The sequence below is a fragment of the Salvia hispanica genome, chromosome 3, assembly GCF_023119035.1.
Source record: "Salvia hispanica cultivar TCC Black 2014 chromosome 3, UniMelb_Shisp_WGS_1.0, whole genome shotgun sequence".
In the NCBI taxonomy this organism is placed as follows: domain Eukaryota; kingdom Viridiplantae; phylum Streptophyta; class Magnoliopsida; order Lamiales; family Lamiaceae; genus Salvia; species Salvia hispanica.
In genome coordinates, this window is record NC_062967.1 from 33,888,474 (window position 1) to 34,009,368 (window position 120,895).

A 120,895-nucleotide genomic window follows, 5' to 3' on the forward strand; every position below is an offset into this window, starting at 1 on the left:
GTTAATGTGTTTAATTGGAGAGAGAAAAGGTGAGTGGAAGTATTAAAATAGAGAGAGAAAGAAAGGTGATTATTTTAATAGGTGTGGAAAAAAGTGGTTGAGTGTATTAATTGGAGAGAAAAAGTTTTCAAAAAAGGAAATGTGTCATCTTAGTTGATACAAATTAAAAGGAAAACATGTCATCTTAAGCAGGACGGATGGAGTATATAAAAAGAAAAATATGTATTTGCAAGTGGATTTTGAGGGCAAAATATATCCTAACGCTTTATTAAATACACACTATATAAACATGTTTCAAGTATTTAAAAAAAATACAATATAATATTTTTCAATTTAAAATGAAAAGAAAACATTCATACTAGAGATGCCTAAGGTTTTCGGTTTCAGCGGTTAACTGCGGAACCGTGACATTTTTCTTGAACCGGAACAGCCATATTTTGAACCGTGGGCCGGTTCCGGTTTCAAATTTTACGAACCGAAACCGTGCCGGAACCATCGGTTCCGGACGGTTCCAAACTGGAACCCTGAAAAATCGTCGGAAAACCGTGAAACCGAGCCGGAACTGCGAAAAACTACCGGAAACCGGCGGTTTAGAACCGTGAAAAACCGTAAAAAATCGCTGAAAAACCGGCGTTTCCAAACCGGAACCGGAACCGCCGGTTTTCGAACCGAAACCGGAACCGTGAAATAGCCTCACGGTTCGGTTCCGGTTTACAAATCGTGGGCATGTCTAATTCATACTTTAAAAACATGTATAGTTAATAAAAAAAAACAAGAATATAAAATGGTCAATCAAACAATTCACAATTTTAATAAGAATAAATAGTACTACTAGTAGTTCATATGTTCTATGCCCTTCCTTGGTACGGAGGGAGTACTAGTAGTTCATAAGTTCTATACATTTTAATAACTAGAAACATACGCCCTCCCTCCGTTATTAGGAGTCCCGTTTATAGGTAACACGTGTTTTAAGAAGTGCTAAAAAAAGTAGGTGGAAAAAGTTAGTAGAATAGGAGTCTCACTTGTTTATATTAGTTTTAAATAAAATGTAAGTGGAATGATTTAGTGGAATGTGTTAGGCCTGCTTAATCGGTTCTCCGGTTCTCGGGTACCCGGAATCGGAATCGGAACCGACCGGGTAATTGAGGAACCGGGAACCGGTTCACCGGTTCCTGTTCCGGTACCGGTTCTAATGTTTCTAAAAAGTTCCGGTTCCGGTTCTACCCGGAACCGACCGGTTCTTACCCGGAACCGAATAATAAATCAATTTTAGATTTTCAATTTTAAATTCTAATAATATTATGAATATCAAATATAAATATACTACGTAACTTTCCCTAATAAATAATTATATTATAGGATCTTAATCTTACGATAAGTTTAACTAAATTACTCTTATTTATTATCTTATTGGAATATTGGTTGTATACTAGTTAGTATTTTGTTGTGTTGATTTTATTTTTTAGGTGTTATATTTTTTAGGTATTAATTGAATTATTATTTTTAGGTATTGGATGATAAATATTATTATCTTGTTGATTTGTATTTTTGTGTGTTTATTTGAATTTGTAGGTATTAATTGCTATATTTCTAGATGTTGAATTATTTAAAAAAAAAAATCAAAAACTATAAATCGGATCCGGTTCGTAACCGGAATCGGCCGGTTCTTACCCGGTCGGTTCCGGTTCGGAACCGACCGGATCCGGTTCCGGTTCCGATTCCGGGATTCATGAAAATTTGTAACCGGGTACGCGGTCAAACCGGACCGGATAGAACTGAAACCGGCCGGTTAAGCAGCCCTAGAATGTGTGACCCCATTATCATTTATGGTAAAAATGAATCGAAATTTTTATTCATGGACGGACTAAAATAAAGAAGCGGGATTACAAACAGAGGGAGTAACTTAGAATGAAAACAACAAGGTGAATATTTCGAATGGTGATCTTATACGGGTTGCCCAAAGTACTATCCCTGTAGTAAATATTATATGGATAATGTTCATTACAAGGTATATAGCCCCATATAAATATAATATGAGTCATGTTAAAATGCATATAATATTTAATTCATAATTAAGACCAATCCTATATCATTAGATTTTATAATGAATGGATGAAATTAAAGCTCACATATTTCAATAAATAATAGATAAAAATTAAAAGGGTAAAATAGTCAATCTGTTATAACATAAAAAAATTCACAATTTTTTTTATATCAATATAGTATATTACAAATATCAACACTGTGACATATAATTGTAAATCTCAACATAAGTACCTGAAAATATCAATAAAGTTTTATTGATATTATACGCGTATTATGTTGAAATTATTTGATGCGTTTATTGATATAAAATATATTTATCAACATATACGAAAATTAAAATAAAAAATAAAAAATTTCATCATCTGATTATTGTCGGAACATATGCAATTGATATCTCGTTAGAATCCTTATGAAATAACCTTTAATTCGATATATTTTTTACGAAAAAATAATTTAAATCGATAGAGTTACGTGAATTTAAAGTTTTGAAATGATTTTTAGGAGAGAAAAAGTGGTTAGTTTTAACTGCAATATATAAGAATTGATATTGATACCATTTAAGTTTATTTAATAATTTTTTTATTTTAAAATATAATTCACTTCCGTTATTTTAACTACTAGATCTACTAATCTAATGATTAAGATTTGATCTTAATCTACTAATCTAATGACTAAGATTTGATCTTAATTTAAGATAAGTAATTAGTTAGAAATTGTCACGACCCTATACAATATTAATTATATGTGCATACATTTGTCCTTAATAATTTATTATGACAAAAGATAGAGTTATTTTTTTGAACGCACTAAAAAATTGAATTGTGATGAAAGAATAAAATTTTGATAATTTAATTAACAAAATTATGATAGTAGGGTGAAATTTATATATATATATATATATATATATATATATATATATATATATATATATAGAGTCCTATTATCCACAAATCCACTCTTAAAGACCGAACCATCGAACCCTACCAAATTAGGGCTTTTAGATCTAGTTTTTTATGGATAAAATACAGAAATTTATAAATTATTTTCGCCTTCATCACGAGCCTATTTTAATTCATCCGAAGGTAAATAAGTAATACTAACATGTTACGAAGATTTAACTTCGTTCCAGAATGTATTACTTCATGCTAGTAGGTTTTTACTTCATTCTAGTGAGTTTTTACTTCATTCCAGTAGGTTTTTACTTCATTTCAGTACGTAAATGTGGTTTCGCCGTTGCGTGTCGGTCTTTCTCTCTACAATATCTATCACCAACGCCATGGCGCTAATATGGTTTAATAAACACATTGAATAATGTAATAAATTGTTGGAATGAAGTATGTGTAGAAGCATTTGAAGTAAAGAATGAAGTAATAAACATATATAATGAAGTAACATGGGCTAGTAATGAAGAAGAAAAAAATTTCGCAGCAGCACATCTCATCAAAAAAACTAGATCTAATGCTTGTCGGTCTTTCTCTCTACAATATCTATCACCAACGCCATGGCGCTAATATGGTTTAATAAACACATTGAATAATGTAATAAATTGTTGGAATGAAGTATGTGTAGAAGAAGCATTTGAAGTATAGAATGAAGTAATAAACCTATACAATGAAGTAACATGGGTTAGTAATGAAGAAGAAAAAATTTTCGCAGCAGCACATCTCATCAAAAAAACTAGATCTAATGGCCCAGATTTGGTCTCTAGTTCGGTCTTTAAAATTGGTTCGACATTGATCACAACTCTCTCTATATATATATATATATAAAAGACATACTTATTCCGTCCCAATTAAGATGACATATTTTTAGTCGGCACGAGATTTTAGGAGTTATTGGTTAATGTGGTTAATTGAAGAGAAAATGAGTGTATGGAAGTATTAAATGGAGAGAGAAAGGGAATTGAATGCTTCATTGAAAAGATAAAAATGTAGTTGGGTGTATTAATTGAAGAAAGAAAGTTATTAAAAATAGAACTTGATTGAGATAAACTAGAAAGGAAAGTATTTGATCTTAAGTGGAACAGAGGGAGTAATATTCTCTAAAAAAAAATTAAAGTAATAACTGAGATGTTTAATCAAATCGTAGCAAATGATCCTCGAACAAAGAAAGTATATGTCGCTATATGACAATCAATGGCAGCTGACCGGCCAACTACATTGTCATATTTTTGATGGATGATGTCCTCGCTACAGCTGGCCGGCCAACTACAGTGGTCTTTCAAACAATACCTCTCTCCTAAATCAAATCCAATTTAATATTAATGATGAATGCATCATTTTCTACAAGTCCCAACAAATTAGGTTTCTCTTGCCTTAGTATAAATAAACTCTTGGGACTCTTCAAATATACGGACATTCACCAAAATTTAAATAGTTGGCTTATGATTATGAATAATTTCTTTAGATCGTGTGCATGAGGAATCTTGAGCTTGGCGGTGCATGAGAAGAAGGTCACATCGTGATAGGTAAATAGAGAAATTACATGACTAGATAGTTTCTTTTATTTTTGGTTGTTTTTTGGCTGCTTTAAGGTTATTTAGATTGTTTATTTTTGTGTTTCTTATACTCTTGCTCACCAGATTTTTCCATCAAACATATTTTATTTTCTTTCAAAATATTTTAACCACCCACTAATTTAATGTAGTATGATCAATTTTCCTTGACACAGTATCGTAGGCTCGTAGCAACCAACAAATTACATGAATTCAAGGTCGATTCAAAAGTTATTGGCTTACAATCGATAACATACTCCTTCTATCAACAAAAATAGTGCAATTTATGGGTGTTTAAAGAAAAAATGGATAAAATATAAAAGAAAGAGAATAAATAATGAGAAAATATTAATAAATAAATTAGAATATTATGGTGGATTGACTAAAATGAAAAAATTAAATTAATTTTAGTGGATGGATAGTATATAAAATGGTTGAAATTTATATTCAATCAGTATTCTTTAAGATTTAAAAGTAAAACTGATCTTATGATCGGCTTATATCCGAAACAAAAGCTATGAGAGATCCATTTATATGTATTTGACATGAAAAAAGGTTGCCATAATTTATAATAAAAATATTATATATAAGAAATGGTTGCAATAATATAATAAAACAAATATTAAATAATATAATTATTCATATAATTAATGTATGTTGAGAAATGCTAGGTTATGGTATGCTGGGGTATTTTTAAAATATATGATAAAAATAAAAGTAACAAATATAGTTATGATCCTATTTATTTAATTTCTTACTTTTAGCATTTTTATATAATTAGAAATGGTATGCTTGGATATTTTTCATATAAATAAATTTATATATTAGAAAATAAAATTAACAAAGCATACCATTTACTCCATTTTTAGCATTTTATATAATAAGAAATGGTATGCTTTGGTATTTTCATCGTCAACAAATTATCAAAACCACCCACAATTAAGGCAACATGAGGATAGTTTAATCATTAAGTTAAATCCTAATTTTTTTTCTTTATTTGTAACTTGTTGTACCAAATATCTAAATAGGATAAGTCACGATTATCCTTAGCTACCAAATATCCAATTAAAATAAATTAACTAATCGAAACTATGATAACTATCACTATTTGTATCATGTCTAGTCGAAACATAACATAGCTACCAAACAATGTTTCAATGTATATTTATCCACTATGCTAACCCAATCTTCATACCGTAATAGTCATAATAGTCACAATGCAGAGGTGGACAGATTCACGCATAGCCGAGCTACCCAGAACACACTTTATAGAAGCCCTAAAACTCGTCGAGTGGGAAGGCTATTGGTGCATGCCACCAATCGTGAAGGCTGCAGTTGCCCTTCAGAACAACTTCGAGGCACGAAATGATGACGTTTTCCTCGCGTCATGTGCGAAAACAGGCACCACGTGGCTCAAATCTCTCGCATTTTGCATCATGCAAAGGCAGAACCACCAAATCGTAGATGCCTTAACCCTGGAAAACCCTCATTTCCTTGTCCCCACCGTAGAAGCTGTTGCTTATTCTGACAAAACGATTGACATTTTCGATGCCTCTGCGGCTCGCCTTCTCCACACACACTTGCCGCACGCACTAGTTCCGGATTCAGTAAGGAGTACGTTGTGCAAGATCATCTACATCGCCCGGAACCCTAAGGACACCGTGGTTTCGAGCTGGCACTTTTTCAACTCCTTTTTGAGGAGAGATGAAGAGCTATTTCCATTTGAGAAATTTATCGATTGTTTCTGCTCCGGCAAGCATCCTTACGGCCCTTTCCTTGAACACGTAATGGGGTATTGGGAGGAGAGCAAGAAAAACCCTAAAAAAATATTATTTCTCAAGTATGAAGAGCTCAAAATTGATCCCAAAACACAGGTTTTGAAGATTGCTGAATTTCTCGAAAGGCCATTTGAAGATGACACAAAAGCGGATGAGATTTTGAGCAGGTGCAGTATCGAGAGGCTAAAGAACTTTGAGGTTAATAAGAGTGGATCTCATTTTGTTGATACTCCAAATAGTTCTTTTTTTAGGAAAGGTGAAGTCGGGGATTGGAACAACTATTTGACGTCTGAAATGGAAATGAAAATTGACAACACAATATGTCTGAAGCTTCGGGATCTTGGTCTCTATTTCTAAATACCGGATTGGGTATTAGTTTGTGTGAAATACTAACCCGAAATATGTATTAATTTCATATTTGTGTAATTTATTAATATTATGTACTCCCTCCGTCCCACTTTAGGAGTCCCGGTTGAAATATTTCATAAATGATATTAGGCCCCACATTCCACCAACCTTTTACCACTCACATTTTATTATAAAACTAATATAAAAAAAGTAGGACCCACATTCCAATAGTTTTTTTTTCACCAACTTTCCTTTACATTTCTTAAAACTCGTACCGAACTCAACTAAGACTCCAAAAGTGGGACGGAGGGAGTAATATATAGGCGTTGTTATTGGAATTATAATATATTATACTATGTGTATTATAAATGATAAAGTTGATAACTTATAATAGTGGTTGATAACATATGGCCATGTGTTTACAACTTCTTCCGTTGTACACTGTTTTAGTATTTTGTACTAGATGAGTTACAAGAATAGTGATTAGTGACGACTGGCCTGTTATAAACACTCTTTTGATCTTCATGATCTTTTTTTGACTTGTGAATCTCTTTTAACTTATTGAGAAGTATTTGTGTGTCTTATTGTTAAATTCTTTCATCCCCTCCTATCCCATCTTCTTAATTTCCTCCCCTAGTCAGGATTCACCGAGGCGCGGTCGTGACAACAAGTGATCAATTTTCCATTTTGGGTTGTTGATATGGCTCGTTACAAGCATGGTTTTGTAGGGTTTATTACAATAACATGGTTGATAATGTATGAAAAGAATGGTGAATTTGAGTGTGCAGGGGGGCTACAAAAGCGTAGAAAACAGCGAGTGCAGGAATAATCGGATCAACTAGGAAAAGAAGTAAAAAATGACAAGAAATGGAGCTAAGTTGATCAGCTGCGCCGACAAGTTGATCCAGTAGAGTTTACCAGCTGAAGTGATGAGTCACAGGAGAGAGAAAGAACAAATGCCATCTCAAAGGGGCATAGTTGTCTAAAATAGGATGGGCTTGCCTTAGGGATTTGGGCCCCAACTTCGTCCTACAAATATGGAGAGAGTGCACACAAGAAAGGTGATGCACTATTTTTTTGAACTATTAATACCTGCAAGTATATAGAATAAAAATAGTATAGTCAAAGGTCAGTACCGAATATCAAACACGGGGAAAACAAACACAAAGTGTCTATCTCCTACTAGAACTCAATTATTATCTGGAGAACCGAAAGATTTTGGAAATTTTTGAAAACTGAAAAAAAGGGAATTCCAGGGATGTGCGTTCCAGAGATATGGTTATACAAAGTCCAAACTACAATACCCTAGCACAGTTATTACTTTGATAGGACGAGTCACCTAGCTTATGCTTATGCGATGCAAACGTTGATTACTAACATTAGGGTTGTCAATCCTAACACGTAACTCCGAAAAGCTCCTAAGGCCCTTGAAAAGTCCTCACTCTCAATTAACAGTGTCGTTTTAAAGGAAGCTAACTATATCGTCTATTAAGTGGACCTAATTCGCTAGAACTCTCTTACAGTTATGAAGCAAATTATGTTTGATCAATCACAGAATGTGTCACTCAGACGTGAAGCGTCAAGATTAACTTAGGGAAGAAACAAAGTAAAAACAAAACGGATATTAAATAGAAAAACTGGAATTGTATACCCAAAGTCGATACTAACACATCCCTAGAATCCTATGAGTTTAGTTACACATACTGGAATAAACTAAACACATAGATTGAAGGGAAAACAATTGGAACATAAAACTAAAGCAAATAAACCCCGTAGGTTGAATCCTTGTCATTCTTAATGCTCTTGAATCCTTCTTCAACTCCTTGCACAATGACGTACTCTAGCTTTTAATCTCTGGGAATTTATCTTGCAAAAAGAAGCTCTAATTTGATGAAGCTTGAGGTCCTATTTATAGGGGAAAGTCATTTCTCATCATAGAAGGAAAATATCTTCAAAATATGGTTAATCTTGGGCCCAAATCTAGGTTAAATCGCATTCGCCGCTTTTCACGGCGGGCCGCCGCATCTCCTCCGGCGGTCGCCGCGCGGTAGTCCATAGTCTCTGCCTCTTCGGCGGCGGGCCGCCGCACATCCTCCGTCGGTCGCCAGACGAGACTCCCTTTTAAGCTTGAATTTCTGAGGCAGGCCGCTACACTTCGCCGGCGGTCGCCGGTCGCCGTCTGAACTCCAGATTTTCAGACTTTGCGTTTTGACTCTCTTTTTTTGCTCAAATATGCACATTTCTCACAAAACACGTCAAAATACCAAAATGTATAAAATATGCAATTAATGGACATGTAGAGTGACTTTGACATAAAAACACGGACCAAATAATGGCCTTAAAACAGTGCAAAATCCGAGCGTATCAACTCCCCCAAACTTACATTTTTGTTTGTCCTCGAACAAAACAATAAAGACACAAGAATATTGAATGCACAAGGACTAGACGTCATAATTGCCTCAAAAGAAGAAAGAATAGATTAAGCATGTATTAACGCAATCAAATCAAGCAAGGCTTATTAGTGCACTTTCATTACTAACTCGTGGAACACCTTGAATTCATGCACTCACATGTGACAAACTTCCAAAGATGGGAAGTGTTCTCTAATTCTCAAAGTGTATAAAGGTAATGTGTATAAGCACTCAAATCATGCATTATGCAAAGTTTACCATAGGCTTGCTCAAAGTCTAATCCATCTTCTACTAGATGTGATTAAGCATCAAAAGTCCGAAAGGTCTTTATCTTTGGATGTAATGCAGGCTCTTTGGTAGGTGATGAATATTTGGCTAAAAAACGACTCAAAATAAAAATATCCCAAGTAGAGTTAAAGTAACTCCACTTTTCTAATAACCCAAGACACTTCTAACATTTTATTTTTCTCCTTCAACTCACTTTCCAATCCTTTGATTTTCTTTCTCTTTTCACAACCTTTCACACTTTTTCTTTTTCTTTTCTTTTTCATAAGCATCCTTTTCTAAGATCAAACACATATTTGAATTTTTCTATTTCACAACTTGTACTTTCTTTACATTTAAGCACACTACTTTTTATACTTTCCTCCTTATCTCTCCAATTCCTTTACAAAAGATAATAAAAACTATACTAACCCAAGGAATTGTCCCCATTTATTTGGCTTCCAATGAAAAGGCTTAAAGACTCAAAATTGGCTCCAAAGGGAAAAATTTTAAAAATTTGAGAGGGTCGAAAAATTTGGGAATAAAAGTAGCTAAGAAAAGATGGTCAATCATCCTCCTAAATCAACTTAAACACTATGTAAACTTAGGCAGACTAGGAGCAAGTTCTAGAAACATATACATGAATGCAGATAAATCACATAAGAAAGAATTTAAGGCTCAAATCTCACAAGGTATAAAGCAAGATTCAAGGCGAACAAACAATTCACTAATTATGCACCTTTTCACCAAACCATCAAATCAAGACGTCAAGCCATACTTAAACATGGATGGAATGTGATATCATTGGCAACTCGGTCTAATGTGTGTCCTTAAGCATGCGTGTTTCTAAGTTCTTCATGTTAATTTCATGACATGGATTCAAGAACAATTTTAGAAAACAAATTTCACCTACGGGATTTTCGAAAAATAAAAACAAAACAAACTAAAACCCTAAAACAAAAACCTAAACTCACAGTCCACCACTTCATCCCCCCAAACTTATTTACAACAAAGTGTAAAATAAGTTTGTAGAGTCGGTTGGGACGTGAATGAATCACCAAAAAGAAAACATACCTTGAAAAATTTTGCGTAAAGGTTGGACCGGGTGAAAATTCAAAAAATTTGAAAAATTCACGCTGGGAACTGTGCTCAGGTGGCGGTCCGTCACGGCCTGTCCGGCGATCGCCGCACGATGTCAGATTCTTCCAGCGAGCAGGTGGCGGCCCGCCACAACACATGCGGCGGTCGCCACGAAAGGGTCAGAACCTGCGAAAAAAAATTCAAGGAAGAAAACTAAACCAAAACCAAAAAGTACTTAAAATTAAAGCAAAAATTGTTAAAAATGGTTGGGTTGCCTCCCAAAAAGCGCTCTTTTAAAGTCATTAGCTTGACTTTACCCCCTTTTTTTTACACCTTTGGTGGTTCTTCTAGATCAACTTCTTCCTCCATCACCTTGTCCGTACTGTAGTACTTCTTCACACGGTTGCCATTAGCTTGAAACAACTGTCCATCCGGGGCTAGCAACTCAACCGTTCTACTATCATAGATTTTCTTGATCATGTAAGGGCCGGTCCATTTGGATTTCAACTTTCCGGGGAATAGAGAGAGTGTCGAATCTTGCAACAAAACTACATCCCCCAAAGTGAGCTCTCGTCGACTGATCATCCTATCATGGTAGACTTTCACTCTTTCCTTGTACATGGATGACCTTTCATAGGCCTCCATTCGAAATTCGTCCATCTCATTGAGAAAGAGACGCATCTCCTCACCGGCCTTTTGAAAATCTTGGTTCAGCTTCTTGATTGCCCAATACGACCCGTACTCCATCTCAAGAGGCAAATGACATGATTTTCCAAACACAAGTTGATAAGAAGACATACTTATAGAACCTTTGTAAGCAGTACGGTATGCCCACAACGCATCATCTAACCGAAGGGCCCAATCCTTTCTGTTGACACTCACTGTCTTTTGTAGAACTGACTTGATTTCCCTGTTTGCTAGCTCGGTTTGCCCATTCGCTTGAGGATGGTATGGTGAGGTGACTCTATACTTGACTCCGTATTTGTCCAACACGTTGTCTAGCCACCTATTGTTGAAGTGAGATCCTCCATCACTTATGAGAGAACGGGGTGTACCAAACCTACAAAAGATATTTTTTCTAACAAAAGCAGTGACAACCTTAGAATCGTTAGTTTTGGTTGGAATTGCTTCCACCCATATAGACACATATTCATCTGCAAGTAGGATATATTGGTACTCTCCTGATTTTGGGAATGGTCCCATAAAATCTATCACCCATACATCAAATAATTCTACCTCAATGATGGCATTCATAGGCATCTCCTTCTTCTTAGATATTCCTCTCGTGCGTTGGCATTCATTGCATTGGAGAACAAAGCTGGCGGAGTCACGGAAAATGGTAGGCCAATAGAAACCGCTTTGCAACACTTTAATTGCGGTCCTTTGCACACCGAAGTTTCCTACAGTTGGTGACGAATGACATCTTTCAACTATGGCCGACCAATCCTCTTGAAGTACGCACCTCCTAAGTATAGTGTCTGCACATCTTTTGAACAAGTAGGGCTCATCCCAAAAATAAGATCGTACATCTCTATAAAATTTCTTCCTTTGATAAGGAGTGAGATCAGGAGGGTGTACCTTGGCTGCTAAATAGTTAACAATATCAGCGTACCATGGAAAAGTGGCTTGAGTGAAGAACAGATGTTCGTCGGGGAAATCTTCGTTGATTTCTTGTGATAAATCTTCTCCTTCCACCAGATGCTCTAACCGTGACAAGTGATCTGCCACAACATTCTCACAGCCTCGTATATCTTTTATCTCAACATCAAACTCTTGAAGTAGCAAAATCCATCGAATGAGTCTAGGCTTTGCATCTTTCTTCGCAAACAAGTGTCTAATAGTTGCATGATCAGTGTAAACAATAGTTTTAGTCCCAACAAGATAAGCTCTAAATTTATCAAAAGAATAGACTATAGCAAGCATCTCCCATTCAGTAGTCGTATAATTAGCTTGAGCAGAATCTAAAGTTCTACTAGCATAATAGATGACTCTAAAACTTTTGTCCCTCTTCTGACCCAAAGTTGAACCAACTGCAATGTCTCTTGCATCGCACATGATTTCAAATGGTTGGCTCCAATCTGGGGTGATGAGAATGGGAGCGCTTACTAAAGTTTTCTTCAAGTTCTCAAAGGCCTGCAAGCAATCAGAAGTAAAATTAAATTTTACATCTTTTTCAAGCAATTTACAAAGAGGTTTAGAGATTTTAGAAAAATCCTTGATGAATCTCTGATAGAATCCTGCATGCCCTAAAAAGCTTCTCACTGACTTCTAATTGGATGGAGGTGGGAGTTTCTCAATGGCTGCAATCTTCGCCCTGTCAACTTCTATCCCTGCAGAAGACACTTTATGCCCTAGAACTATACCTTCTTTCACCATGAAGTGAGTGCTTTTCTTCTAGTATTCAAAGCTCTTTATTTTGGGGGCGTATATGATACTTGGGCTCCGGGAGGGGGAGATGTAAGAAAAATTACCAACTTGATTTCTCTCAATTGAAAACAAGGTTAGTTTCTACACATATCTGCAAAACCTTAGCTAAATTTTCAAGACAATGATCATAAGATTTGCCAAACACAGAGAAATCATCCATAAAAACCTCCATCACTTTTTCAATCAAATCATGAAATATAGCCATCATACATCTCTGAAAAGAAGCAGGAGCGTTACATAAGCCAAAAGACATCTTTCTATAAGCATAAATACCATAAGGACAAGTAAAAGCAGACTTATGTTGATCTTCGGGAGCAATTGCAATTTAATTATAACCAGAATAATCATCAAGAAAGCAGTAGTAATCATATCCCCCTAGTCTATCTAGTATCTGATCAATGAAAGATAAAGGGAAGTGATCTTTCCTAGTGGCTACATTTAACATCCTATAATCAATGCAAACTCTCCAACCTATAGCTACTCTAGTGGCTATCATCTCTCCATCCTTACCGGGCACTACAGTTATCCCCCCTTTCTTAGCTATTACTTGCGTAGGACTTACCCACTCACTATCAGATATGGCATAGATAATCCCTGCATCTAATAACTTAATCACTTCTTTCCTCACTACATCTTGCATGATAGGATTGAGCCTACGTTGATTTTGAACACGAGGTTTATGCCCTTCCTCAAGTAAAATTCTATGCATACATGTGGTTGGGCTAATCCCCTTCAAAGTCACTAATAGACCATCCTATCGCAGACCTATACTTGTTTAGCACACACAACAACTTTTCACACTCTTTTTCACTCAAAAAAGCAGACACAACAACTGGAAAAGAGTTATCTGGCCCTAGAAACGCGTACTTGAGATGATCAAGGAGTGGCTTCAACTCTACTTTAGGCGGTCCCCGAGGTTTTCCTAACGCTTTCTTTCTTTCTTCCTCTTCTTCAGGGGTGCGTAGTGGCAAGAATGCATTCCCATTTTGAGGAATTCTTTCAGGGAGCACCTCAAGTTCTGCAACCATAACACAAACATTAGCATCACAAGTAGACAAGTCAGTGTTAGGAGGGGATCTCGAGTTTCGTAATAAGTCACTTCCACTTCCCCCACACAGTCTGTGACGACTTGAATGACGGTACATTCATGATAGCCTTCTGCCCCTTCCTTTCCATGAAATTTTAGGGCGTTGTAGATGTTGAAGGTGATGCTCTCATCATGTAATTTCAATGTTAGCTCCCTCTTCTGTACATCTATCATGGCTCCCCCGGTAGCTAAAAATGGTCTTCCAAGAATCAATGGTACCTTCTTGTCTTCCTGCATGTCCAACACGACAAAATCAGCTGGAAAAATAAATTCTCCTACTCTTACCAAGACATCTTCCACTACTCCCATCGGTGTTGTTGTGCTCCGATCCGCCATTTGCAAGGTAATTGAGGTGGGGCGGATGTTATCAAGATCGAGTTTCCTGTAAAAAGGCAAAGGCATTAAATTAATACGGGATCCAAGATCACATAATGTTCTACCTTTCACATTGTCCCCTAAAACTCAAGACAAAGTAAAGCTCTCTGGATCTTTGTGTTTCATGGGCAATCATTTTTGAATGATAGCACTGCAGTTTTCAGTTAAGCACTGTCTCATACTTTCCCCACTTTCTCTTCGTAGCGACCACATCTTTCAAAAACTTGGCGTAGTTGGGCATTTGTTTCAGAGCTTCCACCAGTGGAATATTGATGTGGACTTTGCTCATGGCTTCTAAGAATTTGGCAAACTGGGCGTCAAGCTTCTCACTCTTCAAACGTTAAGGATATGGAATGGTGACACTGCTTTGTGGGCCGGCGGACCGCCGCGATGAGGTGTGGCGGTCGTCGGGACTTCATCAGTGTCTGTTCCAGAATCTAGCTCAATCGGCTGGGGCATGACTGGCGGACCGCCGTGGGGTGGTGTGGCGGACTGCCACACGTTATCGACTGCCTTATAGTTGGGTGACTTTTCTGCTTCCTTCCTTTCCCTGCCTAGGTCTCCTGCCACCGGAGGTTGGTATGTGGTCCCGCTACGTAACTGCACAGCATGACACTTTTCCTTTGGGTTTATTTCTGGCAAGCTGGGGAGCGTCTCCGGATGTTTGCTCCTTATGGCTGTAGCTAGGATCCCAATGTTGAATTCCAGCATCCCAACTTGAGTAACAAGGTTTGCCAATCCTCTCTCCAAGATATTTGTATTTCTTTTCAGGTTTTCCAACCTCCGATTTATTACCTTCCTATGTTCAAGAACTTCAGCGATGCAGATTTCTAACATTTCCTCCCAATTAGAGCGGGGTTGATCCTCCATACCTGCACATATTTCAGAAAAATATAGTAATCTTGTGCATAGTAGGAGTAATCAGAGCAGTCTGGGTTATAAAATGATCCCCCATGGTTGGGGCTATAGCACTCTTCATAGTATCCCCCTTGCTGCTCCTCATAATAACCGTATGGATTCTCCATGCCTGCGGGAAAATCCATTAAAACAAAAAGAAACTAAAATAAAAGTACAAAAAAAATAAAATTAAAGCAATTAAAATCCATATTAGTAAAATTGTCCGTTTGAAGATATCACTACAAAGTGAGTTGTCTTCCCCGGCAGGGGCGCCAAAACCTTAATGCACTATTTTTTAGCACTATACAGAATAAAAAGTATACAAAATAAAAATAGTATGGCCAAAGGACAGTATCGGATATCAAACAAGGGGAAAACAAACACAAAGTGTCTATCTCCTACCAGAACTCAATTACTATCTGGAGAACCGAAAGATTTTGGAAAATTTTGAAAACTGAAAACAATTGAAAGCAAATAACAACTTGATGCAGATAAAACAAAGAGATAAACGATAGAGATAAGGGGAATTCCAGGGATGTGCGTTCACAGTTATGGACAAATTCCAAACTACAATACTCTAGCACAGTTATTACTTTGATAGGACGAGTCACCTAGCTTATGCTCATGCGCTGCAAATGTTGATTACTAACATTAGGGTTGTCAATCCTAACACGTAACTCCGAAAAGCTCCTAAGACCCTTCAAAAGTCCTCACTCTCAATTAACAATGTCGTTTTTAAAGGAAGCTAACTGTAGCGTCTATTAAGTGGACCTAATTCGCTAGAACTCTCTTACAGTTATGAAGCAAATTATGTTTGATCAATCACAGAATGTGTCACTCAGACGTGAAGCGTCAAGAATAACTTAGGGAAGAAACAAAGTAAAAACAAAACGGATATTAAATAGAAAAACTGGAATTGTATACCCAAAGTCGTTACTAACACATCCCTAGAATCCTATGAGTTTAGTTACACATAATGGAATAAGCTAAACACATAGATTGAAGGGAAAACAATTGGAACATAAAACTAAAGCAAATAAAGCCCGTAGGTTGAATCCTTGTTGTTCTCGATGTTCTTGAATCCTTCATCAACTCCTTGCACAATGACGTACTCTAGCTTTTAATCTCTGGAAATTTATCTTGCAAAAAAAGCTCTAATTTGATGAAACTTGAGGTCCTATTTATAGGGGAAAGTCATTCCTCATCATAGAAGGAAAAGATCTTCAAAATATGGTAAATCTTGGGCCCAAATCTAGGTTAAATCGGATTCGTCGCTTTTCACGACGGGCCGCCGCATCTCCTCCAGCGGTCGCCGCGTGGTAATCCATAGTCTCTGCCTCTTTGGCGGCGGGCCACCGCACATCCTCCGGCGGTCGCCGAACGAGACTCCTTTTTAAGCTTGAATTTCCTAGGCGGGCCGCTACACTTCACCAGCCGCCAGGCACCGGCTGTCGCCGTACACCTTGCAGCGGTCGCCGTCTGAACTCCAGATTTTCAGACTTTGCGTTTTGACTCCCTTTTTTGGCTCAAATATGCACGTTTCTCACAAAACACGTCAAAATACCAAAATGTATAATATATGTAATTAATGGACATGTAGAGTGACTTTGACATAAAAAACGGACCAAATAATGGCCTTAAAACAGTGCAAAATCTGAGCGTATCAAAAGGAGAGTTCGACACCATCATCTTCAGTCACCTCATTTTCACTTTAGTCTCTTAGCATAGAAGTCTTCTTTGTTCGAGTTTCCGTAGCACCCCGAGGGGTTAAAACAATTTCAGTTCTGTTTTTAGTTCATCACTTTCGTAGCTTAGTTGTTTTTCATGTTTATTTTCCAGTTGCTACTCTAGTTTCCTTTCAATTGTGGATCGATCTTTACATCTTGTGTTGGAATTCTGTTTCCGTTGCCTTTTAGCGAAGATCTTTTATGAAATGGAGTTTTTAGTTCAATTTATTTTGGATCTGGTGTTTTCTGTTTTGATTGCATTCATTCGCCTTAGTTCAGCTTTGTTTATGCTTTTTCATAGGTAGATTTACATTTCAGATCACCAACTTGAATGAGAATAGGTTAGGTAGTTTAGATCTACTTTTCTTTACGCTAATTTCGTACGGATCTATGTTCATTTTGTCTGATTTCATGTTTACGCTTGTTGCTCTCTTTTAGATCTGCTTTTGTTGTTCTTATTTAGTTGCTTAGCGAAGAAGAAGGTATGAGTTTGTTAGAATTGCAATCTCTGTCACCTTTTAGATGTTTACAGCTTTTTAGTAGTACGCTTGTTTTGTGTCAGTGGTCCCGAGTTACTTTTTACCTTTCCATTTTTAGCTTAGTTGATGAAGTTACCTTTCTCCACTTATGATGTCTCTAGTCTAGCTTGGTCAGTTTAGTTAGTTAGTTGGTCAGTTCTTCCCCTTTAGTTAAAACTTAATCCACTTAAAGCGTGGCCGCAGCCAACCTCCCAGATGTCTCAACCCCAACTCCACTCGCATTTGTCCCTGTGGGATTCGACCCTTACTTCCCTTTACTAGTCTATAGTATTGTGGGTTAAGGTCTTGAAAGCCCTGAGTTTTCTCCGTTCACACATTCAGCGACCAGTAGTCATTAACCAGCTTGAACCGTCTGTTTTCTGACCTGATCAAGTTGGGCATGTTCTACGTGTTTTAAAATTTACATGTGAACTAGACACATCTCAGTGAACTTAAGGGTCTCTTCAGTTGTCCCTCCACAAGTGATCAATTTCCTTTTTCAACAAAAGACAAACTTTAACTCTCTCTTACTTTAATCCTTCTCTCTTACTTTATTCCCTCCTTCTTACTTTATTCTCTCTTACTTTTTCCCCTCTCATACTTTATCATCTCCACTTTAACTCTATATATATATATCATTTTCTTAAATCTCGTGCCCAAAAGAAATCCATCACTTGTGGTGGGACGGAGGGAGTATCATATTTTGGCAGTTATAAAAATCATACAATTCATATCTAATTGGTGGATCTGACATTGTGAGCTTATTTTTCCCTTGATCTAGACTTCTTGTTGAATTTCCTATCAAATTTAATCCAATTTAAAGGTGGGGAACTATATCAAATTCTAAAGATCCAATTTAAAGTTGGGTAACTATATCAAATTCTAAAGATCGGCCAACTATCAATAAATTTGTAGCTCAATCAAGTTATTTAAATTTCAATTCCAATTCCAATTCCAATTTCAATTTCTCGTCGGCGGCTATGATTGGACTCCAGAACCATTCTTTTAAGCATAGTAATTTCCAACCTAATTTCTTTTAGAAATCCAATTTCAAATTTATGATTTCTAAAATCCATCCACGTATAATTAAATTTCAAAATAAATATGAATCGATCCCCGGGCTCTGGTACCACTGTTAAGCATTCTTATATTCATCTAATAAGTGTGACGGAAATAACATACAAGAATAACAGATCAAGATTCATAATCAAAATGTACGTTGAGAATGTTAAACACAACGGAATTAAATCTTACTTGTTGTGTTGTTGTTTTCTTCGATTTTTTGAATCCTGCAAGTTGAATCCACTACTATCGAGGTCCATGGGTATTCCAATCCGTTGCACAAACTATTCTCGGTACAATTGCTCTGTAGAAGAAAGCTAGGAAATCTTCTTCGGAACTTTACGTATTTTCTGTCGCTTTCTTATTTAGAGAACTAGGTTTTCAGTGTTATATGTTCTTTACAATAGAGAATATGAATACTAAAATAAGTGCCACATTGGGTCAAGCCCAATAGAATTTTTTCCTACTAATCTAATCTAGTCCATTCACTTTTCAGTTGGAGGTGACTCAGGTGAGATCGAAGCTAACAAAGAGCTCTTAGTATGATTAATCAGAATTAGCATTGTTTTGTAAATAAGTGAGGCTTTGCAAAGTATCGGCCATTGATACGCTCGGCTTTTGCACGGTTTTAAGGCCATTATTTGGTCCGTTTTTTTATATCAAAGTCACTCTACATGTCTATTATTTGCATATTTTATCCATTTTAGTATTTTGACGTGTTTTGTGAGAAATGTGCATATTTGAGCCAAAAAAGGGAGTCAAAACGCAAAGTCTGGAATTCTGGAGTTCAGACGGCGACCGCCGCAAGTTGTACGGCGACCGCCGGTGCCCGGCGGTCAGAGCAATGTAGCGGCCCGCCTCAGAAAATTACCTTTGGAAACGAGTCTCGCCCGGCGACCGCCGAAAGTCATGCGGTGGTCCGCCGCCGAAGGAACAGAGACTCTGGACTGCAACGCGGCGACCGTCGGCCAAGGTGCGGCGGCCCACCGGAGAAAGGCGGAGAATCCCACTAGACCTAGATCTGCTCCAAGATTTACCTTATTTTGAAGATCTTTTCCTTCTACAATGAGGATTGACTTTCCCCTATAAATAGGACCTCAAGCTTCATCAAATTAGAGCTTCTTTTTGCAACATAAATTCCCAGCGATTAAAAGCTAGAGTACGTCATTGTGTAAGGAGTTGAAAAAGGATTTCAAGAACATCAAGAACAACAAAAATTCAACCTACGGGTTTTATTTGCTTTAGTTTTATGTTCAAACTGTCTTCCCTTCAATCTATGTGTTTAGTTTATTTCATTATGTGTAATTAAACTCATAAGATTCTAGGGATGTGTTAGTAACGACTTTGGTTATACAATTCCAGTTTTCTATTTAATATCCGTTTTGTTTTTACTTTGTTTCTTCCTTAAGTAATATTGATGCTACGTGATTGAGTGACGCAATTATGTATAATTTAATACAACTTGCTTCATAACTGTGAGAGATTTCTAGCGAGTTAGGTCCACTTAGTAGACGCTACATTTAGCTTCCCTTAAAACGGCACTGTTAATTGAGAGTGAAGACTTTTCAAGGGTCTTAGAAGCTTTATGGAGTTACGTGTTAGGATTGACAACCCTAATCTTGTAATCAATGTTTGCATCGCACGAGCATAAGCTAGGTGACTCGTCCTATCAAAGTAATAACTGTGCTAGGGTATTGTAGTTTGGAATTTGTATAACCATAACTATGAACGCACATCCCTGGAATTCCATTATTTCTATCGTTTATCTCTGTGTTTTAATTGCATCTAGTTGTTATTTGTTTTTAATTGTTTTCTATTTTCAAAAGTTTTCAAAATCTTTCGGTTCTTCCAGATAGTGATTGAGTCTTAGTAGAAGATAGACGGTCTGTGTTTGTTTTCCCTGTGTTCGATATCCGGTACTGACTTTTGGCTATACTATTTCTATTATGTATACTTGCAGGTATTAATAGTGCTAAAAAATAGTGCATCAGCCATCGGTCTAAAAAAAATCTCTTCCTTTATTCATCTAATTATTTTTATATATAAGTAGTCTTTATGACATGAGACGTGATCAATTGCTAACTTATCCTTTAATTGCTAACTACAATTAATTTAAGACCATAGGATTTTAGAAATCTTGTGGTCTATAATTTGTCATATGTAATTTCGTTTTTAATTTTGTAATATTAAAAAGATAATAAGAACTTTCAAATTTAGGATTTATGAACTCAATGTCAATATAGTGTATAAAATATATCAACACGAAGATATGAGAATGTCAACACAATTTCGTATTGACATTGTGCAAGCATTATATTGACATATTATGTAAGCTATATTGATATTACCTGCTTCTTGAAAAATACGAAAATTCATTAAATTTTTTTCAAATTTTGACATCGAAACATATGCATGTAAGATCTCGTTGAAATCCTTATAAAAATTATCTTTAATTTGATATATGTTATGCGAAAAAATATTTAAATTGAGATAGTTATATGCATTTAAAGTTTTGAGATATTTTTTTAAAGTGAGTTATAACTAATTTGTTGTTAACTGATATTAATACTCTTACTTACATTTTTTTTACATTGTTTTGATACTCGGGATTGAATAATATTGTCCCTTGATTTGAAGATCGAATGACTATCATTGAGTTGTACGCCCTCCGTCCCAGTTTAAGAGTCACATTTTGCCATTTAAGTCCATCCCAGCTTAAGAGTCACATTTAGAATCTACCATATTTGAACATACAATTTAACCTAATTGTTGATGAAATTTACACTCAAATGTCATTACTTTTATAAAAATAAAACAAAATAAAATCATAAACTCATAAAAAGTCCAAAGGATCTCACTTTCCCACTACCTCATTTCAATTATTACCCTCTCCAACAACCACTACCTCAATTCATTTATTACACACTCCATCAATTTCTTAAAACTCGTGACATAATTAAATTTTACTCTTAAACTGGGACTGAAGAAGTAGTTAGCAACTTAAGGGTAAGTTAGCAATATAATACATCTCTTATGACATGTCTATAAATTTATTTGTTAACCTAAATTAATCATATGTGGCGCAGCCTTTAATTTATTTTCATTTAACTACGAAAAAAAATAAAATAACAAAATCACTTGCATCTGTGAACTACTAAAATAGTGCTAATATATAAAAGTATATACTTTCTGGCATTTCATATCCAATAAACAAAGCAAAATTTGACTAACCTAAAAAACACCAATAAAATAAAGTAATTGCGCTTGAATCAAGAAAATGATGACCTGGAATTGCATGACAATGCATGTTCTGGCTTTGATCTAGTAATTGTTCTAAAATGAACGTGAGAAGGTGAGAAAAGCAATAACTATGCAATATGGTCCCCCGCAATTATGTTAAATTAATACCTCAATCAATATTAAACTCCTCAAATCACACAATTATATCAAAAGTTATACACATCTCCGCAGAAAATAAAGCACACATATGGCCCAGACAAAATGCAAGAATTCCCCTCTCTTCTTCTCTCTCATCTCCCTCTTCCTCTTCTCCCTCATTTCACTCACCAAAGACGTTACTTTCATAGCCCAACTCACCCTAAGATGGCATCATATTCAGCTTCTTGGAGAAAGAAAAGGAGAGGTTGAAGAGGTAATAAAACCATCAATATCTAAACAAGAAGATGAAGAAGAAAAAGATGGTGATTATGGGATTGAATTGCCTCCAAAATCGTGTGATTTGTCTAAAGGAAAATGGGTTTTTGATAATATCACAAGGCCTTTATACAAAGAAGAGAAATGTGAGTTCTTGACAACTCAAGTGACATGTGTCAGAAATGGAAGAAAGGATTTGATGTACCAAAATTGGAGATGGCAGCCAAATGAATGTTCCTTGCCCAAGTAAGTTAACTAACTAAATCTATGTACCGATTTTTAATTTCTTTAAATCTACACATACATGTATCATCTAGTATTAATATTAAATACATGTTATGGATTACTATATTCGATTCCATTACTATGAAATTATGTGATTGGAAAAGATGTGTTTGATGAAATTAGGTTTGACGCAAAAGTATTATTGGAGAAACTAAGGGGGAAGAGACTTATGTTTGTGGGAGATTCGGTTAATCGGAATCAATGGGAGTCGATGGTTTGCTTGCTCCACACCGGAATTGCTCCGGGCAGAGCAACTTGGAAGGTGGGGGCCCCACTCTCCGTTTTCTCTATTCAGGTTAGGACAACGAATTCTCCGCTACACTTTTACTTCAATATGTGTCGGTGACGATATTCGCGATTTTATCCTTATTTATAATAATTTTATCTATTTTCTTAACCTTTTAAAATTTATCTACTCCGTTCTTCTAGATATTCAGCAATTTTATCAATTACTGTCTTTATGAATTTATCAATTTTATCCTCACCTTTCATGTATACATATATCAATTGTATTAATGTTTATTATAAAATTACAGTAACATATTTTCGCAGGAAAATAATTGACCGTTGGAGGAAAATTCTGTTTATAAGATTTGATACGAGATCTAAAAATGAGGATAAGAATGATAAAATAAAATTTTATACAAGATAAAAAAAATAGGATAAAATTGATGCTCCACATTTTAAAATATAATATTGAGCGCAATTGATAAAAGTTGTGATATAATTTATAATCTTAAAGGTTAGGATAAAATTGGAAATAGATTAGTTTCAAAGGTGCAGTACCATTTTTACTTGTCAAAAGTTTTGTATAGTACATTTGAAACTCTAACTCAAACTCCCTCCGATAATAGTAAAAGTGACTTTTTTTTTTTTTTTTTATTTGCCCCAATGAAGATGACTCATTACTAAATTAAAAATATTTTTATCTTTATTTTATTTTCTCTCTTTTATTTTATTCTCTCCGTTTAATATACAAAATAAAGATATATAAAATCTTATATTGCCTAAGTTCTAAGGAATGATTCATCTTCGTTGGGATATAGGGAATAGTAATGAATTAAAAACACATTGTACTGATAGCTCTGTGTCGGTGGGGCCTAAAGTTTAATTCGCAAGAGTCACATTAGTCATTTAGAGACACATTATACTGATAGTTTATGTAGTTGAAACATGAAACACGTTTAGTGCTCGATTAACAACATGTCTAAATTTAAAACTTAAAACTCATATTAAAACCATGAAAAAATAATAAGATAGTTTATATAGTTGAAACTTGAAACTCAACACCATTTCCATCTTCAAAAAAATCAATCGCATGTGCAACATTTATTGTTTCATGATATATTAAATGCAATAAATTTATTGGCTTGGACATTTTGGTATTTGTAGGATTATAACGCGACAGTCGAATTTTACTGGGCTCCATTTCTAGTACAATCAAATTCAGATGATCCAAGAAACCACAGCATTTCCCAAAGAATTATAATGCCTGAATCCATTTACAGTCATGGAATCCATTGGAAGGATGCAGATGTTCTTGTCTTCAACACCTACATATGGTGGATGAACAATCAAACCATCAAAGTCTTGTAAGTCCACACACACACTTAAATTTATACTATCAACAAAACATGAAGTGGGCTAATTCGGGTTTTCATGAAACAGACGGGGATCGTCTGATCAAGAATCAGCAGATTATGATGAGGTACAACGGTGTACAGCGTACGAAAGAGTCATGACAACATGGGCTGATTGGCTAACACACAACGTTAATCACACTCGAACCGCATCTTACTTCATCACCATGTCTCCAGTTCACTGGCAGTAAACTACTTATCTACCTTACAAAAATCATCATCATTTTCCACTTCCATTTCTTACACAACTACGAAAACAAATTATCGTGCTAGGAGCTCTAGCTGGAACAACCCTGATGGGGCAGTCTGTGCTCGTGAGACGACACCAATCATGAACACAACAATGGAACTAGACATGGGGACAGACAGGCGGCTACTTGACATTGTAAAAAACACAATCAAGAAGAAGGGAATCCCAGTGGATCTCATCGATATCACGACACTGTCAGAGTATAGAAAGGATGCTCATACCTCGGTATACACCCTTCGTCAAGGTAAACTTTTGCTACCAGAACAGAAGGCTAATCCTGCTGCATTTGCTGATTGTCTGCATTGGTGCCTTCCTGGTGTTCCTGATACGTGGAACGAGCTGCTCTACACACACATAATGTCCAGATCCTGACACCGAAAGCTTCTGATTTATTACAGAACCATTCAACAGTAGTACAATCTTCCTTCACCTCACTTGATATGCATCGATCTCTGTACTTTAATGAGTCAAAATCCGACGTGCAAAGAGGTGATTAACAGTCTTTAGACTCCTGTACAGAATATGCTTTACAAGAAATTAAATCGAAAGTACTACAAATTCTGAAAACACTCCTTCCTATCTCTCACTTTACCAATTGGACGTTTAAACCCGTGTCATACAAGTTTATCTATTGTTTGTGAACGGAAGTACTACTCCCTTCATCCCATAATAGATGGCACACTTGGATAATAACACATGATTTTAGAAGATGTTGTTTTGTGTGTTGAGTGGAGAGAGAAAATAGAACTTTTTAAAAAAAATGTGACATCTTTTATGGAACAAACTAAAAAGAAAAGTGTGACATCTATTGTGAAAGGGAGAAAGTATATTTTAAACACTAAATCTCTTGCGCATGATAACAGTATAAACGATTTTGATCTCTGCCTAATCTTTTCGCTTCCTCTTTAACCTCCTCATGCGCTCATTCTATCCCAACTCAGTTGATTCAAAATTTTTAGGCACATAGATTTCTAATCTAAGTTGAATCAAAACTTTTTGGTATAGAGATTAAAAGATTTTGTTGAAAAATAAAAGAGAGGAATTAATTAGAAAAAATAAAGAGAGAAATTAAAGTGGGTGGAATATGAAAATAAAGAGATAGATTAAAGTAGGTGAAATAAAGCGAGAGAGATTGGATGTCTTGTTTTTTTTTCAAAAAGAAAAATGAGTTGGGACATCCAAAAAAATTCGACTCAACTTCCGGAACGAGTACGAGTTAAAAGTTAAAAATAAATCCCTAATTGTTGGCTAAACAAAATTTGACAATGAATCATCCAGCAAATACAGGAGGAATACCTTGGCTCTAGAAGAAATCTCCAAGGAAAACCGAAGAGTAGAAATGAAATGAAACACGACAAAAATACAACCTTGATTTACTCCCTATGTCCCACAATAATTATCACTCCTTTTCATTTTAGTTTGTCCCATAATAATTGTCACATTTTATTTTTACTAAATAGTAAATAGGTCTCACATTTCACTGACTCACTTCACTCTCATTTTATTATAAAACCAGGTAGGTCTCACGTTTCATTAACTTTTCCAATCAACTTTTCTTTACATTTATTACAACTCGTGGCCACGATAAGAGTGACGATTACTGTGCGACGGGGGGAGTATTTATGAGTTAAAGCCCAAAACAACAGTTAAGTGGGCTTTTAAATTCTGAAAATCGGAGCTGTCTTTCAAAAAGCGTATAGCGATCTGTTCAACTTCAATTCCACTGCTTACATAGTTCGGATTCCTTAGACAGAGATATAGAATGGAATCAATGGAAATTGATCGAGGAAATACACCGCCTGGAGGTATATGTGTGTGTTGAATTGTTCGATGAATCAAAACATTGCGACTGCTGGCTAATTTTATTTTATTATTTTGGTTGCTTGAAGGAGAAAAGGGGGAAGAACTGAAGCAAATCATACTAGTATTAATTGGTCTACCGGGAAGTGGAAAATCCACCTTTTGCGAGGAAGTGGCGAAAATTTCTTCCCGCCCCTGGACCCGCGTTTGCCAGGTAGACCTACATTACGCATTACACCCTTTTACTCTGTTGTTACAGTTAAAAGTAGGCGCACTGTAAATGTTTGATGAATTGCCTCAATGTATTGTTAAAATCCAGCGCTGTAGATGTTGATTATTAAATAGAGCTTGAGCTAAGTAAGCTAGGCAGTTAGGAGGGTTGTATGTTAGTCATCTTGTTTTTTATCCCATGTGATTTCATGAGTATATAAATGTAGTGTGTGTACACAGAAATAAAATTCTCTCTCTGCTATCTTCTACTTACATCTTTACATGTTTTTGAAAGTTACCATGTGTTAAATTTGTACTGCTCTCTCATCTTCTTGGATGTTTTTCTTTAGCAAACAAGAGCATAATAGTTTTTATCTTCCTTTTATAGTTTCGAGAGTAGCATAAATTGGCGGGTGAGTCTCTTCGACCCACTATAAGTTGTTCATACTTCATTTTGGGCTGTACCAAATATTCCCAATGTTAGTACCTAATTAAAAAAAATATTAGTACAAGGTAGTGGGGTCATATTATTTTAAACGCACACAATTTACTTAATCTGTGTTTTTAAAAGAAACGAATGGCTTATAATGGGAAGGATGGATTACTTGTGACAAGTGCTGTGTGTTGATTTTTATGTGAACCTTTTTTTGCTGTTTCTTTTTGATATAGGATGCAATCAAGAATGGCAAGAGTGGGACAAAAATCATGTGTTTATCTGTTGCAGCTGCTGCTTTGGAAGATGGTAAGAGTGTATTGATAGACAGGTGTAACATTGACAAGGAGCAGAGGGCAGACTTTCTCAAACTCGGCAGTTCAGAAACAGAGAAACATGCCGTGGTGCTTGATCTACCAAACTCACTTTGTATCTCTCGTTCTGTGAAGCGTAGTGGGCACGAGGGCAAGTTACAAGGCAGTCGAGCAGCTCAAGTAGTGAATCACATGGCACCAAAGAAAGAGCTCCCTAAACTGAGTGAAGGGTTTAACAGAATTATGTTTTGCTACAATGAGAAAGATGTGAAAGAAGCTATCAAATTGTATGGTTCTCTCAGACTGTGTGATTCTCTTCCTTCTGGTTGTTTTGGTCAGAAGAGTATGGATTCCATGGTTCAAGTTGGGATCAGGAGCTTTTTCAAGAAACAAGATACCTCTGGAAATGCCAAGTCTGTGCCTGAAGATTCTGGCAATCAGGGAGCGGAAGCGGGTTCTCATACAGCAGGTGATGCTCTTGAGAAGAAGGGGAAGTGTGATATAGTTGATGTTACTACCTCTACTTCAGGTTCTACTGCTTCTTGCAGCATTCCAACTTTGGCGTTTCCATCCATTTCTACTGCAGACTTTCAATTTGACCTTGAAAAAGCATCTGATATTATTGTAGAGCAAGTTCAGGAATATATTAGTAGGATTGGAGAGGCAAAACTAGTTATGGTAGATTTATCTCATGGATCGAAAATATTGTCTCTGGTTAAGACCAAGGCTGCGAAGAAGAATATTGACTCTAACAAGTTTTCTACATTTGTTGGAGATATAACTCAACTCCGATCTTGTGGAGGTTTAAGCTGCAACGTAATTGCTAATCCTACAAACCGGTCAGTCTGCTACATCGTTATTCTTGGTAGAGAAGAGAACTTACAAATACATTAGAATAAAAATATCCGGGACGGTTTTAGTATTGCAGACTGATTTATCCATGTTTGTATCATTGTATGTTAGGTAGATCAGCTGAAATCTTATTTTGTGCAGGGAAATAAAACCAGGAGGTGGAGGAGTAAATGCTGCTGTTTTTAAAGCCGCAGGCTTCGAGCTAGAAGTTGCAACCAAGGAAAGAGCCGAAAAACTTGCAGCAGGGGAGTGTGTGATTGTGCCACTTCCTTCATCTTCTCCGTGGTTTGGGGCAGAAGGTGTGACCCATGTTATCCATGTTCTTGGACCAAATATGAACCCCAGGCGACCCGACTGTCTCAAAGATGATTATACTAAAGGATGCAAGATTCTTCGCGAAGCTTACTCATCACTGTTTGAAGGCTTTGTTTCTATAGTGAAGTCCTATGGTAATGAAGATCAAAATGGCAAAAGAACAGCAGCTTTTGTGCCTGAGAGAAACAAGAAGAGTAAGGGTTCAAGCTCTCCACTATCAAAATCTGGTGTGAATAATCAAAATCAGGTTGATCAAAGCAGCACTACTAAGACTTGGAACCCATGGGCCCAAGCTCTTCACAAGATTGCTATGAGTCCTGGCAATCATGAGGACGTTGTGCTTGAGGTTTCAGATCACGTAGTAGTGATAAAGGATTCTTATCCAAAGGTCCTCAATATCCACTTATCTGTCTTTATAGATATGTACATGAAAAGGAGAAAAAGGGTGAGAGAAATGATAATAATGTTTCTAAACTTCCTTCTTATTATCTGCAGGCACAACAGCACCTCTTAGTCATTGCACGATGCCATGGGCTTGACAGCCTTGCTGATGTTAGTGGTGAAGATATTCCCTTATTGAAAGAGATGCATGATGTTGGCTTGAAATGGGCTGAAAAGCTCATTCTTGAAAATAAGTCGCTGGAATTCCGTCTCGGATACCATTCAGTAAGCCATGTTCTAAACTCCATCTTGGTTGGTATTGATGATTTAACATGGTCTGCATTTTGAAAAGTCGTCAAGAATAATTTGGAATATCTAACGTGTTTTATACTGCATTTATATCTAATTTTCAGTTCAACAATATCTTACCTTACCTCAGAATTTCTCTCTACTTGAAGTCTGCCTTTAGAAGATGTACCATTTAATATCATAGTTTGAAAACTAGAAGTTGCATGTCATTCAGTATTGTGATATGAGATGGAAATTTTAACCTCATTCTAGATCCCCTCAATGCGGCAACTGCACCTACACGTGATAAGCCAGGACTTCGACTCGACTCACCTGAAGAACAAGAAACATTGGCTTTCATTCAATACTCCATTCTTCCTAGATTCAGTAAATGTAATTAAGCAACTCGAAGAAGATGGAGAGCTCAGATTGGGAAATGAAAGCTTCTTTGATGGGGTTTTGCGCTGCCATCGATGTCTAAGTGTGAACCCAAACATGCCTAAACTCAAGAACCATGTTCGGTCTTGTAAAGACCCCCTCACATTTCTAATACAAAATGGCTATCTTATTTTCTCGGAAGGTAAGTATAGGTAACTTGATTTCAGCAGTGTACAAGTCGCCCTTTAGTACTTTTCAGCTTTGTTCTGGACAAATTGTATGGTACATGATGTATTTTGAGGTCCCTTTTCTGGGATCAAAATCATGTCGAATTTTGTGAGATAAGGCATGTTAGGTTAGCTGATGCTTTGGAGGCTTGTACTGTCAAAATAAGGAATCTTTTTTGGGTACTATTGCTGGGTGAATGTAATTATAATCCAATGTCGCATAATGATTGTAGTATGTATGTGGATATTCTTAAGGTTAGACAAATTTCATAATAAATTACTCCATCCGTCCCAATTTAGGAGTAAGATTTAGTTATGACACGTGTTTTAAGAAATTGTTGGAGTGTATAATAATTAAAGTGAGGTAGTGGTTATTGGAGTGAGTAATAAATGAAGTGAGGTAGTGGAAAGTGAGACTTTTTTTACTTTTTGTATGTTTAAGATTTTGTTTTGTTTTATATTTATGAAAGTAATGACATTTGAGTGTTAATTTGATGAATAATTAGGTTAAATTTTATGTTCAAACATGGTAGATTCTAAATGTGACTCTTAAACTGGGAGGGACTTAAATGACAAAACGTGACTCTTGAACTGAGACGGAGGGAGTAATACTAAAGGTCGGACAAATCTTTCCATAATAATACTTTAGTATTCTAGTATCATGTTGACATCCCCACGGGTATCAATAGAAGTTACTTCATTGGGTTCTTATCGTGTCCTAATCCAACAGGTTCCTATCGGGTTCGTGCGTATTATCGTGTACCCAAAAAAAAGTCAACTATATGTTAATGATAGTAAATTAGCTTGAAACGACACGATAATGACTAAAACATGATGTTATTATACGATTTAAACATGATATTACACGATAAAATAAAAAATTACCAAATTAAAATAATTATTTTATTAATCAAAATAATAAAACTAAAGTATAGTAATATTAAATCTAAATAATAAAGTTAAATAATTAAAAAAAATTATTTTTTAATAAAATCTAAGCATAATATTTTCTTAAAATTCATAAAAAATTAACTAATATTTTTAATTAATAAAATTAAATTATATTAATTTTTAATTAATTAAAAGTAAAGTAATATATTTTTTTAATTAATTAAAATTAAAGTATAATATTTTTAATCAACAAAAATAACTAAAATTAAAGTTTAATAAACTTTTAATTAATAAAAATTAATTATTATTTTTGTCTTAACGTATAACCCAAACACGACCCGACCCAACCCATTATCTTCGAGTTCTTATTGGGTCGACCCTATAAGAACCCAAATCATAAACGTGCGTGTTCGTGTCGTGTTAATTTCGTGAGGGTCCGTATCGTGTTATCGTGTCGTATCAAAAATTGTCAGCCCTACCTGGGGTTCAAGAAACATAAATATGTCCAAGACTTGTTCTTCCAAATATTCAAATAAATTTCAATAATAATCAAATTAGAAATGAAGTAATAAAAATGGTGACAAAGAGGTAAAGAAGATGAAGTTGAAGATGAAGGTGTTATGAGTTAGATTAATGTTTGGAACCTTGAACCTTCTCTAATAAGATGAAGACAATCTAAAATGCTACTTTCACCAAAGCAAAAATTCCAATGATTCCACAAAACTAGCAAAAATAAGAACAAGTAAAGCGTACTTAATATTTAATCTTACCCTGGCAAAATATTGAATGCAACCGCAAAAGGATTTTAATAAATCTTCAAAGATGAAGAAGGTGCTCACAATGGAATCTTTAAAGTTTTTACAAATTGTTTAAAAGCTGCCAAGTACAAACCCTAAACTAGTCTTTATACTTGGGAGGAAAAGAGTTCAAAAAACAAGCTAAAATGCAGCGTGCCTCGGGTTTGTGATGGAACGAATCCGGCGGGTCGCCTGAAATGCGCTAGGAATTGCCGAACATAACCAGCGAGTTACTGGGCTCGACAAGGCTGAAGTCGGCGAGTCGCCGGGATTCTTCCTGGATTACCTGAACAGAGCTGGTGAGTAACTGGGTTCGCGATGTGTACGAATCCGGCTACTCGCTAGTTTTCCCAAATTTTATGACTTTCCGGCGAGTCGCTGGGTTCACTAAAAGTGCGACTCGCTGGGAATGTGATGCACTTTTTATAGCACTAAATAATTATGCAAGTATACAAGATATATATAGTATAGCTAAAGGTTAGTGTTGAGTATCGAACACAGGGAAAACGAACATAAATTGTCTATCTTATACTAGGCGTCTTCTACTATTTGGAAAAACAAAAGGTTTTGGAATTTTTTGCAAATAAAACTTGTTAAAACAAAGGAAATACGAATACAAATAAAACACAGAGATAAATCAAATGAGATAAGGAAATTCCAGGGACGTGCTCTCACAGTTATTGTTATACAAATTCTAATTACAACACCCTAGCACAGTTCATACTTCACTCAAACGAGTCACTATTATATTATCCATGCAGCACAAAGTGGGTTATAGACACTAGGGGCGTCAATCATAAATTAATAAATCCTAAAAGCTCCTAAGACTCTTTAAGTTCTCGCTCTCAATTAACAATGTTGTTTTAAGGGAAGCTAATTGTAACGTCAACTAAATTCTTCTAACTCGCAAACCTTATCTCATGATTATGTTGCAAATCAATAGATCATCACAGAATGTGTCACTCACACGTGAAAAAATTATCCAACACTTAGAATTCTCTAACGTTCTCATAAGTTTTGACGATCAATTAATGGATCAAGAAGTTCAGATATAATCTTATCAATTCGTGAGGATAAGTTTGTTTATCCTCATTGCTTAAAACAAGCAAAATATGTGCATGATGCAATCCACGTTTCTGAAACTCAATAGATACACAACTGCATCCCAAAATTAAAAAAATATACTCCCTCCGTCCCAAGGTATTAGACCAACTTTCCTTTTTGGGATGTCCCAACATATTAGACTCATTTCCTTTTTTAGCAAAAAGCATCTATCTTATTTTATTCTCCACCTACTTTTTTCTCTCTTCTCTCCCCTACTTTTTCCCTCTCTCATACTTTACTCTCTCCACTTTAACTATTTAAATATCAATTCCTTAAATCATGTGCCCAAAAGAAGTGAGTCTAATACTCCGGGACGGAGGGAGTATATATTTGTCAATATATAAAAGAAGAAACTTAAATTTATCGAATAAAATATTTATACCAAAAAAAGGAAACAAACCTGCTTTGACATCTCCAAATATTTTTTTACTCTTAAGATCCCTTATCAAACCATCCAACTTATCTTTAAAATTCCTGTTGACAATATTAGGACGATCATCTGATTGTAATCCCCTGGACCAACAAAGCGAACAATCTCTGGCCACTTACGATTACTATGTACTTTTTATTAGCACAAAATAAAGCTGCAAGTATACAGAGCAGATCTAATATAGTTAATGGTTAGTACTAATACGCTCGAATTTTGCACTATTTTAATGCCATTATTTGGTCCGTTTTGAGTGTCAAAGTTGCATTACATGCCCATTATTTTCATATTTTATTAATTTTGGTATTTTTACGTGTTTTGTAAGAAATGTGTAAAATAGAGCTGAAAAAGGGGCATAAAAAAGTCAAAATCTAGAAGCTGGTGAAGAAATGCAACCCAGCGGCCCGCTGGACCCTTGCCAGCTTTCGCTGAAAGCAGCACAGAGAGGTTAGGCCGTTCCAGTGGCCCGCTAGGAATTCCGTGCACAACAGCCTCAGTTCGAACCCATTTTTCTGGCGATTTTGACATCCAATCAGAGCGTTCTATTCACCATTCTCTTTGTCTTTAAAAGATCTTCACGATGGTACCTAGAAGATCTCAATCGGAGTTTTGTGGAGAAACTTATGGCCATTCTACAAACATCACTCATTGCAGTCAAATGCTGGCGGGAATTTAGGCGGAAATTCAAAGAAGGAAAGAAGATATTACCTTGTAAAGCCAAATCTTTTTCTTAACCTATGGGCACGAAATTTACCTTCTCCAAACCTTTCTCAAGCCTATAAATACCCCATAACCTAATTCATATCGTTCACCAATCTTAGAGACTTCATTCCTTCTCCTACCTTACACATAAATTCCTCCATTCCTCCATCTTCTACAAGGAGCAAAGAATTCAAAGGAGATCAAGCAAGAGCAAGATTAATTCTTCCGGGTTTTATCTAGTTTTTGTTAGATTGAGCAAGCTAGTAAAGAAAGCAATTAAATGAAAACAGTTTCACAGTTTGTAGTTAACTTGGTTTGAGAAAGCAGATTAGACAAGGGAATCCTATGGTAGTGCTTTCATCAACTCATTAGTAATTCTAAGTATTTAGTTCTATATTCATCCGACTCAAGCTCTATTATGAGTTATTCGTATCGTGTATCAACACTCATGTTACAAATATTACATTGACACATAAAATATAAACTAATCAAAGTCATCACCGATCAAAGATTGACAATAATCAAGGTAACAACCAAGCAGTTCAATATAAACCAATGAATAATTAAAGTAAAACGAGTTCTGAACATTAAACAAATAAAAAAACTACATAGAGTCGATTACTTTCATCCCCTAGGATTCTATAAATTTAGCTATCCATAGACAGATAAACTAAATAAATATAAGCAAGATAAGACATGTTTAGTCTAATAAAAACTAGATAAAACCAGAAGTATTAATCTTGCTCTTGCTTGATCTCCTTTGAATTTTTTGCTCCTTGTATCAGATGGAGGAATGTAGGAATTTATGTATAAGGTAGGAGATGGAATGAAGCCTCTAAGATTGGTGAATAATATGAATTAGGTTATGGGGTATTTATAAGCTTGAAAAAGGTTTGGGGAAGGTAAATTTCGTGCTCCGTAGGTTAAGGAAAAGATTTGGATTCACAAGCTAATATATTATTTCCTTCCTTGAATTTCCGCCTAAATTTCCGCTAGCATTTGACTGCAATGCGCGACGTTCGTAGATTGTTCATAACTTTCTCCACAGAAATCCGATTGAGATAACCTGGATACCAATGCGAAGCTCTTTCAATGACGAAAGAAATGGTGCGTAGAAATCCCCGGTTAGACTTCAGAATCGCCGGAAAAATAGGTTGGAACAAAGGCTGTTGTGCGCAAAATAGGTTTGAACAAAGGCCTCTCTGTGCAGCTTTCAGCGACTGCTGCCAAGGGTCCAGTGGGCCACTGGGTTGCGCTAGTTTTCCATCTTCCAGATTTTGACCTTTTTATTCTCCTTTTCAGCTCTATTTTGCACATTTCTTACAAAAACACGTCAAAATATCAAAAGGGATAACATATGCAAATAATGGACATGTAATGCAACTTTTGAAGGGGTTGGCAGCGGAAGTGCTCACATAAATCGATTACATAATAATCCCGATATATTTAGCTGATTATTTAGACAAATTCTATTCGCGCAATTATCACATGTATCATGCTCATAACTCAAATAAATCATGCTTTAAATTAATTAAAACCTAAAACATGTTTTTCTACGGTTTAACTATTTAACCTTGATGATTCTCCAAAGAATCGAAGATAACTAGCGCCTTCTCCACGTGAAGATCTGCAGTACTAAACCACGGATCTTCTGTCTGGTTCCCGGACTGTAAACTGATATCAAGGTGGGCTGATCTCACCAGTATACTAGAACTTAAATAAAGAAGACGGAAAACCTTCCCCATGGAGGAAAGAAAATCGCCCCTTTTCTATGTAGAGAGGGGGATGGAATTTTTGGAAGAAAATAAGTGTATTTTCTGTCTCCTTTATTTTCCTATTTATATTAAGTCACATATTGGGCCCAGACAGGGATCTATGGAAGGTTTTGGATATGAGCTCCTCCAATTAGCTTTTTACCAATTAAATTAAATCCAATTTAATATAAGCTTATAATTGGAATATTACGAGCAGCCACTACAAGAAGTAATATTGCACTCCCCATCCAAATCCGAAATTATAAGTATTCCGGGTTTCCATTGCTTGATATTTATTTCCCGCGCTTAAGATAGAAACATCCATTAATTAATTATTGTCTGCTATGGACTTAATTAATTACTATCTTATTAATTCCAAGAGTGGACTCAAGCAAGAAATTCTTATTTATTATTCATAGAGTAATCAAACTCCAACTAGCTAGGTTCCGAATAATAAAACTTTATTTCAAGCTCCTCTTGAGGATGCTATCAAACGAGACTCACCTCGCGCACGATTCAACATAATAGCAATCCTAACACCGCTAGATATTAATCACCACTACCCAATATACCAGGCTTATTAGGTTGCAAAAAATCCGCACCATTTGGTAAGTCAAAGTAGGGCATAATCAATACCGTATGCTCAATACTAACGTACATTGATTAAGAAACAATAATTTACGAGACCTCGTCTTTCAGTAGATAGCATAAAGACATGTCTCGCTGTTAGATCCAATTCAGTAAGCCTATCTAGGTTGTGAAATTCTTCATTTTCTTTGTTTAGAACTGACCGTGTTACCTTAAAGTGAACGACGCCCACAACCGGTCTACTAAAACAAAGACTTAGACTTTGTTAAGTTACTTATACATTTAAACATGTAATAAACATCCATTAAATATAAAACATAACAACATTATGACAAAAATAATCTGTTTATTCATTTGGAAAATAAAATAAGAGTTTTAACAGTATTCAATCACTCGAAAGGTGATTTCTAGTATACAAACTCTAACAACTTTGACTCTCAAAATTGACCAAATAATGACCTTAAAATAATGCAAAATCAGAGCGAATCAATTAGTTCCATAGTTAGATAAATCATTAATAGGAATGTGACTTCAACCTCCCCCAAACAATATGTGACTACTTGGATGATACTGCACTCCTAACCTTCTGCTCCTTCCTTCCCATGGAATTTCAAAGCATCTTAAATGTTGAAGATAGTGCTTTCGTTATTCATCCGTTGGGTGAGCTCTCCCTTGTGGACATGGATCATAGCTCCCCCAGTGTTGGGGTTTGGTGCCCCTTACACAACGAAAGATTTGTACAAAGCAAATAGATCAGGCATAAGATATATTTGATAGATTATGGGATTAATCAATTCACATGTTAACCACATAATTGCATGCTAGAACACAAATAATTCATGCTCAAAGAATATAAATGCTAAAACATGAATTTTACGGTTTAGGGTTACCAATTTGATTTTCCAAATAATGGACGATTGCTTGCGCCATCTCCGCGATGATCTTCAACACTAGACCACAGATCTTCTGACTAGTTCCCGAACTGTTTTTCGATATCAGGGTGTGCTGATCTTATCAAAATACTAAGACTTGAATAAAGAAGAGACAGAAATCCCACAGATTGTGGGAGAAGAAATTCACGCCACCCAAAGAGAGAAAGAGACAATTTCTATGTTTTATTTCTTGTCTCTCATTTATTCTCCGATTTATTAAGTTACATATTGGGTCTAGTCAGAGATTTATGGAGGTTTGGATCAGGCCACACCCAATTGGCTTTATCTAATTAAATTGTTTCAAGCTCTAGTTTGGATCAGGCCACACCCAAATCGCCCGCAAAATTTGTCTCCATTGCCACCTCCCTTAACTTTATCGACAAGGTCATAATATGATCATGCTATGCACTCTGGCTTCGATCTCAGCTTGCTTCATGATAATCTTCTCGTCGAGAACCCCCTTTTTCTTTCTTATCTTTCCCCTTCAACTCCAACAAAGATGTGAGCCCCTATTGGGTCAACCTTGCGTGCATCTTCAGTCTCCAAAGTCCGAAGTCGTTCTTGCTGGTAAAATTCTCTGCCTCAAAACGTGATGCCATCTTCAAGAATCGCGAGGAACCCAAATTCAATCTTCAACTTACAATTTGGGGAAAACAACATTTGATGGTTCCCGCAGACGGTGCCAATTGAAACAAACTAGATTTGCAAGCTAAGAAATTGAAGAACACTAATTGACAAAAAGTAAATTGATCTTATTCCGAAAACTGAATTGGATAGAGAGAGAGAGAGAGAGAGATGAGCTACAGAAGTGAAGAGCTTAACAAACTAACTGATCTTTCAGCTCAACAATCAAAACTAACGACTAGCAATCAGATGGCTGAGATTAAAACAATCTAACTAATCGTCATCCAACGGCTCCTGAAGCTCGCAACGATCCACAAATCGAACAACTTCTTTCAATTATGTTTCTCAAATCTGAATAGTAAAGTTTGAAAGAAAAACATTAAAATTATAATTTAAAATGAATATAAAACTAAATAATGAAATTACAAATCAAATTTTAAAGGTTGTGGTTCCACCAACTGATAACCGATGGCAACTTGATTTCACTACCTGAGACTAGGGGTGAATAACGGTTCTCGGTTATTCGGTTAACCAAAAATTGAATCGGAAATGGTTGGTTATCGGGTAACCGAGAACTTAAAATAACGGTGTTCGGGTCGGTTCTATTTTACGTTTTTAATAAAGTCGAATTCATTTTTATATTTAATTTTAATTTCAATATAAAATTAATTCTAAATTCTTTATTAGATGTATCAAAAAATCAAGAATAACTTACAATAACCTTTAATTGAATATTTTAAAATTTTCATATATACATAAATTATGTATTTTTATATCAATTTTCAGTAAGTTGAATTTCTGAGAGTGGATTGTTATTTTTATATGCAAACAAGTAAAATTTATAAGTTTTACGTATTAATAATTAAAATACCACGATTTAACTTTAAACTTTAAACTTGAAAATTATGTTTTGTTGGGTGAAATAAAGCACTGGATTATATACTTATATATATTTTTAAAATATTTTAAGATGAATTATGAACATCATGAAAATCAAGCACTTGATTATGAGTTTTTTTTAAAACTTTTATGGGTGAAAAACTGAAAGTCAAGCACTCGATTATTAGGTGAAAGCTTGGTGTATTGATTTGGTCTTAATCTATTATTTTTTGTTTATGTTTGAATTAAGTTTTCATTTCGGTCGAATTCGGTTAGTACCGTAACAGATCATATCTAACCGAACCAGTTTGTGTTGTCTAACTAGAGTTCGGTTTGTTTCCGGTTAGTTTTTCGACTATTTTTTGTGGTCACTCCGCCCTACCCGAGACCATTGTTTTCCATTCTCGGTTAATCCCGAGAATTGAAAAACTGTATACCAAGGCTAAATTGGAATTGAGCCAATTTTTTTTTTTAATTATTACTAGTAATCAACAATTAACCTTAATAGATTCAATTATTGATTAATTGAAATCTTGCTATCTGATTCATCAAAATTAAAAATAACAATAAAACAAATAAAAAGTGGTAAATCTTTTTAAAGAGAACCAAAAAATTTGAAGTTGAAACTTAGAAGATCAGGCTAACAACTTTTGAAAAGTTCATTAAAATTACTAATTAAACTCAAACTAGGTTACATCATTAAATTTAAAACAGCATTTAACAATCCCAGATTACAAAGGAATAAAATTGAAAGCCAATCAAGGCTGAAGAGAAATGCACTGAAACGATTACAAATTTACAACTCATCTCCTTCCAAGCTCGTAAACTTCAGCAGCAGTTTTATTTTGCCCTTCCTTCGCCTCACCCCACCGCTTAATCCTCCGCCGGAAAATTCAAATCCCCCCCGCTCCGCCGCCTCCGAAATTCGAATTCTATAAGCTGTCGATTCCCCTGTATCGGTTGCGGCGTTTTCACATTCTCCACTTAACCCCTCGATCCAAAACTGCTCTGACGCACAAACAGAGCTCTGTTTCCGAAATACGCTTGTTCTATCTAGACTTTTCCACAAACGGAAATGGCGCTCACCGTCTCAGACTTGCCGATGATATACGGACTGCTCGCGAATTCAGTGAGCAGCGACGTAAATGTGCTGAAGCCGGCGGAAGATGCTCTCGTGCAATTGGAGAGTAGGCCTGGTTTCTGCTCTTGTCTAATGGTATTTGAAGTGATTGTGGCTGTGTTTGGTTTCGTTAGTTGCTTGTGTTTATTGTGACTGTGAAGCTATTGGATTTGTTCGACGAGGGGTTTTGGTGATGTGCAGGAGGTGATAACGGCGAAGGATTTAGCATCGCAGACCGATGTGAGATTGATGGCGTCAGTTTATTTTAAGAACAGCGTTAATCGGTATTGGAGGAACAGGCGTGATTCAACGTAAGCGATTTAATGCTATTTGTGTTTCATTCTCGTACATTAGGAACTGCCATTTCATGTCACTTTAATTGTAAAGAATTAAGTGTCACTGTCACTCGAGTGCATTAATTTTCAGCGTCATCCGGTGAACCTTTGTGGCCAGGATTCTAGATGTGAAATATGCTTCACGGCCCTGAGAAATATTACTAGATCGCCAACTTTTAAACAAATAGAGTGATTCGTTAAGTGGGGATTTACGTGTTGTGCAACTTGAATGTGCATTTTACTTTCCTACCTTTTATTTTTGGTGTTCCGAAGATATAGCTTAGTGTTTTTATCCTTCTAACTTTGAGGTGACTGTAGTTAGTTTTGCTTTTAAGTTGGCTGACTGGTAACCAAGGTTTTCTAGATTGTGATTGTGGAAATGCCTTTTTCAGGGGACTGAGCAATGAAGAGAAATTGCATTTACGGCAAAAGTTATTGTCACACTTGAGAGAAGAAAATCACCAGGTAATGCTTGCATGTACATCTATTAGTAGTCTCTTTGTTGCCTTGTATTTCACTCAAACTATCTGTAATGAATCATGCTCAGCTGAGTACTGCAGCATTTTACTTGTGTTGTTTTATATCCATTGCTATCTTAGCAACTCATAGACATTTTCCTTTGTTTTTCTAGTTTAATCTTGAATATCATGCTTATTTTACAGATAGCTCGTACTTTGGCCGTATTGATCTCAAAAATCGCTCGAATAGACTACCCAAAAGAATGGTATGCTTCTCTACTTCATCTATGTGGAAATTTCCTTAATGAATCTAGTCAAAGATTATCCGTGGCATCATACATGTTCATTTACCACTGGATTTACTTATTACTCCTATAATTTATTTTCTTCTTACTTTTGTCCTCTTTTTCTCTACTTTCAGGCCACACTTGCTTTCTGTGTTAGCACAAGAGCTTCGGTCAGCTGATACATTAACTTCACATAGAATATTCTTGATTCTTTTCCGGATTTTGAAGGAGTTATCGACCAAACGTCTTACTTCTGACCAAAGGACCTTCTCTGAGGTGCATATTATAATTTTGTTTATTTTCTTTAAATTTCACCCTTTATGTTCATATGCGTTTCACTTAGCCTTAATGTCCGATCTCGGGCTGAAGTCTCATGTTCAAACTATTCAAACAATAAACATATCATTGTCAGAAATTGGTCCTACCAATCCGCGATTTAAGAATGTTGGCTAGTTATTTATTTATTTATCCTGTGTGACATAAATAAGGTGTTTAACTTTATTGTGTATTTTTCTAATTTTTTCTTCTGATCGTCGTATGGCTTTGCCAACAAGATTTGGAATGTTCAAATGTTGCTGTTGGTTCTATTGACTCTATGACTTGTGATTGCCAAATTAATCCTTAATCCCAGTCAAGGACATAATCATTATTGTTGTCGGATAAGATTTTGGGATTTGGATGTATGTATTGTTCAGATATCTAGTTAAAAGTTGTGAGTCAGAAAAACCTCTAGTATTTTGTAACGATGCTTAACTATTTAGAGTTGGTTGTTTCTTTTATTCTTGTCACCATTGTGGACAAGATTGTTAAATTTTCTCTTTTTTTAGAGTTGGTTGTTTCTCTTTTATTCTTTGTCACCATTGTGAGCTATCAGAACACCACTACTATAACTTTCTTTTTTTTAGAATTGGTTGTTTATCTTGCACTTTGTTGACTTGACGTTCCCATTGTGCGGTTCACTCCATCTTTTTAACTGTATATATTACTTTTTCACTGGACTTTTCATGCTTGCTCATTTGGCAGATAGCATCTCAATTCTTTGATTACAGCTGGGACCTTTGGCAGACTGACCTACAAAAAATGTTGCATGGTTTTTTTCTGCTAGCTCAAAATAATCCTGAGTTGCACCAGGATGATATGTACTTGATCTGTGAAAGATGGTTTCTATGTTCAAAGATAATACGCCAACTCATAGTTTCTGGCTTCCAAAGTGATTCAAAATCTATACAGGTAAAGCTGCTGCTTCTTCTTCTTCTTCTTCTTGTTGGTTGCCTATTTTTTGAGCCTATGTTGCAGCATTTGACTTCTTGATCATCTCCATTTCTGCATACCTTCCAGTTTTCACTCTGATTATTGTCATGATTATGGGGGTATAAACTGAATTGTATTGTCTTTTAGGAGGTACAGCCTGTCAAGAAGGTCTGCCCGGTTATGCTGAATGCAATCCAGTCATTTTTGCCATACAGTAAGATTTCTGTCATATCCTTTAGTTTTTGTTCTGTATTTCACCAACTTTAATTCTCCCTTTTGGTTGCAGTTTATGTGCTTTGCTTATTGCATACCAACTGATCATTGTTAGCTTCCACCGGAGCCATATAAAAATGTTTGGAAGGGAATTGATTTTGGGCATCGACCTAGAGATTACTTGTTATTGCTACAAATTTATCTGGTTTGGGAACTTATTTTGATATGCAATTTGTGCAGATTCTTCTTTTCAAGAGAAACATCCTAAATTCTTGGAATTCCTGAAGAAATCATGCACTAAATTGATGAAGATTTCAATAGCCTTTCAGCAACGACATCCTTACTCATTTGGTGACCAAAATGTCATTCGGCCTGTTGTTGATTTCTGCTTGAATAAGATAACGAATCCAGAGCCAGATGTATTGTCATTTGAAGGTTTCTTGATCCAGTGCATGGTGATGATGAAGTCTGTCCTAGAATGTAAAGAATACAAGCCATTCTTGACTGGTCGTGTTATGGATGACAACCGGGTCTCACTTCAGGATGTGAAGAAGAATGTATCAAGTGTAGTTGCTGGCTTTTTGGCTTCATTGCTGCCCAGTGAGCGAGTGGTGCTACTATGTAACATATTGATAAGGAGGTAAGTCTAGGTTATCTGGACTCTGTTATTATGAGAGTAGGAAACATCTTTGTTTTTTGTCATCATCTCCTGCCTTTCCTCCCTTTACCTTCTGATCCTATTTGGTATTCCTCTGACCACTGGTATTTCTTTTGAGCAGGTATTTTGTTTTGACGGCTGGTGATGTAGAAGAATGGTATCAGAATCCTGAGTCATTTTATCACGAGCAGGATTCTATTTTGTGGTCAGAGAGATTAAGACCATGTGCTGAAGCATTGTACATAGTGTTGTTTGAGAATAACAGCCAAGTAGGTGTTTTTGATGTATATTTTGATTTATATCCAACAATTTACATGTTTGTAACTGATTGTGTCTGCTTGATATCTGTTGATGTAGTTGCTAGGTCCAGTTGTGGTTTCAATTCTTCAGGAGGCAATGAGCGGATGTCCTTCTTCTGTTACTGAAATAAATCCACAATTGCTTCTCAAGGATGCTGCATATGGTGCGGCAGCATACGTCTATTATGAACTCTCAAATTATCTTAGCTTTAAAGACTGGTAAGCCATTTCTCTCTTTGTCTGCGAGATTATGAGCCTTTTCTCATTCAAAAAGTTAACTACTATCCAATTGGGCCAAGGGTGTGCTCAGTCTTCTTACCATTTGTTCTTTTTATTCCTTGACAATGGGAACCTTAGTGGTTATCTGCTATTGATCCCAAAAGCTTGTTGCAAATGAAAAAAATGTAGACGGAAATTTGTGGCAAGTTTTAATTGTTATTAAGAGATGATAGTGACAATGTTCTATAAGAATCAATGTCTCTTCAGAATTTCATTTGATGACAGTCAGGACAGAGTCTTTTTTTCAGAGAATTTATTTTACTTTGTAGTGGGTTTATAATTATATTGGAAATTCACTGAGACTCTTATGCAGGTTCAATGGCGCATTATCTGTTGAACTAACAAATGATAATCCAAACATGCGGATCATCCACAGGAAAGTTGCATTGATCCTGGGGCAGTGGGTCTCAGAGGTGAATTACTCGCAAGCTGTGTGCATGTGCCATCATTTCACCATTTAGATCACCTATAATTCATGTCTGCATAACTCTATTTTATTGTCTCTTATGCTTCTGCATCTAACTACAGCATGCTCGATCTGAACTATTCATATGAAAAAGGTACTGATATCAGAAGACAAATGATTGCAGATCTGATATTCTGTTTTATCTATTTATTTGCAGCTTGCTGTCTTGGTTGATTGAGTATTTCCTAATGAATTTAGCTAATGCTGAGCACTTCTGTAACATATGTCAAATTTGGTAATATGGTGGCCTTGAGAGTTAGTGCCTTCTAAGAGTGACTGAGATCTCAGGTCAAAGCTCAAATCAAATCTTATTTTTGAATTCATACTATATAAAGAATGGATATTGAATTGAAGAACTTATGTGCTGTTAAAGAACTTAGCTTGAATATTGTGAATTTAGATTGGTGGGAAGAGGTTATGTAATGGGCTTCCATGTAAGGCATTTCTGGCAGGAGTCTTCTTAGGCTGTGAACTTTTTGTGATTGGATTCATGATGGGTGAGGCTAATTGAATGACCTGATCAGTGATTGGCTGGGCAGGAGTGATTTTCTATCTTACTGAATAAAGTGTTGTATGGTCTAATATTTGGATGTACTCCTTTCAGTATATCTAGTTTCTTGACTTTTGTGCCTTGTTTCTTTTCATCTATAGATTAAGGATGATACCAGACGACCAGTATATTGCGCTTTAATAAAATTGCTTCAGGAGGGAGATTTGTGTGTCAGGGTATGATGTGTACATCTGTAACTAGCTTATGAATTTCCCTTGTTTCTTTTTCAACATTTGACCTGTTGTTTCAGTTGGCTGCATCCCGATCTTTGTATTTCCATATTGAAGATGCAAATTTCTCAGAGCAAGACTTTTCAGATCTTCTTCCAGTATGCTGGGACTCATGTTTCAAACTGGTGGAAGATGTACAAGAATTTGACTCAAAAGTAAGTGACAGGCTCTTATTTTTCCATTTTATACTCAGAGATCAATGAAATCCTTGAATGGGCTTCCGCTTGCCATATTTGTCAAACTATAAAACCAAGCTACCAATTTCTTTATCAATTCTTATCCTTTTCTGTTCTTTAATTGCAATTAGTATGATCTGATTTTGTCTGTCAATTGTTTCTCTTTTATGGTATCACTATAGCCTGGTTAGTTTAAACTCTTCTGTCATACACTCTAAACATCAGTCATTTTATATATAAAAAGAATCTGCTGATTGTAGGTTGACTGCAATACTTGCTTATTAAGTTCTTATTTTATATCCAATATCCAGGTTCAAGTTTTGAATACGATTTCTAGTCTTATTGGACGCATCACTGAAGTTATTCCTTATGCAAACAAATTGGTGATGTTTTTCCACAAGGTATATTACATGTTTATTTTATCCTGTAGGCATAATAATCATACACAAGGATTCTAAAATTAATTTTATTTAAAGCATTCACTTGATTATTGTCTTAGGCTTGGGAAGAATCTTCTGGTGAAAGCCTTCTGCAGATTCAGCTTCTTACAGCTCTAAAGAACTTTGTTGCTGCACTGGGTTATCAGTCATCTATCTGTTACAACTTGTTGATGCCCATATTACAGAGTGTGATTAATGCTAATAGCCCTGATGAACTTTTGGAAGATAGCATGCTGGTCAGTAGTCCATTAAGCATGACTCAAGTTTCCAAATAGTCTCTAGCATTCAAAATCATTATTTCTTCTGTATCCTTATCATACAGTTATGGGAGGCTACTCTTACTCATGCAGTTGCAATGGTGCCTCAGCTTTTGGGTTTCTTCCCATGTTTGGTTGAAATCTTGGATAGGAGTTTTGATTATTTAAAGGTTCACAGAATTTCTCCTTTTGGTGGTTGTATATTCTTTTACGTTTGTAAAATACAGTGGCTTGACATCAAACTTTATATATAGGTGGCTGCCAGCATTATTGAAGGCTACATAGTACTTGGTGGTTTAGAGTTCCTCAATATGCATGCACAGACACTTTCAAAATTGCTTGATCTGGTTATTGGTAATGTCAATGATAAAGGGCTGCTTTCAATTCTTCCACTAGTGGATGTTTTAGTTCAGGTATGTCTCCGGTCTTGATGCTGCAACAGCAGAGCATCACTTGAGAACTCAATATAATGATAATTTGTGTACTTTGTTGCAATGCAGTGCTTTCCTGCTGAAGTGCCCCAACTAATCAGCACCACTGTGCAGGTATTTCTCTCCATATCCATTACAATAATGTATGATTTCATATCTTGATTCTATGGGTTTTTATAAGTTTACAATGATATTCCAGAAACTAATTGTCATATGCCTGAGCCGGGGAGATGATCATGATCCTTCAAAGACAGCAGTGAAAACGGCATCAGCTGCGATACTTGCAAGGATTTTGGTCATGAATACCAATTATCTTGCACAACTCACATCAGATCCATCGTTGTTAGCACATCTTCAAAAGGCTGGGATCTCAAGTGAAGAAAGCATACTTCTTTGCCTGGTTGACGTGTGGCTTGACAAGGTCAGCAAGTGGTTTTTACATCAAAAGTTTGTCTTTTGTTCCTTACCTGAGAAAACTATCAATATTTTGACTCAAGTTATCAGCACATCTTCAGTCTCTCTTTATATATCGCTTGTCAAGCCTGGTCAAACAATGACAATTTGCTTGTCTCTCGTTCATGCCAAGTGTTACTCCTTCGTCCACAAAAAATAGTCCCATTTGTGGACGGCACAAGTTTTAATGAGAAATTGGTAAAGTAAGAGAGAAGGAGAAAAAGTAGGTTAAGTAAGAGAGATATGAGGGAAAAAGTGGGTAAAGTATGAGAAAGAAGAGAAAAAGTAAGTAAAGTAGAGAATACTTTCCATTTTTAGAAATGGGACTAATTTTTGTGGACAACCCAAAATGGCAATATGAGACTATTTTTCGTGGACGGAAGGAGTATTAAATACCTGCCATGGCTCCACCATGTCGCTTTCTGTGGCGGCGTATTTATAAACAATATTGCCACGATGAGTTGTGGCAGATTTTGATGGCGGCCTCCACGGGTCCATGGTGGATCCATGGCGTTTATGGCGGCTTTTTGTCCCACTTAACCCGCTACCCAGCTCATTTTCCCAAATGATTTGTCACATTTGCCTGAAATTCGACCCATTTACTAAATATGATCCATTTACAGCTTCCATATTTATCAGATTCAGGTTTTATAACTCGCGTATTATTCTACATCTATCTTCCTGCCGCCGCCCAATCACCGCCTTCTGTTCAGTGCTGCCCAAACGTATTTATATATTCAGTTCTAATATAATATTAAAACTTACAAACCTACAATTATATTTATGCAGCAGATTCATTCCCCAAAAAAAGAGATAGGCTCAAGCCTATGAAGGTGCAGGATTTGGTTTGTGACTTAAATATAACCAAAAATTTGATGAGTGTAATGAGTGGTAGTTGGAGAGTTGGATGATGCTGATGGTGTTGGCAATTATTAGGTTTATAATGGAGATTCGGTTGATTAGAATACTGTCTACAAGGCTTTGGGGGATGCAGAGTCTTTAACATATACTAGGTCTAAGAAAAGAAAAGGTTGTCCCACTTCGTCAAGTTGTGTTAGAGGTTCTAAAAGAGACACAAGAATCACAACTGCATCTACAAAAGTGAAAGGAAAATTAGCAACCGTCGTTGAAATAGATGGCTTGTAGATGAAGAATTTGAGCGAGAACATATTGAGAATATTGATGTATCCAAAGGTAAAGAGGGAGAAGGATTTGTTTTGTTGGATGTCGATGATTACGACAAGGATGACTATGCTGAGGTTGATGAAGATTCAGGAGGATGTGAATTTAGACATAATATGCATTGATGTCTGGAGATTATACATTTTAATTATTGAGCTAACACTTCAAGACATAATGATTTACACGTTATGTTTTAATTGTTCTAAGATTAGAGATATTATATTTTTATCATTTTCAAAAATTTTCCTTTTTATATTTCATAAGTATTATATGTTTGTATATTAGTAATTAGTAATGTTTAATTTATTTATTTATCGACCGGCATATCCCTTCATGCTAACTGTCATAACCTTGTGCCAGTTTTTTGGTTGCCGGCTGTAAGCTGACATATGCTCTGATTTATTGAAGCTTGATTTGTGTTTGACATGGCTCAACTTTTTGTCTTAATTTCAGCCATGGTTATTAAAGCTTGTTCTTTATCCGGTGTTGTAGGTTGATAATGTCATTTCCACGCAAAGAAAGACATTTGCCCTTGCCCTTTCTATAATTCTAACGTTGAGAATGTCTCAAGTTCTTGATAAACTTGAGCAGATCCTTAGGTAATTCATCTACTTGATGCTTGATTTATCTCTTCCAGTTCTACTGACACAAGTTTTAATTCAATTTTCTGTTATATTATGTTCGTATCAGTGTATGCACAAGTGTGATATTGGGTGGAACCGAGGAGTTGACAGAAGAGGAATCAAGGTCAGTTATCTACTCATTCTCAGTGGTTGATTTTCTCAAATGTCCTCATATAATGACATTGTTATTTTGGCAATGACATCCTTATGCCATATAGTAGCGATAACATGCAATCTAGCAAGATGGAGGTCCCTAGCAAAGAATTACGGAGGAGACAGGTACTTTTCCGAATTTAATGAAAGCTTCAGAATCATGTCATATGAATAACCTAGCTTCAGAATCATGTCATATGAATAACCTAGTATTTCCATTTCCAGATCAAGTTCTCTGACCCTATTAACCAAATTCCGCTGGAGAGTTCGCTCAAGGACAACCTCCAGACATGCTCTGCCCTCCATGGAGAATTGTTTAATACCGCTATGTCCAAAATTCATCCTTCCTCATTCGCTCAACTGAAACGCGCATTAAATATGCCATAAACTAGGTGTGGCTTTCCAAGAAGCAGTGGTGATACAATTTTGTGATCTGAAAGGTTCCACCATATTCATGTCAATCTTTGAAAGGTAACACATACATCCTGCCAACCATAAGATAAATTTTGGCATTCATCAGCTTTACTCACAAATTACGCAACAACTAAAACAATCTGTTTTGACAGGTGAATTTGAATGTACTTTGATTTTGCAAGGGGTGTTGTCGAATTCCTTTGGTTTTGTTTTCATTCTTGATGTTATTCCGATTCATCATCTGGCTTAATGGTGGATTATCTTATCGAGCGGTGTTTGTTCAGCACAACCACACTGTAAATAGTGGTGATCCCTTCATGTCATGGTTTTTGGGGACATTAGGGTGAGAGTTTGAGGTATATGAGGAACCGAACTTTTCTAGGGTAGCTAATATATTTGGGGCATTATTATATTGAAATTTTCAGAGGCTGCCTTGCCCGTGTAATTCTTCCACCAGATGCCATATGTTATATTTTTATTTGTTTTGATACCTGAGATCATCTTAACAGAAAGATATCTATTAAATAGATATTCGTAGTATCTGCTATATAGTGAAATATATGGTGTCAATTGATGAAATAGAGGGAGATAAGGCTAAACCTACTATATCTGTCAACTATATTTACATCTTCAATATTATTTTGCCCTTTTTGATGTGTTTAGTAAAACAAACTCAAATCCAAAATCCAAAACAACCGACCAAGAACACGAGCACATTGGAGTTGGAAGGAAAGGAGGTACTAGGTCCAATGCTAGTCTCAAAATGGATCAAACATTTCAGAGCAGTGTGTGCAAAACAATTCACCAGAAAGCAATAACAAAATTTCATTAACAAAGTACAGAGCGCAGAAGGGAATTTCTCATTTTTGAGAAGTTGCAGTTTTAGAGCGCTTTAGTGTTCTCTATTTTATCACCTTGTGAAAATTGTTTGTTTTCACTGTCATGAAGATAGGAATCTATAATGAAGAATTTGAAGCTATGTGAATTCAAATTTCAAACTAACCTTTCTTTTTTTATCTCAGGATTATCAACTGTTTTTGTGGGCTTGAAGGTGACTCGATCTGACCCATTTGGAAGAAGCAAAACAGTAAACTTGATGTTGGCAAATAGGTCACCTGTAATGCACATAGGATTAAGTCACAATAACGACTATTTACACTAAACTTGTAAAAGATCATTGTTTACACATTCTACTATGCCCAAACGAACATGACACTTTTCCAAGGTGATAATTATTCCATCTCATTATCTTCATTTCATAGGAAACCTCAAAACTGCAACAATTCACACTAAACAACAAACCTTGTAGATAATGTCATGATCGGAAACTTCTGGCTTATTTCACTGAATATGAACCGAGATGCTTTCATCATTAGGAGATACTTCTTGTCAACTGCCCTTTTATAAATAGTTGTTTGTTTTTCATCAAACAATTTTGGCTGTAAGTTTAATTATAAGATTCCATGCTAAGCCACAATTAAAAAAGTAGGAAAAAACTTCGAAATGATATGTGAAACAAACAAGTAGAGACATGTTTGCCTCGCCTTCACCAGTACTTGTAACAATGTCAATGGCATACACCTCATTTCCCTCAAATTCAACATCATCAACTCTGGCACATAATGCAACCTTGATGACTTAGGACTCCTTCAACACTCTTGAATTGCCTCGCTGACATCTTTATTCTACAAATAAAAAGAAAAGACCCAAAACTTTTGAATTTAATTGATCAATCCTACTTACCACACACTCCCTCTGTTCCATATTAATAGATGCATTCATTTTTGCCGAATCATGCGTCTAGGCGGGGAGCAGCAGGGTATTTTGCGCGAATGACATGAGACAAGGGCACGTTGTCAATACACATGTAAAAATCCTTCGGCCCCATTTGTTTGTCAGAAAGTAAAGTTGATAGGAAAAATGATTCATAAAATATGATTGCTGATAACTTTATTTTAATGCATTTGGAAACATAACAATATTTTGAATTTTATATTTACTTTTAAAATTAAATTAAGAATATAATGGTTAATTTTAATTTTATATTATATTAATTTAAATTTATATTTTTAATTAAACCCTAAAAAAAATATAACGATGCATTTATCTAAAAGAGATATGAAACTAAACAATAAATAATTTTTAAATAGAGTTTCATATTGTTCCGTCCACGAATAGGAGTTTGGTTCATAATTAAAAAAATATAACGATGCATTTATCTAAAAGAGATATGAAACTAAACAATAAATAATTTTTAAATAGAGTTTCATATTGTTCCGTCCACGAATAGGAGTTTGGTTCATAATTTTAATTTTATATTATATTAATTTAAATTTATATTTTTAATTAAACAATAATCTATAATAATTAAGAAAATTATAAAATATAAAATCAAAGATTATGTAGAAAAAAAAATATAACGATGCATTTATCTAAAAGAGATATGAAACTAAACAATAAATAATTTTTAAATAGAGTTTCATATTGTTCCGTCCACGAATAGGAGTTTGGTTCATAATTACTCCGTTCCATGTTAATTGAGTCATTCTTTTTTTGGTAATTTCTAAGATAATTGAGTCATTTCTACTTTTGACAAAAAATAACCACTATCTCTTTTACTTTATTCTCTCTTCATCTCTCTTACTTTATTCACTATCCACTTAACACACTATTCTTAAACTCAGTGCCGAGAAGAAACACCTCTATTAACAAGGGACGGAAGGAGTCCTATAAATGGTAAAGAGACTCTATATTCCACTAACTCATTCCACTCACATATAATTTAAAACTATTACATACAAGTGGAACCCATATTCTACTAATTTTCTTTCACCCACTTTTCTTAACATTTCTTAAAACTCATGCTGGAAAGAAATGAGACTCTTGTCGCAGACAAAGGGAGTAAAAGGGGAGTAAAAGTTAAGAACCGCAAAAAAAAGTGAACTAAATTCATCCTAATAATTCTTTCTAAAATATCTCTTTTGCACTCTTGTCATGAAGAGTGAAAAAACTAATCTAATAAATCTGGATCTCGAACAAGTTGCATTGCAACTTTTTATCTTTTAGAAGCTGATAAGCCTTCAATCTCTTCCAAATTTTGGTAAAGCTTGTGACGATTGTCTTTGTCACATGCGTTAAAACTTTCAATAAACTTACCCATTTGCTTTAGACATTTTCATTTGCTCAGTAAACATATTAGTCATGCGCTCCAAACTTAATATCAAACCATCAGAACTTCTCCTTCTTTTCTTCTCATGTTTTTTTGAAGTTCCTTCACCTCGACGTGTAACTATTGAAGGTGCACCATCTTCATCAATTTCTTCATCTCCTTGATCGACATTTTGATCTCTATCTAAGTCCTCAACCATATCTGCCGCAGCTTCAACATTTGGTCCAACAGCTCTATCTTTGCCTTAACAAATGATAGTTGAACAAAGGAAAATGTTTGTTTCTCATGAAAGTGCAATCTGGATGGCTCTACACAAATATAGTAACATGATTTCTTGATACTAACGTACAATATTGAAGCAACGAATGAATAAGAAATATATTTATTTTACCTTTAAGTAATCATCCCACGTCTGCACTTGCAGTAACACATATTCTTTCATCATCCAAACCAAATCCACTTAGTTCTCGATTGGTACGCACATCATAAATATCATGACATTGTTTTTTCAATAACTTACAACGCGATTCAATATGTGGTTTTTCTAACACCATGGTCTGGCAACTTTTCCGGCAATATTTTCTCCAACTCCTTTAGATAAACCTTTTTTTTAACCGACTTCCACTTTCACCGTCCTAGTTCCTACTCCTCTTCAACTCAACAATTGATTCTACAAGTTTCGTATCTTCTTCAGTAGTCCATACATAATTACCTCTCTTGGCGCGACGAGCCATCTAAAAAATTAAAGCTCAACAAATCACTATAGCACTATCGGATAATATAATGGAGTTAATGCTAAAAAACCAACAACTTTCATGAATCTACTAATAAAAAACTTATATGAATAATAAAAAAAGTATTAAGCACTGCAATTCAAATGTCATAAGTATCCTAAAGTATTGCATAAAAAGCCAAGGTAACAGTATGACAAGTAAAGTTCAAATATTGTGAAAAAAGTACAATAATAATATCAAGCAACATGTCTATGTTGCATCCAATTATTAAACATTTGGTTAGAAAAATTATATTGTCAATCTGTCCATTCTTGAGTTGGCTCAACAAAAGTGATTGGCTCTTCATCTAATCCATTAACCACTTCTTCATTTTGAGAATGATCACATAGTTATTTTCAATGGATCAACAAGCATATTTTTCTAATATGATTTTGAAGAAGAAAACACACCATTATACTTTTGTCTTGTTGCTTGATTGGATAAAAATTCGAATTTCAAATGATTCCCCAACGCATCTTTAGCATGCCAAAACACCTCTCAATAACATTTCTAGCCGATCATATTAAAAAATTCTTCTAGAGATATTGGTTGACGTCATTCCTCCACTTACTAAGATGATATCGTTGGCCTCTAAAAGGAGCAAGAAAGCCTTTACCGTTCGTACAACCTGCATTAACTAAATAGTACTCCCTCCATCCCGCTCTAAGTGACACATTTTACTTTTTGGGATGTCTCACTCTAAATGACACATTTCTAAATTTGGAAATATTACTATTTACTTTTTCCTTTCCTTTTACTTTATTCTCTTCACTTTAGTCATAAAACAACACTACATAAACTCTCGTGCCGAATTAGAAATGTTCCACTTAGAGTGGGATGAAGAGAGTAGTAACCTAATTTTAATTTTTTTCAAGTAGTTGTTATTCATGTCAATTCAACGAAATTATTAATATCATATAGTTTACGTACCATCCTATATTGGTAATTCATTTCTTCTACTTAAAGCAACTCGAAGCACTCTAACATCTGCCGTGGAGCCTTCCTAGCCCGCAAGTATAATCTTCTTGTGAACATACTCCTAGAACATTTGTAGAAGTATAACCTTTTCTATTTCGATATCTAGGTCTATCAACCTCGAATACTTTCACTTCAATATGGGTACCATCCGGAGCTCCTATGCAATTCTACAATTTTAATTCAATCAATATTCAAGATTTATGTATATAAGATAAAAATAAAGCAATAATTTTTATGATATCTTAAAATATTTTCATTTAGCATCAGAGGAATTCTTAGTTATAGGGGGAGAGCTTTTAGTAAATGACCATGAAGCCTTAGAAAAGCCTTAGAAAGACATTAAGTACAAATGCCTACTAATTGTTTCACCTGGCCGCATAAAATTAGTTTTCATTGTACAATTCTTTTGATGATGTACTAGAATGTACAAGAAAATAGCTATTTGCTCATCAACAGTTAGATTACTAGTAGTCCTTAGTCTTGCAATCGTTTCAAGCATGATAACTAATCTTCTAAATGAAAATCTATCCATATGTAATTCTTCATAGCATGTGACATCAATCTCATAGATTAATCTATGAATGCAGCGTGATCAGTCATTCTCATTCTGAATGTGTGGGGCCTTAAATAATATTTTCAAAAATGATCATTAGTGATAGTTCTAATTACAAACATCATTAGCTTCAACATAGTCATTTTCTTCATTTGCAGACAAGCTATAAGACAAAGAAGTATCTTTGAATTTGATTCTATTTTTGTCATCTTTCTAAAACATCCCGAGAAAGTAAAAGTGAATATAATAAAGTTCTCAAACATAATCCAACTTAAAAGAAAAAACATGGTATAAACTCTTGGCATAGAAAAACAAGAAGATTCAATAGCATATAAATACATACAGTTAGCAAGAGTTGTTAGAAAGTCATAGTTGCAATCTTCTAACCGTCTGAATCATTATTTTATTAGAGGGAGAACCAAGAAATTATCATTATAATCTAGGTCAACATGTAACAGCAAAGTTACATACTTAGTTCATCAATCAAAGCAATTATAATAACATAATATGCTGATTGTGTGCTTGTGTGTACTACTGAAAAGGGAAATGTTATGCCTAATGACTTTAGTTTATCCTCTACGTTGAGCTATTACAACACATCCCCAGATCAAGAGGCTTCAGAAATGGATGGTGCCTAAGACCATCTCCAAAGGTACACTAAAACCTAAAATGGGATAAGTATTTTGCTCCAATAGTACTCAAAAACCTATCCTATTTTTAATTTTTGAGAAAAAAATACCTATCTTTAGGTTTACACTAAACCAATACCTAAAAGTTTTTCAAATTTTGTAAGTAAAAAAGGCATAATATAGAGAATATTCTTTTAAGTTTGAGTTTAGTGTAAATGGTTGGAGTAAAATCAATATTTAGTGTGAGATTTACACTAAAATGAGTTTGAGTTTAGTGAAATGGTTGAAGATGCTCTAAAAGGCATCAGAGCAGTAAGCAGTAATAATTTGTGGGCAATTTCACTCAAGCAAACACGTTAACAAAACAACTAAAATGGGGGGAAGCACAGCCTAGTAGATAAAAAAAAATTAAAAGAGCAGAACAATCGTTTTTTCCATGTGGAGCTAAAATAAAAGAAGAGATCTTCAGTGGAAATTATGTGGAAATTATACGTAAAATGGAGATAGAAATTTGGAAATTTCCAAAATTGTTAGATGCACCCACCTGCATAATATAAAATCGTTGATCAGTTTTCACTCACTATTACTTTGCAACATATAAAAAGAAGAGAAAAAATCAATCCAATTGTAAAATCTGAGAGAACAAAAAACACCAAAACACGCAAGATAATATAAAGAACTATCACTGAATAATAAAATGAATGGAAAAAATTGAAAACAAATTGGACAGGGATTGGAATTGTATTCGAAATGAATACTAATATTTATAGTTGTGAAAAAACTTAAAATAGTTTTTCAATAGCTAGGACTAAAAAAAAAAAAAAAAACTGATTAAAAATGGTTGAATTTCAACTGAAAAAATTAAAAATTAAAAATTCAAATTGTCAAAGATTTTCTTTTTTCAAAAAGAAAACATTAAAATTCCGCTGAATCATACATCTAAGCGGGCAGAAGCAGGGTATATTGCGCGCGATTGGCCAAGACCCAAGACAGTCGCATGCCACATCCGCGCATGGGCTGCTGAAACAAGGGCATGTTGTCTGCACAAATGTAAAAACCCTTCCATTATTTTTGCTACAATGTGACCAGCCAATGAAGATCTTGATCAATCAAGAATTCATTCGACATTAAATGAAACCAATCATCCAATTTACTAAAATGAATTACATATTTCAATGAATCAAATCCAGCAGAAATTCTAACACCCAACAATTTCGCTCTCAAAATATTGACGCTAGTTATAACATAAAGAATGTCCTACAAATGAGCAAATTAAAAGCTAAATATGTAGAACAAAGAAAATACCGAGTTCTACACGAGATAAAGGGCATCAAAAACTCTGAAACTTTCACTTCCAAGTGAATTACAAAATGCTCAATAGGCTTGTAGGTATCGCCTCTCGTAAAATCCAGTTATCTGATCAGCCACAGCCCACATGATCGCCTGCCCGGGCGGGATCCTCATTAACCTTGGCAATAATCCTTTCCACAATGCAAGAATTCCCTCCTCAGCATATATAGTTGTGATACAATGAAACATACCTCTGTATTTCAACCCGCTCGATTTGCTTTGAGCCATGAGCCTTGTTTTCACGACATCAAAGGGCCCAGTACATACTGGACCAGCAGTTCCAGCAAGAAATCCCGATATCATAGACTGCCAAGGTAGGAGCATTTTCCCATCACCTTCGCGTCTCCCCCACAATAACCCGTCAAATGCATTTTTAGCACTGAACATGGCAGCCTGGTTTGTTCCATTACGCATCACAGTTGGGGAAGCTCCAGCCCACAGACCACGCAACCCTTCTTCACGGACAATCATACGAGCACAATGTACAGGTCCCTTGTACTTGAAGAGTTCGGGACTCAATCCTCTCTGCTGCTGCAGTCGAATTTTCACCACCTGCATTTGAATAAGCAGGTTCATCTTTCTAGCAACCGAGAACAAGTTTGAATGAACAGACTTAGATGATCGCCTCACGCTACATTACAACTCATGGGAAACAAACTAAATAGGTAGAATTTGAACGTCACACGGTCACTGTAAACAAGCACGAGAAAAGGGCAACAATGAACGACAAGAAGGAGAGCAGCAGAGTATATTTTCAATGGTCAAAAGCAAATGTTGAAGGACAACACAAGTGAAACAGATGTTTCATACACAACCAGTTAAAATAAATCCACCAATTATTCAGTAGTTGAGTACACGATTCTAAGAGAAACTTAGGTGATCTGAAAAGCACATCAACTGCAAATTGTAGAAAAATTATTTGCAGCAACAAAAGCTAAACTACCAATGTATTATAACCTGCACTGCACAGATAGAGGAATTAATGATTGAGATCTTCAAATAGGCATTATCTACAGCGATCGAGATCATACATCAATTTCAATTATATGCATTCAACCACAACAACTTCTCTCAGCAATCAAATACAAAATCCTTCGAATTGTGAGAACAATTATGTAGAACTAGCTAAAATCCCCAAATAATTCGAATTAATCAGATTCTGAGTAACCTCAAATGGAGTGACGATAACGAGAGCTTCGAGCACTCCGGCACCGAATCCAGACAATAATCGGCCATGGTGGCTGAGCTCCCCCGTCTCGGAGTCCTTGAAGGCTGACTGAAGGTAGGCATTGGAGCCCATCCGGAGCGCGTATTTAAGCGTCAAATGCGTAGAGAAAGGAGTCAAGCCCTTCCACAATGCGCGGACGCCTTCGTTGCGGACGATGGTGGAGCCGCAGTGGAGGATCCCCTTGTACGAACCGGTGCGGTCGAGCTGGAGGCGGGTTTTGATGACGTCAATTGGCTGCAGGCACGAGGCTTCGACTACGCCGCCGAATGAACCGGAAGCAGCCTTCATGTAGGGAGGGATGGATTTGGGCTGCTTCTCCGATTGCTCCGCCATGGGATTTCGGAGCACCGACGCGTGAGGGGGAAAGGGTATAATCGGGTTGTGAAAACGAAGCTTAGTTGTTTACACTTGACAGTCGTGTATGAGAGAATATTGATTCGAATTTGTGTTTGTGAATTGTGATCGATAGGGGCCCACAAATTCCCCAACAACTAACTCACCCCTATTCCTTTCTTGTCCGCGATATTTAATTTTGCTGGTTTTTAAGTAGCCTTTTATTTATTTATTTTAAAAATAGGTCATTTGATACAATTTTTAATATATAATTAGTAAAATAAGAAAAAAGTAAAAAAAATAGTTGAAATTATATACGAGGCCCATAAATGATAAAGGAAAAAGAAGAAGAAAAAGATTTCCATAAATGGATATAAACCATTTTTATGAGACAGACGAAAAAGGAAATATGACTTATTTCTATGGGACGGAAGATGTACTTTCTTTGTTTCTCAAATATAAATATAAAGAATATTTAAAAAGGTACTTCCTCTGTCCCAAGGAAGATGACCCCTTTCTTGGACGGCATAGGATTTATGCGATTTTATTTTGTGTGTTAGGTGGAGGGAATAAAGTAAGAGAGAGTGAATAAAGTAAAGATGAAAGGATTTCTATTTTAAGTAATGAGTCATCTTGAGTGAGAGACAAACTAAAAAGGAAAGTGGGTCATTTTCGGTGGGACTGAGGGAGTACAAGTTTTATTTTACAAATGGTAGAGTAAGAGAGACAGTGAAAAAAAGTGACTCGAGTATTGTTAATAGAAAATGAAATCCACCTCATTAGATAAAAAAAATAATTCTTAAATAGAATGAATCTATTTTTAAGTGACCTCAAGAAATGACGAACATGGTCTATTGTTAAAAGATAAAGGAGTAATTTTTTTCTTTGCATTCACTTACGAAATACTACTAGTTTTTTAAAATAAAGTTGGTATTAATTGAATATAATTTAATTGAATCAATCTATACGGAGTAACTACATATTTGGCTTATGATAGGTACACTTTCATTTATATTTGGCTTATAATAGGTACACTTTCATTTTATAATTAAATTGAATCAATCAATACGTACATATTTGAATCCAAAGGTTTGGTCTAGGTACACTTTCATTATATAATACTCCCAAAATTGTTCGGTTGCACTATGTTATTTTCATAGCGAGTTCATTTCTGGTCCAAGCTGTAACAAACTCTTTTTTGGATTTTGTTTACTTATTCTAAGGTTCGTGAATTTTACTACGTATGTTATTAGAGTGGCCACTATAGGACCGCCGCGGCAGTCTATTGCAGGGAGGGCGATGCGGCGCATGCGGCTGTGTGGTGGTGGAGGCAGCGGGTAATGTGGCCACCGCGGTTCCATTTTTTTGTTATTTTATTTATTTATTTATTCATTTTTATAAATACAACTTCTTCCTCATTTTTCCTACTTCACACTTCCACACTACAATTATTTTCATTTCTCTAGATTTATCACAATGCAAAGCCAAGAGAGTGATTCCCCTGGCACCGGAGAATCGCACTACCCGAGCAATGGGTATCACAACTGCGGGTCTAGTGCCGCGAGTACCGGCACTAGCACCACCGCCGTCGATGTGGGGGCAAACGCCGGCTATATTGGTATGGTCCCCCTCCCCCTCCATTCCAGACGTGGAGTGACCCTCCCCCTCTATCCTAGACGTGAAGTGCCCCTCCTCCTCCATCCCAGATGTGGGGTGCCCCTCCCCACGCATCCAAGACGTGGGTTGCCCCTCTCCCTCCACCGCAGCTGTGGGGTTAGTCCTCCTCACGAAGGACTGTGGGTCGACCCCAATCACCATATGGGGTCTACCAGCCCAACATGGACATGGTCAACAATCGGCAGATGGATACCGCTACTCCCTTTGTCCCAACCAGATTTTTATTCTTTCATGTTTGAGCAGATGGTTTTGACTCCAGGGGTGGGAGAATCCTGTACCGCCCCCCTAATCGGCACCGGTACAAGGACGCGCGGCAACGCCAGTACGACGCCGGAGACACAGAGGCGGCCAACGCGGTGGCCGCGACGGTGGAAGAGGCGGTGGCGACCGGAGCGAAGGGGGTGGGCCGTACAACTCAAGGGAGGAGTCCATTGATGTGTCAAAGGTGTGGTACTCCATCACGGAGGATGCGGGCGTTGGGACGGATCAGACAGAAAGCGGTTACTGGTCCTGCGTCCTGGAAGCCTACCATGAGTTGTTGCCGGCGCGGCGGAGAGGAATGCGGACCAGATCCGCAACAAATGGGGGGGGATTCAGGCTGCCGTGAAGAGGTTAGTGGGCATCCACGAGAACAACCTCCGACATTCGGGCTCTGTCGTACGAGATGCATCGAGGGGATGGGAAGCATCCCAAATTCAACTATTGGACGAATATTGTTGGATATTTTAGTGTAATTGGATTAACTTGATTGATCGGTTATTGTTATAATGATACATCATTTAAATATGAAGGTGCGAAGTGCACACTTATTTGAATTCATTATGATGTTAGGGGCGAAGCCCCCTAAACAGATGAACGGGGGTCCGGGGGCAGCGCCCCTGGCTGGGGTCGAGTTGTATTAGAAATTCATCCGAAAATATAATTTCTGAAAGTCAAAGGACTAATTTGCAATTTCGGAAACTTTTTGAAAATCAATTATTTTCGGTTAATATTCCCAACGGATGCACTGTTTCGTCAACAGCTGCACCGGTTCGTCTTCTTCAAAATCTGATCAATTCTTCTGGTTCAGAGATCTCAAATACACATATGAATTTTCTGAATTCTCTGAATTTTATCCGATCAAATAAGTTTGGTAGAACCACCGAAATTGATTTGATCTGAAAGTGATTATCACGACTTTCAGATATCCGTTTTTCTGTTCTATATATTGAATCTCCCTAACAAATATCTCATTCTCCAAGAGTCTCTAAAGTTCAGGGCGATTTGTGAGGGAGCGGGGGGTATGCGTCGAAGAAGATGAGACTCGGACTATCCGGGCACTACAGCAGCAGCAGCAGTCGCTCGCAATACTTGGATTCCAGAAACTCTAAAATTAAATTAACTAATTATATTGCTAGTCTTGTATTTTCAATACTTTTCTGTGTTCTCGATGAAATGCTATATTGGAGTTATAAATAATACTCCCTCTGTTCCATAGTAATAGAGTCATTTTGCCATTTTGGTACGTTTCATAGTAATAGAGTCATTTCCTTTTTTAGTAAAAGTCAACACATTTTTCCACACCTACTTTACTCTCTCTTACTTTTTTCTCTATTCATTTCTCTACCTTTTTCATTTTTCACTTTACTCTCCATTTACTTAACTCATCTAACACAATTTTTCTTAATTTCCTTGCCGAAAAGAAACGTCTCCATTACTATGGAACGGATGGAGTAGTTTGTTTATGCATTCAATACTTTTGCCATTACAATGTGTTTTCTTCCAATGTGTTTTTGATATTTCATACATGTGGCTAGAATTTGGTATTTGAATTATTTATGAAAGTTATTTTCTTTTTACTTTTCTGTTATTTTGTTACACATTTGAAATTATCAAATTTCTTTGTTCCAGATTATGCAGATTTTTCAGGAAATAGAAGAAGCGCAAGACAATCTATTTATGCTCTATTGTATGGATTAGACTATTAAAATTTGTAGTACTTGTGTTGTTTATGTAGTTGATGTAGAACCAATGTGCCGATAATATGTTATGCTATCAGTAATTATTCAGCAATTTAAAAATTATTTTACCAAATCATTAATTTCACATAAATGCTTGGAGTAGCCTTTTTGTCAAATTACAACATTTTAGTTGACAAAAACATAAATATCTTGCAATAATGAACCAAAATTAAAAACCACATTTCTAGTTGAGTCATACCTATGTAAAATATTAGTACTAGTAGCATACTCCGTATTAAGCACGTTGAGGATTAAAATTTTGGATATATACAGTTAGGCGTTTTATTTTGGGGGCTTATAAAAATTTTGTATATTGATAAAGAACATGTAAATTTAAAGTATTTAACAACTGTAATTTATAAATATTTGAAGGATCAAAATATAAATTATAGAAATTTGATGGTGGAATATATAAATTCAATAAAATATATAAATTTATAGGTGGCATTATGCAAATTTAGAATTGTAGTCGTAGGTGGAACTGTAGAAGACATATTTTTTTGGTTTGACCACAGGTGTACCGACCAGCCTTCAGCGGAATCTGACTAATCCTGTTCGATCGGGTTTCCGAATTAAGGTCATAAGTTTCCAGATAATATTTGTGGTTGTGATGACTAGGCGGACAATTTTTTTTTTTTACTGTGACGTGAGTGTTTTGCCTTATTATGAACACTCTTAGTATTACTATATTAATGAAACACTTAACACTAACCAGCTAAAATCAAAACAAACAGTTGATATTGGTGAGTTTCACTGAAAATAGCAATGTTTTAAAAATCGGACCGGCCGGCGAACCGGCGTCGTTACTGGTTCACTGGTCGAACCATTGGTTGAACCGGAATATAGATAAACACATATATTAAATATTATTAAGAAATTTAATATTTTTATGTATTAAAATAGATGATGTTTATTAATTTAAGAAAATTTATTTCGTAAAATAATATTATAATTAAATACGAATTAGGTATTAAGTTTATATAAAAATATTCATTGATGTCAATAGCTAGAGTATATGAATTAAGTATGTAATATAAAAAATTTATTTATAGCAAATAATGAATCTTATATGCTACTAATAATAATATAGATGGTAAGTAGAGCATCATTAAAATATAGAAGATGATAATTATTTATATTATAATTAACAATTATATTAAAGAATATAAAATTAAAATGAATTATTTGTTTTTGTATGTAACACCCCTAATTGAAAACACATTTTGGTACCCTTTTTTTTTTTTGTTTTTTTTTGTTTGTTTTTTTTTTACAAAAACATAAGACTATTTATATTTATATACATATATACGGTTTGTTCAGCTATCCACAAAAACATACATACTTAGCAAACGTGTAGAAAGAAGTAAAAAGTCCCCTATTGCATTCTACTCCTTTACATGCCCCGACTAACATATCTAGGGAGTTACTCACACGCAAAAAAATTCGCTAGTGACCCGACTTGAGCAGCTGTACAGTAAAAAGGGTTAGTCCGATCACCTAGTCTGCATTGGAAAAAGAAAGATGTGGAATGAGCTTCAACTAATTCAATAGTAACTCATCGTTAGAGCACAAATTCTGGAGTTAAAGTGAACATTCAGTTAATGACAACCATAAGTCTCTTCCTCCATAACAAGCATCATCATAACTATGTACATATGCCTACTTTCAAACAAAATTGGAAAAACAATACACATCTTACATTCGTGTCATTATCCCTTAAATTCCCTTAAACTTATCGGAGTCATAATCATGAACGATATTACACAATTGATAGGATATATCCCACGATAAATTTCACCACATAATATATATCAGTCTACAAACAGTTAATCGAAATAAAACACACAAAATACATATCTCCATCATATCCAACATCCACACGTATGCAGATTTTTGAAGATATCATATACATCACAACACACATATTATCATTAATTAGTACTCATTTTTCTGGAATATAGTTAGTACTGAGTCCGAGTACACATTGTAGACGAAATATGGTCGTATGAGGCTAATTCCCCACACACCATACATCAATTTATATTTCCTCCAAGTACATCGTACATCATATTTTAATTCCTCCAATCACACCTCACAACAATTAGTATTTTCACCAAATCACATCGTACATCATACTTTGATTCCTCCAATCACACCGTACAACAAATTGTATTTTCTCCAATCACATCCTACCTCGTAATTAAATTTCTCCAATCACACCGTACATCATATTTTAATTTCTTCCATCACACCGTACCTCAAATCGCATTACCTCCAATCACACCGTACATCATATTTTAATTTCTCCAATCACACCTCACAATAATTTGTATTTTCACCAGATCACGTCGTACATCATATTTCGATTCCTCCAATCACACCGCACAACAAATTGTATTTTCTCCAATCACACCATACCTCGTAATTTAATTTCTCCAATCACATCGTACATCATACTTTAATTTCTTCCATCACACCGTACATCAGATTTTAATTCCTCCCATCACACCATACATAACATTATATCACCTACAGTCAGTCATACCATGCTCACATACCATTTCTTCCTGACCTATCATCTATTTCATATTCATACTCTTATCCCATAATTTATAACATAAACAACTGACTCAACTATATAAGATTACATAATCATTTCTTTCAGTAACACCACTCAACATACTCAAGTGGTAAATCATCTATCACATTCTAATATACCATCTCTGATTGATATCCAATTTCAGTTTCCAATATAGTATCTCTGACTGATATCCAATATTCAGTAGGTAATCACATAACTTTACTCATAAATTAAGTCTAAAGTAGAGTATATATATATATATATTACCTCAAAATCCAAAATGTCTTGATATTGGAATCGCCTTACTCCTTCACCTTCGTCTTCTCCTTGCCCGTATTAGTTCTTGAGGTGGTATTACCTTTCAATATATATGTATATGTAAATTTCTTATCAACACCAACACCAAAATAAATAACATAAACATAAGTAAAGTTCCCCTTTCGAAATATTGATACAAAATGTTTTATAAACCGGCTAAAATAATCTAGTATAATCCTTCATTCTCTTTTCACCAACCTTAATCTAAACATATACTAAATATAGCCAAAACAAGCAAATTTTAACTGTGAATATTTATTTTATTTTTTTCAAAAGTGGGCAAAATCCTTATATGGCTGTCCCAAATTTTTCAATGCCAAAATTACAAACTTCTTCTTTGTTAAGGTGAAAATTATGCTAAAACAAAAATGTCAGTTACAAAGTCTATCCAAGATAGCATAAGAAATTCTCCAAACCAAAATGAATAATTCTAGGTTTTACAACATTCACACACATAGAGAGACCTTTCATTTTAATCATCTCCCAACTGTCTATATGCAGCGAATTAGAAATCAGGACAATTCTACACTTAATTTACATAAATTCCAAAATTGGGGAGAGAAAACTTGATTATGAACCCTAGCTTTAGATTTGAAGAAGAGATTGGGTAAATAGGAGGTGCAAGTGGTTTTCTTACATTAATTAGAGATAAGTCCAGCCTAGACTCGCCGGAAAACGGCGATAACAACGCCGGAATCCGCCGGACAGCAGCGACACAGAGAGGAAAAAGAACTGGCGTGTGAACCGGTGACGCGAGGGTCGCCGGAGAGAGCCTATCGCCGTGCGTGTATGTGTGTGAATGGCAGTGAGTGTATGTGTGTGTGGGAACTTGGTGAATGGATATGTATGTGGGAATGTTCCCGTAAGTGGGTTCAAAAGAGATTTATATCTCTTAACTTCTATCATTATCCTTTTAATTTTATTTCTATTTCTATTTCCTTTTTCTTTCTTTTATTTCATTTTCTAAATTTCACCTCACACAACAATATACTATCCACAACATATACTACACAACTTCTAATTATGTCTATTTAATATTTGCATTTTAACTGACTTAAATTTTTGTTTTATACTTTATTTTCCAGGCTATTACATTGTAGATAAAAATTTAATGGTTAATGTATAAAAATATTTGATGTTCAAATTGTTCAATGACCTCATGTGGTGGAGTGGTAGAGGTCTTCTTATGTAGAAGAGAGGTCATGAGTTCAACTCCTACCAACAACAAATTTTAAAAAATTTTAAACACAACAATATTAAACCGGTTTCTGGTTCACGGTCCAACCGGTCCGGCCGGCCGGTTCTGCCGGTTCACAACGGTTCAATGCATTGGTGGTTTAAAGGAGTGAACCGGACCGGACTACCTACCGGTTCACGGTCCGACCGGTTGAACCGGCCGGTCCGGTCCGATTTTTAAAACATTGGAAAATAGTGAGTTTAGCCGATTTTTAGTGGTTGTAGATTGGTGAGTATCATGACATTTGGAGAATGAGTTATTAAAGAGAAAGATTTACACATTTTCATCCTACATAGAATAAGGACGGATACTACTAGAAAAATGGACTTTTACTACCTTCAACATTCTTTCCTTTTGAATCCGTTTTGAATCCGTCCCACAAGAATATGCACTTTTTAATTTTGGAAATTTTTTTCTCTATTGAGGTGTGACTCATTCTCCACTAACAGTACTTTAATTAATTTTTATCTCTATCTATCTCTTACTTTACTAATTTTGCGTTAAAACTTGTGCCGAACTCAAAGTGCATATTCTTTGGGGACAGAGAGAGTAATATGTCATGACACTCGTATCAAATATTAATGCTACATAGTCAATAAAATGCCATAAAAATGTTTGTTCACATTAATGCTAGTATTATTTTAAGGGCGTGATTGGTTCGCTGAAAAACTTTTATTGAGTTTACAGATAACACTTTTTTCCCATGATTAGGGATAGCAATTCTTTGTAAATTATTGTTTGGTAGAAGATGCTTATACACCTACTCCATTGTTTGGTATGATTTACGTGTTGAAGGCCAACATTATATCACATTATGTGATGACTAAAATGACCTTACTTTTGGGAAGAAAATGACAGCAACACCCTCCATCGTCCTTGATAGCAAGCAAAATTCATTTATGAATATGCACAACCCAAATGATAAGGATCCATGTATTTTATGATTCATCTCCCAAGAAATTACACATTGATGATGATTGATCTAACTATTTTTGTGATGTTATTTTCAATTTCTCAACACAAAACAAAAGATAATAAAATATTCAACCAACAAAAATTGAATCTAAACAAGAATTGATTGAAGATTAGGAATGGAAAGCATGTGTATAATGAAGAGATAAAAGAGTTATGACCATAGGACCTTGACCAAAAGAATGGAAACAACCCTAAATAGCTCTATCACCCCTTGGCTCCACTACTCAATGGATACTCTCTATTGATGCATACCTCTACTTGAATCAATCTATGAAATTGAGACAAGCAACATTCAAGGAAGGAATTGGATACATTCCTCAAAGAGGAAAAACTCACTAGGGAGATAACTTCAATCACAATCTTATCTAGAATGAAAAATGACATCAAAAGATATTTATACCAAGGGTCCAAAATGTGGAAAAAGGCCCACAAAATCTAAGTTTCGGGTTATTCACCCGGTCGGGTGAATTACGGGGTGCAAAACACCCGCCCGGGTGTTCCTTCTGGAGCTCCCCGCCTTTTCTGCGCGATTTCCGTAAAACTGCCATAACTCCCTCATTCGAACTCCAATTGGGATGTGCAAGATACCCACTCGAAGCTGTTTTCAAGACGAAGACAATGGTGGCAGTTTCATAGCTTTCGGATATCATCTCAATAGGACGGTTGCCGGTTGAATCCAGCTGTAGCCGAAATCCTTGATGCACGGCCTCCATGATCGTATCATCTTCCCCTTCTTGGAAAGGATTTGTCCTCAAATCCGAGCCTCCTCTATTCCTCGCATCCTCGGGCAGCCCTATAGCTTTATTGAATCCTTGGCATGTCTTCACTCTTTTCCTTGGACCCCAATCAATCCATGGCTCACGTCGAGGTGAAGACACTTGACATCTAGCACTCATGGTCATATATTCTCCCCTTCTTGGAAAGGATTGGCCCTCAAATCCGGATTCCACACACACCAAGTTTGCAAGAAGGTGTATCAACCAACAAATCAAGTTCATCACAATGGATTTCACTCACTTGCTTCAGCAATTTCAAAAAGTGGTCAAAAGCATATGCACAATGTATCCATAAATGTTTATGCTCCACATGTATAACAAGCACAACATCATGCATATGTAACTTGTGTAAAATCATAGTAAGCATCATAAGATGCTTGATACCAAATGATAAGGATCCATGTATTTTATGATCCATCTCCCAAGAAATTACACATTGATGATGCTTGATCTAACTACTTTTGTGATGCTATTTTCAATTTCTCAACACAAAACAAAAGATAATAAAATATTCAACCAACAAAAATTGAATCTAAACAAGAATTGATTGAAGATTAGGAATGGAAAGCATGTGTATAATGAAGAGATAAAAGAGTTATGACCATAAGAACTTGACCAAAAGAATGGAAACAACCCTAGGTAACTTTCAATAGCTCTATCACCCCTTGGCTCCACTACTCAATGGATACACTCCATTGATGCATACCTCTACTTGAATCAATCTATGAAATTGAGACAAGCAACCTTCAAGGAAGGAATTGGATACATTCCTCAAAGAGGAAAAACTCACTAGGGAGATAACTTCAATCACAACCTTATCTAGAATGAAAAATGACATCAAAAGATATTTATACCAAGGGTCCAAAATGTGGGAAAAGACCCACAAAATCTAAGTTTCGGGTGATTCACCCGGTCGGGTGAATTGCGGGGTGCAAAACACCCGCCCGGGTGTTCCTTCTGGACCTCCAAATCATTTCGCCCGGTCGGGTGTCTTTCAGGTTGAAAAACACCCGCCCGGGTGTTCCTTCTGGAGCTCCCCGCCTTTTCTGTGCGATTTCCGTAAAACCGCCATAACTCCCTCATTCGGACTCCGATTGGGATGTGCAAGATACCCACTCGAAGTTGTTTTCAAGATGAAGACAATGGTAGTAGTTTCATAGCTTTTGGATATCATCTCGACAGGACGGTTGCCGGTTGAATTCAGTTGTAGCTGAAATCCTTGACGCACGACCTCCATGATCGTATCACCAAATCTCCACTTTTTTCATTTTTTAAGCCCAAATATCAAATTACAGAATGAAGGATGAATCGAATAAGTTAAAACACCGACGCATCTTCTTCCCAAACTTCTCTTTCGTAAAATTCTCAGCTCTCTTTTTTCTTTGTTCCAAATTTCCCATCGAAATCTTGTATGTTTTTCTTCTTCACCAAATTGAGTCTCTTCCTTCTTTCTCTAAATTTTAGTTTCATTGTCTTCTTTGCTTCTCTTCCTTGGAGAAGGCTGGCGTGAGGTCAAAGGTGGGGCTTTTGAGGGTCGGCGGGCTGAGTAGTGGTATTTTCCAGCAGCAATCATGGACCAACGATGGGGTCGGCTGACCCACTCTGTCCGCTGTTAGTGTATAACCCCAAAATTTAGGGGGTAAAAAAATGAGGGATTCATAGCAGCACCAGCTTACCTGCTGAATTCGCCGCCACAAATGACTGGCTGCTGATCATATTGTTATGGGTATGTGCTTGTAGAGGTGGAAAAGTGAAAGGGCAAATTAGGTTTAAAGATCCAATTCAGATTTTCGGAGAAGCAAATAAAAAATTATACCACCAATTTTCACAGATAGTGAAATGCCTCGTGTGCTGAAACTAATATCAATTCCTACAAAATCAGCCATTTTTATTCCATGTCGTCTGAATAAATCAAGCGCTGCCAAACGTGGGAGAAGGAAGTCACACAATAGCTTTTCCAGCCTTTTATGAGTTTTTACTCCCTAAAATTATTATTTCCATAAATGCATAAAGACTAATCTTATGGCCAAAACTATATATGTATAAATGAATGATTTATTTAATATTTTAATATAATATTAATAGTATTATTTTAATATACAATAGTATATTTTTTTGCAAATATCTGTAAGATAATAAAATATGTATAAATATATGTGACTTTGTATAATATTAGACAACAGATGCATTAAAATGCTAACTTTCTTTAAATTGCTAACTTAATGACTCATCAATGTATAATATTAAAAATGTCAACACGATCATATTAAAATATTAACATATATTTGTGTTGATATTTAAATATCAATGTTAACATAATGTATTAAAATATCAACTTAAGTTTATGTTGACATTTCAATATCATTGTGTTAACATTTTTAATATATTGCATTGATAAGTCAGTAAGTTAGCAACTTCAAAAAAGTTAGCAAGGGATTACATCTGTTTATATGAATATGGGGATGTATTCAAATCCTTTTCATATCTTTTGTCCTTTTTCCTTCTTAATCCTAGCCCCACGATTTTGTCATCTGACGGTTAGATTAATGCCACGTGTCATTTAATAATGCACATTTTCATTCTAATAGTGCACAACGGCTAATAATGCAACATTATAGACTAATAATGCACATTTTCATTCTAATAATGCACAACGGTAATAATGCAACATTATAGACTAATAATGCATTGATCACAACCATCCAATTTAATGATCCAAGGACTGAGATTAAGAAGGAAATAGGACACTTAGGGTGCAAAGGATGCAAAGGAGCCTAAAGCACCCCAATGAATATGTATGTACCCTAAAATGTAAAACTTGATTAGTTTTTATATGATAATAAATATAATATATTTAAACTGTCTACTATACGCGTTATTCTAATATGAGTAAGACAAATAAATTCCCTAACATTTCGAGCTCCACCAACTAAACTAAACTAAACTATTCCAGGTTCATAGAGGCGGCGCATCCTTTGATTGAATAAAATTATTTGAAGGTATATTGTATTCTTCCTTCTAATCCCTTGACTGAATCAAATTATTTGAAGGCATAATACATTCTTGCTTCCAATTGTTTATTGTTTGCCGATGATTTACACCATATTATTTGAATCAAATTATTTGATTGTAGCTATAGTGAACGACTGCAGTAGAATTTTTTTCGGATTGAAGTGAAGCGCATTCACATCCCCTTGTCAGCAACAAGTTCGATTTTGGACTCTCAAATTTCAGACTATATGGTAATATGGACTTTGACTTTTGCTAATTTCTAATTTGCATTGTCAATACTAGAAAGTCCTTATAAAATAGTTAGAAAAATTGAATAAGTCATGATATGAACAATAAGATTGAACAACTTTAAAGGTTTTGCTTGGAAAAAAAAAAACTTTTTTAAGGTTTTGCTTGCTCAACAGTACCATGGCCTTAATGAGTGGAGTACTATGTTTGTGAATTGTGATCACCCACCCTGTTCTTAACAGGTTGTAATATCTAAGTTTTATTGTTGGATACGAGAATTTCTTTTTTATATAGAACATCTGAGAATACATTTATATGATCGATCGACAGTATTGTGTCGCTCAGTGGGTTTAGATGCAGGAAATTGCATACTCGATCCCAATCTCTCTCTCTTCATATGTGCTTTGTCTTTATTGTAAGTAGTGCTGCCACGCCACTGTCGTGCTTTGTCTCCTATCTCCAAGGCCAACACATTTTCTAATTGATTTTTGTTTATATAGGTTTTCTATTGCACACAAATTTCTATGATAATTAATTTTTGTTTCTACAACTTTTTTATTGCATGGAGTAAGAGTTTTTCAATCACAATCAACCGATTATCATATAATCAAATAATGATTATGCGTCGAATAGTAGCTTTAGGTACAACAAAGCTTGATTTTATAGTGACAATTTTGATTAGTTCTTTGTACATAAATGGACTCTCATCTACTTCAATAATGAATACGTTAAATGCTTGTATATTAGAGCACGACTACTATTGCATAAAAATGTTTATATATATTTAGTATGGTAGTGATACAATTCAAATATTGACACTTTGTTGATATTTTTTATTGCTATTATTTTGTCATTTGTTGACACTTTTTAATGATCCAAATCATAGTTTGAAGTTTGTATAATATTTAGGGTTTGCATTCGATCACTATTTAGTATTTTATCTTATTATTCATTGTCTAATTTTCTTAGTTGCCTATATTTAATTTATTATCTATATAGATTTGATAGGAATGATAAGAGCATTCATAATAAGGGACGTCAGCACAGACTAACCATAAGCTAGCGGGTAGGGCGTGGTGGACGTCCACTATTGCGTTAGGCTAACGCGAAGGACGTCCGGAAGACGGACGAGCGGTTATCCGCGGACAATAGGTGTTAGCCGATCGCCGCTCGATAGGCTAACTGATTATTATTTTTACACTCTATATTTACAACTCATTGCACTTCATTTTTTTAATATTTGAAAAACACCAGCAATTAAAATGAATTAATTATTTTTGTCAATTTATTTGCTAGGCTAGGGCGTTGGCTAGCCTATTGCTGGGCTATGGAAAGTCCTTGATGATGTGGCAGCCTGTGCGAAGTCCTTGATAGCGTGGTAGGAGGAGTTTTTAGATAGCATATAGCTAGTCTGTGGTCTATTGTGAATGCTCTAAAGGTTATATAGTCTCTAGTAGTAGTACAATACTGGAAAATATGTAACAATCGCTTTACACATTATTTGCTTACTAAGAAGAAATGTGAGGCAAGACTATCTAGGGGTGAGAGACACACGTACTATCAAAATATGAAGGAAAGTCAAATAAATTAGCTTGTGATTCCGTGAACAGTTGGGTTTCGAAGAAATGCAAACCCGAATCAGTCGAATTTCCAAAATCATTGAATTTATGGAGCAGCTGCAATGTGAAAAAAATGGTGTAATTACTTGGTTGGTGTAAATTTAGCGGCAAAATCAATCAATTTATGCTCATGTCATACATGTAACATCAAATTTGTGTAGAATATTTGATTCCAAGTATCGGGAAGTCCAGGCAAGCACCAGTGTATACAATCAGCATAATGCAAGGGATCGGCCTTTTGTTCTCCCGTCAACACTTTTCCACCCAACTCAGTATAAACTGAGGTGTGAGCATCAATTCTATATTCCGATAGTTGCGTTATGTTGATCAGTGTGACCGGCACCTTCATCCTTGCCATGACGCTGCCCACCACGCCCATCATCGTCTTGTCTGACCCACTTCCCCAGTGCCCTTTCTTCAGCACCGGCAGCCTCTCATCGAAGCATTTTGTGCCGTTTTCATTCCCCCAGTCTGCTGGCCTATGGTGTGAAGGCGACATGGTAGTGAAGAACACTCGTGTTTTGGAGGGATCAACGTTTGAATCCACCCAATTTGCCCATGTTCTGAGCCCTAGCGTGTACGAAATGTGTGTCTCCACCTCTTCGTAGCCTTCTTCTCCGTTTGCAAACGAACCCCATCTGCGCGCATACAATATGAGCGATGAGACACACATGGGTTATACTAAGCACATGTTTGGTGGGATAGATAATTTTTGTTCATAGAATTCAATTATCTACCTTACCAAACATGCTATGCTATGTTACTATAGTAGTATTACAATATCTTAGTTTTGAGGCCACTCATCCACCAAACATAAGTGTTGAAGATGAGGATGTCAACACCCAACCAGTGTTTGGCATGCTTTTCAACTGAGTCCACCTTCACTATTCTCTGTTTTGGATCTGCTTTTATATGAACATCTGTGTTGGATTCTACCAGGAAAGGTGCCCAATAGAACTCCACTGTCACATCGTATTCCTAACCAAATCCAAAAAGAACAAGGTAACATCTGTGCCCAAACATTTTCATATTTTTTTACTTATTACTCACCTTTGCTCTGAAAACAGAATGCAAACGGCCTCGTTTCATCGACTTCTTTCCTTTCGGTATCACTGAATCAACAAGGCAAACAAAGGACTGCCATTGCCCTCTTTGAAGTGAGTCCCCAACAAACATTAGCCTCTTCCCTTTAAGTTTCCTCAGAACCATTCTTGGATCAAACCTGCAACACAAAATTTAAGATATATTCAAGTTTTTTATAATAAGATCAATTATGTGCCTATAGCTAAAAAATGGGGGCATTTTACCTCGGCAGCCTGCAGTTGTCCGGTTGCCACTCCCAGTACCTATAATCCGAATCTGGCCTACCATTTTTCACACACGAAACCTGCCTGTCTAAGAATCGACAAGTTCTATCCGAATATAGGGGCTCAATGGAGCGATTAAACACCCATTTCCCATGATTCAGGCTGCATTGATCAGGATCAAAATCGAACAATTCATCATCTGCGTAACTGAAGCCATTCACATCAACTAATCTCTCAACTGCAAAGTTGGTAGTTATGAAACAGTAAATAATAGTACTACGTACGATGTAAATATGTTTGAGGTGAAAACATAGATTTTTCTCACCAGCATTACTTCTAGCGCATGGCTTGAACCTCAACTTGGCTGTTGAAGATAAAGAGCCTAGTCTCTCAGTGTATAAGAGCGCGGCAAAAGCCAAGATTGTGATGGTGATTGTAGCTAACGGCACATTTCCTCTGAAATTGGCCATTGCAGTTGTTCACAAGTGAAGCTAAAGCCATATTTTCTTCAGTTTGTGAAATAAATATTGCAAGGTTTTAACTTTAAGTTTGTTTGGTCCAACTACTGATAGATACAGGGAAACAAGTGAGGCTTTAACTTAAAGTAACATTATTGATTTGGTGCATCTTGCTTTCAAAAGTTTAATTTGTTTATCAAATCAACATAAATAGGATAAGATAATGGAAGATAAGCCCAAACGGGAAAAGACAATGTTGATTTAGTTCATTACATAAGATTAAAACCATTCATAGGCTTGAATCGATTGCTCAGCTTCTACACTAATTTTTTTATCTATTGGGTGTCAATCCTCATTTAACAAATCCAAAGCGTAGAGAATTTAACAAATCCAACTTTAATCTATTAGTACAATGTTGCTTCCAAAAATATTACTCCCTCCGTCCCATAAAAAATATTTCATTTTCCTTTTTAACTTGTCTCATGATATCACATTTTTATTTTTAGAAAAAAAAAATTCTCACAATAATATAAATATTATATTTTCTCTTTTCACTTAACACAAAAAAACAAAACTTCATAAAATCTCGTACAATCTTATAAGTGTGGCATCTTTTATACGACGGAGGAAGTACTCAAATACATGTTGGGCTTATTATGGCAGTACTATATAAGAGCATCCGCAATGGGCGGCTAGCGACCGGCTAGCCGATTCGTCGCGCTGGCCGATCGGCTAGCCGAACCATTGCAATCGGCGAGGACGCAATCGGCGAGCGGATCGGCGTGAGCTGGCCGATCGCTCATGCCGCAAGGGCGAATGGCCGCTGGCCGATCGGCTAGCCGCCATTGTGGCGGCCCGATCGGCTGGCGACTGGCGGCCGAATTTTGTTTTTTTTTTTAATTCTTTTTTTTAATTCTTTTTAAAAAAAAAAAAAATTTAATTCTTTTTTTAAATTTTTGAAAAACTATATAAACGCGATTTTCTCTATCTCTAAATTTCTGTACAAGAGCAACATCTAGCGATGGACAACAACAACTAGCCCAATACAAAATTAAGACCTAAAACAGAAACATGTCATACCCGGATTCAAGGTGGCTCGTGTGGAAGCCCGGATTTTTTTTTATTATGTTATTTTTATGATTTTTAGTTAATGTACTTTTTTTTATTTAAATAAAATTAATGAATTTTCCCGTATATGTCTCGTAAATTTAATTCCGTATTTTAATCGTAATTTTAATTCCGTAAATGTAGTATATTATTGCGGCCGGCCTATGGCCGACCTAAATCGATGTGGCAGGTGGATTTTTTAGTGTTGCTGACGTGGCAGGGGAGAGAATGGCTGGCCTATTGCTAGCCTATGGCTGGCCTAAGCACCATTGCGGATGCTCTAACACTGTTTTATTTATTCTAGCGTATATTTTTTAAATGTTTTCTGAATCCTCTAATGGGCATTGTGCAGTTTATATTTTTAATATTTCCATGTAAACGTATTTTCACCATATAATAATAATGACATTTCATTAAATACTAAGTAACATATATTACCGTTATTTTGTGTGGATTACTTTTCAAAATGATCTTCTTTAAGTTTTGCTTTACTTACAAGCATGGTGTAGAGAAGAGATCTGTGATTCAGCCGAATCCATATATGTATTTTTAGGAAACTAGTTTAAATCACCGCACCCATTAAATTTTCTACACACAAAATGTAAAATATTATTAAAAAATAAAATGGTTAAAGATAAAATTATACATAAGGTAAATTATTTATGTAAATATTTATATTTTTAAAAGGACGGATATAGTATAAATTCTTCCCTCCGTACCATGTTACCCGTACTTTTTATTATAGACAGTTAATTTAGGATTGATTTTTTAGTGTAACTAAATTAGATCACTTAATAAGGGAACACTTAATTAACTGTAATATACTATCAATTAAATACCCTAATTCTAACCTAACTAACATATATATAGTATAAGTAGTTGGGACAAGTCTGAAACAAAAAAAATGCGAATAACATCATACATAAAAATGCAAATAACATGATACAGAGGGAGGGAGTATTATATACATCACTATTATTCAAAATTTACGTAAATCAATATAGAAAAATTATATTAACTCAACGGTACAATGCAAAATAGGATTAAAAATTATTATATTAGAATTACAAATAATTTTGTATTGGAAAAATACTAAATGGACAAATATGTTGTGATACAATTTAAAAAAATAAATACTCCTACTTTCTCCCCATGTTCATAGAGAGAATAATTTAGATAAAAGTCTTCTCTACATTATTATTTCTCTTACTCTACTCTCTCTCCACTTTAACTATTTATAATTATTTTTTTAAAACAAGTGTAAAAAATGAAATGTCTCTATTAAGGAAGAACAATAGAGAGTGTAAAGTAAAAATAATCTAGAAGAATATTTGAATTGAATTACAACAATTGCATGATAAAATACTCCATCTGTCCCTGAAAGTACGAATATTTGGTTCAATATAAGTTTTAATGTATAATAAGTAGTACTCCCTCCGTTCCGCGGTAGTTGGGTCATTTTTCCATTTTGGTACGTTCCATAGTAGTTGAGTCATTTTCTTTTATAGCAAAAGTCAACACATTTCTTATCTCTTACTTTACTCTCTCTTAATTTATTCTTTCTTCATCTCTCTACCTTTTTCACTTTTTACTTTATTCTTCCTTTATTTAACCAACTTAACACAATTTTTCTTAAATCTCGTGCCGAAAAGAAACGCCTCTACTACCGCAGAACGGAGGAAATAATTGATAAAGTAAGAGAGAAAGAAAATAATATTGTAAGTAGAAAGTAGTGTTAATGGAGAGTGAGCTCTACATCATTAGAAGTGTAGTGTAATGGTATAAGTTGTAAAAAAAATGATGTGTATGGGTAATGTGTTGTTTAACTATTCCAAAATTAGAAAGTTCATACTTTTAGGAACAGACTAATAACGAAATACTCCCTCCGTCCCAGAATATGAGTCCTATTTAGCTATGGCACGGAATTAAGAAATGTAATGAAAAATGAGTTAAATAAGTTAGTGGAATATAGGTCTCACTTGTATATATTAGTTTTATAATAAAATGTTAGGAAATAAGTTGGTGGAATGTGAGATCTACTTACCATTTATGGTAAAAGTGAAATATGACTCTTATTATGGAACGGACCGAAAAGGCAAAACATGACTCTTATTGTGAGACAGAAGGAGTAGTTCATATTTTTCGGGGATGGACGGTATAACATTTAATTATTAATAGTATATATTTTATTCCTAACATGAAACTATGAAATAGGAGTAGAATAGAAATCCAATACAGAAAAAGAACACAAACTATTTCCCCGTTTGCCATTTAACGACATGTTTTGTCTTGGGCACTTATTTGAAGAAATTGTTTAACTTTATAAAATAAATTAGCAAAAAAGATAGCAGAATGTGCTTTCCATTTCTATATTCTCCATCCGTCCACGACAAATAGTCTCATTTTGCCATTTTGGGATGCCCACAAAAAATAGTCTAATTTCTAGAAATGATTTTTTTTTCCCCATACTGTATCCACCTTTTCTCATCTCTATCATACTTACTCACATTTTTTCTCTATCTCTCTTACTTTATCCATTTTTTTCCCTCTCTTACTTTACCAAATTCTCATTAAAATTTGTGTCGTCCACAAATGTGACTACTTTTATGAACAGGTGGAATATTAATTTTATAAATATGAATGCAATGAGATAAGGGAGCATGAGGTATACTAAAGGTGAAAAAAAAGTGTCTTTAATTGTCGAACGGTCTAAAATGACAAAATGTGTCAGGTTTTAGCAAACAAAGGTAGTATAAAACAAATTTAATTGAGTTAAAAAAAACATTACATGAATTACTACAGCTGAGATGCAAGATAAAAAGTACTACTCCCTCTATCACATCTTAAATGACATGTTTTTTTTTGGGATGTCCCATATTAAATGACATATTTTTCTAATAAAACATCATACTCTATTTTTTATCACTCTTACTTTATCCTCTCTCCACTTAACTCAGAAAATAACACTGTGCAATATCCCATGCTGAAAAGGAAATACTATACTTAAAAGTGGAACCAAAGGAGTATGATAAATAACCAATTTGATAAACTCAAAAAACTCCTCTTCAAAATAGATAATTGATTTTCTTGTGTAGTAACATCACTGAAATATAAAAAGATATCAATAAAGAGAAAAAAAATTAAAAATAAAGGAAGAATGATTGAAGGATGAAATAAAAGAATAAATGGTGTTAAAGAAAAGGAAGAAATAAAAGAATAATAAAAGTTTAGTTTTAATTGCTATTGTTAGTGTTATGATTGATTATAAAATGGAACTTGAACAACTTCACTTTTTGTGATATTTATGTGATTTTTAAAAAAAATTCTATAGTCTACATTATAATCTAATTTAAAGACATTTGATTTTATGATTACATTCATGCTTTAGCATATGAGATCTTAGATTTTGATATAAGTTTATAGCAAACATTTCATGATGCTTTGATTTGACTGTATAGACGCATCCTATCCAGTTGATAGTGAGACAAAATCACACTATATGTATTTGTGAGGGTATCTTGACAAAGTGATCTACGAGTTAAAACATATTTATCCAGTCTTTTTATGTTTGTTGCTATGCCACTGAAAACATTGATCTTAATTTTTCTGCATGAAGCAATGATGATAATCTAAGCCCCTATGCATGAGTTTATTTTGAGTTACTTCTTCCTTGCTCGGGGACAAGCAAGGGTTTTAGTTTGGAGGAGTAAATAAACTCTTAGTTTTGTAGGTTTTATTAATTTATTTTTGTATTCATTGTCAAGTTTGATAGTAGTTTGAATCGTGGCTTTCAATAAATCACATAATCATTGGTTAACAACTTTGTTGAGAATATGTAGAGTTACAGGTGAAACGGGCTATAGTAGCGAAGGAACGGACGTTAGACACTTGAAGTTAAGGGCTATTCCATCAAACCCTGAAGTTAAGGGCCATTCCATCAGCCCTGCATATTTTGTGCTAAAGTTGAAGGCTATTTTATGCCAGGAAGATCACCTATGCTATCTCCTACAGCCTTTCCTGCTATAACAATGATAAATTGAGAGTAAGGCCAAAATTGATCTTGAACATATGACAATTTTACGTTTTTGGTCCTAAACATTATCTTTTGAATTTTTTGGTCCTGCACATATGAAAATTTGATCATTTTAGTCCTCCGTCAACATTTCCATTAGAAACGAACGGTCAACGGGTTTAAACCCAATTTTGACCAAAATTAACATTTTAAATCTGATTTTCTCCTTAATTAATTCACTAACTATTATTATAAATATTCTTTTAAAATTAGAAAATTAGAATTAAATATTATGAAGAAACTTGGGGGGATCGTTGAGAAGGGTCCATCACCGCTGCCGTAGAAGTGCTGGAGCTCCGGGTGGTGGTGGTCGGCAATGCTGAACAGCGGCGAGGCGACGGCGGAGGTGTAGGGGTTCGCCGGCAGGTGCATTTGCGCTCACCTCTGCTTCAACTCCGGTGAAGTCAATTTGGACGGCGGCGGCGATTTGAATTACTTGCAGCAGGTGACGAAATCGTCGGCGTGCAGCAGCACATCTGAAACGAGCAAGGGGTCGGGGCTGTCTCTGTCTAGATCTGAGAGTAGAATCAAGGCGAGGGAGCGGGCCAAGGAGCGAGTCGTGGAGAAGGAGAAGGAGTCGACTCATCCGCCCTCTCTCAACCCTATCTCTCACGCCACTTCCTTCACCGAGCTCTTGAATGGCGGAATCGGTAATTCCAACTCCACCGCCCCAAGACACTGGTCCTGCACTCCCATGGACTACTTCACCTCCGGCCTCCTAGCCCCGCCCTCCGCCGCTCGTCCCGCCCGCGCAAATGCACCTGCCGGCGAACCCCTACACCTTCGCCGTCGCCTCGCCGCTGTTCAGCATCGCCGACCACCACCACCCGGAGCTCCAGCACTTCTTCGGTGGCGGTGCTGGACCCTTCTCAACGATCCCCCCAAGTTTCTTCATAATATTTAATTCTAATTTTCTAATTTTAAAAGAATATTTACAATGATAGTTAGTGAATTAATTAGGAGAAAATCAGAATTAAAATGTTAATTTTGGTCAAAATCGGGTTTAAACCCGTTCACCGTTAGTTTCTAACGGAAATGTTGACGGAGGACCAAAATAATCAAATTTCCATATGTATAGGACAAAAAAATCCAAAAGATAATGTTTATGACCAAAAACGTAAAATGACCATATGTTCAGGATCAATTTTGGCCTTTACTCATAAATTGACATGTGTACACAATACACTCAAAGAAAAATATAAACAAAGAATAAATTATGTCCGCTGAAATTCAACTACTTTTTCTTGAATTATTACTCGTAATCTCCGCCATACATCTTGAACCATCAAATCGCCGCCACTAAAGGCCAAAGCAACACCACCACCACAATGCCTCGGAGCACCCACTGCTAGTCGCTAGTCGCTAGTCACAGGAATCCCAGATCACTAGAGGCCTCCTCTGCCTCTCTCGTCCTCCTTCCAAACTAACGTCTTCCCCTACTACTCCCCGTGGATAATCTCCACCGCCCAAGCTTCTCCCCTGGGTCACGAAGATCTAAGTAAGGAGGGAGTTCTACTAACTAGCTTGAAGTGGCCAATGCTCTTTCTTCCTATCTAGGAATCATAGCCTAGCCTGACTCATTGAAGAGAGATCCCTACTCTGATTGCTTAAAAGCGAGTTCAGTCACCCGAGGAGAGAGGCAACTCACTAAGCGAAGAAGAAGACGATGCTTGCTAACCACCTCTTCTATCCCCTGCAATTTGCCTCCACTTATTCGATTTCCAACAAATGGCAGTCAGTCGCTTCGCCACCGCCTGGTTGGTTATTCAGATTCTTCTTCTGCCAAAGGATCCCCGTCAAACTGTCCATCTGTCGTCGCCACCAATGATGACTTTCTCCCTGACCTATCACAACCCCTAAGTTTCGCTATGCTCTTGGGAAGTTGGACGCTCGGATTACAGCTCCCGCCACTGAGGCATTGCTGTCGGGTTTAGAGCATCCACAATAGCGGACGAACGGACGGATGAGCGACTGGCTAGCGGCTCGTCCGTCGCGTCCGTCCACTATTGGAGTTGGCTAACGGGCGACGGACGAGCGTTCATCCGCGGGGGTGGGGAGTTAGCCGATCGCTCGTCCGCTATTGCGGTGACGCGACGGACAAGCGACCAGTAAACGCTATTTTTAATTTTTTTTATTTCAACTCTATATATACGGCTCGTTGCACTTCATTTCATTTCCACTACTTATATTAACGAGTTTTTCTTTCTCTACTCTCATTTCTACTCAAGATAAAATAGATAACGATAGTGACTCTTCTGCCACGAGCGAATCACAAACGCCAACGTTCCCCGTTGGAGGTGGGGGATACGTGGCTGGAATGGGCGGGAACGCTGGCGGGACGGCTGGAATGACCGGGGTAATGCCCCAAATGGCGGGGATGATGCTCGGGTACTACAATATGTACCCTTGGGCCGGGATGGCAGGGATGGGTGGGATGGTGCCCCAAATGGCGGACATGAGTGCCGCAGTAACGGCGATGGCTGGCGGGATGATGGGCGGGGTGATGCCTGGTATGAGTGCCGGGATGGGGGGATGGTGCCCCAAATGGCGGGGATGAGCGGGATGGTGCCCCAAATGGGGAGCAGGATGATGCAGGGCATGCCTACCGCTGCGGGGGTCGTAGAGTGGGGTTCCCCCAATCGACTGGGGACAATGTCTATCGACTAGGGACGTCAGTGTAGCCCATAACCTGTGGGCTGGCTCGAATAACCCGTCAAATTTATAGGGTTAGGATTGGAAATTTCTAACCCTAGGTTTTGATTAGCCCGCACTCGATTAACTTGCAACCTGTTAGCGCCAGACCTGAAAATCCGATTGGGCTGGCCCGAAAACCCGATAAAATTTCTATTATTCTATTTTTTTTACTTCGACACTTTATTGATTAATTTTATAGTACAGATAACCAAAAAAATAACTTTCGATTTTATATTAAATATACAAATTATATATTAAATTTTTATTAATATAATAATCGATTAATAAATTAAAAACTTCAATTTAACTAAAAAAATATTTAAATTTCTAAATCATGCATTAAAATTAACGAAATATCTCAAATATTAGCATTTGATCATGTTTATGTTTGAGTTTAAGCATATATCTCAAATATATCATAATTAAAGGTTTTACATTGTATGAATATAACTAATTTTAATCGTTATTTATTGGATTAATCGCATGTTAATATTATCGGCAACAACCCGATTAACCCGCTGGGCTAGCTCGAAACCTGAGCTTTTAGGGTTAGGGTTGAACTTCTATAAGTCGAAAAAAATCACAACTCGATTAGCCCGCACCCGATTGACCCGCATCCCAAGTAGGGTTGGACCGAAACACAACGGGCTGACCCGATTGACTTCCCTACTATCGACCCTCTCTGGATTTTTTGACAGGTGGTTCCCAACTCCAGTGGGAACTCAGTTCACCGGCCTTGAGACTTTCTCACTAGAGGAGTTAGGTCTATCTCCGATAAGGGAGCCTCCCAGTGAGGGTGCACCGGCGGTAGGGCGTCGGGGTTCTTCTGCTGGGAAGTCGAAGAAGAAGGGCAGGGGCAAGGGCAAGGGGGTGGCAGGGGCGTCTTCACAGGTGGGGGATGGGCAAGGGCACCTTTTACTTTTACTATATTTGGTAGTGGACCATACATTCCACTAACTCATCTACACTCACATTTTATTATAAAACTAATATATAAAAATAGATACCACATTCTACTAACTTTTTTAACTCACTTTCTTTTACATTTCTTAAAACTCGTGTCGGATCAAATGGTAACGAATTTTGGGGGTGGATGGAGTACTATTTAATAGCGTAGATGATTACCAAAGTTAATAATTAAGAAAGTAAGCAATTGTCAATGTATTATTAGTATACCAAGAATTTACATTGGCGATCCTTTCCACTTTTGAGCTTACTAAGTCTTCGATAGAGTGCACTTATTAGCGTACAAACCGAGAAGTGAGTCCCATGTATTCTGATCTTTCCACTCTCCAACAAAACGCGAAGCTTCACGTCCAATTCAATTCTACTCCAAACTCCGATCTTTCCTCGCCGACGATAAGCTCAACATCGCCATGTTCAAGAAACGCTTATTTCAGAAGACCGTTAATCGTCCAGAGGTAACAAAATCATCTAATTTTGCTTTGACTTTCACTGTTTTTCCCTCACTCAATTTTATCGAACTTGAATTGTGTGCGTGTTTGATTCAGCGTCATGGAAAGAGTTCATTGTCACCGGATGAATTGAATTTCCGGATTAATGTGCACTACGGAATTCCATCTACGGCGTCGATGCTCGCTTTTGATCCGATTCAGCGCCTACTGGCCGTCGGCACATTGTGAGTTTGCGTCTGATTTTCCTCTTATTTAACTGTTCCTTGCGCTATGCATTTTGTAAGTTGAGTTGCTATTGAATGTGAAAGTGAGTTTGATGTATATTATGCTGTGGAAGCTCTCTTTAGGGTGATTGCGGGCAACTCTCTGCTTAATTCTATCGATATTTGGTCATCCGTGAAGCTACGATAAAATTCTTGTAGATTTTTTTGCTAATTGGTTGGATTGGTTGTTTCAATTATGGCTTATAAGTATCATATGCTTGAGATTTATTCTTGTATCTTGTCTGTAGCTTGGTTGAGTTATCCTATATTTATCATAGTCAGACTGAGTCATTTCTCATGATTAAGGTTCAGTAAAATCTGGAATACATTCTTTTTCGCAGTTTATCACTCTAAAGAGAGATGGCAGATTATTGAATCATTGTCAATTGTCAACCACTATTTGGTTTTCCTGCATTAGCAGCAATTAACAACATACCTTCTGCTCTCGTGAATGTGATTCATAGTATTTGTTCACAGGGATGGCAGGATCAAGGTAATTGGTGGTGATAATGTTGAAGGACTTCTGATTTCTCCAAAGCTGTTGCCTCTAAAATACTTAGAGGTCAGTTTCAGGACTTTGGATGATACCAACAGTTTCTGTTATAAGGCATATTAGTTTGGTATTTTTTCTCTCTCAAATTTTGTAGTGCTGATAGAATGTCATTTTCTATTGGTGTGTGTATACTTAGTGATCTTGTTGTGTGTCTCTCTTATGTTGCTAATATGTTTCAAAATTATAATTTTCTACTTCTCTTTTGCAGTTTCTGCAGAATCAAGGCTTCATAGTTAGCATTACAAGCGACAATGATATTCAGGTATGCGTAATTCTCTTGATCTTTCATTATTGGTCACTGAAAACATGCTTCAGATACCTGGTTATCTAGAATCACAACTCAGTGTCTTAGTAGTACTCATTAAAATGTACACATCATAATCCACATTGTTATCAAGTAAATCCTTTACATTCTCACACATCGGTCAGTTCGAAGCATCATTTTTTTGCTAAATAATTGTAGTATCATTCACTTAAGCTTTATAGATTTGATTAACTACCAAACTAGTTCTTTCATTTCAAGCAAAGCAACCTTTTTTTTAAACAATATTTGTGCTAAAATGTCAGCGCAAATTACGCAGTCCGGGTTGCTATTGTTGTATTGCAGTTTTGACGCGAATACTGAATCTTCTGAAAATAATTGTGCAGGTTTGGAGTCTAGAGAGGAGGTCAATAGCATGTAGCTTACAGTGGGACTCCATTGTAACTGCTTTCTCTGTAATCAATGGCTCTTCATTTATGTATGAATAGCTTAAAAGTCTATTATTATATATTGCAACTCTCCACCATGGAGATTGATTGACCTAATCTGTACTTTCTAGGTATGTTGGTGATGAATACGGATTGATGTCTGTTTTGAAGTATGATGCAGAAAGTGGACAGCTTATGCGACTGCCATATCAACTATCTTCTGATTTTCTTGCTGGTGAGTACTGTTGACAGTCACGAATATTATTTAAGTGAAGACATGCTTCCCTTACTGTCAATTTATTTTGCTTTGTTGGTTCAGTAAAAGCCAGTTTTAGGTTCTAACTGCTATTTTCTGTAAACGTTCTTTTAAAGTCCTCGAAATTATTAGCTTACTTGTGACTATGGGTTGTTAAAGTTAAGTTAATTCTGCTTCACGGCACTGTGCACATAAGACAGAAGCATGTTTCACTCACAGGTCCAAAATGCCTGTCACACAAAAATAAAGACAGGCATGTAATATATTTTATTTTACAATGCATTTACTCACTAAGAACTCTTTTGACTGATTCTAAAATTTAAAATGATAAATTACTGTCGTTAGCCAAGGTAAACATGAAAGACATATTCTGTTTTACGTCCAGTATTGCTTCCCTATCATGTTGGTGCCATCTGTAAATAATTTTTTCATACTTCTTCAACAGAAGCAACTGGAATCCCAGTCTCCAGTGGGCAACCCATAGTCGGGATCCTTCCTCAACCCTATTCTTCCGGAAATAGGTAAGATATGATTATGCCCTGTTTTTCTTTTATTTTCTCTTGTCAAATTTGATGGAAACTATATGATTAGGTGAATTTAAACTTTAAGATGAAAACTCTATTCTTCTGTAATGCTTAACAAGCTTCTATATCTGTAGGGTATTGATCGCTTATGAGAGTGGGCTGATTGTTCTCTGGGATGTGGTCGAAGCACAACCTGTTGTTGTGCGAGGTGATAGGGTCCTGCAATTGAAAAATAATGTTTGTCCCCCAAATGATGGGATTACTGATATAGTTGACGATGAACCTTCCCTTGACTTAGAGGAGAAAGAGATCAGTGCTCTTTGTTGGGCATCAACTGATGGGTCCATTCTCGCTATGGGATATGTGGACGGGGATATTTTGTTCTGGAATATGTCAAAAGATTCTTCCATAAAAAACCAAGAAGCTGGGATGTCCCCAAATGTTGTCAAGCTGCAGTTGTCTTCTTCTGAAAAGAGGCTACCTGTTATTGTTTTACACTGGCTGGACAACAGTAAATCCAGTAAGCACCGAGAAGGTCAACTTCTTATATATGGTGGTGATGAGATAGGCAGTGAGGAAGTTGTTACGGTAGGTTATCATCTTAACTCTTGAAAGATATTTCTTTCAATTAAGATTATTTATTCAGTATAATTGTTGATACTCTTAGGTTAATTATTTGACTTATCAAACATGGGGGTTCCATATATGATTTGAAACCTGCAAAATTTTTGTGTTTCTTTTTGTATTTTCTGCCTTATGATATGCAGAGAAAATTTATCTGGAATAATAGAGTGTGTGTATTCGACATATTTGGATTGATTGAAGATTTTGTTTGTTGGAAAATGACAGCAATCTAATGAACTTAAATAGCTCATGCAAAACAATTAGGTTATACTTATCTCGTTTTCTCTTTTCAATTTCATTAATGTAGACTCAGCTTTCGTACTGAATACAAACTGAAGCCACCTATGCCTCTGCATATGTGAGGTTTTATTATTTGGTCTGTCATACACCTATTAGATTCACAATACAATCTCCTCTAGCAGAAATTTGAGCTGATGATAACACTAGTCAGTAGTTTGAGATGTTCTCAGAAACTCCTTTTGGGCAGGTTCTAAGTCTTGAATGGTCATCTGGAATGGAAGCAGTGAGATGCACTAGCCGTACTGACCTCACACTTAATGGTTCTTTTGCTGATATGATTATTGTTCCAACTGCTGGTACGACTGGGAGTACTACAGATGCTTCTCTGTTTGTATTGTCAAACCCTGGTTGTATACGTATATACTCCTCAGAGTTGCAGCCTGGGAAGGATTTACCTGTCTCTGCTGTAAACTTTCCAGCAACCATACCCACGATTGATCCTTTGATTACGGTGGCAGAGCTTTTTTATGTAAATGGAAGCACAGAGGGCCTAGGATTGGAGGTGATAATGTTTATGCATTATCCTGATTCATCCTGGTTTATTTTAATGGTTCTTATCCTTACTTCATACCGACTAGTCTGTGTATAATTAGATAGCTGTAGCAAGTCCAACAGTGACATTGCCTGGAAATAAACGGTGGCCCTTAACTGGAGGTGTAACAAATAAATTGTCACTTGGAAAAGATTACAAGGTCCAGAGACTGTATGTAGCGGGCTATGATGATGGATCAGTTCGAATATGGGATGTTACTTATCCAGTTTTTTCTCCTCTCTGTGTTTTGACAAATGAGGTTAGAATTTAATGGATCTGTAGAGCTATAAAGTTAATCATCAAACTTAATGTGAGTTTTTTTCTGATGAATGACAGGCTAACAGTGAAGATCTGGTTGATTCTGGTGGCTCATTGACGACAGTTGATTTATGCTCCTCCACGTTGAGATTAGCTGTCGCAAATGAATGCGGTCGGGTTAGAAATTATTCTTAAAGTTGTTACATGCTCGGAAAGAAAACAAGCTTTCTCTCAGTGCACTATCCTTTCTTGCCTTTGATTGTTCTCAAGCAGGTTGAAATTTACGAACTCTGCAGCAGCAATGAGACAACCATCCATTTTGTCACAGAAACAAAAACTGAAGGTAAATTGACCTTTGATTTACAGTTTCTTTTGATGGCGCATGTCATTAGAAATATGTTTTCCATTTGAGACAAATCTGGTGCCATGCATATCCTCCTTGTTTAACTTGCTTCTAGTCAATATTTGGAGATTTTGTATGACAGTATATGAGACTATGAGAGTATTAAGTAAGAGAGATTCCTAACTCATTTGCTATTTTCCTTTAGAAACATTGTCTTCCAGTCTTTTTGAAGGAATGGCAAGCAGTATGGAGTAGACCATGTTATTATTCCCTAAGTTCCATGAATTTGGAGAATCTACATAACTATCAGGTTTAACAATTGAACATAATACTTGACATGATAAAAACATTTAAAACTTGAAAACATGTTATGTCGGTCTATGAGTTTTATGTTTTTCCCTATTATTTGACAAAGTTAAATTGAAGATATACAAGGCATGCTGAGAGGAAAATTTCATGTAGGCCATAATATGGCTTTTTTTCCTTGTTATTTATCATGACTCCATGCAGTTCGCAGTTCTGCTCAAGTTCAGGGACCCAGGTGTGGAGCTGTTTTCAATCTTCATAAATCAGGAGTTCAGGCACTAAAATTTATAAACCAAGGCTCCAGACTTATCGTTGTACATGAATCTTCACGAGTAAGTAATAAGTTATAGTTAGGGGGTGTCATAATGGGCATCTGGACCCAAATTTTTGTGTACCCGCACCGGAGAAACCACATATTTTGATATACGAACCCGACCCGAAGTGTAACGTGGGTACCCCGAAAACCCGCATCTGGTATCAACACCCGATAGGTTCGGATACCCACACCCTTCGATTATTTTGACAAGACGCCATTGGTATTTTGTTTACAATGCTGTGGAGATTTAGTTCTTCTCTTACCAATGTGGGAGTCTTTTTTCTTTAATTGCAGTATAGCTACACCCATAAGAGCATTGCATATGGTGTTTTCGTTAGTTAAATCTTTTTTGAGGAAGCCATTATTTAATATTATCAATGGGTGAATCATGGCATAGAATATGCGTAGCAGTTTCAACTATTCATGTTTAAAGAGAATTGGAGTCCATCAATATATATTTTGAAGAAGAATCATTCACATATTCCAGGATCACCTCTACTGAGTTTGCTGAAGGACAACTGATTGAAAATAAATATAGGACAATATGGCCTCCATGAGAAAAAGAAATGGAGTATCATAATGATAGGGGTATTTAAACATATTTTGTCCCTCATTGAAGTGGAGTGCACTATGTTTTGGATGAGTGTTGTATAAATAAGTGTGTTGTGTGTGTGTGTGTGGGGGGGGGGGGGGGGTGGGTAATCGGGTATACCCGCAAAGCTTAATACCAGCATCCTGACGTTTTGTGGGTATCAGGTGTCCGATTTCCAGTCGGGTATTCCCTATACCCGATTCCCGTTTTGACAGCCCTACTTATTGTTATCATGTGCATGATACATACTTACAGGCTTATGTGTACCGTTTCAGATTGCAGTGGTAAATGTGCAGTCATCATCCGTTGCATTTATAACAGACTCTTTACAAACATCCCCAGTAATATCTGTAGCGTACAAAGCTTTTGAGTATGAAATGCCCAAGAAAAGAAATGAATCTGCACCAATAATTCCAGAGAGAGGAGAGTCCATATTCGTATTAACCAAGGAAGGAAGTATATATGTTATTGATGGCAATAATGGTAGCATGATTAGCTCAAGGCCAATACAGTTGAAGAACTCAACAGCAATTTCTTTGCATTTTATAGGCAAGTATATCATATTATAAATGATTTATTTTCTCTTCCTGTGATGAATCCCCTAACTTACTGGCCTTTTATTTTTCAGAAAACCAGACGTCAGCTTTTAGTTTTGTAGATGAGCAACTGGAGAAAAAGGACGATATACTGAAAAATGAGCCTTTGCTAAGTGTTGATCTACGGAGTGAGAAATGTAAAACTGAAGACCATGCTCTGGATAAAAATCCATCTACATTAAGCTTGAAGGAGTTGCTTGTTCTGGTTTGTTGCAGAGATAAACTACTCATATACCCTGCAAAGTCTGTGGTTCAAGTAAGTCTCACATTTTTCATCTTTCCTTTGTTTGATGTTGTGTTTTCCTAACATGATTTGGTTGATCAGGGCCAAAGCAAATATATATGCAAAGTCAAACTTTCCAAGCCCTGTTGTTGGACTTCTGTGTTCCGGACAGATCATGTGGGTGGGTTGGCAGTATTCTACCCGACAGGAGAAATGGAGATCAGGTTTCCTGCCTTCTTTGAACTCCATCCAGCTGAGACTCTAGCTTTTATCAGAATAATTTACTCTATAACTAGGTGTTCTGGATATCTCCTCCCGAAGCTCACCGTCAATGGGACTCTTATGCAGATCTTTGCCTGATCTGGAATTGGTGAAAGAATTTTCTTTACTGTCACAGTTAAGGTGGAACTTCAAGCCAAACTTGGAAAGGATGATCAGCTCTGCCGAAAACTTACATATTGCATTGGTAATTATTATAAATGGCCTATTCTGCAAGTACTCACTCTGTCCCACTCAAGATGTCCACCTTCTTGAGTGGCACGGGATTTTAGGAGGAGTTGTTAGGTGGAGTAAGTAGAGAGAAAAAAAAGGTAGTTGAATATTTTAATGAGGAGAGAGGAGAGAGGGATTTATTTCCAAATAAAGAAAGTGGATATATTGAGTGGGACAAACTAAAAAGAAATGGTGAACATCTTGAATGGGACGGAGAGCAATAATTATTGCTTGTGTTCTCTCTGCTAAACGTAATTTCTGTAAACTGTATGAAATTTGAGTCTTGATAACATAATGGATTCATTGTTTGTACTTCTGTTATGCACTCTATAAGAATGTCTTTTCTTGTTGGATGTTTCACACAGGCAAATGGCTCCGAAGTGGCATTTGTTTCCCTTTTGGAGGGTCAAAATGATTTCAGGTATCACTCATGTTTTTACCATTTCGTCAGTACTTAATTGGTTGCTATACAATCATCAGAATGCAAAAAATGAATGAGGTTTTTATTTTCTAGTATCCCAGAATCCCTTCCCGGTCTTCATGATGAAGTGCTTGCAGCTGCTGCCAATGCTGCGATCAGTATATCTTCTGATCGTAAGAGAAAAAAGGTTAAGAAGGCTGACTGTTGTTTTCTCAGTGTTTATGTGTTTCAATTTTCAGTTTTGGTGGTACTGATGGACTTTTTATTGCAGAGAGCTAATCCTGGCATTCTCAGTGGTATTGTAAAAGGATTAAGAGCACCAAAACCAAACAACGCTGTGTATCATGACTCAAATTCTAGTGCTGATTTTGGTCACCTTGAAGAGATCTTCGAAAGGAACATAGTTCCAGGGTCATTATCAACAGCAGATGAACCAGAAGATATTGAGCTTACCATAGGTTTTACTCATCTCTGCCTATTTCTGAATAATTTCTGCTATGGTACCTTGTGTCGTAATCTGCTGTCTTGCTTAGAGCTTTAGCGTTGTTGTGAGAATTCTTTCTTGTTTAGACCCATGTGGCTAACAGTACGTGTTTACAGATGATATTGACATTGATGAGCCTGGGCCTTCGTCATCTGCTTCATCCCATGAATTAGATAAGAAAAATAAAGGTACACGAAATGCTGTTTCGGTTGGCTGTTTATAATTTGGACAACTCTTGGAATAAGAGAGATTTCTATTATCTTGCAGACACAAAAACGGAACGACAAAAATTGTTTGATGATGATGCGGAGATTAAACCCAGAGTTAGAACGCGGGAAGAGATCATTGCTACATACAGAAAAACGGAGGTAATTTATGCCTTTGGTTCTTTCAGCTCTCACCACTAGGCTATTTAATCATTTATTGATCGATCTGTGTTTCCATTTCCAGGATGCCTCGTCTGCAGCTGGACAAGCAAAAAACAAGCTTATGGAACGCCAAGAGAAGCTTGAGGTCACATATCTGCAAAAGAATGATCCTAAGCTTAAATTTTTTGTACTAATAACTTATAGGTAGATGATGACCAAGTAAAAAGAGTTAAGAAACAAAGAAAATAAAATGCAGCAAATAGATGGTAGGGATGAAATAAACCAAATTAGAAGCTGGAATTAGTGAGGGTTCGTTTGGCAGTGTGACTAAGATAAAAGCGAGATAAACTCGAAACATAAGGACCAAGAAGCTATAGTCCTATTTCTTAATCAATCACCTCTTGCCTCTGTTCCCTTTTTTTCCTTCTCGCCCAACAGACCATCAACATCAAGAAGCTCTAGTTCTATTTTCTAATCGCCTTAACACCCCTGCTGCCCAAATCACCGCCACGAGATTGAACAGTTGTAAAAGTGTACTGTAGCAACGGGCCGATACTAAATAAAATGTGGGTCGCATTTTAGCTGTGGGCAGAACTTTTCTGTGTATTTGCACTGCCCTGACAAGATTAAATTTATCTAGTTGGACTAACATACCCTCCTACCAAGCATACCTTAATAGTAATAGGTGAACCAGGATAGACCTCTCTGTTCATCTAGATATCTAGAATTATAAGCATAAATCCATATTTTTAATCTCTTTTATATATATAGCAAATGAGCTGTAACAGGGCGAGGAATGGCCTCACATATTGAACTCTAGACAAAAACTGTTTTGATTCCGATTTTTATGTTCTTCCATGATTTTTCATGATGCCACATGCTAATTCATACCAGTTTTGGGTATTTATTGATTTCTTCGTGGTTATTTGAAATGTTGGTTCAATAATCTAAGCCATGGATCATCCATAACAGAAGGCTATTCTCCTGTCTTTGTTCCTGCAGAAAATTAGTAGACGAACAGAAGACCTACAAAACGGAGCTGAAAACTTCGCCTCCCTAGCCAATGAGCTTGTCAAGGCAATGGAAAACAAGAAGTGGTATCAAATATAGAAGCATTGTGGAAGCTTCTGGAAATTCGCTGTTGAGAATGCTGGATATCAACGGCTTGGCTTCGTTGCTACCAGTCTGCAGCATGGATGATGGAACTCTTCTCTCTTATGTAAATTACACATCTTTAGTGAGCCCATATATGTGAAATGAGCTTATATATATATCACGTAGAGTGAATGAGGATTTTTTTTTTTTTTGTAATGGCTAAATATTATGATTGTGAGAGTAATTTAGTCTCCACTTTTTTTTGCAGGCAATGCATTGTACACAATTAGAATTGGCTACCTGGCTCTATCTATTTATACCATTGTTGCGACTTGCTTTCATCCATGCACAGTATTTTGTTGTGATGGAATTCAATAAGGAAACTGCAGCAAAATAGAAGCTCTAGAAGCAGCATGTCTTTGTAAACGAGTACTAATGATTCCAAATTGTACACATATCTTCCCATATGAAAAAACCAAAAAGTTATAGAGTACAGATTAAAACTTGTGTTATATCATGTTATAACTTTACTAGCTCTTCTAAGACCCGTCAACGATGAAAACTAGATGATCACTCTTGAATTAACAATCCTACGAGCATCAACGATAAAAATCAGATTATCACCCTTGAATTAACAATCCTTCGAGCAATGAGTTCTTTCAACTCTATCTCTCCAGGGAACCTATTCTCCTTAAGTTTGGAGAACACCTGCATCAGAGAAACAACAGATTCAGGAATCATTTGGTAGAAAAAGTAATGTATGCAACCATTCAAACACCACCTGTTTCCTAAATATGACAAGCCTTAAATAGAATTACTACAAACCAAAGCTTAAGTTGTTATCCTAGATGAACGGAACCAACAAGTAACACCTTTTGCAATCGCTAACTAGGGGGAAAACATTGCACCTTTTGAGGGGCAAGGTACTAAAAAGTGATCACAAACACATCTTCCGCCACAGTATATACAATTCAACTGCCGGCGAAAGTGATCACAAACCCTAACTATTTCTAGTCTCACTATATCTTCAACATATTACTAAAAAGGTTGCATCCCCGTAATTGCTATAGTTTCAAAAATATATGCAAATACTATGAAACATCTGATCCTCCAACAGACTACAAAGCTAGAGAAGAAATATTACCCAAAGCAAATACTTCAGTATCTAGCTAAACAAGTCGATAATTGAAATTTATCAGCACAAACTACCAGCTGTTACATATTACTCCCTCCATCCCTGAAAATTTGTCACATATTTCCGTTTTCGGCCCTCCCTAAAAATTTGTCACCTTTAACTTTTACCTTTTTTGGTAGTGGACCGCACATTCCACTAAATCATTCTCACCCACATTTTATTATAAAACTAATACATAAAAGTAGGAACCACATGTCACTAATTTTTTCAACCCACTTTCTATACATTTATTAAAATTCGCGCCGGGTCAAATGGCGACAAATTATTAGGGACGGAGGGAGTATTAACTATTATCTATGAGAGGTAGGAGGAACATTACCAGTTCACCATTACAGTACACTTCAAAAGCACCAGAGTTTTGCAGGAAGGACTGAAGGAAGTTTCCAAGTAGCCAAGTACTTGCCATGCTCCCAAATCTATTTGCACGCATGGAATAGTACCATTGGGGTGGTGCAGCAAATCCTAGCCTTGGAAAAATATGCTCACCACCCATTATAATGCCAATCACACCAAATTGTATCACTGGTACGACCTTGCTTAACATGCGCTTAGGCAGAGGAGGAGGATAATTTGCAAGTATAACATTGATCCCGGGAAACTGACTTTCTAACATATTCTTCATTGTGACTGCAGTCCCTCTGCCAAAATGAAAGCAGATAAATGTACTACTACAAGACAGTATAAACTTTATTTTTCATAGTCTTCAATCTCACTGACTTTTTATTCTTGATCACACTGTAATCATCACGGTTATTTTTCTAACCTTCTCAACTCTCAAGGATATATTAAACCATTCTCTTTTGTTCTCTTCAATAAACATCAACCATAGGTCCATAACTTGTAAATTTTGATTATAACTGAATATATATATGTATAAATACCTGTAAGAACAAGATGAACAGAAGTCAATGCTAACAGTGTTTCCATAACCAATCCCACTTGGTTTCTGAACCAAAAAGGAAAAGAAAAGAAAAGAAAAGAAGTGTGTTAGTATTGAATAGTTAACCCTATCCACGTTAATAGATGAGTCCACACCATCTCAATCAAAATAAGGGAGCTAAACAAAACCTAATATCTCGAACGAAGGAATAAATAATACAAACAAGCTAAACAAGTGATTCTCTCACAACAATTCGATCACAGTAATCAGCTCAGCAGAATCAACTTAATTTCAATTGATGTCCTCAAATTGTATTATTGATTGGAGAACTTCACATAATTTCAATTAATAGATGAGTCCACACAATCTCAACCAAAAAGGGAGCCAAACAAAACCTAATATCGCGAACGAAGGAATAATACAAACAAGCTAAAACAAATGATTCTCTCATAATAATTCGATCACAGTAATCAGCTCAGTAGAATCAACTTAATTTCAATTGATATCCTCAAATTGTATTATTGATCAGAGAACTTCACTTAATTTCAATCATATCCTCAAATTGTTGATTAAGGTCAAAGTCAAACCTGAGTAGGAAATTCCAGGGGCTGGATTAGTGGCTGCGAATCGGCGTGGAGGTGGTGGTGGTGGGGAGCGGCGGGCTTCACCGGCGCCGGAGAGAAGAGTCTGAAGATGTCGGAGCAAAAGAGGAAAAGGGGGAGACCTACCAACAGAAGCTGTGCCCGATCCATTTGTGACCCAACTCCACCAGACTGTCGGAGCAAAAATAGTACTATGATGGAGTAATTCTTTTTTCTGCACTTAATTTTAAAAAATAATATTCCCTCCGTCTCATTGAGGATGACTCACTTTCCTTTTTTGTTTGTCCCAACCAAGATGACTCATTACTAAAAATAGAAACATCTTTCTCTTTACTTTATTCTCTCTCACTTTACTCTCTCCACACTTCCCGCACAAAATAAAGTTGCATAAATTCTCGTGCCGCCCAAGGAAGGGGTCATCTTCCTTGAGACGGATGGAGTACTAATAAATAGTTAAACTGGAATGAGTATTCTCTCATAGTGTTAAAATGCATACAGTATCCAATCCACAACTAAGACCAATCCTACACCATTAGATTTTAAAATGATTTGATAAGATTAAAGCTCACATATTTCAATAAATAGATAAAACATTAACAAAAGGGTAAAATAGCTAATCTGTTCTAACATACTACCTCCGTTCCCCAAATATTGACGCACTTTGACCCGTCACGGGTTTTAACAAATGTAATGGAAAGTGAGTTGAAAAAGTTAGTGGGATGTAGGTCCTACTTTTAAAGTATTAGTTTTATAATAAAATGTGAGTAGGAATGAGTTAATGGAATATGGGGTCTTCACTACCAAAAATGGTAAAAAGTGAAGTGTGTCAAACTTTCAGGGACGGACCGAAATGGTAAACTGTGTCAAACATTCAGGGACGGAGGTAGTAATAATTTTCACGATTTTTTTATATCAACATAGTGTATTACAAATATCAACACAATTACCAGAAAATATCAATACAGTTTTATTGATATCGTACATGCATTATATGGACATTATTTGATTCATTTATTGATATAAAATCAGCTTATCAACATATACGAAAATTGAAATAAAAATTATAAAATTTCATCATTCGATCGTGTTCCACAATTGAGATTTCGTTAGAATACTTATGAAATTACCTTTAATTTTATATATTTTTATGAAAAGATAATATAAATCGAGAGAGTTACATAAATTTAATTTTTTAAAATGATTTTGAGGAGAGAAAAAGTGGTTAATTTTAACTACTCCCTTCGTAAAAAAAAGGGAAAAAAGGAAAAAAAAAGAAAAAAAAGGGAAAAAAAAGAAAAAAAGAAAAGAAAAAAAAAACAAAAAATAAAAAACAAAACATCCAATCAATATGTTGAGTCATTTCCTTTTTTAACAAAAAACAAAACATCCAATCAATCTTACTTTATTCCACTATCTATTTTGCTCTCTCTTTATCTTTCCTACTTTATTCTCATCTCCTACTTTTCAACATAATTACGTAATCTTTTTGTCCAAAAGTTTTGTTTCAACTTAGTTGGGACGGAGGGAGTACCATATATAAGAATTGACATTAATACCCTTTAAGTTTATTTAACAATTATTTTAATTTAAAATATAATTTTCGTGTCATTATTTCAATCACTAGATCTCTTAATCTAATGTCTAAGATTTAGTCTTAATTTATGATTGGTAATTAGTTAGCAATTGATCATAACTCTCTCTCATACTTTACTCTTTCTCCACTTTAACTATTTATTTTTTCTCTATTTCTCATAAAATTATGTGCACTTTTCATTTTCATCCATTCCATAAAAATATGGGCATTTTCATATATGAAAGTTATCTCAATATATTACACATATACATCAAGTTATTTGGAGTACAACTTATACCACCACTAAAACACTAATAATAATGTGGGTCATACTATCAACTAACACTACTTTAATTACCCTTCTCATAATCTCTTTTTCCCAATTTTGTCTTAGTTTCCGTGTCATATCATATGTCAATATTAGCCCTTTGGGCTAGTATGGATGAAAATTTATAACCCGATTAGCCTAAGCCCAATGAACTGACCCGAGGCATCCATAATAGAATCACAATTTAAACTGGACATTATATAATCAAAATTTCATAATTCAGTTATCCAGTATTCTATCCGCTTTCTAAAAATAGAAACTATTTCTTTTTTGGTCTGTGTTTTAAAAGTAGACACTCTTTCATTTTAGAAAATGAACTCCACAATCCACTAATACTAATTACACTATTGTTTTTCCTCCCTTTTACTTTATCCAATTTTTTCCCTTCATCTCTGTTTACTTTATCAATTTTTGTATTAAAACAAAGTTCCTAATATTAGGAAACTGAGGGAGTCACTTAGCTATCTTTCTAATAGAAACCAATTATGGCCCCTTAGCATGCAGGAGGAGGCGTGGACGTTGCCAAAATTCGGTCGGGAAACAAAATGGAGTGGAGAATTGGATGACAAAATGCTCACTCCGTTCAATAAATATATACATTTGACATAAATTTAATGTGTAATTGACAAAATAAAAAAAAGAGAGGAGGAAAGAAAAATGTGATAGAATAGAATTAACAAATTATGAGGTCCATATTATTAATTGTTTAAAATTTTCCTAAATTAGAATTGCTCTAATCAATTGCAAACTATATCTTTCCTGCAAACTACAGACTAAAATTTTATTCTATTAATTTATAAGAAAGATATAGATTACACTATAGTAAGATCCCAATGCATTTATATAACTAGAATTTTGTACTCAATCTCGATTCCAGGATGCCTTTTATCTTTTGAAATGTCAGGGATCGATATTTTCAATTGGGTATAGATATAGAAAATCCAAAAAAACTCAAGTTCTTTTAGATTGAGATTGTTAAAATGTAAAACCCCGAACTGGTTTTAGAGAAGAGTATTGAATTTCAGGTAGATAAATATTTATTTTAGTAGATGAGAAGGTGAAATTAATCGATAAGGCCTATTATTTTCCAAAAGTTAGAATACAAAACTTGTATGGAAATTGTGGATTAGATGTTTTTGGGAGGAGAAGACTAATCAGTTTTAGTATAGATTTACATAGATTCTTTGGACTTTTCTGTCGCTGCTTCCTTTTCCAAATTATCGGCCTCTTCGGTCTGAGTTTGAGATTGAGTTGGTTGTGTGGTAGAGGTTGGTAGCTCTTGCTCCAAGCCAAGAACAGTTAAGGTAGACCTGTATAACAAAGTTTGTTAATTTGATGACATGAATCATTTAAACAGATGAATATGATGGTTGCCAGCTCAAACCTCGGAAGCGTGGATCTTATGTTCGGTTGGCTTGCATGTTCAACTAAAGGAGCCTTGAGAGCTGGTATTCTATTCAATGAATTTTCAAGCTGTGCTGCCGGTAGCTGCAAAATTAAGTTAAAAAGACTTGGTTCAACTAAAAACATTTCACAACACATTCATAGAAGATGCTATCCTGAAGATTCAGGACATGATGAAATATCAATTCTTTAGTAATATTTGCATGCTAGCCCAAACACATGGTTGGGACATGAGTAGTTAAACTCAAACCACTTAATGGAGGCGAACACTTAGAAAACGACTGCAGTAGAATAATTAACCTGAAGCAGAACACCAAATGAATCTGGCATGGTCACATGAGCACACTTCACGAAACCCACCCACTGCCTTGGATTCTTCCAAATCTACTTTTCAAATGTAGTTAATAAAGTATCTTGTTGAAAAAGAGGATTCATTAATGCATGGTTAACCAGGTACCTGCTTGCTTACAAGACGGGATAGAATCTCCATTATGAATTGGACCTGGAATTTTTTTATAAAAATAAAATCTTTGTGACAAAGAGAAGGCAAACGATATAAATACCAGAAACAATTTATCAACTTAATAAAAATTCAAGAACATAGGTTTTATGTGCTTTACCAAAGAAGGAAAAGCACCAATTGCTTGCAATACTGTACGCATGAATAGAAAGGGTAAAGGAATTTGCTCAACCTGCACAATCATGTAACCTTATAGTATGTTGTGTTAACAAAATTAGGGGTGGGTAGGTACGGTATACCTTACCGAAACCACCATACCGTATACCTTACCGTAAATACGGTATGCGAAAAAGTCATACCTTTACCTTACCAAAGTTTTCGGTATACCGAACTTCGATATACCTTATTTTCGGTATGACGAATTTCCATACCAATACCGTATCTCATTTTCGGTATACCGTACCGAAGTTCGGTATACCTTACTTTTACAGTATACCTGACTTTCAACATCAATTAAAATAAAAAATTAAAGTTTCTAGAATATTATTTATATTTTATAATTTTAAAAATAAATTAAATATAATGTATTCATAATTATATTTATATTTTATGATAGATTTTATAATTTAAAAATATATAAAATATATTTTTATATATAATTGTGTTTATATTTTTGTGGTATATACCTTAGTTTACGGTATATACCTTAATTTACGGTATATACCGAATTTCGGTATGCAGCGGTATACCGCGGTATTTGAAAATTCATACCGTTACCTTACCGGAATCTTTCGGTAAGGTATCATACCGTACCGAAAGTCACGGTATACCGAAAATTCGGTATTTTCGGTATTTTTTCGATACGATAAGGCCGGTATTTCGGTATTTCGGTATTTTTCCCCAGCCCTAAACAAAATAGCAGGACACTTGCAAAAGGATATCTTTACCAATTGATTCAACACTTTGGCCAGAACTTGCTGCGAAAATGTATGTCTCTGTTCGAAACAAGCATTGCAAGCATCTGTTATCTGCTAGCAAGAAATATATTCAGTAAACGAGTAGTTCAGAAAAACTAAGTGCATAAAAAGAAAGCAGCATTCTTGCCTTTCTCAAAGGAACTCCATCTTTTTCAGGGTCAATCTTATGGATGGCAATTAATGCTTCAGCAGGGGTTAAGACTGGAGTAGAATGATTGAACCCCTACAGGATAATAACATTTCAAAAAAACTGGTAAGGAGGCAAAACTGGACTATTAAAAAAAGATTATGATTCATATCCTTGTGGCCTGCTTCTGCATGGCTCATTTGTATCTAAGGCCAGAGTAAGAACTTATAGGAATGTCAGATGCATATTTCTAAGACACTGATATTCGGCATGCTTCTTCATAAATAATTCAGGGAAAGTGTAAGAATTAGTTTTTTTCTTAATAAGATTGCCGTAAAGGTAAGGGCCAAAGGCACAACAACAAGGGGGGATAACTGTTACAAAAGGAAAATTTGATAAACACGTGCATATTTTATAATAAAATTCCACCAAAAAATATATCCATATCCTCCAAATTGCTTTGGTACTATCTATAATAAAGACATGAAATTCAAGGCAGGTTAAGATACAATCAGGAATAGAGCACCTGAAGAAGACGAGAAAGCACAACTTGGAACTTATCCAGCGGTACATTCACAAGATGGGGAAAAAGTACTGGAACCTAGAAAGCAGAAGCAGATCTATCTTTATTGAGGAAAGGTGATAATAGTAGAAGGAAAAATATAATAAGAAAGAATTCAATACAGAGTGTCAAATAAGAAGGATTAAATAATTGAAGGAAGTTATGGATGATTCTGACCTCATCTTTTGATAAGAAAGGTAATACAGGAACCAGAATATCAATATCCTGAAAATTGATAATCAATAATAGATCAGAAAAGTCAACCCAGGGTTTCTCAGGACAAAAATATATATTCCCCCAAACATTTAATGCTAGTGCTCTGGATGTTATCTGGTTCATATTTAAGAAGAAAACAATACTCCTTCCATTCCACCATAAGCAAGGCGTTTCTTTTTTGGGCACATGATTTAAGAAAATGATGTTTAGTGAGTTAAGTGGAGAGAAAATAAAGTAAGAGAGAGTAACTGTGTTATATTTTTCCAAAAGAGGAAATGGACCGGTTTAGATGGGACATCCCAAAAAGGAATACGAATCGTTTATGGTGGGACGGAAGGAGAGAGTACTTGATAACTAGATAGAATAGGACAAATCCACAAATAGCGAACAGAAAAAAGACATTATACATGGTTACCTTCAGCTTTGTATCATACAGCCTCTTAATGGTAGATACCAAGTTTGGAGAAGGAACTGTTCCATCTGTCAGTGTATTCACTACCTGCAGTTGTATGAGCAATCATGATCAGACACATGCCATCAAGCCTAAATTACAAGAGAAAGAAAAAAACAAGACCTGAATTGCTAGGCCTTCACTTCCTATTGGTGGATCAGATAATATATCAAGGAGATCACTAGATGGGCCAATAGTTCGAACAAGTAATGGAATTTGTTGATGAACTACCTGCGCCATGACAAAACTGATATCATGACAGCCTCATAGCAGATTGGCACATAGTATATGAAATCCTTGTCAGAGTCAAATTTAAGAAATTGCACCAAACCTGCTTTGCTACTTTGGATGTGTCTTTATACGCATAAAAAATTTGTCGAAAGAGAGAATGTTTCTGTTAGGCAAACATAGTACTATTAGGCAGGAAAGAATAGAAATTACAGCCATAAATCAGACTGGACTACAGATTGATAGTACCTTTGTACACAGTGCGAAATAAAGAGCCATGCAACGCTGAACCTCAACCACAGTAAAAGATGAACTGCTTTCAGATGCTGTCATATGATGACCATCTGGGGGAATCTCTTTAGATGCTGAACTACCTGGCTGGTTTTCACTTGAAGGATTTTCATCCTAAAATATAAAATAAAATAAATCTAAAGATGGAGATCTAAGAAGAAATATTTTGGAATATAAGCAGTATGATTCAGAATCTAGTTTTAGGCCCTTAAACACTAGTTTTTAATCCCATTTATATGTCCCTAGTTTGGGTGTTAACTAGGAATGAAGCTTTGTAGATGGTTGTCAAGGGTTGCTACCATAATTTTGGTGGGGGTTCTTTGATTCCATTGAAGGTCATCTATTCAAATACTTTTCTTACCATCTCTTGTCTTCCATTAAATTTCATGTTTGTTTCAACTTTCTGTTGGTTGAAAGTTGAAACCCCTATCTCAGTGTTGCTTTTGTTGTTCCTTACAAGAACAAGTCTTGGGCTATCCATGTCGTGCTTGGATTCGTATCAAGATATTTTAGATTAAATAGCTAAATTTTCTCTTATTTCTTATGCTTTATGACGGAAAAACTTGCATATCCAAACTTGAACTAGAAACATATGGCATACTTTAGATAGGTACCTTCTGCAGCTCATTAGCCTCCTTCGTAGAGATTCCATCATCTGTTACAACTGACAGCAACATATCCTTCGCAAAATCTTCAATTCTTCCAGATATTGTTGACAAAGGATAAAGCTTGTTTGCAACCTAAAATGTACAAATAAGAAAATATATGTGGGATAAACATAAGTGGCAATCTTTTCAAAAACATATAAAAATGTATAGTAGAAGGTTTGTTGCACATGAATACCAGCCGTATTGCCTTCATTCGAACTTCTTCTAATTGATGCACTGCACTCTGTTCAGAACAACTATAATAGTCAGATTAACCAAAATGGAAGGATAAACTAGAGCACAATAAAAATGATTGGAGTCGTAGCCTAGCTACTGCAATGTGTTCGGACAAAGCTACTCTGCTACGTCTGCTTGAAACTATCATAATTGAAGTGAAACTATCCCAAATGAAGCTAACCAAATAAATTTTGCTGATTTGTAAGATAACACCCTTAACGCTTACCTACATCACCAAGAAAGAGGAATTATACATTTTTATTCCTATACACTACATAAGTGCAGAATTCTGAGCACGAACTTGAAATTAACTATTTAAGGACATCAGCCAGCACTAGTTGTCAATGATCCAAATGTCAATCAGGAATTATGTGTATAAAATGAGAGTGTGAGTGTCTTTATTGCTGAAAAGAAGATTCAAGATGGAAAACAGACATATAACTCTTTCCCTCTAATAATAAGTTTTAACACCCCCCCCCCCCCACAACCCATGTAATCTAGCACATGGTAGAGAACCTTCAAAGCAATTTGGAGGCAAGCATCGCGAATTGGAGGTCTGAGCAAAATCAAGCTCCAGACAGCACTGAGCCCCTGGGTAACTCTATCTCCACCAGGCAACTCCTTGTCTGAGATAGCACCAGCACTAGGAGAGCATAAGCAATCCAACATTTCAAAAACTGACTTTGGAAGATACGGGGCTTCCCCAAGCAATCTACTCAGAGATTTGTCAGAAGCTGGAAAAGAATCTCTAAGTGTTTCTGCCTGTATTTATAAAAATGACCACATCTGAAAAGAATACTCCATCACAGTTGTTATAAGTTAAAAAGCAGATGCAACACATATGCCCACCACTTGGAGAAGAAATGCTTCATAGACAGATTTAGCAGTGGCTGAAATAAAGAAGTCACGATCTTCTTCTGCCTCACCAAATAACCTGTAGAGGACGCGCAATGTTAACTCGTGCCCCTGAAGATATACACTAATCAGCCACAACATAGATTATATAAAGGGTTTAAGCAATCATGCCACAAAAAGATGGATAGAGAAATTGGAACTTAACACAAGTCATGCAGTAGAAGTACTATGGTATACAATGTACTATTAAAGAATATCCATGATTATGAAAAAGAAAATTGAAAGGATTATGAGTTAGGAAGTATTGTTTAATCATCATAACTCTTTTACATTTCAAATATAGATAGCATGCTCTCAGAAAAGGGCCCACTAAAGAACTTGCACAATGGGACACAAATGAAAAGCCCCTGATGCATAAAGTAAGTAATGACTGAAGTAGCATTACATTTTTTTCCTTTCTTTGCAGAATTTAGAAGATCTTCAGATTTCTAAACAAGACTATTTACTTGTGCGTTACATAGCATTGTATTCTTGTCAGGAAATTTTCAGTAGAACTCTAGGAAAATTCGACTAATGAGATGCAAAATACACAGGAAAACAAAGGTATTCAGTTACCTCATGATTTACGTAGTCTGACAATACATGAGCCTGCAGTGACTTCCATGGGTCTAGCTCAGAAGGGAACTACATCAAACAATCACATCATAACAGGCAATTAGTGACTGGCATTGTCAAAATATACTATAGTATATCACATACATCCCCGGGTTTACCTCCAATCCTGCATGTGCGAGGACAGAAAAACGGACTTGAGAGCCACCAGCAACAGCAACATGTTTATAAGCATCAACAATGCGCACGAAAGCAAGTTGTTGTAGCTGATCCTTTTGCTCGTCAGCTAGGTGGATGACAGGGGCTCCTATCTTGGGGAGAACCAACTGAGAAGCTAACCCAATAGAAGTTGCGGTTGAGGAATTCAAGCTACTCACATCTGTGGTTGCTGCTTTAGGGCTAAGCTCTTCAGACCTATCCGTGGATAAAGATTGAGCTAATTCATTTGGTGTTCTATCTGTTTCTATTGATATCCCACCCAAATTAGTAGATTTCTCTTGATTAGCATCATCTGAATGAACCGAGCCCTTTGGAATTGTATCCATGTTCTCAGTTAATCCATCACCCTCAGTAGCTGAAGATAGTCCTGGAATTTCATTTTCTCTACCTTCAATATCAGTGACTTCAGATGTGATCACTGCATAACCAGTCTCCATTGGATATGAAATGTCCCCAGAAAAAGCAGACTCACTGACAGGGACTGTAGTATGTTCCCTTGTATTGCTCAAGTCATCATGTGCAACATTACTGCCAGCCAAGGTTACTGGTGGTTCCTCTTCTAGATTTTGCTGCAATTCCAATCAAAGTGTGTCAAAAGCACTGAATGTCATGGACAACACCATTGCAGTGAAGAATTCACAAACCATGAAGAGATTAAATTAAATAAGAAAATAATACATGCCTCAAGCTCACTATCTCCATTTCCAGTTTCTGTCTCTTGAGAGGATGTAAATTGTAACAGTGTATCTTTTAGCAACAACGACAAATGTTTGATGTGGGTATCACTTTCAACCATCTCAGTATGAGCAGCCGCACTTGTGAGCGGCTCTTCATCCCCTTCAGATTGAAGTCTTTCTGGAGGAAAATTCCAGACGTTGGCCATAACTACTTCGGCTAATAAGTCGGCTGAAATGCTAGAGATGAGAATCTCCAAAGAAGCAGCCGCTTTCTCACCCTGAGCAACCAATGCAGCAAACATTGCCACAAGCTGCTGCACTGGCCCACTATCTACATCTGAAAATGGTGTTGTTCCACTAGATGGCACTCTATCTTGTCCCTGATTCCTTTCATTGCCTGGTCCATCTAAATCGCCAGGTGTTGATCTTGCACGCTTTCCGGAGTTATCATCTTCAGTAGCATCTACTGTAACTAGCCCTCCAGTTCTCTTTCGACCAGTATTACCATGCTCTGTCAGAGATTTAATAGAAGGTTTTTCATCCTGTAAGAAGTTCGTACGATCATTTGAGAAAAGACTCTTTCCTTGGATGGATCTCCTTATAATGATAAACTTTTGATAGAATATACCTCAAGAATTTGAGATACATCGGAATCCCTTGTCCACTCAGTTCTTCCATTGTTCTCTGACATATCATTGGCAGCTTGTGCAACTGGCTTTCCAACTTTAATTTCTTTTAGTGCATTAACTAAACGATCCCTCCACTGCGAAACAGATAACAAGACGAGTTTCAGGGCATAGCTCATTGTGGAGAATTGGAAATTGAAAATGCCAAAGATATTACCTGATTTAACCCAATCTATAGCATATTTGGCTAATAATACTTAAATTCTACTGGGTAGTTAAACGAAGATGACTTTAAAATTATGCATGCATATGTATATTATATCTTATATATAAGCAGTAGAAATATGGCAAATTAGTACCAGTGACTGCAAAGATACATGAAGAAGCCAAAAGAGAGAGCACATGGCAGAACAGAATAATGAAGGTTAGGAGCACAAAGAATAGAAAATAATGTACCGGTGCAGCACCAGGGTGAGTACAATTCAAACAAGATTCAAATGCATTCTTCAGAGCATGATGCACCCCAGCAAGATGCATGCCTTTACTAACAGAAGTTACAGAACTTGAAGGATCCAAACCAAGTAAAACAGGAAGAATGCGGCCATAAAAGGCAGGCCTCTTTCTTGCAACAGCTGAAAGACTAAAGCAATATAAACCAAAACTGAAGTGAGAGAGACTGAGACATAAGAGCCAGGGGGGAGACAATTGTCCATCTGGGTAGTGGGAGATTGTATACCTCTTAATTAGAACTATGATCACCAAATAACTATGTGATTTCAAAGATGGGGACCTCAGCTGATCAAGCAAAAGACCTAAACTTTGGCTTGCCTCAGCTGACAAATCTCTAACATTGAGAAGGGGATGTCCACCACGTAGCCATGAGACATTGAATTCATCAAAATTTCCTGCGAAAATTAAGTAGCACATAACGAACATGAATTCATATAAGAAATACATGCCAACGTAAAACAAATACACAAATATATGATTATATACCTTGAAAATTTTTATCAGAAGGTGGCTCCAAAGAGCCATTAGGATCAGGGGTGTAAAGTAACACTACAGATTCCACAAACTTCAATGCAGGCAACTTTCTCCCTTCACTTTCCTCCTTAAGACATGTTTAGAAGTCAAGCAATGTTCAGATCCAATGCACATTTTGAGTTCCAAGTGACCCTTACCTTAAATGCCATTGAGCATATTTCATCTCTAAACTTGATAACCCATGCCCATGATGAACGCAGTGAATCATCAAACTCACTCGAGTACAACCCCTAGTGCAGAATGAGCAACATCATGAGTAACACAGAGGCTTAAGCAGCATATTGCACATATATCAAATGTTAAAATATGACTGAAAAGAATCATATGCCGTGTTGATGCCTCATCAAAAGCATAACAACAACTCCATGCCAGGTTTTGCTTCTCAACAGACCTGGATGGCGACGTTGACCAGAGAATAGCGGAATATATCAAAACCACATGAAATAGCCTGTCGAGCAACAGCAGGTGTATCATCTTTCAGAACATTTACGAGTGCTGGTATAATTTCAGGTAACAATTGCAAGTGCTTTAAACCAATTTCACCAATCATCCTGCACCAATTATCTAAGTTAGAAATTAAACAGAAAGCAAACAAAATATCACCCCCTTTTCAAAAAGATCATAAAATCACAGCAGGGAGTAATTTTCGAATGCAATTAATACTAATTGTGAAAGAAACATTTCTATGTACTCGCATTGACCAAATTGAAGGATTGATGGAAGTAGCAATGTCAGAGCACACACATACACAGTCAGATAGGAGTGGAATACATTCTCAGAAGGTCTTACCGAGTGGTGAATTTGCGGACGGGGCTCAAACGGTCTGAGAGAAGGTCGAGAAGAGGGGAAATGAGTTCCACAACCAGATGGGAATCCGCCGACATGAGTTCCTCCCGCAGTCGCCGGAGGTGGTCGAGTTTCGGGGACAGATCGGCGGAGGCTCCGTTCTTAATCGAATTTATTCGAGCAGCAATCTTCTCCCGCGATACCGCAGGCGCCATAGCAACCATTGCCTCGTTAAACCCTAGGTTGCTCGAGGAAAGCGGAGTGGTTTCATAGAGAGTAAAGACTGAATCGAGAGGGATACTCCCGCTTGTCCTTAGTCCGATAATCGAATGCTAATGCTAATTATATACGGTCCAAACAATTCTCTACTAAAAATTTCATTTTTCCTTTTTTTCGTCCGCATTTGTTTGCCTATAAATATCTCATTTTAATTTTATTTTATTTGATTAAATAGATTATATATTTCACTAACTCATTTCACTCTCATTTTATTATAATAAAACTAATATATAAAAATAGGTAATACATTTCATTAACTTTTTCTATCCATTTTACTTTATAAAGCTAAACAATTTCTTAAAATTTATACCGGTCAAATATGAGACATTTAATTACGGACAGAGGAAGTATAAACAATTAAAAAAAGTTATCACTATGCACGTTTTAATATGAATAAAAATTATAAACAATGTAAAATTTTTGATCACTATGCATGCTTTATAAAAAAAGAAGAATTACCATCTAGTCCTAATCTAAAAATAAATTTTCTGTTCAGGAAAAAAAATTAATACATTTTAATTTGTAAAAAGAAACAAAAATTACTCACAACTTAGATTATCAATAAATAAAGAGTTCATAAGTTTTGAACGCCAAAGACAATACATTTTAATTAGTAGAAACAAAAACTTAGAAGCAAACAACGAACAAAAAGTTCGTAAGTTTTGAAACACCTCATGTGAACAACATTAACAATGGCCACCACTGCTATCGAACACATCGTTTGGTATCAAATGATATCGTCGGATGTCAAGTGACTCGAGACGTGGGCAGCCGTTAAGGATGGCTTCGAGTCCTTCATTTTCCATCCAATGTGTTCAAGTCGTCTGTAACTTCACCAACACAGTCTTCGGTTATACCAAATGATTATGGAAACCGCACCACACCCTCCTATGTGGCCTTCATTGGCACCGAGTTACATATTGCTATTATTCATCTTTAACAATAGATCACCTGTTTCAAAACCAAGATGTCAAGACTTAACGATTTCGAGTATGTTGTGTTGTTGCTTCATCTTTACACAATAAAATCTTTAAACCTTCATGACTTGTGACTCTTGATACAGCAACATAAGCTGAAGGCAGATTTTCTCAAAAACAATCCAACAAGAGAAGGTGATTGACCTTGACTTTGATTAATCGTCATAAGCATACGACACAACTAAAAAAAACTGTCGCCGTTGAAATTTGAATGACAACCTTGGGTCAGATACTATCAAAGACATTCAAGGAATCAACACCGTATAACCAATATTATGACCATCCAAAACATTAGGGACTGTTTCGGAGGTAATCGGGCATTGTCCAAACAACATCGGGCTGACGAGCAGAAACTCGTGGCTGCCGGAGCAACATCACATTCAGCGGCCAACGAACAGCAGCGGTGATGCTCTCTCAGCGACACCAACAGAGTTCGTGAGGCTACCAAACAATAGCAGTGGTTCTCCAGCAGTGGTGGTTGGTGCGTGGTTAGAGAGAGAGAGAGAGAGATCACCTATGCCATTTACTATTCCATAACTGATGGTGGGATCCATCACTCATGATTGTGTGTATATAGTAGGAAATGGAGTAGGAAATGGTATAAATGATCTGAACCGAGACGGAGAAAGGAGTATAATTTTGGGCTCATCTTTTATTAATTGGGTTGGGCCACCAAATAATTTAATTAATTGGGCCATATAATTTTTTATTAGCCTGTCAGATTATAAAAAAGACTTGAGCTGATTTATTTATAATGTAGTGGACTGCTTCTGCGATTAATTTAATGGGTCTGACAGCAAATTAATTATGGAGAATTATTTAATTAATTTCCGGCATAATTCGAAGGGTGGATAATTTTTCTAAGTCTGAAATATTTTAATTCGAGGAAAAGAATTACAAGAATTTTAATCACACGCCTAATTAAATCTTGGGATTTAATTCTACATCATTGAGGAAAATACTAGGAGTCGAAAAAGGAGATCGTGGCGCAAGCGGCCAACCGGCGTCGCGCATGATGCTTTCGGTGGCCGCCGAATAATTAATAAAAGAGTATAGTACTATTTTGGTCCTAAACATATGACCTATTTATGATTTTGGTCCAGATCATTCACTTTTCAAAAAGTAAGTCCAAAACAAATGAAAAATGGTATCGTTGGCATCCTTTTTTCACGGAACTGTTAATTCTTGACAGTCAACAGTCATTTAGCGGAAAGTTGACCTGCTTAGGCTTAATCTGAGATTATTAGTTGGTTAATATTATGTTAATTATTTTGCTAAAAAATTCAATATTAGACTTTGAAATAAAAAGACAAATCTCTTCATTCTTCCAAAATTAAAACCCTCCATTCTTCCAAAATTTTCTAAGTCTGAAAAACACGAAATGTCACTCTCTTTTCTATCTTCTCTCGCTCCCCTCTCCTAAGAACCCTAGTTCCAATTCCGACCAAAATGCCCGATTCCGACCGATTATTGTTAGTTTTCATTAGTTGGAATACGCCCAACTCACTGTTACATTACGTCGGCGGTCTCGGTGAAGTGAAACACGCATACTCGAGAAAGAGGAAGACGACAGAAGGACGTCCGCCTGACGAACAAGGAGCGTCGGCTTCGTCGGATGTTTTGGGTTCAAACCCTAGTTCTTCTCCTCTGGTTCCAGAAGTCCATTGTTCTCCGATTCCAGAAGTTGAAGACGACGAGGAAGCAAGTTAAAAAATCGTGTCATGTTGTGTAACAAATACAATGAATATTTGGTGTTGATGGGTTTTGGGTTTTAATGGTTTTTGGATGTTGATGGTGTTAAGGTTGATACATTGCCTTATGACAATATTTTTTTGTGGATGTAACTGTGGTTGTTTTTTAGCTTTCTTGGTGGTAGGATTGATGCAGTACCTTATGCCAATGGCTTTTTGATCATGTAAATGTTCAGGACCAATTCGAATTAAAAAATGAATATGAAGGACCACTGTGTATTGTATTTTGTTGTCAATTTATTGGTTCAATTTGATGTCGGTTTATAGACATAGTCGACGAAGAAGCATCACATACGAAGAAGCAATCCCATAACGTATGAAACCAACATCACCTACAAAATTTTGTACCTGTAAGTCTGCAATTGGTGTGCATAAATGTTTAGGACCAAATGGAAGTAAATAATTTATATGAAGGATTACTTTGTCTTGTATTTTAGAATTGTCCAATTAGGGCTTTCTGGCGATTTTTCTAAGAAGATTATGAATGATTCACTTCAAAATTCAAATACGAACAACAGTGTTACAACAACAAATTCAAATTACTTATCTACTTCAAAATTCAAATACGATTCACTTTGCAAACACTACATCAAATTACTTGAACATAAACAAAAGTGTTACAACAACAACAACAAAGAACAAGCTCAAAACATTCACTAATTTCTGGATTTTTTCATTAATTTCGGTAAAATTCAAAGCCAGCTCCTCAAAATCGGCACCACCGACTGAGGTTGACGAAGAACAGGCCCGAGCTTCGACATCACGATTTGGCCCGTACCACTTGAAGAAACTGCATTCCTTCCTCTCACGTATGAAGTAAAGCTTCTCCCTCTACGGCTTGCCTTGTCCGTTGACAATACGAAGCGCCGCCGTCTTCTTACAATAGCAGAAAGCGTAGCTAAATCGGAGGTCTCCGAAGTCACGAACCCGGTCGCAGTTGCTGTCGACGTCGACGGAGTTCCGGCTACACGTCAAACGACCCATGTTTGAAGGTGTTTGGTTGTTGCAGAGATGGAGAAAAAGAATTAGGGTTCTTGGAGAGAAAGAAGAAGAAGGAGCGGGAGAAAAGGGGGGAGAAATTTGAATGAAATAAGTGTTGGATTTTGTGTTTAATATTAGTATTGTCACTATTTTCATTTAGGATTTAAAAATATAAAATCCGAAAAATAAATTCAATTAGATACAGTAATTAAAATAAGCTAATTGGGTCAAATTTTCGCTAATTGACGGTTGACCGTCGAGAATTGACGGAACCGTAAAAAAAGGACCTATTCGAGAGCTTTTTCGTAAGCTAATTGGGTCAAATGTTCTGAACCAAAATCATAAATTAGTCATATGTTTAGGACCAAAAGAGGATTATACTCTTAATAAAATACACGAAAATTGAGAAAAGAATTAAAAGACTTAAATTACGGTGTATGCATTCTAATTAGAAGTTTTCTCGCGCTAATTGTTGTGCTATTATTTGTGTGCGCCAGAAGGAATATTAATGTGAGACTCTAAGTGCAGAACAATGATTTATCAACTTGCGAAACTTTTTAAACGAACGAGGTGGACTTTCTTTTACTGTAAGAAAATACCTTTTAAATGTTATTTTGGGCTTTGTTCCCAACTATGCTAAAATGCTTTGAGCACATTATGATGTCAAAAATATTTGAATTATTTGTGTTGCCATGTTTTGGATTTTGTGGAATATCATTCTGCCCTGGCTTTGTGCTGGTTGCCTGTTTAAATCAAATTCGGATCTAAGTATGGGCCGCAAACCCTGCTTAGGCTAGTGTACACCATGTGGAGACTGTGTGCTATTTGTCGCGCATTTGGCCGATCCAACGACCCTTTAGAATGTGGCCACATTCCCGGTTCACTTATTCTGATATGGTATGAGCAACGGAAAAATGAGTGATCACTCGAATTTGATGAAAATGGAAATGTTTTGGTGTCTCAGACTTTTGAAAAGTATGAAAAATCGAGAGCACCTATGGTGGCTTAACAAATATGTTTATATGAAATATTTTGGCACGTGTCCATTGAGTATCTTTTCAAGTACTCAGCCTTGCATATGTTTTGAAAATGTGCAGGTTGAGCGATGACGGACGCGATGAGTGTTGAGTGAAGCCTCTGAAGTCTATTCATGTCTATCCAATCGAATGAGTCATGTCTTCATACATGACGTCATTCTTTTCTCTTGAATGCTTCTGCTAAGACAAATATTTTGTTTGAATTTATTTTTCATTGACACTCATATAAGTCATTTCCTTCATTAGAGAATGTCCAAGTATGATATTTCCTTGATTCCTCTTTCTTCTCTGCTTCTTAATTCCTCCCCGAGTCGCGATCAATCGTGCTTTCTATCCTTCGAAAGTGCAGGCATGACACATTGACGGATAAATAACTCCTTAATTAATCAATATTTGATTCTTAATTGGAACATTTTCAAGAATCCTCATAAAGGCTACCTGTGAGTCATCCACATAAATATAACTCCAAAGTAAAAATTCTTAAGATAAAACATGAAAATCAATCTTCTCCTTGTAATTCTGATATACTGACTAGAGCATGTAAATCCTTGTTCCCCAAAAGCAAAGTAGAAAAAGTGCCAAAATAGATAGAAATGACCCAATAAGTACATAGATATAGCATACTAGATTCTTGCATGTTTTGACATTTTAACAAAAAACCACTCTCACATATGTATCTTTATCACCAGACATTACATGTCGATTCTCTGCAGGATCGATTTAATCACACACCACTTATCAGTTTATCACCCAATTAAACTTTTTACGTATTCCCTTAGCTCAGCCTAAAGAAATAGTTTCTTTCCATACATTATAGCTTTTCGAATAATATACTATGATTGAGTTTAATTGTTTATGCAGTTTAATTTGGGGATATGAGAATGGGAAAGTGGAGTATCAACCAATATAGCTACTTATTTCTAACACCTTCTACACCTACCAAGTACCACCTATGTAACTTTTATCATAACAAGCATATAAAATCAATGAATAAGAGATAAATGAATTATTATCAGAGCTCGAACATTGTCACCTTATTTGATATTAATCTGACTTCCTGAATTCAAAATACTCCCTCATCTTAACGCCAAATATAAAGGTTTGATTTTGTAAAAAGAGTTACAACATGCTCAACTTATACATCATCTAAAGAACAAAACACACTCATTTTTCAAAGTGAAAAGTCATAAATAATAGTTTTATATAATCACTAATTACATGTTAAAAAGATATGGGAGATGGCCAAGAACCATAATAGTGAAGTTTATACTAACCTGCTTGTCGTCAAACCCCAAGGCACTTGTGGAACAACTGCATAAGATACTTGACAACGCTTGCACCTTTTTTTCCTGATACTTTCCCCACAGAGCATAAGCATATATATTAGAGAGAGATTCCAAGGAAAAAAAAATGACATGTCTTCTAGAAATGAGAAAAACTAGCTGTCATTTTAAACCAAGTTAAGATAAGTTAAAAACCAGACATAAGTTTTCATCCTTGCTATTATGTGAATTGGGAGAGTGGTTGTGTCTTTTACTATGTGAATTGTTCTTGCTGAGAGATGAGCCCTTGAGCTTTGCCCATTTCGCACATACCAAGAATGGTCCGATCGCAATGGATACGTACCATTGTATGACCGAATGGTTCAGAGATGAGTACCCAACGCCATTCTTCACCTAAAGTGGGAGAAATGTGCAGGAGTTTGGAGCGGATGATGAGAAGTGGAATCAACTGTTCAACAAGAGGATAACTAGCGATTCACAGTTTGTTGGCAGCATACTCATGAAAGAATGCAAACATGTTTTTGAGGTTTTGAAAATAGTTGTGGATGTTGCTGAGGGACACCGGTGCCCTGGCAAAGGCGGTATCTTTTCATAGCTTAAACTATGTTGTGCTCGACCTTCCCCAAATAGTTGATGGGCATATCTCTATATCAGAATGTGGAGCTTTGTGTGCAGGCCTCGCAGGAAGTCTACAGAATCATGCCTAAGAAATCGAACTTCACTACAGTCAAGGTCATCTATGTCGTCCTCGAGGCTCAGTTACGACTCTCCCTCGCTGCAGTAGTGCAATCCCTCAATAAGAGCAACAAGTACACCTCATTCGAGGTCATGGGCTACTTGGTCGAGGAGCTGAGAGACGAGAACAACTACAACAGCGTTTGCTAGGACATCGAAGATGCCAACATCTTCATCAGATCACTCATCGTCGTGGAGGAGCTTGCATTGAAGGTTAAACCTGCTGTGGAGAAGGAGAAAGAGAGAGGCTCGATGACGTGCTTCTCTTCCCATCAATTCCAGAGGTAACATATTGAGATGTAATTTATGTACAAAACCAGTTAAAACTCTATCTCAACAATTGTAATTTAAATTGATGGTTTGCTGTTAATGCTAATTATTTTATTATGCTACTAATATTAAAGACTGATAGTTGTGTAACGCACAATCATCAATTTCAAATCCATATTACAAGATATGCACCGAATTAACCTTGCTTTCCTATCTTAGTTTTCAGAATGTGTGTGTGTCAAGACTCATGTATTTTCGGCTTATGTTACGGCATATAATTGCATGCATACCCTCATTCATGTGCTAACTTCGTATCAGTTAATAGTTATATATTCATTATAAAATACGTAGACCTGATCTGATCATCCAACCAACCTTCTTCATTAAGAAGACAACTTTGGATAATGACTTTTCTCCACAAAATTCAAAAGGCATTCATGGCACTGATGGCAGAGGGAAATAAAGAAGCAAAAGAGGAGGTAACTCATAGTATTCTCGAAATGCGGACCTTCCAAGAGCAAGCAGATTGCCAAATGAGAATGTCATCCCAAATTTGACAGGATGGAAGAAAACAAGCATCGACTATCAGGCAGAAATCAAAAATACAAACTTATTAATTTCAGTCAAACATCTGTTGGGAGACAACATTGACATAAACCATGTCCAAGCATAAGAATAAAGACTCAAAGATATAATTGCATCATATTCAGTTCAGAGAATCAAAATGATTTGGAAACTTACAAAACTGCATAAAGGAGGATACAAAAACTTGTGGTGACTCACAGGTGGATTCACTCAGCCCTGGGTAACCGATGGCGATTTTCCGACAGTCGAAGGTAGTGAGAAGTTGGAGTATGTCACAATTGGTGGTGCATCCTACTACTTCCTTAAGTTGCTTCTTTTGTTACAAGCTGTGGGGAAGAAAACTTGAGCTCATGGGAGCAATTGGAGTTGTAGTTAACATATTTGAGACCTTCAAAAGAAAGAAAATTGTCTAATCCCTGCTGTTAACATTTCAAATTTGTTTTATTCTTGACGCAGAATATGATGAAATGCAACACGAACACGAATCCAAAATTCAAACCTTCATATTTACTGATGATTGAAAAGTGTTTGTTAATGTACATACACTTCCTCTAGATAAATAATACATCATAATGAAACAAAAAGGAAAAAAGGTGTAAAAGTCGCTGATTTTCTATTTTTAAAAGGTCTGATATTATACAGAATGCTAACCCTAATTGTAGTGTATAAGCACAACAGAGGCTCCAGCACTGTTCAAACAGTGTATATCTTTTTTGCCTTTTTGGTCTTCCGCCGGCAAATAGGGCAGGTTGCTGAAGTTTCCACTATTCTGCAAAGCGAAAATCAGGTCACTCATGAATCATTTGAAACTACTGTAGGCTTGCATAGCTAAGTTCTGAAGCAATGGGGAACCCAAAATGTAGCGATAAAGATATAATAGGAGTCCTATGATAGGTACTGAAGCAATTGGGAAGCTAAAATGTAGAATGATGCATTGATATACTTTTCAACGTATTTAAAGCATGGAGGAGCGTTCTTATCTCAATGCTTCAAAATCTCAGTGTTACCTATTTGCACATCCAAAACAAGCTACACAGTGTCCGCATGGAATAAAGAAACAATCCTTGGGAGCTTCGAAGCAAATAGCACAAGTATGGCCGCGATCTTCATCACCTTTGACTGGGTTTGCTTCAACACCAGCTTGTGCATCATCTTCATGATCTCCATCCTCTGAGGCAGAGGTGTCATCATCTTTACGCAAAAGCAATGGGTTTCTCTCAGATCCAATGCCACCAGGCGGATCGCTTGGCATGTCTTGCTCGGTGCGCCGGAGGTGGTTCGTGAAGTAGTTGAAGAGTAGCATTAGAAGAATCAACCCACCTACATTGATAATTGTGAAGATATTTTCATAAAGAATTATCTTTATATTTTCGTACATTAATAGATAACATACCTGCTACAACGACATACGCAATCCAACGAGGTCCATATGAAATTTTGACATAACAATTACCGTTGACCATACCCTACAGCACATATAGAGGGTGGAGGTGAGAGTGTTCCTTATGACAATTGGTAAATGAAAGTCATATTTTCAGGAAATGATTTCATCCATCATTGTTAATGAAATAGAATTATCAGTAGCACAAATTATTTTAATGGCCATACACACGTGTATTAAGGGTATTTCAGTACAGGCTATTTCACCGTAAAGCCTTATACATGTTCGAGACAGTACCCTCCATCTTAGACAAAGGGTAGCGATCATGTCGTTAAGTTAATTTGTTCAAAAAATATCATTTCATCAGATAAAGTACTCACAGGAACTCGACCAGGAGATGTAAGAACAGCTGCATTTGCACCCATGAAAGACAGTGGGAAAGTGCATCTACCCTCTGCAGGTCTACACTTGTAATATGGTTTTGTCGTGTCGTACATAGATGCCTTAATTGACATATTTAAATCAACCTGTTTAATATCTAAAATATGAGAACAATGAATAAAAAAGTCATCAAGAATCGAAAATGGGGAAAAAGGAAACCTGGTCCAAGTATAAGCACTAATCTAAATGGGAAATTTATTTCTTTATAAGTATTCTTGCAATGACTTCACATGCTCCACCACCCAAAAGTTAAGAAACACTCACCATGAAAATTTCAGGATTCAAGTTACCAACTCCAGTGTAATATGCTGAAGATTTCAAGATATCCTTCTGAATTGAGCCATTTCCTGCAACAATAACTAAGTGGGTTCTAATGACAATTTCATAGAGGGAAAATATAAAGGTTCTAATTTTTATCTCACCATGAATTATATTCCATGAAAAGGTTGTATCTGGATATGATGGGTCTTTAAGCCACTCAGCAAGTTCAGCATTCCCTGCTAGTATTTACGGAAAATTCTTAAGGGTACTCGTCAATAATCAGATGCTAAACTTGCGATCAACATACCTAATATGTGTAAAGATTGCCAAGAGTTAAAAAATTGTTTATTTATAGGATACAAGCAATTAAAGACAGGCAACCTAAGAATTTGGGAAATTTAAATGGTGATGTAAACGATTTAGGAGTCTTTAATTTGTATAATTACAAAGTAACCACAGGGGAAACACAAATGATAACACAACATTTGAAAAACAGCATGAATGTAATCCAAGGCCCCTACCTAAAGCAGACCATGTTAACAGAAACATGTCAATTAACATTTGCTCATGATATATGACGTCAAACCAGCATGCCATTGAAATTTCTGCATACCACTAATCTTTTCATTCAAAACATAATGAAACACATCTTATATAAAATAGAAAATTAAAGCAATCAGTTCTTGAGAAACTAAACTTTACCTTTAGCAATTATAAGACCTATAGAAGAGAAGCCCCATGAGGAAACACTATAAGATACATTAATTTGAGATCCTTCATTCAAATAATGCACCCATTCCTGCAGGAAAAGGGGGATGAAGATATAAACCACTGTACCCTTTATTTTGTTAAAATAAACATGTATTATTCTACTACAGTAAAAACACTCATTATGCTTCTGACCTTGTGGGTATTGGAAGGCAGAGAGATCTTGTGAGTCTCCTGCCATGTAACCATAACATCAAGGGCTGGAGCTTCATAAAATCCAAATAACATCGAACTTTTGGCTGCACCAACTTCAACCACCTGGCACAAGCAAAAATCTCCTTAGAACAAGACATTTTAAAACAAATTTAAGCCACTTTGAAAATACCTCTATGGACTCCACAAACAAGGTGTTGGGCTGTATCAATATAGATGCATTAGGTCCAAGACGCAAATTCTCAGGGGAATACAGTCCAAACGCCATAGTTATGGCTACTGAAATCAGAAACAAAACATATACGCAAAATCAAATAAACCTACTGTTCATCATATGATTCTTACAACAAATATTATCGCCCAATTATATCCATTGGAATCAACTAAGCATCCAAATTCACTCAAAAGAATCCAAAACCCTCACATAAAAACATTTACAAATTACATCCAACCAAAAAAAAAAAAATTACCAAAAAACGAGAATGTGGTCGAAGCAATAAAGCACGACTTAGGATCGTCTGCATTCGTAGAGGTGGTGCCATTATGCATCGTGGAGGCGCCATTATACATCGGCGAGAAACGATCTGCATGAAACTGATCGCGCGGAAACTCCGGTGACCTCGCGGGAAATGGCCGCGGCGGCGACTCCGGCTGCTCCACCTCTGCCATCCCTGTCGAATTGCAGTAAACGCGGATGTAATTTTGTTGACGACAATTGAAAATTTAGGTCGGCGTGGAAGCAGAGATTTCTCAAAATTGCAATTTTGCTTCGGTTTATTTATTGGAGACTGGGTTTTTGGATTTGGATTTTTTTTTCATTTTATTCTATTGCCTTCAACTAAAGCCGTTTGGTTTTCATTTGATTGGGATTTCATTTTTCAAGATTGTGCCTCAATTTATTGTGATGGGATTTGTGGGAACTGGGGATGTGTTTGCTTCGGTAATCGGTGGTACTTCCCAACTGAATTGTTATTAGGAAAAATCTAATTGTATTTTCTACTTGCTCCCATTAAATATGAACTACTACCATGTTTATAGAGAAGTTTTACGGAAAAAAATAAACATATTTATCTTTTTTGGTTGTCCAAAAAAAATAAACACATTCAAATAATATGGACCTCACATCCACTGACACTACTTTTTTTTTACCTTTTTTTCTCTTTTCTTTTACTAATAACTAGTATCACGCCTGTGCATTTAATATATTTTTAACGCATAAGTATTCAAGTTTAAATTAATTAAATAAAATTAGAATTAATATTAACAATAAACAATACGATTAACAATTTTAGTTATATGAGAATCAAAAATCTATACAAATCAATATTGAAGCATAATAAATTTAAAACAAATCATATACTATAATGTTTAAACAGGAAGATAAAAATCTATCACAATAAAGAATTAAACACAATGGATAATTACTCATTATTTTTAAAACTTCTTCATACACTACATTAACTTTAAAATTAAAATCAATCTCATCATTATAAACAATTTTCACTCTCCAACATAACACATAGGTAAAATAACTCGTTTATCACCACATTAGTTTAAAGAAAAATAGCTAAAAGATAAAACATAAATTATGTTACTAATTACTCTTCTTGTTACAGCCCCACTTCACCTTCTTAACTATGACATAGACCGGTTGCACTCATCTGATAGTTTCAACAGCATCACTGTTTATCAATTTATAACAATTACATCAAGTACTGCAAACATGTAGATGTAGAAGAAATTTGACAGGGAATCAAGATCAAGTTTGAGTCTCTCATTTTAATGCTACCTATCCACTATTATGCCATTGAAAAACCATAAATCACTACAGCATAAAAGGAAAACTAAGCTGATTTCCCAATACGTAATACTCGTTCCAAACCTGGTTGTGTAGTCTTCTATAACGTCCAAATCGAGTGCACTTGGCTTACAAATCAGAATAAAAACCTTTGGAAGTAGTCTTCCATAATCTTCATATGATCATATGGAATAGGAAAATGTACATATTCCACGTGATTTATGAGCATCAAAATATATGCCATACCATTCTTTAGTTTTAGTAAGGATTCCCAAGGCTGGAGAGAGGCAATGAAAAACTCATAAAAGACAGAAGATTGCACACTTCTTATGCACTATACATAATTTATAAATGGTCCATTTACTTTACATAATTGATAAGATACTTAATCCAATACTTTAACTTGAAAGATAGAAATTAGCAAAGGCCTTGGCATATCGCCAAGTTCCAATACATCTTATTAAACAATTGATTAGCCTATACCACTTTTATCCATCTAAATTAACTCTACTACTAATCAAGATTAAACACCACAATGCATTATAATTCAATCATAGAATAGGGATAGAATCAATCAATCCCTTCAAAATTTGATTAAAGAACTCAACAACATCACTCCCTGTGTCACTTGCAACAACAGGCAGTCCTGGAGAGGCCCCAACATACTGCACTCTTGATCTAAGGGAAGATGTCTCTCCAGCCTTGGGAATCCTTACTAAAACTAAAGAATGGTATGGCATATATTTTGATGCTCATAAATCACGTGGAATATGTACATTTTCCTATTCCATATGATCATATGAAGATTATGGAAGACTACTTCCAAAGGTTTTTATTCTGATTTGTAAGCCAAGTGCACTCGATTTGGACGTTATAGAAGACTACACAACCAGGTTTGGAACGAGTATTACGTATTGGGAAATCAGCTTAGTTTTCCTTTTATGCTGTAGTGATTTATG

General features: G+C 36.1%; 10 protein-coding genes and 1 long non-coding RNA gene across 27 annotated transcripts; 5 read left to right on the forward strand and 6 right to left on the reverse strand.

The window, feature by feature from the left end:
* Positions 1–5,757: 5,757 nt before the first annotated feature.
* Positions 5,758–6,675, forward strand: LOC125209924 (cytosolic sulfotransferase 12-like). Its single transcript, XM_048109501.1, has one exon. It carries the CDS (start codon positions 5,758–5,760, stop codon positions 6,673–6,675), a length of 918 nt encoding a protein of 305 aa, XP_047965458.1.
* Positions 6,676–21,968: 15,293 nt separating this feature from the next.
* Positions 21,969–24,910, forward strand: LOC125212209 (xylan O-acetyltransferase 1-like). The gene is made up of 5 exons (XM_048112305.1): positions 21,969–22,414; positions 22,577–22,748; positions 23,846–24,045; positions 24,122–24,280; positions 24,367–24,910. The coding sequence occupies exons 1-5, from the start codon at positions 22,002–22,004 to the stop codon at positions 24,713–24,715; spliced, it is 1,293 nt and encodes a 430-aa protein (XP_047968262.1). The 5' UTR covers positions 21,969–22,001; the 3' UTR covers positions 24,716–24,910.
* Positions 24,911–26,009: 1,099 nt separating this feature from the next.
* LOC125216934 (transcription factor bHLH140) lies at positions 26,010–29,788 on the forward strand. Its single transcript, XM_048118725.1, has 6 exons — positions 26,010–26,148; positions 26,233–26,357; positions 27,023–27,939; positions 28,094–28,655; positions 28,763–28,933; positions 29,210–29,788. The coding sequence occupies exons 1-6, from the start codon at positions 26,106–26,108 to the stop codon at positions 29,528–29,530; spliced, it is 2,139 nt and encodes a 712-aa protein (XP_047974682.1). The 5' UTR covers positions 26,010–26,105; the 3' UTR covers positions 29,531–29,788.
* A 9,196-nt stretch (positions 29,789–38,984) lies between these two features.
* LOC125214213 (importin-11-like) lies at positions 38,985–49,754 on the forward strand. Of its 3 annotated transcripts, none has more exons than XM_048115138.1 (24): positions 38,985–39,455; positions 39,561–39,670; positions 40,087–40,159; positions 40,357–40,418; positions 40,574–40,715; positions 41,463–41,669; positions 41,838–41,904; positions 42,144–42,543; positions 42,683–42,830; positions 42,919–43,079; positions 43,453–43,552; positions 44,257–44,331; positions 44,406–44,540; positions 44,873–44,962; positions 45,061–45,237; positions 45,324–45,428; positions 45,513–45,671; positions 45,759–45,803; positions 45,889–46,110; positions 47,817–47,923; positions 48,015–48,071; positions 48,169–48,226; positions 48,326–48,571; positions 48,667–49,054. In XM_048115138.1, exons 1-23 carry the CDS (start codon positions 39,315–39,317, stop codon positions 48,485–48,487), a joined length of 3,003 nt encoding a protein of 1,000 aa, XP_047971095.1. In that variant the 5' UTR covers positions 38,985–39,314; the 3' UTR covers positions 48,488–48,571; positions 48,667–49,054. The 3 variants fall into 3 exon arrangements, with proteins under 3 accessions (XP_047971095.1, XP_047971094.1, XP_047971093.1); XM_048115137.1 differs by lacking the exon at positions 48,667–49,054 and adding an exon at positions 49,537–49,754 and having other exon boundaries at positions 38,986–39,455; positions 48,166–48,226; XM_048115136.1 differs by having other exon boundaries at positions 38,987–39,455; positions 48,166–48,226.
* A 5,145-nt stretch (positions 49,755–54,899) lies between these two features.
* On the reverse strand, positions 54,900–57,617 carry LOC125210898 (mitochondrial succinate-fumarate transporter 1). Of its 2 annotated transcripts, XR_007174424.1 has the most exons (4): positions 57,135–57,617; positions 55,922–56,518; positions 55,554–55,656; positions 54,900–55,160 (listed from the first exon to the last, which is right to left on the reverse strand). XR_007174424.1 is itself a non-coding variant. In XM_048110529.1 (2 exons), exons 1-2 carry the CDS (start codon positions 57,525–57,527, stop codon positions 55,991–55,993), a joined length of 921 nt encoding a protein of 306 aa, XP_047966486.1. In that variant the 5' UTR covers positions 57,528–57,617; the 3' UTR covers positions 55,718–55,990. The 2 variants fall into 2 exon arrangements, 1 of the variants encoding a protein (XP_047966486.1); XM_048110529.1 differs by lacking the exons at positions 54,900–55,160; positions 55,554–55,656 and having other exon boundaries at positions 55,718–56,518.
* Positions 57,618–62,482: 4,865 nt separating this feature from the next.
* On the reverse strand, positions 62,483–65,063 carry LOC125213030. The gene is made up of 3 exons (XR_007174831.1): positions 64,741–65,063; positions 64,053–64,143; positions 62,483–62,706 (listed from the first exon to the last, which is right to left on the reverse strand). It is a non-coding gene; the product is annotated as an uncharacterized LOC125213030 (long non-coding RNA).
* Positions 65,064–71,836: 6,773 nt separating this feature from the next.
* On the reverse strand, positions 71,837–73,752 carry LOC125212964 (protein trichome birefringence-like 3). Of its 2 annotated transcripts, none has more exons than XM_048113280.1 (6): positions 73,583–73,752; positions 73,258–73,456; positions 73,001–73,172; positions 72,729–72,928; positions 72,090–72,588; positions 71,837–72,007 (listed from the first exon to the last, which is right to left on the reverse strand). In XM_048113280.1, exons 1-6 carry the CDS (start codon positions 73,725–73,727, stop codon positions 71,867–71,869), a joined length of 1,356 nt encoding a protein of 451 aa, XP_047969237.1. In that variant the 5' UTR covers positions 73,728–73,752; the 3' UTR covers positions 71,837–71,866. The 2 variants fall into 2 exon arrangements, with proteins under 2 accessions (XP_047969237.1, XP_047969235.1); XM_048113278.1 differs by having other exon boundaries at positions 73,258–73,495.
* Positions 73,753–82,815: 9,063 nt separating this feature from the next.
* On the forward strand, positions 82,816–92,584 carry LOC125211805 (syntaxin-binding protein 5-like). Of its 4 annotated transcripts, XR_007174569.1 has the most exons (25): positions 82,824–83,009; positions 83,100–83,227; positions 83,744–83,828; positions 84,028–84,081; positions 84,468–84,559; positions 84,641–84,744; positions 85,211–85,286; positions 85,424–85,877; positions 86,401–86,715; positions 86,807–87,004; positions 87,082–87,180; positions 87,277–87,346; positions 87,857–87,984; positions 88,836–89,109; positions 89,189–89,412; positions 89,482–89,603; positions 89,728–89,845; positions 90,237–90,292; positions 90,386–90,479; positions 90,564–90,750; positions 90,893–90,964; positions 91,044–91,144; positions 91,227–91,289; positions 92,147–92,363; positions 92,508–92,584. XR_007174569.1 is itself a non-coding variant. In XM_048111740.1 (24 exons), exons 1-24 carry the CDS (start codon positions 82,965–82,967, stop codon positions 92,252–92,254), a joined length of 3,267 nt encoding a protein of 1,088 aa, XP_047967697.1. In that variant the 5' UTR covers positions 82,824–82,964; the 3' UTR covers positions 92,255–92,584. The 4 variants fall into 4 exon arrangements, 2 of the variants coding, with proteins under 2 accessions (XP_047967698.1, XP_047967697.1); XM_048111740.1 differs by having other exon boundaries at positions 92,147–92,584; XR_007174570.1 differs by lacking the exons at positions 82,824–83,009; positions 83,100–83,227 and having other exon boundaries at positions 83,763–83,886.
* Positions 92,585–92,675: 91 nt separating this feature from the next.
* Positions 92,676–95,101, reverse strand: LOC125211806 (selT-like protein). Its single transcript, XM_048111742.1, has 4 exons — positions 94,902–95,101; positions 94,316–94,380; positions 93,754–94,072; positions 92,676–92,947 (listed from the first exon to the last, which is right to left on the reverse strand). Exons 1-4 carry the CDS (start codon positions 95,064–95,066, stop codon positions 92,852–92,854), a joined length of 645 nt encoding a protein of 214 aa, XP_047967699.1. The 5' UTR covers positions 95,067–95,101; the 3' UTR covers positions 92,676–92,851.
* A 2,774-nt stretch (positions 95,102–97,875) lies between these two features.
* LOC125213422 (symplekin) lies at positions 97,876–107,547 on the reverse strand. 4 transcript variants are annotated; one of them, XM_048113964.1, is made up of 27 exons: positions 107,240–107,547; positions 106,842–107,001; positions 106,588–106,680; positions 106,403–106,514; positions 106,143–106,311; positions 105,863–106,046; positions 105,409–105,543; positions 104,786–105,322; positions 104,046–104,672; positions 103,888–103,956; positions 103,267–103,383; positions 102,934–103,179; positions 102,377–102,424; positions 102,148–102,273; positions 101,492–101,647; positions 101,346–101,408; positions 101,138–101,245; positions 100,979–101,062; positions 100,525–100,572; positions 100,312–100,386; positions 99,786–99,881; positions 99,629–99,709; positions 98,842–98,913; positions 98,679–98,723; positions 98,522–98,605; positions 98,202–98,305; positions 97,876–98,127 (listed from the first exon to the last, which is right to left on the reverse strand). In XM_048113964.1, exons 1-27 carry the CDS (start codon positions 107,458–107,460, stop codon positions 97,989–97,991), a joined length of 3,999 nt encoding a protein of 1,332 aa, XP_047969921.1. In that variant the 5' UTR covers positions 107,461–107,547; the 3' UTR covers positions 97,876–97,988. The 4 variants fall into 4 exon arrangements, with proteins under 4 accessions (XP_047969921.1, XP_047969920.1, XP_047969924.1 ...); XM_048113963.1 differs by having other exon boundaries at positions 106,403–106,517; XM_048113967.1 differs by having other exon boundaries at positions 106,403–106,509; positions 107,240–107,375.
* A 7,674-nt stretch (positions 107,548–115,221) lies between these two features.
* On the reverse strand, positions 115,222–119,113 carry LOC125210687 (E3 ubiquitin-protein ligase APD2). Of its 7 annotated transcripts, none has more exons than XM_048110252.1 (11): positions 118,609–119,112; positions 118,311–118,417; positions 118,121–118,243; positions 117,920–118,016; positions 117,379–117,456; positions 117,221–117,315; positions 116,896–117,042; positions 116,528–116,600; positions 116,142–116,454; positions 115,786–115,903; positions 115,222–115,460 (listed from the first exon to the last, which is right to left on the reverse strand). In XM_048110252.1, exons 1-10 carry the CDS (start codon positions 118,805–118,807, stop codon positions 115,828–115,830), a joined length of 1,308 nt encoding a protein of 435 aa, XP_047966209.1. In that variant the 5' UTR covers positions 118,808–119,112; the 3' UTR covers positions 115,222–115,460; positions 115,786–115,827. The 7 variants fall into 7 exon arrangements, with proteins under 7 accessions (XP_047966209.1, XP_047966208.1, XP_047966207.1 ...); XM_048110251.1 differs by having other exon boundaries at positions 115,222–115,522; XM_048110250.1 differs by lacking the exon at positions 115,222–115,460 and having other exon boundaries at positions 115,618–115,903.
* Positions 119,114–120,895: the final 1,782 nt, after the last annotated feature.

Coding starts and splice junctions, on each gene's coding strand:
- LOC125209924 (XM_048109501.1), top strand. CDS start 5,758: ATGCAGAGGTGGACAGATTCACGCATAGCCGAGCTACCCAGAACACAC.
- LOC125212209 (XM_048112305.1), top strand. CDS start 22,002: ATGGCCCAGACAAAATGCAAGAATTCCCCTCTCTTCTTCTCTCTCATC. Junction 22,749..23,845: donor TCTCCGTTTTCTCTATTCAG/GTTAGGACAACG, acceptor TGGTATTTGTAG/GATTATAACGCGACAGTCGA. Junction 24,281..24,366: donor ATGTCTCCAGTTCACTGGCA/GTAAACTACTTA, acceptor TTATCGTGCTAG/GAGCTCTAGCTGGAACAACC.
- LOC125216934 (XM_048118725.1), top strand. CDS start 26,106: ATGGAATCAATGGAAATTGATCGAGGAAATACACCGCCTGGAG. Junction 28,656..28,762: donor TAAAGGATTCTTATCCAAAG/GTCCTCAATATC, acceptor TATTATCTGCAG/GCACAACAGCACCTCTTAGT. Junction 28,934..29,209: donor TCCGTCTCGGATACCATTCA/GTAAGCCATGTT, acceptor ACCTCATTCTAG/ATCCCCTCAATGCGGCAACT.
- LOC125214213 (XM_048115137.1), top strand. CDS start 39,315: ATGGCGCTCACCGTCTCAGACTTGCCGATGATATACGGACTGCTCGCG. Junction 42,831..42,918: donor TGTTTGAGAATAACAGCCAA/GTAGGTGTTTTT, acceptor CTGTTGATGTAG/TTGCTAGGTCCAGTTGTGGT. Junction 44,963..45,060: donor TGGTGATGTTTTTCCACAAG/GTATATTACATG, acceptor TTATTGTCTTAG/GCTTGGGAAGAATCTTCTGG.
- LOC125210898 (XM_048110529.1), bottom strand. CDS start 57,527: ATGGCGGAGCAATCGGAGAAGCAGCCCAAATCCATCCCTCCCTACATG. Junction 56,519..57,134: donor TTATCGTCACTCCATTTGAG/GTTACTCAGAAT, acceptor ATTCAAATGCAG/GTGGTGAAAATTCGACTGCA.
- LOC125212964 (XM_048113278.1), bottom strand. CDS start 73,727: ATGGCCAATTTCAGAGGAAATGTGCCGTTAGCTACAATCACCATCACA. Junction 73,173..73,257: donor GACAACTGCAGGCTGCCGAG/GTAAAATGCCCC, acceptor TTTGTGTTGCAG/GTTTGATCCAAGAATGGTTC. Junction 72,929..73,000: donor ATTCTGTTTTCAGAGCAAAG/GTGAGTAATAAG, acceptor GGATTTGGTTAG/GAATACGATGTGACAGTGGA.
- LOC125211805 (XM_048111740.1), top strand. CDS start 82,965: ATGTTCAAGAAACGCTTATTTCAGAAGACCGTTAATCGTCCAGAG. Junction 87,985..88,835: donor TTGTACATGAATCTTCACGA/GTAAGTAATAAG, acceptor GTACCGTTTCAG/ATTGCAGTGGTAAATGTGCA. Junction 91,145..91,226: donor CTACATACAGAAAAACGGAG/GTAATTTATGCC, acceptor TTCCATTTCCAG/GATGCCTCGTCTGCAGCTGG.
- LOC125211806 (XM_048111742.1), bottom strand. CDS start 95,066: ATGGATCGGGCACAGCTTCTGTTGGTAGGTCTCCCCCTTTTCCTCTTT. Junction 94,073..94,315: donor TGTTCATCTTGTTCTTACAG/GTATTTATACAT, acceptor TCATTTTGGCAG/AGGGACTGCAGTCACAATGA. Junction 92,948..93,753: donor TGTACTGTAATGGTGAACTG/GTAATGTTCCTC, acceptor TCTCTGATGCAG/GTGTTCTCCAAACTTAAGGA.
- LOC125213422 (XM_048113963.1), bottom strand. CDS start 107,460: ATGGTTGCTATGGCGCCTGCGGTATCGCGGGAGAAGATTGCTGCTCGA. Junction 103,957..104,045: donor TCGCACATGCAGGATTGGAG/GTAAACCCGGGG, acceptor TGTTTGATGTAG/TTCCCTTCTGAGCTAGACCC. Junction 101,246..101,345: donor CATCCAAAGTAGCAAAGCAG/GTTTGGTGCAAT, acceptor GTCATGGCGCAG/GTAGTTCATCAACAAATTCC.
- LOC125210687 (XM_048110252.1), bottom strand. CDS start 118,807: ATGGCAGAGGTGGAGCAGCCGGAGTCGCCGCCGCGGCCATTTCCCGCG. Junction 118,418..118,608: donor GACCACATTCTCGTTTTTTG/GTAATTTTTTTT, acceptor TTCTGATTTCAG/TAGCCATAACTATGGCGTTT. Junction 117,316..117,378: donor TTCATGGAATATAATTCATG/GTGAGATAAAAA, acceptor GAACCCACTTAG/TTATTGTTGCAGGAAATGGC.